The sequence below is a fragment of the Pollachius pollachius genome (assembly GCF_949987615.1).
Source record: "Pollachius pollachius genome assembly, chromosome: 3".
In the NCBI taxonomy this organism is placed as follows: domain Eukaryota; kingdom Metazoa; phylum Chordata; class Actinopteri; order Gadiformes; family Gadidae; genus Pollachius; species Pollachius pollachius.
In genome coordinates, this window is record NC_136936.1 from 44,871,345 (window position 1) to 44,982,427 (window position 111,083).

The 111,083-nt window shown below is 45.6% G+C and overlaps 7 protein-coding genes across 10 annotated transcripts; 4 read left to right on the forward strand and 3 right to left on the reverse strand.

The window, feature by feature from the left end:
- Positions 1-22,944: 22,944 nt before the first annotated feature.
- Positions 22,945-26,642, forward strand: eef1akmt1 (EEF1A lysine methyltransferase 1). 2 transcript variants are annotated; one of them, XM_079731374.1, is made up of 5 exons: positions 22,945-23,023; positions 24,852-25,001; positions 25,213-25,295; positions 25,528-25,814; positions 26,153-26,642. In XM_079731374.1, exons 2-5 carry the CDS (start codon positions 24,855-24,857, stop codon positions 26,284-26,286), a joined length of 651 nt encoding a protein of 216 aa, XP_079587500.1. In that variant the 5' UTR covers positions 22,945-23,023; positions 24,852-24,854; the 3' UTR covers positions 26,287-26,642. The 2 variants fall into 2 exon arrangements, with proteins under 2 accessions (XP_079587500.1, XP_079587501.1); XM_079731375.1 differs by having other exon boundaries at positions 22,953-23,023; positions 24,855-25,001.
- A 657-nt stretch (positions 26,643-27,299) lies between these two features.
- il17d (interleukin 17d) lies at positions 27,300-29,043 on the reverse strand (the record flags this gene model as incomplete). The annotated part of the gene is made up of 2 exons (XM_079731498.1): positions 27,300-27,657; positions 28,688-29,043. 2 exons carry the CDS (start codon positions 29,041-29,043, stop codon positions 27,300-27,302), a joined length of 714 nt encoding a protein of 237 aa, XP_079587624.1.
- A 595-nt stretch (positions 29,044-29,638) lies between these two features.
- On the reverse strand, positions 29,639-44,049 carry ift88 (intraflagellar transport 88 homolog). Its single transcript, XM_079731304.1, has 24 exons — positions 43,949-44,049; positions 43,580-43,642; positions 43,247-43,306; positions 42,581-42,634; positions 42,169-42,232; positions 41,718-41,787; positions 41,204-41,294; positions 40,727-40,831; positions 40,294-40,396; positions 39,401-39,747; positions 39,062-39,132; positions 38,836-38,922; positions 38,351-38,450; positions 36,670-36,756; positions 36,198-36,384; positions 35,664-35,772; positions 34,917-35,067; positions 34,086-34,201; positions 33,730-33,782; positions 33,487-33,552; positions 32,876-32,982; positions 32,584-32,653; positions 30,530-30,643; positions 29,639-30,251 (listed from the first exon to the last, which is right to left on the reverse strand). Exons 1-24 carry the CDS (start codon positions 44,030-44,032, stop codon positions 30,130-30,132), a joined length of 2,481 nt encoding a protein of 826 aa, XP_079587430.1. The 5' UTR covers positions 44,033-44,049; the 3' UTR covers positions 29,639-30,129.
- A 567-nt stretch (positions 44,050-44,616) lies between these two features.
- On the forward strand, positions 44,617-64,031 carry cryl1 (crystallin, lambda 1). The gene is made up of 9 exons (XM_079732268.1): positions 44,617-44,758; positions 45,172-45,279; positions 46,332-46,458; positions 50,605-50,766; positions 51,591-51,686; positions 51,865-51,963; positions 56,406-56,514; positions 60,975-61,081; positions 63,217-64,031. The coding sequence occupies exons 1-9, from the start codon at positions 44,721-44,723 to the stop codon at positions 63,322-63,324; spliced, it is 954 nt and encodes a 317-aa protein (XP_079588394.1). The 5' UTR covers positions 44,617-44,720; the 3' UTR covers positions 63,325-64,031.
- A 1,868-nt stretch (positions 64,032-65,899) lies between these two features.
- Positions 65,900-66,706, forward strand: gjb8 (gap junction protein beta 8; the record flags this gene model as incomplete). The annotated part of the gene is made up of 1 exon (XM_079733042.1): positions 65,900-66,706. One exon carries the CDS (start codon positions 65,900-65,902, stop codon positions 66,704-66,706), a length of 807 nt encoding a protein of 268 aa, XP_079589168.1.
- A 4,750-nt stretch (positions 66,707-71,456) lies between these two features.
- Positions 71,457-72,782, forward strand: gja3 (gap junction protein, alpha 3; the record flags this gene model as incomplete). The annotated part of the gene is made up of 1 exon (XM_079733041.1): positions 71,457-72,782. One exon carries the CDS (start codon positions 71,457-71,459, stop codon positions 72,780-72,782), a length of 1,326 nt encoding a protein of 441 aa, XP_079589167.1.
- A 9,996-nt stretch (positions 72,783-82,778) lies between these two features.
- Positions 82,779-110,521, reverse strand: zmym2 (zinc finger, MYM-type 2). Of its 3 annotated transcripts, none has more exons than XM_079733251.1 (25): positions 110,330-110,521; positions 102,916-103,530; positions 102,446-102,626; positions 101,648-101,808; positions 99,581-99,729; positions 98,266-98,428; positions 97,153-97,365; positions 95,128-95,278; positions 94,795-94,910; positions 94,554-94,679; positions 94,085-94,235; positions 93,341-93,513; positions 92,625-92,790; positions 92,470-92,498; positions 91,821-91,956; positions 91,404-91,525; positions 90,740-90,881; positions 90,428-90,583; positions 89,134-89,777; positions 88,760-88,952; positions 87,953-88,104; positions 86,633-86,747; positions 85,744-85,986; positions 85,188-85,323; positions 82,779-84,824 (listed from the first exon to the last, which is right to left on the reverse strand). In XM_079733251.1, exons 2-25 carry the CDS (start codon positions 103,513-103,515, stop codon positions 84,599-84,601), a joined length of 4,644 nt encoding a protein of 1,547 aa, XP_079589377.1. In that variant the 5' UTR covers positions 103,516-103,530; positions 110,330-110,521; the 3' UTR covers positions 82,779-84,598. The 3 variants fall into 3 exon arrangements, with proteins under 3 accessions (XP_079589377.1, XP_079589378.1, XP_079589376.1); XM_079733252.1 differs by lacking the exon at positions 110,330-110,521 and adding an exon at positions 109,487-109,574 and having other exon boundaries at positions 87,953-88,101; XM_079733250.1 differs by lacking the exon at positions 110,330-110,521 and adding an exon at positions 109,487-109,574.
- Positions 110,522-111,083: the final 562 nt, after the last annotated feature.

The following is a 111,083-nucleotide window of genomic DNA, read 5'->3' on the forward strand; positions in this document are numbered from 1 at the left end:
ACTTGGCATGGTGAATCCTAGGGCGATGTAGCCTGGCATGGTCTCGGGTAGGTAGCGACCCATAACTTCTAATTCTATGTAGCACAAATTACAGGCTACTTGTATGAAAACATGTTAATAGAATTCTTTAATATCCAGATCAAATCTTCAACCATTCATGAGTCGAATTTGCATTAAATATACCGGAAAGTCTCCTTCCCATGACGATTTCCTTAGACTATAACACTTCACACTTCTGCGAGTCTTCTGCAGTGCGACTCCCGACATTTCAAAGAGTCCACCAATTGTTCTATGAGATTATGGACCGTTCCAACGACTACTGACCAATATCATGACTACCAACCGATTCTCAGACTACAGACCATTCCTACAACTACCGACCATTTCTGTTTCTACAAGTAGAGAACGTTCTTACGACTACCAGCCGTTCTCAAGACTTCTGACTGTTTCAACGACTACAGGCCAGTTATATGACAACTTTGTATGACTACGGAGCGTTCCCATGGCTACCAACGTTACTTGATTACTAACCGTTCATACAGCTAAGTAAGATGACGAGGGCTTCCGATCATTCCAAGAGACTAATGTCCATTTCTACGTTGGACGTTTCTTCGTACAGGACTGCAGACTGTTCTACTGGCGGTGAAGTGAGGCTCAGCGATCGAGGGGAGAATTAACGGGAAAGATTTGTTGGCTTTGCACAAACTTTCCAGTCTGAATGTTTTAGTGTTTCTGTTGGACAGTTTAATGAGCGAGGTTCATCAAACTGCCTGCAAAGCTTGTGGGGGGGGGGGGGGGGGGTTTGGCCAGAGATTACGCAGGAAAGATTTCTCCTGGTTAGCACAAATAACAGTTGAAAAAAACATGCGTGATTGAGGACAGATCCAAGAGGATTATGGGTCATCTATTTTCCCGCCCTGACAGCCAGAACTTCTTATTATTGAGTTTGGACAAACGAGCTGCTGAGCTGCTTGCCTCCTCCTCCGACAGAAGGCCTCCCCTTATAAGGAGGGGACGGACTAGCTCACGGAGGTGTTGAGGGGTCCAACCGGGGGAGTCACCTGATCTCTGGACGCTGCAGGAAGGACACCTGGGAGGTCTACAGTGTGTCAGTCCATCTCTCTATCTCTATCTTTCTTTATTTTCTCCCCTCCCCCACCCATCCCTCTCTTTCCCATATCTCTCTCTCTCTCTCTCGCCCTCTCTTCTCTCACTCTACACATCAACCTCACTCCATAATCTCCATCTCTCCTGCAGCATGCTCATGTGATATGGATCTCTTTCTTTTTTTTGTGTGTCTTTATCCGTCCCTCTCGCTATGTCCATCACTCTACATCTTATGTCACTCTGTCTTTCTCTCTTTCTTTTTCTCCTCTCTCCTCCCCCACATTTGGACTGGTTGCCAGAGGTACACTGTATGTATAGTAGTATAGTTATAGATCAGTGAACATTCTAGGCATGGTCTTCTATCTTACAGATCAGAACATTCCTGGGCTCTGACCTGATTGGAGGAGAAGGGCCCAGGGGGAGGGATCACAGACCATCATCAGGGGTTAGGTATGCTGTCACTCAATCATTACATAAAACTCCCTTCAGGGGCTCAGGAAGTTAAAGTATGTGACACCTATATAAACACAGGATGTTATCAACTGTATCAGGCCATGTTCCTTGTACACCTACTCTGTATAAAGGTAAGAAAGTGTTTTCCGAAGTTTTCCATCCATCATATTGTGCTGAAAATGCCATTTTAGCATAAAAACAAAACGTTTTCCCCGCTTTAGTTCATGCCTTCTCTCGTGCAACCACACCACTCTAGCCATCCCTCAATGTTCTGGGGTTGGGGTCACAATTATATGTCTGCATTTCCAAAAATCCTCAGTGTTCATGTGTTTTCCCCAGCTACACTACAACGGGAATACTCAAGATTGGTGATTTCAAATGAATCCACTTGGACTAGCGTCCTTCAACTATCAAGGGTTCCCCCAATTTCCCTCAGGATCAACTAAGTACTCTCAATGGAAGGTAGCCGTTATTGGTGGATAAACAAACCTGTTTAAGTGTGGATGAATTATCAGCCAAAACGAATAAAGAGACATATATCTGCATCAGCGTGGACATGGTCTAAGTTGCGTAGATCTGGCTCAAGCCACTAGGGTAAGGGTAAGCCAGCAGGGTTCCCGCCATAAACACAGCCACAACCCTTTCTCCTGCCAGCACCAGCTGCTGGCTAGCATGCTAACCCAAACCACATTGACTTTTAAAACGGACCATTAACTTTAACTTTTGATTTACACCAGTAGTTTTAACCTGCTTCGTGTTATGTACCTGCTCTGTGTAATGTAGCTGCTATGCGTGATGGACCTGTGTTAACCAACTGTCCCGACACTTTCTTACTGCTACTGGGAGAGTAAATCACATCTCACATCACCTCTCTGACTGCTCACAGGAGGGAATGGTGTAATGTTAAGTTCTGGGGTTTCTTGGTCACTACTGGCTGCTGGAGTCTGAGGTTATAGGCACCTCAGGGTACATGTCTTAGTGCCTTGCTCTACCTGTTGATTTAAAAAAGGAAAATAACCTCTAACACTGGCAGTGTAAGTGCCTTGCTCTACATAACAAGCTACACAGGGAATATAACTCCCAACCATGCAGCACTGGTCCTACAGACCCAAGGTCAATGTCTTCATTGCAGGCTAATGGTTTGTGAGGTGTGTGTGTGTGTGTGTGTGTGTGTGTGTGTGTGTGTGTGTGTGTGTGTGTGTGTGTGTGTGTGTGTGTGTGTGTGTGTGTGTGTGTGTGTGTGTGTGCGGGCTGATGGATTATTAGTTCCCTCATCCCTCTGCCCTTGCTTTTCTCTGTTCCTTAGCACACTTTCTCTCCCTCCTCTCCCCCCACACCCATCCCTCTCCTCACATCCCCCTCTTCGTAGAGATGCAGGTGGTCTTATCTTCTGCGGATAATGGTCACTTAAATGAATCACACAGTTAAAGGTGCATTCATCTCACCACACACACACACACACACACACAGTCTTGAAGTATTGCTTGAGTGTCCATGAGCAGAGCAGTAATCTGTAGCGATCTGTGACCTTTGACCTGTACATGTCTCTAAAGGGATTAAGTATATTACACGCTTTCGTAGTTATTTTTGGAAAAGAAAGACTTTGTTTTTACTTCGACCCACCTGGTTACATGCAAAGTTGGTTCCAGACGTTAACGTGGCGTCAGAGTTTGACTCTTTCCATTCCTTGTCGCCCTGCAGCAGATCCTTATCCCTCCAACTCCCGCTCTCTTTGCGACTGAGGTCACCACAGTAACCGTTACAAGTAGAGAAATACTGTATAACTCTCTCACTGACCTTCTACTTACTAGTAAATAATCTAGGATTTTTTTATCCAAAGAGGCTTACAGTGAATTGAGAAACAGGTCATTGAGGAGCAGGTAGGGATTAGGAACATATTTGTGTTTGGGATTTGAACACCCCAAACCACTAGAACTAGCACCCACATCTCCCATCCAAACTCTCATTGCCCCTCCCTCTCTCGCTCGTATTCTTCTATCTGCATATCCAGATGTTTTGGACACAATTATCACACCAGCCCATTTCCTTATCTTTTTGTGGACGGCCCCCCTGGTAAATTGACCTGGCTACGTTTTAGGTCGCACTGGTTCAGGGATAACTCATATGATGTGTTATGTGATCTGTGTGTTGTTAGTGGTTCTGCTGATCTCATGTAGGGGGCCGGTTCATTAACGAGTGCACTAGCGGGGCCCGAATCTCACCCAACATCTCATTAAATTAATCTAAACCAGCAGTCCCCCACTCAGTGCCCCCTAGCCGGACGCAACCAATAGCTTAGCAGCTCGGTGAGGTGCCAGCGGGAGATTTAGCCATCCAAGCTATGTTGCCTAATTCTAATAAGACCCTTTGGTCTGAGCCGGAGACAGGTTGTGTTTCATAACAAACAGAACTAGCAGCTATTTAGCCGCCTCGCTAACCTGCAGTTAAATGGCGGCTTGTCTTAAGAGGCTAGGAGACACTCACGGTCAAGGTCAGGGCTTTATGGCAGCTGGGGTGTGCAGAGTTCAAAGGTCGGGGTAACAGTTATTTAATGGTTGTTTTTTCCTGGAACATGTGTTAAGGGTGAGGGTAACCAGCATTGATGTATTGCTGTGGATAGTGAACGTGGTGACAGGTCTGAGGTAAAGAGGGCAAGGCGGACTGTTCCGGTCATTATTCCCAAGATGTATTGCTTTACCCTAACTCTAATTTAATACCTAAACTAAGCTAACATAACATAATATAGGCTTTATTGTCCGGAAGGCAATTTATCTCGGAAACTCTTGACAGTGTGTACTGCACATGAATAAAATATTTAAACATGTGTAGAAACACACAGTCAATGTCCTAGAACATTTAAAAGAATCAGCATGAGTCTGGCACTGGGCTTAGATGGTGTTTAGAGCTTTGAAATTAACCATCTCTACTAAACCGTCTTTAACTAAATACCTAACTTAATCATCTCTAACCTAATACCTAACTGAACCCACTCTAACCTCATACCTAAACAATACCATCTCTAAACTAATACCAAAAAATAACCCTCTCTAACCTGATAACTAAACTTAACCATCTCTTACCTTATACCTAAACACAACCATTTATAGTGCATCATGGGAAACATAGTTGTATTTCTGAAGAAGTCTCATTGTGGCTCTGTGATGACATTTTAATTCCATCTCAGAGGAAATACAACAACCTCCGACCCAGAAATACTTGCTTCCTTTTACGCCATGGGTTTCAACACGCTCATATTTGTGTGTAAGGGTCAGTGACTGTGTGTGAGTGCGTGCATGCGTGGCTGCGTGTTTGCATGCGTACGTGTATTCTGACTGATACCTCAACTTCTAATCAGTTCCTCTCTCTTTTTTTTTACTCCCCTTTCTTTGTCAAATTTCTTTTGCTCTCTCAACCAGTTAGAACAAGCTCTAGGCTGGTTGTGTGTATATGTTTGTACATTTGTAGCTATGTGCATGCATAACTCTTTGGATGCATCATCCATCCTTTGTGTGCAAGCAAACCTACATGCATCAATTCTTCTTCATATGTATTAATCAGTTCGTTGTTTCCCAATATAAAAAAAAGAAGGTTTCAGGGTGGACTCATAGAAGGGAAATGGAATTTGGTATGTCGTTGTTCTTCGTTCTTCGTCTTATTTCTTAAAAATACCACTGCAGGGTTGAGTTAATTATCAATTGAGTGTTGGATGGGAGCCAATACTGGGGTAGGTTACTGGGTGGCCTGCGTGGTTGGACGACAGGTTCACCCACAGCGCTCCAGAGACTCATGCTGTCCACTGGAGACTCTCTGGACCAGTGGGGAACACACCCCATTCCTGGTATGAACAACCACGTTTTCCCCAGCGAGCAACCGGCTATGTTACTCTAGTCGCTACCTCCAGCAGATCTTATCTAAGCCCAGACCCGACCCACCGACTCACACGTCGGTCTTTTGGTCGGGGGGAGTTGCAGCCCCTCTGCACCTGGTCAAGATCTTGACTAGTGGCGGTCGTCACAACAACGCGGAATGATGGATGATGTTCAACAGTCCGCAGATATTCCCTCTGCCGAGGTCGCACCATGTCAGTGATCTACAGAGTTGATAAAGACACCGAGAGCCTCTCTGCCCCCGGCCCGGTCGTTGCTCTAGAATCTAGGTCACGCAGCATTTGGAATCGTTTTGTGGCAACTCCGTTATTGATTTTTGTGCTCTTCATTGTTCTCATGTCTCATTTTAAAGTCACTTTTATAAAACCACGGCCTCACGGCTAAAGAAGTTGCATGTTGGCTGTCCTGAGAACGGATCAGGGAATTTACAGGGTACAGACGCAAGAGCAGTGATTATATGAGTTACCAGTTAGCAGTTACTGGTGACTCAGTGCTGTACGTTTAGTAAACATCTGTTTTTCAGATTTCTCTCCCTCTCCCTCTCCCTCTCTCTCTCTCTCTCCCTCTCTCTCTCTCTCCCTCCCTCTCTCTCTCTCTTTCTCCCTCTCTCTCTCTCTCTCCCTCGCCCTCTCTCTCTCTCAACAGCAAGCGCGCTGGTGCTTATGGTTTATTAAGTCATGAATAATGAGTATTGACCGAATAGTGAGGGGTTTAGTTAGATTAAAAGGAGTTCCTCTGGAGGTCTTGGGAGAGCACCAGGACCCAGTATTTACATTACTTCCTAACATTCCTCACACCCTCTCCGCCCATCATAAAATCTGTCCTGCAAGACGACAAACAACACGCATTCCTCTGAGGCCCAGCGCTATGCTTACAGTCATGGTTATGTTTATGGTCAAACATAATATAGTTAATGTAGTTATGTTTGGGGTCCCGGTTATGTACAGATCATAGAGTTATGTATACAGTATTGACTTAGGTTAAGAATTATTCACAGTATGGAGTTATTTATACAGTATGGAGTTATGTTTAGAGAATAGAGTTAAGTTTAGAGTATGGAGTTTTGGTTAGACTATGGAGTTACATTTTTAGCATGGCGTTATGTTTAGTATGGAGTTATGTTTGGAGGTATTTTAGAGACATGTGAAGAGTTATGTCAAAGCTCTAATTAACAAGGAAAACAGTGACCGCAATCGTAAAACACATCACCTCCTCAGAGGCCATGTGAATACACTCTCTGTCTTACATACACCCAGAGAGAGAGAGAGCAAGAGAGAGAGTGAGAGTGAGAGAGCGAGAGAGCTAGAGAGCTAGAGAGAGAGAGAGCGAGAGCGAGAGAGAGAGAGCGAAAGAGAGAGAGAGGTATACTGTCCCCTTGGGTCATATTAGTAGCAATAACTCACACCTTGCCTTGCGGACACGAAGGAAACTCATGTTGTACTCAGTTAAAAACACACACACACACAAACACCTGTAGAGTTTACACACAGACACACACACACAAACACACACACACACACACACACACATACAAATACTTCTCAGAGACACACCTGCACAAACACATACACCCACACACGTTTACACTCCCTCTCACAAACAGGTATGCACATACTCTCTCCAACCCCCCCCCCCCCTGCCACACACACACACATACCTGTCTACCTGTAACATTTACAACCTCAAACACCCGTCATAGTTATACACTCACTGAATAACTAAATACCTAATAATCAATCTACCTACCAACTTCGCATTTACCCATTTACCTAAGAACCTATCCATCTAGCAGGTCTATCCAACTATTTATCCACATATTTACCATCCATCCAGACATTAGTTGATTAGCCTTAGTCTCATCACTTCTGACCTTTTTAAACTACAACCAATTTAAAAACTGGTACCTCTTAGAATGCTTGAACCTTTTCAAATAACTGCTACTCTATAATCAGAAGGAGACAAAACACTTCTATAAAACACTGATCAACATCAGACTTCCTGTGACTCACCATGAAAGGTTGCTGTCACGTATCGTGGCTGGACCAAACTCTACTATTATTATTATTATTAACGAGATAATTATTATGATTATAATGATTATGATTGTAGGATTCAGCCTCATCTAGGAATGTCCAATCTCATGATGGGTGGATTGAGCTATCTTAGTGGTTGTGTTGAGCTGCACCATGTGATATTCATATAACATGGATTCCCTCGGTCAAACATATACACCCATCCACCTTCCTTCCTTTCTGCTACACTCAATTCATCTCTTTTCTTTACCCTAACCAATAGTGCCTAGGCTTAGCCTAAGGCTTTGGAACATTATCAGTCTAGTTTCCTTCCCATGGAAAATTACACTTACACAGCCTCAGCCTATTTAGACCCATTAGATCCAAGATGTCAAACAACAGCTTTACGAATGTGAACTCAGCAAAGCTTTCAAAACAAAACTGCTATGACTCAAGTCCACGATGAACTTCATCCAATATCAACATTCTTGTCAAATATATTTATTAACAATAAAAAAAGTGAAAAAATGCCAATAGTCAATGTCTTTGTCATTTCAATGAACTAGGCTGTCTGCCATCTTAAACAACCTCAGCCACAAACCTATTTCAATTCAGTTAGATTATGCTGATGTTGTGAATATCACCACTTTGGATAAAAGCGTCTGCCATATTTCCAAATTTAACTACAGACAGAGACATTTCCAAGCAATTAATTAACAAAGCCAAACCGCAGAGCTCTATAGGAAACCTCTGTGTGATTTCCTGGAATCAGAGCCCTGATTGGTGAGGAGTGTATAAAAATAGCCTTCTGATTGGATGATTGTTCAAGGTCAAGAGGAACTGTTTTCTGAAGAAGAAGGAGAAGTTTGACTGGCATCTTAAAATATAACCATGGCGTGGTGTATGTTATAATATCCAGTAATGCACAACTCAGCTATTATTGCAGAAGTTATAATTTGTATTCGTATAATGTATTAATAAAAGAAGATTGTGTTCTTGTTTTATTCTGAGTACACTAAAGATTAAAACTGAAATAGAAACCACTAGGAACCCTAAAAGATAAAACTGAAACTAAACTGAAAACGAAATAAAATAGAAATAGGGAACCGATCAAAAAATCCAAACTGAAATAACAGTGGTGAGCCCACAGTCCTGACCTATGAGACATCTCTTCATCTGAAGAGATGTCTACGTGGAGGCTATGAACGACAAACTCAAAACTGAGGATCCAGATTATGCGGAGCTCTGCTAAAGTCACACAAATGAGTCACCCCGAGTGCCTGGAAGACGTGCACACGCACACGCACACACATACACACACACACACACACACACACACACACACACACACACACACACACACACACACACACACACACACACACACAAGCCAGGTTGAATGAATGAGGATGCGGTTTGGCTCGGAGTGTTGTGAAGTGATGAGGTCACTGCAGCCTTGGGTTCTATTGTGGTGCCATGCTGACTGGCATGGTGTCGTCATAGTAACAGGCTGGCAGCGTTGTCATGGTCACATAAATTGCATGAGTCCTGCCCCAGTGTGACCTCAACCCTTACCCTTGCAGTAACCCTTACTTTAACTCTTACTTTAAGCCTAAACTTTTTTTTAACCGCAACACCTTCCCTAACCCCTAGCATAATCCTTACCTTAAACTTAACCCTTCCCTGAACCCTATATAAATGGAAAGCACAGATCATGGGTTGAAGAATAACATGTTCATCACAAATGCCTAACCTTAACCACTTACTTGGACCATGCACAGCGTACAAGAACTGTATACTTTGGTATACAAAATAAGCAGAGAGAGAGAGAGAGACAAAGAGAGAGAGAGAGATTTTAAATTAAGATAGGTAGGGGGGGAGTGATGGAGAGAGAAGGGAGAAGGAGAGAGGAGGAGAAATGAAGCCAAACTCTAAATGATTTCAATGTTCTTTGACTGTGGACTAAATCAACCCTGAAGCCAGGGCTCCAAGCAGCTAAGCTAAGCCTAAGAGCTAGCCAAGCGTGTCATACAAAGACTAATCCAGAATTGAATCTTCAGGTGGAGCCATTGGGGCCTGGAACCACAACAAATCCACCATTTATACAAAGAGCATAAGGCAAAGCAAGTTTATTTATTTACCCTCCAAACACAATGGCCCCTGACAGCTTTTTCTGGACAGGATTTCCATTTCAAAGAAATTTAAAGTATAGTTGAATAAATACATACATTGTAACATAAACACTGTCTCCTCCACAATGGTTATACAGGGAGCTACCCCGTAGATCGAAAGACTTCTACTGGTGGACACTGGGATCGGTGGTGTAGGTCATATGGAAATAAGGGTTTATTTCCTGATCGAGGACATCCGTCCAGGTGTGTTTGGGGAGTAGATACCTGGCAGGGCATCATGCGGTGACCTGGTCACCGTGAGCTCATTAAGACCTTCACATCATAACAGAGAAGGGAAAGAGGTTACATCACGCGCATGCACAGGGCCCTCTGGCCCTTCAGAAAGCGTGTGTTTTCACAACACACAGGAAAGCTATATTTTCTGTCTGCAGGGATAATGAGGGTGTACTGAAATATCACAGTCTCCCGCCCTGTTATGTGGTGTGTTTCTGTTTGTCTATGTGGTGTTTTTGTGTTTGAGTCTATGCAGTGCGTTTTTGTGTGTATGTGGTGTGTTACTGTGTGAATATGGTGTGGTACAGGCATAATAACAACAAGACCATTCCCTCTGTAGGTCAATATGTAGATCAAAGCACCTGTAAGGTTATGAATTGTAGTCTAGTCTAGTAAAGAGCAAGGCACTAACACTACCAGGTTTAGGGGTTAAATTCCTAGGGAAGAGCAAGGCACTAACCATGCCAGGTTGAGGGGTTATATCCTCAGTGTAGAGCAGGCAGCAAGACAGCAAGAGATAGGGTATCCAACATTCTGTACAGTCATGTACATGATACAAGATACTCTAATAGAAGAACATAACACAGATGTCATCTTGTGTAATGTCGGTTGTTCAAAGAGAGATAGGGAACCATGTAATATTATGGGATGGTCAGAGTTAAGGCTGGGCTACGTGATGACTGGCCAGCATTCCTCAGATATTGACCAGCTGCAGACACCAACCACTGAATCACTCAATGGTTGAGTCAGATAGAGCTACTAGAGGTCAAGAGAGAGCACTCCCTCTCTCTGACACATGCACATGCAAACATACATACACACACACACACACACAAACACACACACACACCAAACAAAAACTACACAGAAATATAGATTTATTGACCCAAAGATGATTAAAAGCAGAAAGAAGGAGAGAACTGCTGACGGGATGGCAAGATGACAAAACAAGAGATGGGAAAACTAGGAAATGAGGTGGAAAGAGAGAGCGAAAGAGTTGGAAAAGAGAGCAAAAGAGGTGGAAAAGTGATGGAAAGAGGCAGAATGAAGACAAAGAGCGGTTTTGTTTTGCTGTTTGTTGGTCCAGATCTACGATGAGGTAATTTCATTAGGTCAGCGAAGTTTCGCAATTTGCAGGATGATAAAAACAGGCGAAAGTAGAAAACACCAAGCGTCCTCTGGGTTTTCAGTGCAGCACCCTGAAGCGTTAAATGCTTCAGGGTGCAGCAATGCTACTGATGTCTTCATGCACAGTTATTAGGACTTAAAAACCAAGAACGAACCAAGATGTGCACAGAAGGGTTTTTTGTCAGAGGACAAATGTTTTCACTTTGGACCAGATTTGGCAAGAGTGAAGAGAGCAAAGCATTCCTTAATTTTTTTTATCTCATTGCGCTTGAGTTTTTTGAACAGCATAAGGAAGAGGCCATGAGTGGAAATAAATTGTTGTCCAACAAAGGTCAGACTGATATTCAATGCAAAACACAAACTTCAACATCTTGATGGTTACACAAGACCAAGTAGCCTAGCTCCCCAAATACTGGACTATCTCCCCAAATACTAGCCTAGCTCCCGAAATACTGGCCTAGCTCCCAAAATTCTAGCCGAGCTCACCAAATACTGGACTAGCTCACCAAATACTGGACTAGCTCACCACATACTGGACTAGCTCACCAAATACTGGACTAGCTCACCACATACTGGACTAGCTCACCAAATACTGGCCTAGCTCACCAAATACTGGACTAGCTCACCAAATACTGGACTAGTTCACCAAATACTGCACTAGCTCACCAAATACTGGACTAGCTCACCAAATACTGGCCTAGCTCACCAAATACTTGACTAGCTCACCAAATACTGGACTAGCTCAAAAAATACTAGTCTAGCTCCCCAAATAGTGGCCCAGACAGTTACCCCTAATTCCCACTAAATCGGGTTAGGCCAATGAAAAGATGGTCAAAACAATCCGTCATGATTCAATTTTGATCAAATGTAAGTGGTCTACAATTCCCTTATGTGTTTTTTGTACTCAGTTTTGGGGGTTCGGTTTGTTCATGTCTCTTCTCAGTTCCCTCTCCATTACCTTTTAATTGGGTTCAGCTTAAGTGGGAACTTCTAACTGCAACTTGTATTCATACGTCTGTGTCCAGTGCCAGCAGACTTCTCTGTTCTTTAGTGAAACACAGGGGCTGACGTGTGGAACAGAGTTACTAAAACCTCTCAAATGTAAGCTATGTGGCCCCTTACTCAACCCATCCATACATCTGCCCTGATATCTCTCCACACATCTGTCAGCACAACCGTCCATAGTCAAGACCATGTAGATGATAACATAGATTACATAATATAGCAAAAATAAAATTGCTATGATACAGTCAAAATTAACAGATAAATGTAAAGTAAACAAATTATTGATGAATATTGTAGAACAGAGATTATAGAACACAGCAGAATGAAGTGAAATGTAGTAGCTTACAGTTTAATTGAGTTGGCCTGTAAGATTATAGTAGACACACACACACACACACACACACACACACACACACAGACACAAACACAAACAGCAATGTGATTCCAGAGTTGTGGGTGGGTCTCATGGTTGTATCAATTTTGTGATGGCTGATCAGCCAATTACAGCGTTCAAACCCCTGTCCAGGTACCAGCTATGCTATACATACTACTATATACCAACATACTATCACGCTTTATTCTGCCATAATAATTTGTATTGAATAAGCATTAATACTGTACCTTACAGCTGAACATTAACATATGCAATACACTTCACTAATAAAGCATGTACAAACCAGCATGTGCTGTTAAGTCAACCATTAAACCAAAGTAGGAGATTAGATGTATTTAACTGCTCAACGAACCGCTGTAGTTATTATTGGAATTCCCTCACGTAAAATGTGTTAAGACTTTCTGAGGAAAAGTAAACCCTTGAGTTTTAGCTGTGTCAGGTAAAGGTTGAAGGTGGAACTCTATCAGCACTGTTGAAGTGTCCATAAGTCCAACTCAAACAACTTCACAAAGACTACAAACGATGACGTCAAGATTGGCCCTCTAAAGTGCACCAAGGAGCGATCGGTCAGAAAAACATTGTAGTCTGACAGAATTTCTTGGAAAGGTACTGTAGTAAAATGTTACACTACCAGAGAATGGTATTCTGGTCCTCCCTTTAACTTTGTACTCAAATAAAAGTAAAATAGTACGTACATATACAGTCTAAGGTTTGAGAACAAATTAATTTGCCCAAATCTTGGATTGCTGTTATTTATATTGGGATTATTCTGTAATTTAGCAGACACTTATGTCTGAGGCATCTTAAAGTGAATACAGATCAGGTCATTACGGAGGAGGCAGGGGTAAGGGCATCATGATCTAGGAGGCCTACAGGTAGACTGGTACCCATTGGGGAACGAACCCTGGACTTGCCTAACCAACACTAGACTAACCCTTCCCACAAATTTCTAAACGTCTGTAGCTAAAACAGCGATGGGTTACAGGCCAAGCCCCACCCCTCTTTGCAGCACCAGGTATGAAATCCATAACCAATATGACATGTGCCAGCAGCCTCTGCATTCATTCTCCCACTGTTATGGACGAGCCAACTGTCTATCAGATATCAACAGATAAATAAGGCACGTCCTTGGCGGATCAAGCTAGCATCGCTCCAGGGCCTTCTTCGGTTTGTTTTGAAGGAAGTCAGAGAGGTCTGGTTTCATCTGTGGTCCAGCCTGTACAAGTCACCCAGCTAATTATCATCCGTCAGGACATTGGAACAAACTTTGCCGGCCCATTGGTCCAGACCCCTGGCCTCCCCCAGATCCTAATCTCCTAAAACGATCGCTAAATGCTACGTCCTAGTCGAATGGATTGTAGAGAGTCTCGCTCAATGCACCACAAGATATTACTGTGCAATGTTGTTTCACCACTTTTCAACACTTTAATGATACCTCATCAAGGTGTAAAAGCGACATGAGTCTCAGAAACAGCTGTGAGACTATGAGAATCTCTAAAGCATGAGCAGTAGGGGGGTTCAAAAACGTCTTTGCATTTAGTGGGAGGGGGCACTGCCCGGATAGGTTCATTCTCAGGATGAACAGGTTAATCAAGAACAGGAATGCGGGTGATGTTTGTCATAATCGGGTACCATGCATGCAATCAAAGAGGAACGAGAGTCCACAGTTGGCGTTGGACCAAGATGTAAAAATCAACAATACCCTGAATCAGGTAAATTCCTTTTGTGCGACAGTATTCTTTAAAGGCCGGGCCCGCATTCCAGCCAGCCTTGCATCACTAATGTAAACAGCACACAATGAACCAAAGGTGAGCTAAAAGCACAATGTCAGGTAAATAGGCTCTTGTTTACCTGGGGCCACATAGGCCCGAAGTACAGTAGGACTGAGTGTGTGTGTGTGTGTGTGTGTGTGTGTGGGGGGGGGGGGGGGGTCAGGCCGTTGCTGAGCGAGGCCAGTACCTGGTCTTCACCTGGTACTGCTGACCTACCTAACTAGAAGGACTATACTCAAATGGGGGCCAGGGAAGTGTAGTGGTTATGGTGTTTGACTCCCATCCAAAAGTAGTCCACTAGAGAGCTGAGAGTCCCTCTGACCCCTACATGCTTCCTTATGACATGTATCTGAATACACTGTAAGTCGCTTCGGATAAAGGTGTCTGCTCAATGACTGTAGTCAATAACAAAGTCTGTCACACACAACACACTCCGATAAATATTTACACCAGTGACGAGTCTGGGAGGTTTTACGAGCCCTGTGTCTTTCCGTGTGAGAGAGTCTGACCGGACCGGGACTGGGATCCTGAACCTTTTAAAGCTTTGCGCCTCCGTCTACGGAACTCTGAACCGTAAACACTGGCTTTCTGTCCTTGTTGCACGTGGAGGACACGTCTGTGAGCACTCAAGGCTCCAACACCTCGGTACCTAGAGGTTCACCAGGCCCCGGCCAACACAAACACACCCCGGCCACATTATTACCCAGGACCGCGGGCTGGACCATGATGTCACTGATGTCATCCGTTCTCTCTCTATTCTCACTCTTTCTACATTCTGTAGAAGCCCCTCTCTCAATTCAATTCGATTAGCTTTGTTGGCATGGCAAAGATGTATCATTGCCAAAGCATACAAAAGGCTAAAACAACTATATACAGTATATATATATATATATATAAGCCTCCCTCTAGTCCCTTCATCCTCCCTTTTTCTATTTCGATTCTCTGCTCGCTCCACCTCCCTCCCTTTCTCACCTCTCTCCCCCTCTCCTCTGATTGGGTGTTTTACCCTGCTCCAGGGGGAATTCTAAATCAGCATCATAACAGAAACCTGGTTGCCTTGGCGATGGCGCGGGCCTCTTCTTTTTTTCACTTTCCTAACTTTTTGTCCAATCGGCGAGCGTCGATGATGCCGCTTGTATCCAGCGCTAGGGCCGGGGTGGAATGACTTCCAGGTGTGGATGATTAGTGGCTGGTGGCCCGAACAAGTGGGTAGCATCAAGCTAACATTCACACTGATCAATGCTGGCATTTCAGTTGTTTTATTGGCAACAGACGTTCCTCACGTATCTGTAACATACCTGTTGTGCGTGGAGGTAATACAGGGTATTTGTTAGGGGAACCTCCATGATTTTTTCTTACTAATATTTTTCGTACTCAGTGGCCATGAAATAAAGCCTTTGCTAATTTTATAATGTCAACTGAAACTCATCAAATAAGGTTTTCCTCTTTACTAAAAGGGGAAACATTGTGACATGGCTTTTAAATACGCTATACTGCTTCTGGTATCTGTGGTTACGACACACTTTGGAGCTGAGAGTATGGTGCTAATGTGTATATATTGGACCTGAATAAATAAAAGGTTAAATTAAATGACGATGAAAGACACGATGGCAAAACCACAGATCAAAGAGTGTAAACAGGAAGTGGTTGTAACCGACTCATGGCTCATAAAAGTTCTGGAAGAGAGTCAAAGACGGATGAAAACACTCAAGCTAGTGTGGTTGAGCTGGCTGAAACTCTGGGCTGCAACCCAGAACCTCCTCCACGTCGATCTGGGTGTGTGTGGAAACGCACCAGCTGTGAAGAAAACCTTTAATGGCGTATGCTCCGGAGTCATGTCTTCAATTAGCTGTCGTGAATAACCACCTAGTGATGTTGATTCTCATGCCTCAGATGACCAAAGCCAGAATTATGATGGTGTATGAGGAATATAGTCTCCAACTTCGCCATACCTCACTGCCAGCTTATGGAGGTATTCTTGACATGACAGTCGCACAGAGCTGTTAACAGAAGGGGATGTGCTAACTTGTAACGCCACACTGACACTAAGCCTCCCAGACATTTCCGCAATGTGTCAGAGGAATAAAACATGCTACACACAGTGCATGCATTCGTCACAGGGATTAAGAGCCCTCTCTGTACCTCAGATAGAATATGATATGAGGAGAAGACAGACAGGTTGGTAGACAAGCAGTACAGAGTACTAAGCTGTTTGTTAATCCAGTACTCAGACCGCAAGGTCGCATGCGAGGTGTATGCAAGAATGCTAATTACTGTCGGTTTTTGTTTGTGTGTGTGTGTGTGTGTATATGTGTGTGTGTGTGTGTGTGTGTGTGTGTGTGTGTGTGTGTGTGTGTGTGCTTGCATGCGTGCGTGCTAATAACAACATATGAACACAACCAGGGACGGAGAGAGAGAAGAGCAAGAGAACAGAGAGGACAGATAAGGTGCATTGAAGAGAGACCAAAGATGAAAAGAGAAAGATACAGAGAGAGTGATTCCTCCTGTGTGAGCGCTGGTAAAGTGGCCAAGAGACAGAATACGCAAGCCAGAGGGAGACAGAGTTGTTGTGCGTTTGTGTGTGGCTTTCATGTTTGCACTGCTGCATTTATTTGTCTGTTTATTCCTTTTGTTTACTTCCTGTATGGTAACTATTACTTGTTCTTGGAAATGCTTGCGTCCCTCAAGACTTCATAGGAGAAGTCCTGAAGGATAAGGAAGAATTTTGTCAAAGTGTTGTTGGCTGGCGGGGAAGACTTTGTCAGTGTCGACAGTTTCATGAAAACCTTTTCTCTTCCCAAGAATTTTCCTCGAACATGCTGACAGCTGACTTGACGGATCATGGTCACCGAGACTACAGAACAACCCTGACTAATTGGCCTCTCAGGTGTAGCATCTGTTGGAGTCGTTTCCAGTAAATCACTATTTAGATGAGGCTGCTGAAGGTGATGATGATGACGATGATGGTCTCTAGCCCAAGTGAAGGCACTCTGTTGAGAGGTCATATCAATCATAATAAGAAGCTGTTTAACTCCAACTGAACTCCCCGCAAGTTTGAAGCCAGTAATAACATACAGTACAGGGAGGCTCAAACCAATCACGTCATGTGTTATTAACAAGACGGAGCAGTTAACGAGGTTCTCTCAGGTTGTCAGCGATGGAGCTCGGGTATTAAATGAAGGAGTGAGGTCCTCAGCCGTACACTGTTTGTCCAGACGACAGGGCACCGTCGTCACGCACACCGCACAATATTAGTCTGTAATCGCCATAGAGATGACATAGCAGGTGTTACACACGCCTGGCTGCACGCCTGTCGGTTGACATTGAGGAGCAGACCTTTCATTAAAAAAGGGGAGTTTGGCAGTTGCTGGCTCTGTCTGTCTTCGGGTTAGCAATAAGAAGTTTGTAAACAAGAGAAAGTACATGCACACTGTCATACACAACAACGTCTTCAACCTGCTTTAGTGACCATGAGAAAACAGGCAAACTAACAGTTTAAATGATGCACCTTAACAAGCCCCATTGAGTTAATGTTTAGATTTGTGCCAGTTCAGCTAGTGTTCATTAAAGCAGGACACATTGATGTTTAAGCAGGAAACATTGAACTTCTGTCTTAGGAGGATACATCGAGCTATTGCTTTAGCAGGACACGTTCATCAATGTCTTAACAGGACACCTTGCGCTAGAGTTTTAGCAAAACACATTGAGCTAGGATACAAACAGATTTGAAAACGTGTGGCTGTCGGAGAGTAACGATTTTCCTAGAAACGAAGCAGGGTTCCTGGTGAAACATGAAAAGGTTCCTGGTGGTGATAGACGGTTCTATGGTTTCACAGTCTCCTCTGTCACCGTCTCAGACGCCAACATTGATTATATCCTGCCTGCGCTCCAGCTAACCAGGAGGAAAATATGTTTGAAAAAACCAGACCAGAGACCAAACAGCTTGAAGCTGTTAGGCATTTCCACCGAGGACTCTAAAGCAACCGCCCTTTCAACACAATGCATTGATTACCTCTCAACACAAAAGCATGATGATGTGGTGTAATGAAACACTCACACAAATTATACTCTGTTATTGATGTTGTACTGAAAATAAAAATGATAAATCACCTCAACCTCATTTTGTCAATGCAGAACCTGTTTGTTCATCTCAAATGCTCTGATACGAGCCAACTATCATCCATATGGCCTCACTCCCGCTCAATACGCAGAGGTGTGTGTGTGTGTGTGTGTGTGTGTGTGTGTGTGTGTGTGTGTGTGTGTGTGTGTGTGTGTGTGTGTGTGTGTGTGTGTGTGTGTGTGTGTGTCAAGCTTCCTCAAGGCAAGTTTACCATCAATAGTGAAACTTTAGTAGTAATATTCCCAGCAGGAGTGGAACTTCAGCCTAACACATTTTTGTCAAGAGCAAATGATTTGTCAGGACAGCATTTGCCATGTGTTTGTTGTTTTGGCTAAAGTGTTAAAACAGCCAAATAGAAGGTGCGGTGGATGATTATTATTCTAACATGAAGGAGCTTGTCTCTTTGTAACTGATCAACGATCAGTTGACTTCAACAAACGTCAACATAAACACACTGGGGACACTATACTGCCAATCCAATTCAAATCAACAGTGTAATAACACACACACACGCACACTGTATATAATCACTCTATTGCTCCCTTTCACAAAACACACACATAATCTCTCCCACACAGGAATATAATCTCAAAGGCATGGCCTCACAGAACAAGCAGCATGAGAACCAGGCAGAGGGATGTTGAGAAGCGGGTCAGGCATTCTCTGTGTGCAGCTGAGTGGGATAATTGACACACAGACGGCTCCGTCTTATTAGTACGACACCACCCGCATGTCCCCGTACCCCGGGGCATGGCCCTGGACAGAGTCAAGCACACCCCCAGCCAAACGCACCGGCCTCTGCACAAACAACACAAGTTTTGGATTATCTTCTGTAATATCATGATAGTACTATTGATCCTCTGTGTGTATGGGAGACCAACACATATGCACGCACACCTGTGCGCACACACATGCACGCATGCATGCACACATACAAAAACACACACACACACACACACACACACACACACACACACACACACACACACAAAGGAGCAGGAAGGATTAGGGCATCTTGCACAAGGAGGCCTACAGGTTAGACCGCAGCATTGAACCAATTGGTGTGGTTGTCAGGGTTTGGTGTGGTTAGTGACAGGGTCAGGACCCCCGGGGAAGCAAAGCATCATGGGAATGACCACCAGCGTAGAAGTGAGACCATAAGACTTCCACAGCCCTCTGGTGCGGGGATGGTGTTCGAGTCTTATCCCGCCCAAACCATCTCACGGTCGAAAGAGAAGTGCTGTGGGCTGACTTTCAGCTGACCTGGATATAACAACATCCAGGGACCACATTACTACCAGCCAATCACATCTAGGGACCACATCCCTACCAGCCAATCACATCTAGGGACCACATCCCTACCAGCCAATCACAAGCAGAGTTTGTCCACGTAATATGGGTCACAAAAGATCAAAGGTGTGCTTAGTGTTATAAAATGGTTTTTCAACATCTTACCTGAAACTGAATAGGTATTCATAGTAGTAATAATAACAGCATAATAGTGCATTTCACTCTGGATCGAAGACATTTTCAGCCCTGAGCTGCGGGTGGAAACAGGTTTAAAGGTCCCATGGCATGCCACCAGGTGTGGTGTGATTAGCCGCTACAAGCCGTTTTGGAAATCTGCCCCTTATGACATCACAGGTGGGCGTGTCCACCAAGATGTGTGACGGATAGATGAGCAACGTTTGCTACAGTCCACTGGGTAGGCTGGTAGGCTGATCTATCCAGATTTCCAAAACGGCTTGTACCGGCTAATCACACCACATCTGGTGGCATGCCATGGGACCTTTAAGGTGACACTTTAAGAGGACCTGCCCTCCATAGAGACACAGGTCTCTATGTATCAATGCACCATGTGTATTGTTACTCAATCTAAGAAGAAGAGCTTGTACGTATATAAAAGGCAGTCAAATGGGACAGGCACCACCTTAGGCGGCTTGCTTTGCTCTTTTCTTGAACCGAGTTCCTGTACCAAGGGGGGGGGGGGGCACTTAGCCAAACTAGGGTCCCCCAGGGCTTGTCTCGTGGTCTTTAGCCTGTGATGGGCTGGTCGAGGTGGATGTGGTGGAGCTGATGATTCAACCAGCGTGTTTAAAACACTGTCGATTCACTCACGATCCTTTTAAAAGTAGCTCAAATAAATAGTTCACATAAATATATTGAAATTAGCAAGTAGAAATGACTCCCCAAAACCCAAAACACAAGAAGCCGGGCTCAGAGGTCTGATAGTCGCTGTCGGAGGGAGGGGGCAACGGGGGTGGTCATGTGGTCGGTGGGGGAGGGGCAGTGTTTTGTTGTGGAGGTACACGCTAATAGAAAGCTTCCTGTTGACTGGGCGGCTGTCGGATGAGATGAGCTCAAAAGGAGTGATTGAGGAGGAAAAAGGGGTGACATAAACAAGGTCACTAATGCTCTGAGCAAGACGGCAGAAGCAGGCTCACAAGGCAGTGTAACTCAGTTAAAAGACTAATTAACGAGGAAGAGAGATTTGATACGGGAATCTCGTTGATTTGTTATGGGGGGGGGAGCCGTTACTATGGAAACAGGAGGAAAATCCCCTGAGGATGGGAGGTGACCCATATTTTTCAAAGGGGTACCCCTCCCCGCTCCCTTTTTTGGTTCATTACCCTGAATCCACCCCCCACTGCTACAACCACAAAAACACACACACACACCATCGCAGAACGCCCTCTTCACATTCCATCATCAGACAGTCAATCTGCCATCTGTTGCTTTATACTGTATATTTATATTAGTCATTTATCAGATGCTTTAGTCATGGATCACAAAGACTAGATTCCTACAGATGACATGATATCCATTGGAATCTAATCATTCAACAAAGATCTTTGGTACAGTTCTGAAAACTCAAATGACAAAAGAGGGCTCTTGATTCCACAGAGGTCTTTGTTCTATGTTCTATATTTTACGGTCTTTGGTCTTTGTTCTATGTTCTACAGTGTTTGTATTACAGTACATTCTATATTCTATATTATATTTGTTCCATGGTCTATAGTCAATGGTCTTTGGTCTATTGTCTTTATTCTATGGTCTTTGTTCCAGTTTCTAGAGTCTATGTTCTGTTATATTTCCAATGCTATGGTATATATTCTATTTTCTATGTTGTATGATCTGTGGTATTTTTTCCATGTTCTATAGTGTATGGTCTTTGTTCTATGTTCTAGATTCTATGGACTTTGTTTTATGGTCCTTGTTCTGTTATATCTCATATGTTATATGGTATATATATTATATTTTCTATGTTGTATGCTCTATGATCTTTGTTCCATGTTCTATCCTCTCGCTCTGATGGTACAGAGCTGATAGAGAGAGAGCCCGGTGTGTCAGCCCTCCTCACCTGGTTTGACCTTCAGCCTGATAGTTGCAGACAGACGCGGACTAGAAAAATACCGCCATGCAACCCGGTCACCATGGTTACGGTCAGTGCAGGTCCCTCCCGGCCACAGCTGGACTTCATTGAAGTTGACACACACCCACCCACCCACCCACCCACCCACACACACACACACACACCTTACCTGGAGCTATGCTCTCCTGCTGACTCTCCATTGGCCATCACGACCCGTTACCGCAACCTGATTGGCTGCCCGTCTACAGCACCATTAGGATGAAGAATATCGTTGTTTTTGTATCTCCGCCCCTGGCTCAGCCATGCCATCCTGCTATTGGTTAACTGAGAAAACAAAAGAACAAAGCAATTAGACATGATATATTCAAACACACATATATTGCAGGCAGACACAATTTACTTTAAACTGAATATTTCGAGTAGCTGTATTTAAATGTATTATGCAATAATACTCACATAGCACAGTCAGTCGTCTGTAGCCGGTCAGTGCAAATATCCTCACACGTTTTCATTATGGCTTTAATGCTAAATAAATGTCATACAAGGCTTGTACTGAAAGCTGGTACTCTCTGTCCTTAAACAAAGGAATAATTATTTTCCCATCCCAATTACACAAACCCACACACACCTAACTAACCTTATCCCTTACTCTGTTCAAACCTTTCCGCATGGAAAATATGGCTTTCACAATAAAAACATAAACAAATACAAATTACTACATTGGTTGACTAATTCAATGAGTACTGTAAGGAAAAAAACATTTATCTCCCAATTACCCCAGTTAACACAAAGCCGCATCTCAAGGTAGTCTGGCTTCTGGCTCAAACAGCAGCACGCACGCAGTGGTGGTTTCGTGTTCTCTGTCTCCACCAAGTGTTCAAATGTAGTGATAAATAAACAGGCTGGATGGACGCGAGGTAAAATACGTTTTTTACGTTTTTTGTGCAATTCTTCGGGGCGCTTTCAAAGAAGGCACAATGACCTTTTTTGAACCCTCACTTCCAGTCGAATCTGTTTTCTACCCTGTTCTTACACGTTCATGATTTCAACCTGGGATTTGCGAATGTCTGACACATTAAGAGCTCACTCATACCTTTAACTAGTACTTAGGTTAATTCACTCGTTATAGTCCCGTACATTTTTAATCCAATAACACATACATGAACACATTTTGCTACACTGGTAGTAAAACGTGGTGGTTTTGCTTATCGGAAAAACTGATGTAAAAAAAGAAGCTCATTTTGACCCTCTGTGGAAGCCGTAGTCTTCTCTCTCTACGTCATCAGTGCGCGCTGATTCACGTGTTGTGATTGTTTGGATGCGGCAGATGTGTTATTATCCGATTACTAGGTTTCAACTGGAAAAAGGTTCGTTATTATGGGATCGACACATTGACCAGTGGTTGGGTTTGACATTTGAGACCGGATAACATAATAAACACACCTCCTTTCTTTAAAGAGCCCAGAAACCTGGCCTTAGGTTAAAAACTTACATTTGTACTTAAAGTATGGATCCATCTATCATTGATCTCTGTCCACTGACATTGCTATATATCGACATTGATCCCGTCAAACACCTCGTATTGAAATCGTATGAAAATTGGTAATGTTCAGCTGTAATAAACGACCTAAACTGGCACGTAGTGCTTTGATATGTTTAATAGATGTTTTAAATATAGTCTCGCATACCAGACGATTGAGACCTCGCCGCCTACCATTCTAGTTCAACTGGTTGCCATAGTTAAGGGGGTTTATCTATGTTTAGCTCAACTGGTAGAGCAAGGCATCCACACTTTAAGGCATAGGTATCCTTCCGAGGTGATTTGAGACTTTTTTACGGGCGCTGAAGCATGGGACAAACAATTACAGGGATTTATAACCGCAGGATTAATATTCAATATCTTCCATAAAGTCATGATGATGATACACACTGCTACAGTAATTGGTGGTATGCACCTTAAACATCGTTATTACGCAAATAAAACCAAAGGAGAAGTGTTTTGTACATTTGATGACGCATATTATATCCGCAAGCAAGTTAAATTGCGGAATGTTTTGACCTGGTTAGGACAAATTGGTCATTATTACTGTGACTTACAAATACTTTGATGGTGTGGGTCGACATTCTTTATTCTCATAAAGAAGAAGGAATTATCTGCTGAGAGGTTCTAAGCCACAAGGCGAGAGAATGGTTAAGTGGCCCATCAGTTTTAGCTCTATCAAAGTGCATGCACTTCACTTGTAGATAGCATTTCCCAAATCTCAGCGCATACACACATAACATTCTGAACATGGTTTGATCTGGATTGCTGCAACTCCAAGATTGAAGTGACAGACTGTAAACCTATTTTTTACTTTTGGGATTTGGAAGCATGGTTGATGCCCTGTGTTGGGCCTGCAAAGTAAGGTGAGGCTTTGTATGAAGACAAAAACTTTAATGTCATGTTTTCTGACCACGGTACTGTGGGCCATTTGCCACTCGGATCTTTGAGGTTCTACCTATTTTTTAAGATTAAGTAATGGTTTCTTTCCTGCCATCATGTCATGTAAGCCATATTTGTATAGCTTTCAGAAAATATGACTCCTAGTTACACTCCCTTATTGCCTTACTGAACATTTAAAAGGTTGTTTTTGCCCTGATTGTTATTTCTTACCTGCTTCTGGCACAGATTTGTGCAGATTTGACAATATCTGTATTTTATGATGCATTTTTCATTGCTGGATGATATGGTGGACTGTCCCAATGTGGTTAGAGACTGAAACAATGTTTTTTACATTACTCATATCTGCTTTGCTATCACTTGATTTTTCACTGTTCGGGTCAATATGATTTAGTCTTTGCTTTAAATACAAATTAAAATACAATTTCTAGAAAAATGATGTATTCATTGTTAACCAGTGAAATTATTGTCAGGCGGGGGGGGGGGGGGGTGAACACTCACACTGAATGCATGTCACCTTCTCATTAGGGTCTGAGAATCGCCACTGGCATTAACGCTGCCAGGGCATTGGGCAAGGGGCTCAATCTCCTGTTTAGCTCAACGTGTAACCTTACCATATTTGTGAAAGTTTGCTAAGAAATATCTCACCGTATTTAAAGACGCTGTGGATGAATCATCTACCAAAGAGTGTACATAAAGTTGACTCCTGATGGTGGATGTTTGAGCTCTGCTTCAGTCTGGTCTCCTGCTTTCAGGAGATGAGTGACAGCGATGATGACGTGCCGCGGCTGTCTGCGGACACGCTAGCTGCACTGCAGGAGTTCTACGACGAGACATCCCACCCCGACGCCCCCACTGCTGCCTCTGCAGACAAATTCTCTGTGGGAGCAGTAGGAGAGGACTGGGTAGGAACACACACAAACAAACACAGTGCACACAGACACAGGGCTAACACGCCCTCCTTGGTACGGACACCTTGTCATGGGGGTGAGTCAAATCAAAATGTTTATAGAGATCTGACATAGAAGCTACAGTACATAGTTAAAATCAAAGGAGGAATGTGAATGACAAGGACTACTTGTGTGTGTGTGTGTGTGTGTGTGTGTGTGTGTTCAGGGTATGAGTCAGTTCTGGTATGACGATGTAACTGCCACCCGGTTGGCTGAGGAGGTGATCCACGAGGCGGGAGATGGTGGGAGGTGAGACATTTTAACATTGTTGTCTATAATTATTATTACATTTGATTAGGGAACTGTATCGATTGTTTTAGGGTCGGTTAAGGAGGATTGCATTCAATCAGAACAAGTGGATCTTTTTTGCCTCGTTTCTGATCATTTTCAGTCAAAGGGACTAACTTTTTTGAAATTGGTCCAGTATGCAATGTAATCCTAAATCTGTGTGATTGTGCGTGTGCGTGCGTGTGTGTGTCAGGATAGCGTGCGTGAGCGCCCCCAGTGTGTACCAGAAGCTGAAGCAGGGAGTCGTTGAGGGTTCTGACCGGATCTCGGCCGTGTTGCTAGAGTATGACCGGCGCTTCGCCGCCTACGGCGATGACTTCCTCTTCTACGACTACAACCATCCGCTGGCGCTGCCCGCGGCCCTGCAGGGGGCCTTCGACATTGTGCTGCTGGACCCCCCCTACCTCGCCCTCGAGTGTCTCTCGAAGGTCACCCAGACAGTGAAGTACCTGAGCAAGGGAAAGGTGCTGCTCTGCACAGGTGAGACCCGTCCAGCCAGGAGGCCATGAGCCTATACATGCCACAGACACGCCTTCATGCAGAGAATATATACAGTATGAGTGAGTGGGGATACTATTAGTTGCATCAGACAGTGTGGACCATGTTTCTTGCTCTTATTAATTAAACTACAACTCCTCTCCTCATGTCTCGTTCTATCCTTCTCCTCCTCTCCTTTCCTCAAATTTTTCTCACCTCCTCTCTTCTGCGTCCCCCTACCGTCCATCTCTCCTCTCACCAACACTTTCCCCTCCTCCATCCTCCGCCTCTCCTATCACACCTCACCTCTCCTCTCCCCTCCCTTGTCCTCGCTCCTGCAGGAGCCATCATGGAGGAGCATGCCAAGGAGCTCCTGGGCCTGAGGAGGTGCGGCTTCCTCCCCAAACACAACAAGAACCTGGCCAACGAGTTCCGCTGCTTCACCAGCTACGACTCCCGCCTCCTCTCGTGCTGAGCCGGGGGGGGGGGGGGGGGGGGGGAAGGGTCACCCTCTGTCCTCCCTCTATCCTTCCCTGGGTCAGGCGGTTTCTGACGGTAGCCCCCGATTGGTTTTGGGGAGCCTGAAACCCTGAAACCCGAGCGATCCTCCGTCGAAGGCTGAAATGTTACCTGCGCGGACTGCACCTTGACCCACGAAAGAAATGAAGAACAGAATGGAAAATTCTCTCGTTTCTGAATTGAATTGATCGGTGATCAGAGTCTCTGCATTACACCAGGGAGGCTGGTCGCGCCAGTCCCCCCACTTCCTAGGACTGTAACGTACCGAAGGTTGCCACACAGAACAACCAACAGACAGAAAGACACTCAAAGATCTTCTGACACAATATTGATTCAATAAAGTGATTTTAATAAAAGTCTCATTGAGGTGTCTGACTCATCACTGTCCGATTCATAATATTCAGTGTCAAGAAACTCTTGGCTATTTGTAATTGACATCATAGATAGGTATCGCATAGCTTCATTCATTCGTGCCTCTACATCGAGGGTCTGGGCTTTTCGTCTCTTGAGACTGAGGGTAGCGCTGTGAGGCGATTCCCCTCCTGCTTAATAATTTACTGCAGTTCTGTTGTATAGTAACCTAGTAGCATCTGTTTAAGTGTTGAGTAGTACTGTATATACAATACTTAGAGCATGGTGACAGACATCAACTGTAACCTTTGGTCGACTGGTGTGTTTGTAATATATTTATAGGCTTATATATCTATAATCGATATATAGCTGTCATGTATGGCCTGCATCGAATGTTGTGGTGTGTCAATTTATGTATTTTCTCTCTTACTAACAATACGATCCAAGATTCAAAGAGCAATCAATAATCATATTACTTATTAGCCGTCAGGCCAAGCTTAGTTACTGTTTATGTTTATCTGTGAGGGCCACTTGTCTGCTGCTTTTTATTGCAACGAATCACCTCTAGTAGTTTTTTTGAGATTAGTTGGAATAACGCAGGCGTTTCTCACTATGGTTTTATACCAGCCCTCCAGTGGTGGTTTTATATACATTCTTGTTATCGTTAGTCACTCCAGTCTCTCCTCCATGTTTAGGAGCAACTCTGTCCAAACTCTGGTTCCCGCTCTGCGCCTTTCGGTCCTCGGCGAGCAGCGGGACACACGTGCACCCCACGGGCACGGACACATAGCTCTCCACATAGGAGTGGCGGCCCGCGACGCACGCACCCGTGCGTCGCAGAATGACGGAGGGCGTGTAGACGGGCGTGCTGCGGTGCCGCACGCTCTCCTTGCCGCCGGGTCCCGTCAGACAGCCCGTGCACAGGCAGTAGGCCTCGGGGATGAAGCGCGGGTACCTCAAGGGGTCGTGGGAGATGCTAAAAAATATGAGCAGCAGAAAAAGTGTAGGCTATTTGTTACACGCGCATTAGAAAATAATAGAAGCCATTGATGACAATGAAATTCTTCAATTTCAGGCTTCCTCAAACTTTGCAAAGGAGTAACAGAAAACAGGAAAATTAAGTATGGGACAACGACTAAACATAAAAGCAGTTTTTACGCACGTGTTTGTGATATTTTCCTCCAAATCTATATACATTGCAATGCTCATATGGGTGTCGGTGCTTAAATGTTGCCGACTGTGTGGAATTCCTAATGCTTCCTAGACATATAAGTAGAAGTCCTAACCCCTTTACCTGCTCCTAATGGCCAGTGTCTCCACTGTCCTCCAACCCATAGCTGCTCCTTAATGACCTGTCTCTCCACTGTCCAACCCATAGCTGCTCCTTAATGACCCGTCTCTCCACTGTCCAACCCATAGCTGCTCCTTAATGACCTGTCTCTCCACTGTCCAACCCATAGCTGCTCCTTAATGACCCGTCTCTCCACTGTCCAACCCATAGCTGATCCTTAATGACCCGTCTCTGCACTGTCCAACAACCCATAGCTGATCCTTAATGACCCGTCTCTGCACTGTCCAACCCATAGCTGATCCTTAATGACCCGTCTCTGCACTGTCCAACCCATAGCTGATCCCTTAATGACCCGTCTCTGCACTGTCCAACCCATAGCTGATCCTTAATGACCCGTCTCTGCACTGTCCAACAACCCATAGCTGATCCTTAATGACCCGTCTCTCCACTGTCCAACCCATAGCTGATCCTTAATGACCCGTCTCTGCACTGTCCAACAACCCATAGCTGATCCTTAATGACCCGTCTCTGCACCGTGCAACCCATAGCTGATCCTTAATGACCTGTCTCTGCACCGTGCAACCCATAGCTGATCCTTAATGACCCGACTCATCTGTCAACCCTGCTCCTTGATAACATGTCTCTGAACTCACTATATGTAACTTAGGACCAAAGCGTCCGATAAATTACAGAACAAATATCCTAGTAGTCCTACCGGTAGGCCCAGGGAGATAGGCTGAGCAGGTTGACCGGCATTCGGGTCTTGGCGTCACTTTGGAGTAGGCGGCCGGCCGCGGGGCATGTGAGGTTGTGTCGCTCGCTGGGCGCTATCTGCAGTGTTTGGTGAAAAGCCTGGAGGACCCCTACTGAGAGGCGACCGAGCATCTGCTCGAGGATCTCCTCCGGAAGGTCCAGACACCGGCGGTTCCGCGAGGACGCCACCAGCACAGGCTTCTTCTTTTTCAGGCGCCCCGCGCGCGTCACGTCCGCCGCCGCGACCTGGAGCAGGTAGAGGACCAGCACGAGCACGCCCAGCCGGAGCAGCGTCGCGCGCCGTTTCAACCACCACATGGAGACCCGGTGTCCGTTCACCGTAGTCTACTCCGGTGAGTGACGGAGAGCTCCAACAACAACACACACTACTTTACAACTTTACTAAATATAGGATATTAAACAGTTCCAGTAGTTCCGATGTGGAAAAGTATAAGTTTGTGTCCAATTGCGCAACGGCGCGGTTTCGCGCACGCTTTTCCTCACGGAATCTAAAATCGAACCGTAACCGCGACACTCGAGACCCGACCGTGAAGGAAACTGCACCTCGCTAAATAAAGAACAAACCCACGACGCGTCGCGTGAGCGAGGACAGAGAAGATGTAGCCCACACACGAGACGGAGAGACTTGGCTCCGCGCGCACCGCTGTCGGTCTGTCCTCCTCCTCTTCCCCGCTCCCTCCTCCTCCCCATCATCGGAACAAGATGTGGAGGTATGCAGCAGCCAAGAGAGGCTCGGATATGTTCCGTTCAGATTTCGGCTGGAAACAAACGTCTAGTCACAGCAATAATAAATAGGAAAGAAATAGGAAAACAAATGATACAGCGGTTATTATTTAAAAAAATGTTTAATCAAAACATTTCTAGAGTTATGGGCTATACATGTGCGCCAGGACGAACGAGGAAGGGTGATGGAAAGACAAGCGCGTATATCTATAAGAACCGACCCACTGCGTCCGTGAGTCTTGTTGGATTTAAGTTGGAAACCTTCTGCTGAGGTTCCACCAGATTCCCAGAAGACGGAAATCCCGACGGCCATAAGGTGGAAAAACAAACAGCGGAACCCCTCAACACCCACGTGTGTCAGACAGTCCTGCAGGAATTGCTCTGTGTCTGAAGGAAGTGCGGCTGGAGTTGTGGCACAAAAAAAGAACAGTTGGAAACGAAACGTAATCCCTGCGAGTAGTCCATAATGTCTGGGCTATATATAAGAAGGTAGCCTACTCTATATATAAACAAATGGCCTTGTCAAAACGTGTTTGTAAAATAAACGTCCAACAAACATGGCGGTTCAGATCAGTTATATAAAGTCTAGCTATTTATTAAATTTTTCAATGAGAGCAGACGTCATAATAAATATAAATAAATAGAATACACAACACGCCGTCACTCGGGTAGTAGGTCATCTCCTAGCTCCTCGTCCGCGAAGTCGCTCTCATCCCCCCGCTTCTTAGCGGCTGTCTTCGGTCTCTCCGTCTGAGGGCCCAGCGGGTCCACGTAGGAGGCGTCTGGAGCCACCAGGGGGCGACAGAGAGCGACACATCAGTGATCACTGTTGGCACTATTATGTTATCTTGTTGTGTTACTATTATGTAACTGTTATTGTACTGTAATGTTACCAGTATATCGATTTTCTTACACTGTTACTTTTAGTTACTGTTCATTTACTATTACTTTACTGTTCATTTAATGACCAACCAGACACTAGTTGCACTTTTAGCAACCTCTGGTAAGTGAGTGAGTAAATGAGGGGTTGAGAGAGAGTGGGCGGTCAGAGTCCCTCTACCTAGATCTCTCTGGCCACTGGACTCGTAGGGTTCGTTGGAACCAGGAAGGGACCTCAGCTTGGTGCTCAGACGGTCACCACGGGAACTGTTGCCCTGGCTACTGTTTCCACTGTCTGGACAAACAGAGAGATACAATTATTATTAAGTGATAATGAGTGGACAGCAGGAAGAGCTAGTGTTATTGTTTAAAGCTGCACCAACCAGTGTCCTCTCTGTATCAGTATCGTGTGCAATGACCCATTGGGTGCAGTATGTACTGGTGACTTTCTAGGGGGCGGAGCTGCAGTCCAGACAGACCATAATACCCCTGGTCGCCAAAGAAGCTCAGCAAGCAGCAGCCCAGGAGCACAGGAGCAGCACAACTTCTTATCAGTTTGGGTGTGTGTGTGTGTGTGTGTGTGTGTGTGTGTGTGTGTGTGTGTGTGTGTGTGTGTGTGTGTGTGTGTGTGTGTGTGTGTGTGTGTGTGTGTGTGTCTGTAATGCTGAACAGATGTGTGGCTTTATTGCCTCATTCAGCTGATGATACTATCCACAACACTGAGCGCTGATACTGTGGATATCGGGGATAGGAATTGATAATGGATGTATTGGAGGTATTGTTATTGCTCTAGTGTAGATTAGTGGGGTCTACAGGATGCTGTAACTCATTTAAAGGATCTGTCTGCTGCTCAGGGTTCTGCTGCACATGGAGCTGTGATAATATTACATCGATCTCACTTCATCGCCACACTTTTTTCTACCTCTGATCACCTCTCTCTACAAACGTCTCCCTCTCTTCCCATCTCCCCCTCTCTACCTTCGTCTTCCTCTCTCTACCTCCATCTCCCTCTCTCTTCCTTAGTCTCCTTCTCCCTAGCTCTGTCTTCCTCTTACTACTTCAATCCCCCTCTCTCTACAGCCATCTATCTCCACCTCTATCTCCCTCCCTCAATCCTTGCATCTCCAAAACTCTCTTTTCCCCTCTCCCTATATTTCTCTCCCCATCTTTTTACATTTCTACACATAGAGCCTGGATGGATGGGATGAAGAATTGATGGAGGGACGGAGAATGGAGTGATAAATAGAGGCAGATTCCAGGTCGCCGATACAGACTTCACAGGCTTTGGAGAAAACTCTCGGCAGAGCTCAAAGTATTCTCACATGTCTCACACCAGCCGCTCTGGCCTACAATATTACCCTCTCTCTCCCCCTCCCTTTCAGGGTGTCTTACTTTCTCCCATCTCGCTCTTGTGTTTCAATACAGTGACTAGTGCAAACATTGACAGAAAAGTGAGTGAGAGAGGGAGAGAGAGTTATGTTCATGCCAGGATATAGAAATGCATTTATATTGTACCCTGCAAACACAAAACCCAGTCAGTTATCTGTTTAGTCAGCCAAGTTATCAATGAGTTTGATCAATCATCCATCTGATCAATTTAGCGTATCTCTCACCTGGTTTCACATCCACTCCTGAAGCATCATGGGAAAAAAGAATCAAATACATAACGTTTTCATTTCATTGGTCGTGTGTGAGATCACATGCATCTATATATCTAACCACGCAGTTCTACAGTACATCATCATACTACTAACCCCATCTCAATTTTTACACTTCATTTAGTCTTATTGGACAACTTATATTTGCAATTTCAGATGTTATTCCATTTCCATGCCAATGAAGCCTTTCGAACTGAATGGAGATACGTGCAGAAAAAGATAAAAGACAGAGCAGCCAAGACGCACAGGGAGACAGTAAGAGAGAGAGAGTGAAAGAGAGTGAGAGATATAGAAACAGAGACGTGAGAGATAAAGCAGTGAGGTACCAGAGAGGTCTCTCTCCTTCTTGGGAGGAGTGAGAACAGGCGAGGGGGCGTGGCCTGTCCACCATCACAACCAAAAACAGGAAGCAGGAAGCATAGAATAGGAAGAAACAGAGAAATAGAAGAAGAGAATCTGGCTGACAACATATATATATATATATATATATATATCAATTTAAAGCACACCATTGGCCCTTCTAGGTCACATGCGAGTGTTTCCTGGCTGTTTATTGGCCGGCGTCGTGGTTACTTACCACTGCCTGCGCTCCCCTCTCGCCCCTCCCGGCGCGCTCTGGCACTGCCCTCCCTCCCCGACCTCACCCTCTGGAGGGAGGAAGAATTCACAATAGATTACATTAGTTTGTGTAGATAAGTCATTTTTCATAAGTGTGTGTGCGTGAGTGAGTGAGTGAGTGAGTGAGTGAGTGAGTGAGTGAGTGAGTGAGTGAGTGAGTGAGTGAGTGAGTGAGTGAGTGAGTGAGTGTCTGTGTGTGCGTGTGCGTGTGCGTGTGTCTGCGTGTGCGTGTGCGTGTGTGTGGGTTGTACCTGTTCTCTGATCTCCTTCATTTTCTCTACTTTCTTCATCTTGGTGGCGTACTCCTGAACCTCCTTCATCCCCATGTCAGTACACAGCCTGACCAGGAACCGGAGACCTGGATACACACATGAATACACACACCGTTAGTATACATCCTGAAGGCCTGGATACACACATCAATACACACACCGTCAGTACATAGCCTGAAGACCTGGATACACAGATCAATACACACATGAATACACACACCATCAGTACACAGCCTGACCAGGAACCGAAGACCTGGATACACACATTCATACACACACACACACACCGTTAGTATACAGCCTGAAGGCCTGGATACACACATTCATACACACATTTATACACATTCCATCAGTTCACAGCCTGAAGACCTGGATACACACATCCACACACACACATATGAATACACACACCATCAGTACACAGCCTGAAGACGTGGATACACGCATCCATAAACACATGAATAAACACAATGCCAGTACACAGCCTGAAGACCTAGATACACACAATACTATCCACATTTAGCTTTGATATACATTATTACGTTATTAAAGATGTAGCAGGTGTATTTCTAGTGTTGCGGTGTGATTACATTCTATGTTTTCTGGGAACTTGCGGTGGATGTCCTTGTAAGTCTCCAGGGCCTGCTGGTAGTTGCCTGTGAAGAAAAACACTCACAGTATTACAGACTCTGTAATACTTTATTTACCAATACTTTACACTCTACTTGTACATGCTTCTAATACTTTACATGCTAGTACAGTACATTACATGTTGCTAATACTTGACATGCTAATACTTGACATGCTGCTAATACTTATATAAACAGACTGACCACTTCTCCTGTAACAGCTAGCCACCATCAGCTGCCACTTGACCTGGGTCGGCCTGAGAGAACACACAACGATACAGAATGGTATATGCTTACTGCACTAGGGAGTATACATGGTAGTGAACAGTGTAGTAACCATGGTTACCATTGGGTTGTGAACACAGTGTGGCTAACATGCTTACCAGTGGGCACTGAAGGGACAGTGTAGTAACCATGGTTACCAGTTTGTAGTGAGGAGACAGTTTAGTTACCATGGTTACCATTGTGTAGCAAACAGACAGTGTGGTTACCAAGGCGACTATTGTGTAGTGAACAGTGCAGTTGCCGTGTTGACCAGTGTGCAGTAAACAGTTACTCACTGGATGAGCATCGCTCTCTCAAAGTACTGGATGGCTTTCTCACAGAACTGGGTCTCGATGTAGTACGCCCCCAGCCACTCGATCACCGCCATGTTAGACGGGAAGTGTCTGAAGGACTGGACAGAGACAGAGGACATCTTAGACTCATCTGGGATGAGTTATGCAATATCCAAGTTTCCATACCAGAACAGAGCTAGACAACGATCATGACATCAGAGGTGGAAGGCTGCCCAATTAGCATCGAGAACAGAACGTACCCCGGATACATTCACCAGGAATGAAATATACTCAAGATAAAGTGCCAAAGGATAACTTTGTTAAAATGCATATAGAGTATTAAAACTGCTACATTTGGTACAATACTCAATATTTACTGTGTAACTTATGTTCACCATTATATACCCCTGAAATGCCACATACTTTCACAGTAGGTCCAGACCGGACCAAACCATAGACCAGATCAAAATCAGACCAGACCAGGACCAGTTCAGACCAAACCAGACTAACTCAGACCAGACCAGTCAAACCCAAACCAGACCAGTCTAACCCAGAATAATCCAGTCTAACCTAGACCAGTCTAACCAAGACAAGTCTAACCCAGACCAGAGCAGTCAAACCCAGACCAGACCAGTCTCACCAAGACTAGACCAGTCTATCCAAGACCAGTGTTACCCAGACCAGAGCAGTCAAACCCAGACCAGACCAGTCTCACCCAGACCAGACCAGTCTCACCCAGACCAGACCAGTCTCACCCAGACCAGACCAGTCTAACCAAGATCAGTGTTACCCAGACCACAGCAGTCCAACCCAGACCCCAGCGGGTGTGCGTACCTCTGAGTAGTACTGCAGGGCCTGGGGCTTGTCTCCCTCTATGTCATGGAGCCCCCCCAGCTTGGCCAGCACCTGGGGGTCAGTGGGGGTCACGCTGATCAGCTGCATTAGCCAATCCATGGCCTGCTGGGGGTCATCCAGAAGCTCATAGCTGGTGGGGGGGAGGGGTCAAGGAATAGTAACCAGTAATATACAATAATACACACACACAAAATACATAGTCTCAAGGACCAACACACACACACACTCTGTTACACAATAATACACACACACAAATACGGTCTCAAGGACCAACACACAATAATGTACACACACTATATAAGGGATAATGTGTACAACGCCGGTCATTATCGGGAAAATAAGGGGCTTATTTTCGATAATGACCGGCGACGTTCTATACATTAGCCCGCTTATTACACGGCTACTTGCCAAAACGAAAAAATAACTTCACACGGCGTGTCTTTGACAATTTATAATTCAAATATAATTCACCGCCGGAAGTTGTGAAGAGCCCATGCAAGTGGACAGAGCGTTCTACAGCATTGAGAAGATCCGTGTAATAAAAACCAATAACACACACACACAAATACACACTCAAGAACTAACACAATATAATATACACACACACAATAACAGAATAATAAACACACAGATAAACAATCTCAAGGACAAAGTACACACTAACCCTAACCCTATAAGACAATAATGAACACTCCATGACAACCACACAATAAGACACGAGGATACAGGTGGGCCAGCTGGAACATGACCTGGGAGCTGTTCCTCAGGATGGCGTGGAGCTTCAGGAACCCATCGAGAGCATCCTCCAGTCGGTTCAGCCTCTTATAGGTCAGACCTGGCCAGGGGGGCGCCCGCAAAGATGGACATTTTTATTGGACTAATATGTGTAACCCACAGAAGACGATTCACAAAAACAAATCACACATTTTGCAACTTAAAGATGTGTATTTGTGGATTGTGAATTAGCCATGTTGATATCATTTTACGAAGCACAAATACCAATAATTTGTTGTACACACAATGGGAATCGTCTTCTGTGGGTTACAAATAATAACGTCCAATAAAAACGTCCATCGACAAACACCTGTCAATCATGCTATGCCATGGGCATGGACTCGTTCGGTGACCTACTAATTACCACACTCCCCATTGCTGACAAATAAACCATAGAAAATCCCCCACTTGGTGCGAGCGCTTCTGCAAAGTGTAAGGGCTGTGTTCCCAGTGTTGACCACACGTCCCCGGGTTGTGGGAGCTCACCCAGGTTGTAGAGGGCCTCGGTGCAGGAGGAGTCGTTCCTCAGGGCCTCCCGGTAGAACTCCTCCGCCTTGTCGTAGTCCTGCCTCACGAAGCAGGTGTTGCCCTTGTTGATGAGGGCCGCAGGGTTGTAGCGGTCCGCGCTCATGGCCAGGTCGGCGTAGCGGTCCGCCTGCTCGTAGTCCTTCTCCTAGAAGGTCCCCGACCAGAGGTCAAAGGTTAGATGGGGCGGAGGAATGGCTGGCCTTTGGGGGAGTGTTATAAATCAAAACGTAAAAAGATAAATAATGAATTTATACGTTTCAGATTGTAGTGGTCGTAATATATATATAAGACATAGGACTAAATACTCTTAAGGTACTTAAAATCTAATCATGGATTCAGGCAAAAAGAAAAGCTGTTTGTTTGGGTTTAAACAAACGCAGTGCTCCCCTGGTGGTGGAGATGAGCATGGCACCACACTACAGTTATTCACCAGAAAGTAGAGGAAGGAGAGGTTGGTGGCGGCGGCGCTCTTCACCCGGCTGTCCTTCTTTTCAAACATCTTTAGTGACTCGACCGCCTGGGAAAATAAACAGAGACGCCCGTCAGGGTGCAACCTCAGCCTGACCTTTAACCCCAGGGTTTCCATGTCAGTGTGTATCACCTGAAGCCAGGGGAAGTCTGGGGGGGCTATCTATTACGCACAGTGGTTCACCTTATTGGTTAGCTTGTCAGTGTAGGAAATATGAATTTTACCTAAACACTTTTTTTTTATATAGATTCCTTATGTTTCAAACTGCCTGCTTGTGAATAGCCAATACAGAATGGTTTCCTACCAGTCAAAACTATGTGCTAGGTGAGCGTGTGTCATTGAAACAAATGAAAATGTTATGTTGGTGTGCCCCATCCGGTCCATTTAATACATCAATGGACAACTCAATGAAACAATGTACTAATAAAACACTGCAGACACTTCAGTGCATGGATGAAGGGCCTGTCTCGCCGCCCCCATCTGCTTCCTATCATGCATGTCGACACAGTGACATGCCTTTCCTTGGGTTTCTTAGAAGGTTTACTATCGAATTTTTTCAGTCAAAAAAAAGATCACACTTATAATCGCTAGCAGGATAATACAATTATACTGTCATTCAATTGAGCCCTGTGACCCAGGGGCACAACCTGGTGGACATCTGTGGAACTTCACTCCAGGGAGGTTGAGTTATTGAGCAGACACTTCAAAGTCATTTTATTGTTATATTTTATGTTATTTGGTAGTCTACAGCTATAGTTCAACACACACAAGAAGTACAGCGTTAGCGATGCTAAGGGGGGATGCTAGGGTTAACATGCAGAGTGTGCATAAAAACAAAAGACACAAAACACACACACACACACAAACCAAAGAAACCGAAGACACACATACCTCAACCTGAGCCATGCAGATGGAGAGAGACAATAAAACGGAGAAAGAGAGAGAGATTAAAGAATGGAGTGAGTGAGAGGAGGGAGAGTTTCAAGGAGTTGGCCAATCAAGGGATAACTTTCTGATTATGAAATTGACACCTGCTGCCCAGAAAATAATAACACAAATAATGAGAATGTACCTGACCTTCAGAGGAAACATCCAAATTGTGCCAAGATCAGAATAAATGTATTTTAACCTCTAGAGAAAAGGTTCTTTAGAGAACATCACAGCGTGGGACCCAACCACCGCACACTTAGAAACTCTGAGTACCCTGGAATCGGTGATCCTTTCATTGTTTGCAGTGGTTGGGTTCTGTACGTTGTCATGCCGCGACCCACCTCCTACTTGATCACCACCCATTTTGGGCCCTGACCCATGCGTTTCAAGGTGACATATAATACCACGAGTTGTGAGTTTTATGAGCCGTTATAAGCCGTTTTGGAAATCAGCCTCTTCTGACATCACAAGTTGGCGTGTCCACCTACAGTCCACTGGGTAGGCTGGTAGACTGATCTATCCAGCACACATCTAGGTGGAAAACGCCCACTTGTGATGTCAGAAGAGGGAGATTTTCAAAACGGCTGGTAACGGCTAATCACACTCACACCTGGTGATATAATACGTCACCTTTAAGAAACGCTGCCCTAGAGGCTGCTCTGGAGCGTGCTCGCTCTCTAAGCTTGTGATGATCGTGCACAGCGGCCCTCACCTGTTTGAAGTCCTTCTGTCGGAGGTAGGTGATGGCTTTGTTGATCTCCAAATCATTTGCCAGCTCCACATACTGGGAACTCTTCACCATGTCCACACACCTACGGAACACGACAACAACTAATTTGCAAGTGGTCTTTAATCCCAACATAATGCCCATTATTTCATGTCATTTTAGCTTTAATCCAAAACGACAATACAGAAAAATGTGAAAGGAGCCGATAGGGGTTCGACATCTTGCTTAAGGATTCCTACAGGTAGGAGGCATACATGGGGTTGGAACCCACACCCTTTGAGCTGGGAGTCATTCCCCGTTAACCATTAGAAATAACCCTCACCACCACCACAATTTTTTTGTGGTGGTGGTGACCGGCATATTGACCATTCAATTGTATTCCTCAACCATTTCAAATCTCAATAGATCCGCAGATCAATTGAATGTAATTATCTGAGCCCCATCTGGTGGCAGTGGGCGGAACAACCAACCAGTCGAATCCCGCGGCAAAGGAGCTCTCGATGGCCGGCGCGATGAGCTTGGCTGATGTCATGATGAACTTCTCCGCCAGAGACTTCCTGTAATGGAGGGCCGAAGAGGAAGTGGGGGAACAGTGGGATTGTGCAGTGATGGGTTAGCGAGGGGGTGGGGGTGTGGGGGGGTGTTCGTGGCGCTTAAGAGAAGTGTGTGCGTGTGTCGCAGTGAAGTGTGTTTTACCTCTCCCTCTCCATCTGGTGGAGCTTGTCGTTTTTGATCGCTTCGGTGACCAGATTGGCGTGAGTATCATCCTAAGAGTGTGAGAAAGAGAACGAGAGCGAGAGAGAGAGACAGAGAATTTAACCTCTAGATGACAGCAAAGTCATAAAAGCAGTCTAGTCTAGTCTACTCTTTAAAGGGCCCCTATTTTACCACCAGGTTGACACCGCCACTTGTGTTGTCCCCAACAGGGTGGAGCCATTCTAATGGCTAATCCACCTCACACCTGATGGTTAAGCAGGGGGGTCCCTGTAGCGAGTCAAGTTCTGGACCAGCTGGGAGAGAAGGCTGGCAGCTCACGTTGGTGGGGATGTACTTGTCCTCCTCTCCGATGCCCAGCGGCACGGCGATGAGCTTCTGGAAGGCCTTCTTCATGCGGTCGCGGTCCCCCGTGGCGTAGTAGCACAGGATCAGGTTGAAGCCGGTGCGCACGTTGGGGCTCTCGCTCATGATGTGCTCGAAGGAGGTGACGGCGTCCGAGTACTGGCCCATGCGGACAAAGACCACGCCGATGTTCTGCAGGATCTTGATCCGCGTCTCCTTGTGGGCGTTGGAGATCTGGTCCAGGGCCATGCGGTAGAACTTGATGGCCTTGGGGTAGTTCTTCTGCTGGAAGTAGATGTTGGCCATGTTCACCTTCAGCCGCCCTGGAAGGAGTGGGGAGCAAAGGGGACCGGTCACAAGGTCAGACTAGGAAACTTAAGGGAAACTAGGAGATAGCTGGTATTCCTCAAGACCAGTAGATACCAGGTATCACTAGAGACCAGTCGATACAGGTCTAACTAGAAACCAGTAGATACCTGGTGATACTAGAGATCAATAGATACCTAATATTACTAGAGACCAGTAGATAGCAAGTAATACTAGTAGAGACAAGTAGATACCTAGCAATGCTAGATACCAGTAGATACCTAGTATTTCTTGATACTAGTAGATACCAGGTCTAACTAGAAACCAGTAGATACCTGGTAATACTTTAGACCAGTAGATTCCTAGTATTTCTAGAGCCCAGTAGATACCTAGCATTACTAGAGCTTGTCACAGATTATTGCACCTCTGTTTCTGATTGACTTAAATTATAGTGTCACACGCTGTCTCTTGATGCCACATGGAGCCCAACGTTATTTGTCTGACTGTGTCACTACAGAGAGCCAGGTGGCGGTTAGCTGTACTGTGTCAGCATGGACTCTCACCTGCATTGGTGAACATCTTGTTCTTCACGATCACCTGGTAGGTGTTCAGGGCCTCCGGGTACATGTCATTGTTTGCATATTGGTTGGCGAGGTTAAACAACACCTAGAGGGGATACGAACAGCAAACAGAAGCAGTCCGTCAGTCTGCATGTGGGAGAGGATAAGAATTCTTTCTATACCCCCTTCCACCCTATTTGGCGCCATTCCTTGAGGTAGTGGGTCCTCCAAACAGGCTCCGAACAGAGCTAGAGGGGCTACGAAACAGCAGAAAATAGGACTGGCACTTAAATCTTAGATGGTGAACTTTGAGAAATGTTTGACATGGAAAATATTTTTTTGCTGTGGTTGTGCTATGATGTCAGGGGTAAGGACTGTTTTGGGTCAGGACTTAAGTATGGGTAATGCCGTGAAGAGGACAGATCTGGTTGCTTACAGCGTAGGTGAGGTCAGGGTTGATGTGGTCGGCGTTTCCGGACTGTTCTCTCTGTCTCACCAGTGCCCGTTCCTTCCTGCCTGCCTCCTTGGCCTTCTCAAGGGCCTGGACACGCACACAGGGACACAAACAAACCTTTCAAGGCCATATTTCACATTAACACTTCAGCCTAAAACTGATTGACTAAGAAACTGGACTACCTAACCAGTTTTAATGTGTTTCCCTTGAGGTCATTAAATGCTTAATTTCATTACTGTGGTCCCTTAAGTATGGAACCTTGTCCAATTGCCAGGCTTCCTAAAGGGCTGACCCTGCGGCAGTAGTCCACTAAACATGGTTCACTAGGCCCACTACACGTTGTCCTCTAAATCCACTGTGTGTGCTTCTTTTGGTCCAGTGTACATGCTTCCTAAAGGATTGCCCCTGGTCGACTAGATATGGGACTTTGAGACCACTAGGTAAGTCTCCTATACTGACCAGCTGCAGGGAGCCCTGGCTGTGTGCGATGCAGCTTTCGGCAATCAGCTCGTTCACTCTCTTCTCCAGGATCTTGATCTTCTCCTCGGGTCTGGAAGTCCCAGAGAACACAGTTCACTAGCCACAACAAAATATGGAGATCCACAGAGAACACAGAAGAGCACAATGCCTAGCAGAGCCAATGGGGAACAGAGCACTATGAAACTCTTACAAACCCCCCTTTTATTCTGAAATGATACAGGTCTGTGCTGAAGAATTCTTGGTGCAATAAATCTGTTGAGATGGTCACAGCTGTTTGACTGGTTTCACAAACCGTCATCATCCGCCATCTCCTTGGATTGATGTTGCAGACCAGAATTCTTTCCCATCATGTGTATAACGCAGTACTCTCTTATGTTTAAAAGTAGCAATAAAAATATATGTATGAATTAAATATCCGTCATCAATATAAGAGGCAGTTTTTAATGTGCTGTATATTATAATATATGGTTTTGGCAGCTGATGGTCCACTCACGTGTCATCATTGCGGGTCTCTAAGGGAGGGGCGGGGCCTTTTGACTGACCGAGGGGGTCAAAGGTTGTTCCTGAAAAGGAGGGTTGAGGTAGGTCAGTATCATGATGAATGAATGATAAGCAAAGATAGCAAAGAAAAACTCAACTTAGCTCAAATAAACTCAAATAAATCCAATAAACTGAGCTGAGATAAACCAAGCTAAAATAAGATCAAACACCATAAGCCAGAGAGAAAAGAAAGAAGAAATATCAAAAGTATGGATATTACTACTTAAATGAGATGCAACCATATTTGCTTAAATAAAACCAAATCGAGACATAAACAAAGCCATAAAATAAGAGGGTTAAAATATCCACATTTTGGATGACATTAAATACAAATAACAGTTGAATTATAAGCTTTTTGTTAAAACTCTGGCTGTGCTGTTGTCCTGGGTACTGTTACCAGGTACCTCTGGTCAGGGCTGAGGTGTAGCCTGCAGCTCGCACCGCTGTCATTGGTCTGGCAGCTCCATCCTGCAATAAATACACCACTTAATATATACAACTTCATATTATATATATTAAATATACACAACTTTATATAATATATGTAAACACACACAACTTAATGTATAGATCATATTTACAGCCTATACTGTTTATATACAGCCTATAGATAATATTTAAAATTCACAACCTAAATGAATTCAATATATGCCTACAGGTAGGCATTATTATGTATCTGCAGTTGGATATGGCTACAATATCACCCTGTTTTTTCAGATGTGAATTCTACTCGAATCAGAAGTGTTGCGATTCATCCACCTCCGATCAGAGTCTTCTGTCCTCTCTTCCTCCATTGAATGTCAATGTTTCTCTCACCTGAATGGCTCCGGTCACAGGCCTGCCCAGAGAAGACGCCAACGGAATCCTGGCCTGAACAGAGATTCAGATTTACTTTTTAGATTCAACCTCAAGATGTAACTACAGCTATGTATATTTTATGTGCAAAGTTGATGTTCATTTGTATATGTATTTAAATTATTTGTCCATTTACTATTTTTGTACTGAAATAGTATAGTTTTGTACTTTTTGTGTTTTTTATGTTAACTTAAAACTTATTTTAAGTAAATTATATTGTCTTTGTTCTATTATCTTGAGCTGAGCAATGGTAACAGCACCAATTGCCCCCGGGATTAATAAAGAAATGTGAATCAGATTAAACCTTCAGGTGAGGCCGCCGGATCCATTAAGAGTCTAATGAGGCTGAGAGACACAGTACTGTGATCTGCTTAGCATCATTGCTACACTCAGGCTGTATTTCCAAAGTTCTTTCCGCTCTCAAGTGCTTGTCTAATCTCACCTTCAACAGCCTGCTCTCCCTGACCTCCCTGCCGTCTACCTGAGAACAGCACATGGACGAGGACACTCTGCACGTCATCTTAAACTCTGCTCTCAATCACAGCATATAAGTCTGTCCTTAGGGTAATACTAGCTCCAAAGTCAGGTGGGTGTTAAGGTTAGGGCTAAGGTTAGGGTTCCACTCACTCCAAAGGAAGTGCCAATGGGACGTCCACCAATAGCAGTGCCAGGAAACTTGGCTGTCATCTGGGAAATAAACAAATGTGTAACTACATTTGATGTGTTGCAATGATAATTGGCAAAAAAATCTACACACAAACACACACACACACACACACACACACACACACACACACACACATCACTTTGTATGTTTAGTATGTATGGAGTAGTATTCCTTAAGTGATTTAATTTTAAATGTGATCAATAAATAACTTTAGTATACTAGAGAATTCAGAATATGAAATATTGATAAGCAATTATATCATATTGAGAATAATTGCTTTGTAATGATCTTACAGGAGGTCTTCTTCCATGGCTGGTTCTCACAGCTTGCTGGAATCCTTCATCATTGTCAAGCTCCTTCAAAACATATCACACGTCACTACCAAGCAAAACCCTTTTAACAACAAGTCATCTATATGTACCTATGCATATGTTTATATAAAGTCTTACACATCGTAATTACGCTTTGGTGTTGTCCTAATCAAATACACATGAAATCAATGTCACTTACAAGCAAAACTATGTCACTTGCACTCCTAGCTATAAATATGAACTCCAACTAATGTATATAAGGAGTCCTACGCATGGCATTGAATACATTTAATCTTATACCTAAGTAACGTTAGCACACATCCATACTAGTGTTTATGATTTAGGACAGACCTCGGAGTCAAATGTGGCGTTATAGTCGTTGTATCCCGAATAAATATCATCCTCGTCTTCGACGAGATGCACGTTTTCCATCATTCCAAACAGATAAAGGTAGTTAAACTAAAATGTAATTAAGATACACATGAAACAAGGAGCAAGCTCCTCAGCATGTATAATCTGTCCGCAACCCTCCCACAATGCAATGCGGAATAGGCGGGACATCGTTTCTTTTAGATTCTGATTGGTTGGAAGCGTGTCAAGCAACACTTTTAACTTAGCTAATTGGTCAGTTCGTTGCTAAGATACTCGTAGACGTAGATTCATAAACACAATTGTTTTTACTTATTTATTGCTCTTTATTTGAGCTTATTTTTAAGTTTTAAAGTGTTTGTTACATTTGGCAATTTATTGAACCCATAGGGTCAGGCATACCCTATATATTAAACTTATAGGGTAAGACATACCTTTAGGTTTAATAAACTGCCAAATGTAACGTAATCTAAGGGTTTACTTGTATGTAATCTTTTTCTAATATACTGTGCAAAGCATTGCAACATATCTTTGAGAATATATGTATTGCATAAATCATGAGAATGAAAAATTGTGATGTGGTATGTTTTGTTTTGTTACACACTTTTGATCGTATTAAGTTGCCGTAGTGTACATCCGCTACATACAACGTGACTTGGGGTGGAGACTTTTTAGTTTGAGTTATTAAACTATACCGTTAACAAATCTAAATAGCAGGGGTATTTATATACTGTAGGTAAGTTAAAGTCCTAAAATGAGCTCTAGAAGGAAAACCATTACGGTCATTGGAAGGTGAGCAGCATATAATTCGTTTATTACAAATGTGTTATTGTTTTGCTGTTAAGTCACTTATGTTGTTTGACATTACTTGTCACGCATATACTCATTTAATGGTCATTATTCCTAATCATATCATACTGGTGTTAATTACGTTGGGGGGGGGGGGTTCATTTGAATGGTTGGAAAGATAACGGAGGTTTTATTTCAGATGACACTTTACCCCCTGTTACATTATAGTGTGTGTGTGTGTGTGTGTGTGTGTGTGTGTGTGTGTGTGTGTGTGTGTGTGTGTGTGTGTGTGTGTGTGTGTGTGTGGGTGTGTCTGTGTCTGTTTCTGTGAGTGTGCATTTTCCCCTTCGAACATTCTGCTAATTTGTATTGTAGTCTATATGTTTGATTCAATATCTATTTTGTTTGTGTGTCAGTGGTCTGATTGGCCGGTCTTGGGCGATGGTGTTCGCCAGCGGAGGCTACAGAGTCTGCATCTATGACAACCAGCCAGGCTTGGCTGCCAAGGCCATCACAGAGATCAGGTGGGTAACCACTTCTAGTTGACATGAAGGTTCAACTACCTAGTAGTGCATTAACAACTCCCCCCTTTCCCCCTTCCTGCTTCAAACACACAAAAAGTTAAAGAACAACACACCAAGGCCAACCAAACCCACCCACCCACACACACACACAGGAACTGTACGATCAAGGATCAAGCCAGGCACGATTCAGCAAGTTGTACCTAGAAAAACTTGTTCTGTGTTGAATCAGGGGTTTACAATTATGGGACGGTGTTAAACATGCGACACACCAAAGTTGCTTCCATAATCACTGTCAGTACATTGTACGTTGTTGATGAACATCTTGAAACCAACAATTATGGGATGCTGTTAAACATGCGACACACCAAGATTGCTTCCATAATCATTGTCAGTACATTGTACGTGGTTGATGAACAACTTGAAACCAATCAGACAGGTTTGTTTGAATGTCTTGTTGCTTAGATGTCGTCTTTGTTTTTGAATATTTAAATCAAGAGTACAGGATAGTCATTCACAATGTGTTCACAGTGGATACCGAAAGGTTACTCCAAGCTTAAAGCGTGTCTACCTGTAGGCACCCCAAGTCCCTCTCTTGTTTGATTTATAACATAGAAACGCCTATACATAGCCTCCACTCAAGTCACTCAGTCATAACCAATATATAACCAATGCAGCCACATAATTTGTTATGCCAATGAGTGCCATCACATACATTCTCATGTAGAGAAAGTTCTACAAAACTAAGCATGTTCAGCTGCCAAGGCCAGCATAACCAGCAGAGGGTGGCATTCGGCTGTGAGTTCTGTTTTACAAGCTGGGAAGTGAGTCTTTACATACAGTCTCTCCTGATCCCACCAGTAGTGTACTCTGAGCTTCAAGGTGTGACCAATTAAAACACAATTTCAAATGGGGCAAGACTTTACAGAATATGTTCTGCCTAAGAGTACTCAGGAACGACTGTCAAGTCAGTCAGGAAATCACAGCACTCCCAGTGTGTGTGTGTGTGTGTGTGTGTGTGTGTGTGTGTGTGTGTGTGTGTGTGTGTGTAACAGTAAGCAGCTGGGGGAGCTAGAGGAAGCCAGCATGTTGAGAGGCGAGCTGAGCTCTTCTGATCAGCTGGCTCTGCTGAGCAGCCACGATGACCTGAAGCAGGCACTAGAGGGCACCTTCTTCGTCCAGGTTGGTATCCCGGTCCCAGGACCCCCACTCAATAACTGCTGAATGCCGGAAATCACCCACCCATCCTTGGGGATGTTATTCCATGTTTTCCTATTAATTGGGGGTCAAGCAAAGAAACTGTGAGGCAACCATTGTTATTCTATGTTTTCCTATTATTATTTCCCTGCCATGGGAGTCTAATTCAGCCCATAGAACTTGGCTTGGTAAAAAGTTGAGAAATTCTGCACACTGATTCAGCACAGTCCCATAATCCCTCACAGCAATTCCGGGGTCGCTAGCTCAAGAGCTCTAGCGCCACCAACAGGTCAAACTTTTGACCCATTCATCCCATTTTCAAAAACAAGGTATCAATGGAATCCTTGGGCCAAGCCGACATCAACTCACCCTTTGTTGTCGTTTTGCGCCATGATGGATTTTCCGCCATCTTGGTTTTTATCAAAAACCTTCAAAATGTCTATCACAAATGTTGTCCAATCTTCTCGAAACTTGGCACAGATGATCTACAGACCATGCTTCACAAAAGTTATCTAATAGATTTTTCAAATTCAAAACCGTTTGGTCGCGACAGTCAATCAAATTCGACCGATTCGATTTGATTTCTCAGCAGCCCTTTGACATATCATAACCAAATTTGGTACATAGACCCATGACATTATCATCGGGACACTCATCAAATTGGTGACCTTTGATCTCTAGGGGTCGCTGTAATTAATAAAGATGTGTTTTAACTCCTCTCTCTTCACATGAGTATATTTCAAACTTATTGTCAATGTCTGGTGATACTGTCAGACCAACCCATATAGCTAATAAATTATTTCGCATGGAAATCAGAATTAAGCCGCCATGTTGAAAGTTGTCAAAATCAATAGTACATATCCACAGGCCACAAATTCTGTCCAATCTTCATGAAAAATGCCATATATGATCTTCAGCCCAAGCTGAATAAATGTGCAAAAAAGGCTTTTCAAAAACGTTTTTCAAAACCGTTTGGCCGTGACAGCCAATTAAACTTGACTGCAAAGCCTCCCAAACAGAAAGTAAGCCCATTTCTCAGCAACTCTTTAACATATCATAGCCAAACTGGGACATAGACTCATGACATCATCCTGAGGACACCCAAACAATTTGTTGACCTTTGACCTCATGGGGACGTCAAACAGGAAGTGAGCTCATATCTGTGCAAGGCTTTCATGTATCCGAACCAAACTTGGCTCATAGTCTTATGACTCTATCCTGATGATGCCCAAATAATGGTGACATTTGACCTCTAGGGGGGCATTAAAACCATAGCGTGTGTGATCATATCTCCGTCTATCCTTTATTTTTGATGTGAAACTTGTTGAAAGTGCTGAAGGCCGTGTGTCTGACGAAGATATATCTTGTTGCTGTCGCTACTCTGGTAAATTCTGCTTGCGGACGCGTCGCGTTACCTTGCGACGTTGGCATGATCAACTCACCAAAAGATCGCAGAATACGTATGGCAGCCCTGATCCGTAGGCGGATGCGTTGTTAGCAGCAAGTCTATTTCAGCCCTTAGAAAGCAACTTCAATGTATTTTCGTTGTGATAACCATTTGCCAATAGCTTTCATTGTAAGTGAAATTACTGAGACGGTCATTGTGTAGCCACCTTATCAATTATGTCTGTCCACCAAAATGAGTTTATGGAGTCATATTCTGCATGGACCCCCACGCTGCTCGCAGCTATATTTACCATTATTATTCCTCTATCACGTGGATGTTTACCAAGCCGGTGTTCACGGCTCCTGGACGGTGACATCATGACGCAAACCACTCGGCCAGTCCCTCGTATAATTCTCCTAAAAGCACACGCCGGATAGACCAGTCTACCCAGTGGACTGGAGCCACTGGAAGGCTTATCTAGCCAGCATACATCTAGGTGGACACACCCACACGGGAGATGTCACAGAGTCACAGCACAGGCTGGTCACATTACACTCACTTCCGCTGGTGAACCAGGGCCCCTTTTAAAGAAATGAATTGCAGCTAAAGAATATTGTTTTGTTGTTCTTCTGCTTGGTCATGGTGGTCTTAAGCGTCGTATACGGTGGATGTCCTGAACACACAGAGACTGACTCTGCCAAGTGACAGCTCCTGCCTTTGACGCGCTCCAACCCATCATAACATTGGCCTAGTGGGCTGCAGCTGTCTCCTGGGCCGCTGCCAGGCCTGGGCTGTGGGTGTTTTTTGAACGTCGTTTTAGATATCACTAGGACTGTGTGGGTGTATGAAGGACACACTGTTTCCCCCGAAACAATGTCCGGAAAATCTTGTTAAATTTGATTCACTTATTCTCCGTACAGGAACAGCATGTCAAGAATATTCAATACAATTTTATTTTAAAAAGAACAATATGAAAGCCTGTACAATAATAACAATATTATTAATACAAAAATCGGTACATTCCGTGATTTGCAGTACATTTGGAAGACATATACACATCGACTACGACAGGAGGTATGTATTTACAGATATAGGTACTCTTAGCCTTCCATCGTTTCCAAGAAGAGAGGGACTGATAATAGATTGTTTCCTCCATGCCAGCTCTGGCGCTAAAGACCTCGAAATGTCAGGTTACAGTACAGTAAATGTGGCCATGAGCTATTCTTTCAAACCCTACAATGTGCTGGATGAATTGAGTGATGATACAAAAAGCCAATCTACTGTGTGTGTGTGTGTGTGTGTGTGTGTGTGTGTGTGTGTGTGTGTGTGTGAGAGAGACAGACAGACAGACAGACAGCCAGACAGACAGATTAAGAGAGAGAGGAATGGAGAGAGACAAGACAGAGAGAGGGAAACATAGAGAGACAGACTAGCATTACACAAAGGGTAAATCAATTCTAGTGATCAAACTGATTCCAGTATAATGGGCTATTCAGTAGGATCAAGGAAGTGACTCCCACCCGCTGGAATCCTATCACATGGGGTCAGGGCTTTTTTGTCGTTGTGACGAGCTCACCCGTGAATTACAGTATTGTCTGATCATCGATTAGAACCTACCTACTTAGCACCCTTTCTACAAACTGAAATGCTCAGTATCATGCGGCCTTGGTAACCCAAATATCCCACATTGAGTTTGGAGCATGGAAGTTATAACACAGAGATGGACATTGTGAGGGCATAAGGATAGGGTTTTTGACTACCCGAACTAGGGTTCTTGGTTCAAATCCCAATGTCGAAACCAAATGGCAGCCATGACCACTTGTTTGTAAAGCCCTGGCGGAAGCGACTAAAATGCAGTTCCTCTGTCGGCCTTCAGTATTAACTGTCTCACCCCAACCTGCTCCTTAATGATCCGTCTCTTTATTGATGGTCTAACCCATACCTGCTCCTTAATGACCCGTCTCTGTATTATTGGGCTAACCCATACCTGCTCCTTAATGACCCGTCTCTGTATTGATGGTCTAACCCCTACCTGCTCCTTAATGACCCGTCTCTGTATTGATGGTCTAACCCATACCTGCTCCTTAATGACCCATCTCTGTATTGATGGTCTAACCCCTACCTGCTCCTTAATGACCCGTCTCTGTATTGATGGTCTAACCCCTACCTGCTCCTTAATGACCCGTCTCTGTATTGATGGTCTAACCCCTACCTGCTCCTTAATGACCTGTCTCTTTATTAAATGTCTAACCACAACCTGCTCCTTAATGAGCTCTGTGCTAGTACCAGTAGTACATATAAAGATAGACATCAAGGGGAAACAGATCCCAGGGACTTGTGCTCTTGATGGACAAAAGAGCTGTGTGTGTGTGTCTGTGTGTGTGTGTATGTGTATGTGTGTATGTGTGCGTGAACGTGTGCGTGTAGCTCTTTGTGTTATTTATATGAGGACGTTTAGGTATGTGGGTAATGCGTTAGATAGGTATGAGACTAGCTAAGCAAGTTCCACTCCTCTCAGCCTATGCGGCGCCCGACAGCTCATATAGATATTGTCCTCATCATCATCATCATCATCATCATCATCATCATCATCATGAACTGAAGTGATTTGTGGTTCAGCCAGAAACAGACAGGGGGTTTAAGGTGGTTACACTATCACTACTAATCTCTACAATCTACTAATTTAGTAGAAATAATATACTGTAATTGATATATACATATATTGTGTGTGTCTGTGTGTCCAGGAGAGTGTATTCGAGGACCTGGCAGCCAAGCAGAGTGTGTTCCAGGCGGTGGAGCACCTCGTGGGGTCGGAGGTCATCCTGAGCAGCTCCACTTCCTGCCTGTTGCCGAGCAACGTCTTCTCAGCAGTCCAGATGCCGAACCGCTGCATCGTATCACACCCGGTCAGTACCTGCCCCGGGTCACTCCTAGAGGCACAGGAGGTGGGGGAGGAGGAGGAGGAGGAGAAGGTGGAGGAGGAGGAGGAGGAGCAGGATGAGTAGGAGGTAGTGGAGGAGGAGGAGGTAGTGGAGGAGGAGGAGGAGGAGGAGCAGGTAGTGTAGCAGGAGGAGGAGAAGCAGCAGAGATAAATCATTATTGGGTTTGAAAGGTTCAGGATCGCTTGAAAAAGAACACGCAATACCAAATCCCTAAATGAACTTTAGTGATGGTAGGGATGTAACGGTGTAATGCGGATCTTTACATTTTTGTGCATTTCAGTCTGACATCTTTTCCGCATGAAACTGGTTTCATTCACGGGAGTTTGAAAAATTTCGATTTTATGGGAAAATCTAATCCCATGCCCACTGTCCTTGACCCTCATGGTATTCATATCAACGAGGCTACCCTCTCTTTTTGGTTCTCTCTCATCATTTCTCTGCTGTTACCTTTGGGAGGGAAAATAAGTCCTTCACCCTCAGAGCTCAACAGTAATGTCAGGTTTGTTTCTGCTGTTCACATTTCAATTGGTTGTCCTTGACCTTATAGCCCTAAGAGGGGGGCAATTCACCACTGCTGCCCTTTGAAGCAAACATAGCAACAAACTATCAACATTAACCATCCCCAAGAACCAGTAGTGCCTCAGCCCTCTAGTGCCTAACCCCATGCTCATCTTTCAGAGTGTGTGCGTCATGTCATTGTGTTGTGTAAAAATGAATACTTAATTGTTGTGCTGTGTTTCTGCGATGTCACAACTTCTAGTGTGACTGGCTGTGTCTCTCCACTTCAGGTAAATCCTCCCTACTACGTCAAACTGGTGGAGTTGGTGCCCCACCCTGCCACCCTGGGGGCCGTGATGGACGCCACACACACCCTCATGACTCAGGTACAAACACTGATGTAGAGAAAACTCTCTGTACACCCACACTGATGGTGCACACAGGGGGTTTATCACACAGGAGCCCAATATGGGCTCAACTGTGTGTGTGTGTGTGTGTGTGTGTGTGTGTGTGTGTGTGTGTGTGTGTGTGTGTGTGTGTGTGTGTGTGTGTGTGTGTGTGTAGGTTGGCCAGTGTCCGGTGCGTCTGAACAAGGAGATTGACGGCTTCGCCCTCAACAGAGTCCAGTATGCCATCATCGCAGAGTCCTGGCAGCTCGTGGAGGTGAGACATGCGCGCGCGCACACACACACACACACACACACACACACACACACACACACACACACACACACACACACACACACACACACACACACACACACACACACGATAATTTTGATGATGAGTAGGAGGATGGTTACGTTAAAGGGGGTGGGGATAATGGGAAGATGTAACTCGATATGAAACGCCATGTACTCTCACACACACACAGAATGCATACCAAATGAAATGCACACATGTACATTAATGCCTACACACATGCACATATATAATATATACATACACAAACATCGACATGCTAACATCGTGGAAAGTGTACTCTTGCTTAGAAATACAACACTTCAGATAAGACAACATCCATTCATCGTAAAGAGGAAGAAGTTGACATCTCCTCCCTTGCCTAGTCCCCCAATCAGAATCCATAGGCAATTACCTCTAGCCAATCAGTGTTGGGAAGAATGCACCCAAAGAGGCCAAACCACCAGATTAGCGCTAGCGGCTACCCTAGGGCTCAGTTCCTCTTCCTTTTTCGTGCTAACTAGTGATTGGTCGTTTGCCAACGAATCAGTTTGAAGGAACGACTCTTTAACAAGAACGAACCGACCTGATTCCACGTTTGAATACTCTTTCGTCTCTATCGTTCGTTCTCACAGACTCGACTCCCACTCGCTGACGCGCTGTTAACTGGGTTAAGTTAGCAGAGTGGTGAAGAGGGATTGGCAACAACATCCGATTCCGAACATCAAGCGCTTCACAGCTGAAAGGAACTTAGCTGTAATGTTGTGTGTTAATTGATGACCGTTTCCACGATCGTTTGAGAACGAGGGAGGAGCTGAGTCTTACTGACTCAGCTGAGAATTGTGCACTGTACATCCCATGATTCACCGCTACCGGAAACGCGACTGAACGAAAAAACGAACGATTCTGAACGATTCTTCTTGGTAAACTGACCGACGTGAACTGAATCAAGGAAAAGAATCATGAAATCCATCATTAGAGCTAACCTTTTGAAGCATGGCTGGAAACCCCAAGAGGACAGCAGGTGGAAGAACATTAGATCCTGACATTTATTCTCTCCCCTTGATAGGGTCTCTGATATCAAGAGGACCAAGCCAGTGGCTTTACGTGACGCATCCGAACATTCCTCATGGCAGAGGAATGCTAATGCTAACAAGAGACCTGAGAGCTATGCCCAAATGCCCTTACACAGGAGACTTCCTCTCTGGCCTCTTGGCTGTAAACAACGCCGTGTCCCAACCTTTACGCGGGTTCTCAAGCGAAGCTCTCCGGCCTCTTTTGTTGGCCTTCCGTTGCCTCTACTGTCACTTCTGGTCTCTATTGTGTCAAGGAGCCCGGGATTCTTGAAGTGGTTTATAAGGAGGCTTCAGCTCCTCACCAGCGCGGTCAGATACGGAGCCAGAACAATTATCACGCTTGGCCAAGTCTGGCCAGCCCTGCACCACTCACAACCTCAGCGTTTCCCTAACTAAGGGGGCTTGTCTCAGCGTAGAGAGGGCCCTCTCTCGATGGTCAGGGCCCCTGGGTTGGAACTTCTGGGCCCTCAGAGATGGCTGAGGCCCCTCATCCGTAAATACATTTACATTTAGACATCCGTCAGACGCTTTACTCTAAGTGACTTACAAGTGAGGTTGAGAACAGTCAAGGGATACCATGTACCATGTGGCAAGTGTAGCTACCAAAAAGGGCTGCACAACCTAGTTTCTTAGCAACAACTGGAGCGAGTGCAGAGTAGCTCTAGGAATCAGAGAGGCACACTGAGTAAATTAACTAGAATAAATGATATTTATAAAGAAATGTGTGGTCCTGAGAAACATGCGTACATCCAGCATGGGTTGGTCCTATTCTCAACACACAGCTGCAGAGATGCGAGCACAAGAGAGCTCCGCTCATGTGGAAACGGGATGGGATGGCCTCCAACACACAGAACACAGAAGAACTAGACGGAGTCGTCTGCACTGACCCGAGTCCTGGTTCCACCTTGCCAACAGCAGGAGACGAAACCACAATAGGAGGAAGCGTTCATTGAAAGTAGACCAACAAATAGCATTGTAGGAAAGCTGATTGCCTTAAATGTGTCGGATCATATAAATTCCAACCTGCTTAAAGAAATACACATGCGCAAGCCATTATGCATCATTTTAAGTATGAACTTATAAAACGCAGGTCAGGCGAACCTTGAACACAACTTGAAGTCCCAGCATAGATATTCTTGAAATTCTTGTTTTTCCAGTGAAACAGGATATTTGCATAATGCTAAATCATAAAGGAATTTAACTTTAAGCATTCCGAAATTAGTTTGGCACATCCAAAATGGACAGAATTGGGTTAACATGTCATGATGACATGTTAAAATGTTGCAGACATGCTTGTTTTTCAGTAATAGGGGAATTTAAAATGGATTTCAATGGGAGTTGAAGTAACTAATATTCAACATGTGTGCTTACAATGTATACATATTTAGTGAGTATTTTAGGCTGCTGTTGTCTGGAATGTCTGTTATGTAGCATGAGACTGAATGGCTAGCATAGCCATTAGCTGTGAACCTGTTGAACTGAATGAGTCAGCAACCCATCAAAAGGCCATGACACTATTGTAGTAAGGGGAAGGATTTGAACTAACACACAGGAGAGGACCAGGCCAAGGTATTACACTGTGGCTACACCCAAACAGGAACTCTTTGCCTGTGAATATTATCTGGCGTTAATATTTCCATTTACAGTTGTAGCTTTCCCCCGTTTTGTCAGTGTAGTGATTTCTTACCACGCACGTAGTAGAGGACGTCTCTAGACGTATAGAGGATTACAAGAGGATTACTAGAGGAACCTGATGAGCCTCATAGCTGCCAGTGCCTGCAAATAAATCCAAATGCATGCACACACTCACACACAAATCACACACACTTACAATAACAGAGTACATGCACACACCCTGCATACCAATTAATTACTCACTGAGTGGGTTGGAGAGTAGACTGGCAAACCTGGTCGTACAGCAGGGCTAGCTTCAGGATGACATTCTGCGAGGATATGGTGTGCTAGGCTATGTGTGCTAGGCTCAGGTTGTATCGCTCTTATTTGTGCAACGCTATGCTGTGCTCGAATCAAGGTTTGCTAGGCTACAGTAATACTGGTTAAGCCATGTCTGGCTGGCCATTTCTGGATACACATTCAAGAAACAACATGACAAATCGATATTGCATGTTGACAAATCTCTCGACCAGTTTAGCACGTTGGCTGCTTTGTGGAGTTTCCAGCACGAGATAAAGCGTGATCTTTTAGCCCCATTCGAGATACCGGGCATCGCTCCAGTTCCAACTCTCGGTGGCACTGGGGTGTTGGGATCAGTACCCAGCCCTGAAGACCCCACCCTGGTCGTGTGACCCACCGGCCACCCTGGGAAAGACTCTGTTACTGGTTATTTAAACCTGGAATTCCCCTTCTGTATGGTCCGGCGGGGGGGGTACCAAACAGTCAGTAATTGTGCCTATTGCATGAAAACATTAAAACCTCACTCGACAGAAATACACACACACAAGCACACGCGCGCGCGCACACACACACACACACACACACACACACACACACACACACACACACACACACACACACACACACACACAGAAGCATTACTGATACACACAGCCTCTTTGAGTGTGAGCCAGCAGTTGAAAGCAGAGCGGCTGTGAAAGGAGCTGGTTGCCTGGGCGATGATGGTAGCGGAAGGACCCCTTTTCACCTGTACCTAAACACAACTCTATTGCACACACACACACACACACACGAAGAATTGCAATACATGCACACACATCCACAACACACACGTAACACACATACACAGACTCTTTCTCATATGACCCAAACCGAGGGGGCTATGAGTTGGGGTAATTGTGAGGCAAACAATGACAACCCTGTACCGCACACACACACACACATACACACACACATCTCCCCCCCTCCCCGACTCCAAGCTTTGATTTCCTCGGGTGCTGGCCAACAGGTATCTGTAGCCTCTCTCTCTGTCTCTTTCTCTCTCTCAAGCCCCTCTCGTCTACTGTCCCCTTCCCTCTCGTTTTACCTCCATCATCTCCATTCTTGTATCCTACCCATACACAGTCATCTGATTGGCCGATCGCTACATGGTCCCATTAGTTTAGACAGACTCCTCTTGTCCTAAGAACTGATTGGCTCGCTCTGAAGGCACTGGTGCTAACAAAGCTAATGCTAATCTTAAAACCAGCCAGCGAATCAAATTTCCCTTTTTTTTTTAAACAGCACATTAAAGTGTGTAAGTGATGCTGAACAGTGTGTGTCTGTGTGTGTGCGTGTGTGTGTGTTCTTCCTTTCGAACATTCTGCTAATTTGTAATATATTCTATAGTTTTTATGCATGTTATAAATATGTTGTGTCTGCTTGTTTGTCTAGGAGGGGGTCATCTCTGTCCGGGATATTGACCTGGTTATGTCAGAGGGCCTGGGCATGCGCTACGCCTTCATCGGTCCTATGGAAACAATGCATCTGAATGCACCCGAAGGTAAGGTTCCTCCATGAGTTGCCATGTCTCATTTAAGCATTGGATTAAAATAAAAACATCAGCAATGTTTAAATAAAATATAGAAACGGAAACAAGTACCCATTAGAAGCAGACCATCAACAATGTGTCAAAATGTTCAATTTAAATAATTAAAAGGATGTCAAAATAAATGTAATAAACATTTTACATTTAGGGACTGCTAAGGGCCCGTGGGAGTGGCCGAAGGAGAGTGTTTACCACAGAAGTCTGTTTTTAAGTGTAAAAACAAAGCATTTAAATTGCTGCTATTTTACCAACACAAACTTCCACTCAACTGTTGAAGTTTATGTTACTCGAATTCTGAAATCCAACCTTCTTTCGTTCAATTTTACCTGCATTCCATTGGCTGAAACAACCAGCCAATGGGTAGCTGGATGATCGGAAACTATTCATTGTAATGATCATTATCTCTGACTGCGAGACATAAATCTGTGCATTGGAAATGTTTTACACTCATTAAAGTTCCTACTGTAGAAACATGAGTCGTAGTGGCAGAGTGACTGTAAGTAAGGTGTGTGTGTGTGTGTGTGTGTGTGTGTGTGTGTGTGTGTGTGTGTGTGTGTGTGTGTGTGTGTGATGAGAGAAGTGAAGGTTATATGTCAGGCAGACGAAGAATCTCAGTACCCAGTGTGAAAACGTGAAAATAACTCTCCCTCTCTCTCTCACACACACACACACACACACACACACACACACACACACACACACACACACACACACACACACACACACCTCTTACAACACATGTGTACTCAACAACACACACAGAGCTGGCAGAACAAAGCCCTCTTTGATGAGGTCTGGTAAGAGCCAGTAATCCAACCCTGCCAGAATCGGTCCGCCGTTGTGCTACAGACACTGAGACTGGGGACCCAAGCTTAACCCTGGCAGGTCCCAGGAGACCCCTGGCCGGTCATCAGGAGACCCCTGGCTGGTCCCAGGAGACCCCCGGCTGATCCCAGGAGACCCCCGGCTGATCCCAGGAGACCCCTGGCTGGTTCAAATAGACCCTTGGCTGTCATCAAGAACCTAGATGGACTCCAGTAAATTTGATGGACCCCAGAATACTAGCAATCTACACAGACCCCAGAGAACTAGAAAACTAGACACTCCAAGAAAACTAGATGGACCTAAGAAAATCAGATGGAACTTCAACAGCTTGATTGACAGAGTACTATACTGACCCAAGAGTACTAGGTGAACTTCAACAGCTTGATGGACAACAGAGTACTATACTGACCCAAGAGTACTAGGTGAACTTCAACAGCTTGATTGACAACAGAGTACTACACTGACCCAAGAGTACTAGGTGAACTTAAACAACTTGATGGACAACAGAGTACTATACTGACCCAAGAGTACTAGGTGAACTTAAACAACTTGATGGACAACAGAGTACGATAATGACCCAAGAGCAGTGTTGGTAATAATGCCGTTTAAAAGAACGCCGTTAGGTAACGCCGTTATTTTTTCAGTAACTGGGTAATCTAACTAATAACTATTTCCGTCGTTACAACGCCGTTACCGTTGCTGTACGATAAATGCGGTGCGTTACTATGAATTGATTGAATAAACTGCGTAATCCGAACGCACCCTTGGCTCCAAACACGAACTGCTAGTGAGGAGTCCGGGTGGGTTAAAAACGAGATAAGCGATTATGATTGGCTAGGGCAGAGTCACGTTTCATGGTAGCCAATCTGAGCCAGTGTTTTTACACACAAGCCAGGACACGCACGCCACACACGCAAACGCACACACCAATCAGATTCGACGAAGCAGCAGAAATGGCGAGTCCGGAGCAAACCCATGAAAAGTTAGCGTTTTCTGTAGTACATGTTCCACAGCCTTTGCAACCAAGCAAATTGAAATTCAGGCCCCATCCACACTAACCCGGGTAAATGTAAAAACGCACATCCGCAATGAAAATGATCTCCATCCACACTCATTTTCATATCGTTTTCGGAATGTTTTGCGTCCACGTTCCACACTGAAATTATTTTGATAAACAGTTGTTGTCATGGTTACGTAACTCCGACACGCCTGTCTGTTTAGATTACAGGCACGCGATCAGCTGATATTTACAGTTGATCAGCTGGTTAATCATTTTCGACCCGGTCTTGTCCAGAAACGCCGCTCCAAGTACGGTTTGAACTGTCGTCGTTCGGGTTTTTTACCTCCGGCGTTGGAGCAACGAATATGGTTGAGCATATCAGGGCCTTGAATGGGCAGTTCAACCATTATACACATTATGGCCAAGTGAAAACGTTGATAGTTACGGAACAAGTGATAGTTACTTTACCTGGTAACTAGTTACTTTTATTATAGAGTAATCCAGTTACTAACTCAGTTACTTTTTGGAACAAGTAGTGAGTAACTATAACTAATTACTTTTTTAAAGTAACGTTCCCAACACTGCCCAAGAGTACTAGGTGAACTTAAACAACTAGGCGGACCCCAGAAAACTAGATCGACCTCAGAAAACTGGACTGAACCAAGAGTACTAGACTTACACCGGAACTAGATGGGCAACAAAGTGCTAGACAGAACCCAGAAAACAAGATGGACCCCAGATAACTAGATGGACAACAGAGTGCTAGACAGATTCCAGAAAACCAGATGGACCCCAGAAGACTGGACTGACCCCAGAAGACTGGACTGACCCCAGAAAAATAGATGGACCACAGAAAACTAAACGGACCTCCAACAACTTGATGGACAACAGAGTAGTAAACAGACTTGAGAAAACTAGATGGACCCCAGAAAACTAGACGGAAAAAAAGACTGACCCCCTTACTGGATTCCTCGAGGGAGCTCAGGATCAGACACTACTGATGGATCTCTAGGGCCCAAAACCAGACCATCAGATACTGTAGCACTTAGTTCGGGCCCTCTGCCACGGCTAGAGTCCCTCACCCCCTCTCTGTGTGTCACTATGCCCATGCTAGGGCTCTGTCTCACTCTCTCTCTCTCTCTGTGCGCTCTCCTTTGGCTGGGCTCTCCACAGAGAACCTGCAACCTAAAATCTGTTATTAATTTGAGAAGACATCAGACAGACAGGGAGGCAGACATTGCACATAGATGAAAATAGACTTCATATCTGGGAATAGCCCTGCAGAGTGGAGCGTTGTGTGAGTTAAGCTCCAGCCGTTATCTGTTACACCGAGGTGAGAGCAGGACTTCTAGTCAGTCCCTGATAATTACACCATGTTCTGAGTCCATGGCAACTTGAGAACAACCAAGGTCCAGGGTTGTAAACCTGTTGGTCATGAGCATAGTTAAATTAAATTTTAAATTTTAGCAGACCCATAAGTAGTGTTATGAGTGAGTTGTTGTGTTGTGAAAACCCAAATAATGTGGTCAGTTTTAGGATTAAAGCCATTGGTCAATTAGGTGTGAGGTCAATCTTGTAGTCACTCAACCTTAATAACATTCAGTTATGGGTGTAGGCTTTTAATTTTATGCATATAGTTGAGAAGGGCCATTGGGAAAGGAGTCCCTGTGTGTTGTAAGAGAGGATGTGAGGATGGGTGTGTAAGACATAAATGTTATCTCCTTAAAGATCCCTCGATCTATGGCAGGATTTCCTATTAGAGGAATGTCAAGAAACCTTCAAACTGGCCCTCTTTACGATATCAGCCAAGCAATCATTTGTGAGACTGATTGCGTCTGTTCAGAAATCATTAGCTTAAATCATTTGATGCCACTCTAAAGGAGCACCGCTGTTGAAAACAATGGTTTCATGTTTTCTTTACATTGCGTGTCTTTCTTTGGTATGTTAAGTCTGCATATCTCTGGAACACAACACAAACGTTTGAACACAACACAGAAACAGAGAATTATGGGTATTATCCATGATGCATTGCTTACCTCAGCGTATTATTAACTGAATCAAACGTTTCCGTTTCCATTATATGTTTCAGTTCTTAATATAGCAGACTACTACCACTTTAACCTTCACTACTAGGGCGTGATGCAAGGTAGTCAAACAGAAAACTAGGGTGTGGTTCAATGTAAAAAATTGCATCTCATAGTCATAGTAATTCTATTCAGGGTAGGAATGTGAGGCATTTTGTGCATTGGTTTGACAAATTCATTAGAACAGGTCAAGGTAAAAGGGAAACTGCTATTTCATGTTATCTTAATCCATCCCTAATCTAATACCTAAACCAAATACCATTTGAAACGTTGTACCCATAAATCAACCATCCTTAAAGAGCCATTTGCAGGTTAACATTCCCAGGTCAGGACCTTTTGTTAAGAATTACAGCTGCACTCGTCGGACTTGTAGAGTAACGTGCTGACGCAAACAAAAAATGTGACATAATTTACGATAGACTAGAGCATAGTGTTGAATGGCGAGTTGAATCGCAATGCACAAGCGGTGGTGTAATATTAATCCTCTGAGCTATTGCCCCCTGTAGGTCTGGAGGACTACCTGCAGCGCTACAGAACTGGGATGAGGAGGGTGCTGAGCTCTGCAGGACCAGTGCCTCAGTTCTCTGGAGAAGCAGCAGAGCGAATCACCAAGGTAACCGGCCGCCAATACCGACGTGCTTGACACCACAACGCACCGCGAGTCGTCAGGTGTGTGTAGGGCTGTAACGTTTGGTCGATTCACCATTTCATTATCAGATGATCAGCAGAAATCTTAACGAAAATTAATGAAATCCAATTTTGATTATCGAGGAACTAAGTAAATGATCAAGTGAAAATATCAAACATTTGCTGCTTAATGAAGTTCAAATTTGCTTCATAGATCAAAACAGAATTTTTTAGTTTTTGTTGGAGATTGTCAGATAAAGAAAGCTAATTGAAGACATGCCTTGCACACATTCACTCTTGGGACGAGAAATGGGATGCTAAATATCATTGGATTAATCCAGTTGAAGACAATGGTTAGTTGCAGCCGTGTGTGGGTGAGGGCTCCGGGCCAACAGTCATTGAGGAGGCGAGACTCATCATGAGTCAGCACCTCACCTTTACAACAGCGAAGGTCCCAGGACCTACCTTGGGGTCACCTGATTTGCATAAGGGGTCGCAGAAGATTGCTGTGTTTTAAAACGGATTGATATTTGATCACGTATGTTCAAAAGATTATTAGTTTGGAAGTTTTCATAAAAATCCAGTTGAAAAATTCTGAATGCCTAATGACCCTCGCAAACTAATCACTTATTGTACGGGATTGATATTATGGGCAGATAACATAAGGAGTTGGAGGCGCAAGTCAAATGTCAGGACTAAAATTGGGTTCACGGTTCTTCACTCTCTCGTACTTTTGGTGTTTTGGTGTATTTGTTAAATTTCCGGTTGTTATTTTTCATTGAACCCGAAAGTTCTACAAGAGGAACAAAGTAGTTTAAATGCTTTTTATTCATCGCTGTCGTTCTTTTAAGTAAAGACACTGTGAGAGCAACAGGACCAGAGTCAAATTCCTTGTATGTCTATGCATGCCTGGCCGAAAAGCTGATTCTGACGTATGTTCCAGTAGATCTGGTTTTCCGTGGTGCATGTAGCGCACCTCTGTGCTCCCTAACTGGTCACATGCTGCCCTGCCCCGTTTAGCCGCGCTGACACAGGCCTACCGCACGTGACACGACCCCGCACTAATGCATACACATTACACACCTAGCTGGGAGAGAGGGAGGTCAACAAAGGAGCGGTCTTCTGGTCTCCTTCCCGCTCTCCTCCTCTCCTAATGTGCTCTCTTTTTACCTCCTTTTTCCCCTCCTTCGCCTCCACCCTTTCCCCGTCCTCCCTCACTTCCTTTTCTCCCCTCCTCCTCCACCTCCCTCACTTCCTCTTCTCCAACCTCCTCCACCTCCCTCTCTTCCTCTGCCCCCCTCCTCCTCCTCCACCTCCCTCTCTTCCTCGTCTCCAACCTCCTCCACCTCCCTCCCTTCCTCTTCTTTCCTCCTCCTCCACCTCCCTCTCTTCCTCTGCCCCCCTCCACCTCCCTCCCTTCCTCTTCTTCCCTCCTCCTCCACCTCCCTCTCTTCCTCTGCCCCCCTCCTCCTCCACCTCCCTCCCTTCCTCTTCTTTCCTCCTCCTCCACCTCCCTCTCTTCCTCTGCCCCCTCCTCCTCCACCTCCCTCCCTTCCTCTTCTTTCCTCCTCCTCCACCTCCCTCTCTTCCTCTGCCCCCCTCCACCTCCCTCCCTTCCTCTTCTTTCCTCCTCCTCCACCTCCCTCTCTTCCTCTGCCCCCCTCCTCCTCCACCTCCCTCCCTTGCTCTTCTTTCCTCCTCCTCCACCTCCCTCTCTTCCTCTGCCCCCTCCTCCTCCACCTCCCTCCCTTCCTCTTCTTTCCTCCTCCTCCACCTCCCTCCCTTCCTCTGCCCCCCTCCTCCTCCACCTCACTCCCTTCCTCTTCTTTCCTCCTCCTCCCTCTCTTCCTCTGCCCCCTCCTCCTCCACCTCCCTCTCTTCCTCTGCCCCCTCCTTCTCCACCTCCCTCCCTTCCTCTTCTTTCCTCCTCCTCCACCTGCCTCTCTTCCTCTTCTTTCCTCCTCCTCCACCTCCCTCCCTTCCTCTTCTTTCCTCCTCCTCCACCTGCCTCTCTTCCTCTTCTTTCCTCCTCCTCCACCTGCCTCCCTTCCTCTGCCCCCCTCCTCCTCCACCTCCCTCCCTTCCTCCTCCTCCACCTGCCTCTCTTCCTCCTCTCTCCAGGAGATGAGTGAGTTGATCCCCAGCCAGCCGGAGCACCTGTCAGCCAGGAGGGAACGGAGAGACCACCTCCTCATGGGTCTGGCACGCCTGAAGAAGGAGAAGCCCTGAGACCGAACCTCCTCTGGCCACACCAACTCAGACCTGCTCTCTCTGTGAACCCCCGGGTTTACAAAATAAAAGTCCTGCTGGATCCTCAGTCTGTGGTTCTCAACTGGTCTGGCCTTGGGACCCACTAGGTCAAGTTGCCACCCACTTTTATACATTTCAAACCAGGCCATTTTATTCAAAAAAATGAGCTTGTAAACACAAATACACTATTTCATAATGACCTTTTTTAAACATGAATAAACAAATATTTTCATCCCTGCAATCAAACCGCATTACTTCTATAGATGTTAATTATAATTTCTTTATTTTTTTTTACCCCCAAGTCCTCGACCCTTAAATCTTTGACCCACTTTTGGGTCGCCACCCACCAGTTGAGAAACGCTGTCCTAGATCATCCAGTATCTTGGTGGTTGCCATTGGTCAGATATAGGTTGTTTTGGTGCTAAATTCTTAGCAGAACTTTTATTTTGTGAAAGTTGATTTTATATCAGGAATTTACCTTTGGGAAAGTTGACTTTTTCTCTGTGCTGAATGAAAGACCTCTCCTTGTGACATTGTGATGAAGTTAATGTATTATAAATTGAAAATAAAAAAGGGAGTGGGCAGTAGGTCTACATTAGGAGTGTTCGTTTTAAATATCAATCAATTTTTTCTGTTAATTATTATGACGATCATATTGTTGGCTAACAATGATTAACACACTTACAATAAATATTTCTCACAATTACAGCGGCTGTGTGAAATACATTTTAAACGCTCCCGTGTTTGTTATTCCTCGCACTTTGTTTGGTTTCTGCCGCGTGACGTCTCCGCGCCTATAGAAACATGTGGTGCCCTTGGACGCACCGCGTCGAATTCCGCGTGGCGGTGCGACATTCCAGAGGTGGTGCGGACCCGAGATGTACAGTCCATTGACTACCAGCGCCTTAGAGACACAGAAAAACGGAATAACCATCTCCGATTGACGCTCTCAATGCTTGCAGACGAGTGTTTTTTCATACGGATATATGACTATATAAATCGCCTATACAGGTCGACAGGTGGTTTTAGGTATGAGACTTCCCGACTTGGATCGGATGTGAGCTGTTAAAAACACATAGGAGAACTGTTGTGCCTCAACAAGTGTGACCCATCTCGTTACCTACACAACACCCCTCAAACCCCGGGCCCTCCCCCTCTCTGACCCCGCCCAGCGGCTCTTTGAGGGCAGGCCTCATAAGTCCAGACGCACCTGAAGATCCTCAGCTCAACAAGCGCCGCGGACCGCCTCAATCAACTAGAGTAGTTTAAATAGACCACAGAGATTGAAGTAGTTCATTCTCATTATATGGCTTCCGTTCGGCTATGGATCGGCTTTAACTGATGGACTTCACGTTACACAAACAGAACAACAGGTGAGTTAGGCTTTTTAGCTATTAATTGGTTAACAATGAGATGTCAGTGATGTTGCAGTACATCTTATTTAAATTAATTTAATTTTTCAGAACATTTAGTCAAATCAACTTTTTGAATTGCCTTAAACTATTTTTAAAGTATCGAACATTAGCCTATCAAGCCTTCCACTTAGGATACTGTAATAGTTAAAATGTATACTTGATGAATAATGGGTTCTGGAAAGATTGGTTGGTTCCTAAATCCAAATCATCAAGGACACTTTCCATCAACCATCAACTGGTGGCCTATTTCATCTGTAGCGCACATGTGCAGCTTATTTGTAGGCCTATGACCTGTTTGGCTAGGCCTATCCATCTAAAATAACGTTTTTGACATCCGATGGCCAGTATACAGTGTGGTTCATAATTGCCATGGGACCAAGACCAGTGGGGCAGAATGTAAACTGTATTTTGTACCTTTCTCATCGGATATGTCCCTGGTCCATACGCATGTCCACCTTATCTCAGCCGACTGGTTACTCAGTTTATACAGGAGACAACCAACTTTTAAATCCAGTAGAGAAAAAAGGCCTTTTGTGGCAATATTTTGATCAGCTTTTAACTTCTGGCCTTGCTCTGCCTCATACTGAGCAGGTGTATCGACATTCCGCTAATGAGAAAATGTGACGCACTGGTTTGGAGGTGACGTCACTTGGTCTGTGAATAACGAGCAGAAAATGTAACTCCATTTTTAAAAGGAGCTTCAAGTATCTCAGTCGAAGAACCGTGCACTATAACTGGGTAGTTCAATGCAACCATTTCACCTACTCATCTTAACATAAAAGAATCACAGAAAATTGGGAGCAGCGTTGTAGCCTAAACGTTAATTTGAGGTAGAAGTGAGCATTAACATGAAAAAGTGTGCAAAGCCATATTTACAGTGTGCAAAAGATGTCTGTGTCTAGCGTCTGCAAACATGTAGTGCTCTACAACAGCTTGCAGAACACAAATGAGCTCATTTTTATTTCTATGCCAGCTGTAATAGGGCTGGCCCTCCGGGCAGCTTTTTTTTTTTTGTGGGGGGCATGTGCCACCCCAGTCCCCTGTGGACACGGCCCTGTCAGTGGACCAGGTTTAGAGTCTAAACTCCCCCCTCCTCTTCCCCCCCTCAGACGGTGTGAGTTCCCGTGGTAACCGTAGTCATGAGTTGGGGCGCGCTGTACGCCCAGTTGGGTGGAGTCAACAAGCACTCCACCAGCCTGGGGAAGATCTGGCTGTCGGTGCTCTTCATCTTCCGCATCACCATCCTCGTCCTGGCGGCCGAGAGCGTGTGGGGCGACGAGCAGTCGGACTTCACGTGCAACACGCAGCAGCCGGGCTGCAAGAACGTCTGCTACGACCACTTCTTCCCCGTGTCCCACATCCGCCTGTGGTGCCTGCAGCTGATCTTCGTGTCCACGCCGGCGCTGCTGGTGGCCATGCACGTGGCGTACCGTAACCGGGGCGACAAGCGCACCATGCTGCGGTCCAACGGCGGGGAGAAGACCACGGACCTGGAGCTCGAGGGGCTGAAGCGCCGGCGGCTGCCCATCACGGGGCCGCTGTGGTGGACCTACACCTGCAGCCTGTTCTTCCGGCTGATCTTCGAGGGCGGGTTCATGTACGCCCTGTACTTCCTGTACGGCGGCTTCCAGATGCCGCGGCTGGTCAAGTGCGAGCAGTGGCCGTGCCCCAACAAGGTCGACTGCTTCATCTCGCGGCCCACGGAGAAGACGGTGTTCACCATCTTCATGGTGTCGTCGTCCACCCTCTGCATGGTGCTGAACGTGGCGGAGCTGGCCTACCTGGTGGCCAAGGCGCTGGTGCGCTGCTCCAACCGCGCGGCCCGCAGGAAGATGCCCTACGGCCACCACGACGCCGGGGTAGCGAGAGACCTGGCCATGCTGGAGAACAAGAAGAACGACCTCATGATGTCACCCTGCATGGACTCGGGCAACAAGACCGCCTGATGGAGGGGTGGCACTAGGCATGGTGGACGGGGGCATGACGGTCTCAAGAGTGTTGGACTCCATGAAGAAACGAGACATGTACAAGTATTGAGGCGTGGAGAAGCAAGATGGAAGTTGTGAGCAAACAGTAGTGGCCTTTGACTCATCCACTGGTATTCTGTAGAGAATTAACCAAACAAAGTAGACTGTAGTGGTGTTGAAATACTTTTTATATCAATTTTGTAGATTTTTACCCCAAGACTGATCGTGTTCATGATTTATTTTGTATTGTTTTAAGTAGTTGTGGACGATTGTCGATTGTAAAATTTGAGGGGCGCTTTTTAGCATGAACAAGAGCTGATCTACAGCGACACCTTGTGGTGTACAGGCGCCCATGCAATACCACGTCTATACACGCTGTTATGTGGCTGAATGAAGAAGAGAATCAAGTGCCTGTGCCTCCGTTAACTATTCTATTAGATGGTTTATTTTTATGTATGGCACAAAATGTTTTAATGTTGTGTATTTTTAAGCGACGCACAGTTTCAAGGTTTACCAAAAGTGTATTTTTAATCCTGCAGATTTATCCCTGTACAAGTTTTATCTCGTAGGCTCCCGAGAGTCACTCCGTGCCCATGGTTTACGAGGGAAGCTTCAAACGAGACGCCGCCATTGTGCTGCAGGATAACATTCATGTAGTTACATTGACCACGACACGTGACTGACCGAGGATCTCTTGTAGGGGGCGTCGGTATCACTTTTCAGATTGATCTTTATTTAGCCTGCTCGACTGAACCTGGTGGGGAGACTTCCTTGTCTGCTCAACGTGGGGCAGAACAATGCCTCTCTTCAGAGAAGGGGTCATACATATTTGAGAGCTGAGAAGGATGGCCTTCACCGGAAGTGTCTAGCGCTCAGGACTCATCCAGCGTAGTTTACCAAACAGGATGGTTTTAATAATGGCACAATGGTATGATTGAAAGTTGGCTATAATCAAATATACGCACTAGGCCTCCATCAATAGGTCTACTGTTTCCGTTTTTTTTTTTTAGCAGTTCGGGTTTTTTTATTGTTAAACGTTTCATTTATATCACCTTGCCTTACTGCCATGAAATTGCTTTTCTAAATGAAATTTGTCTTGTAGGCTACTTGTTTTCATATGCACTATTAATAAACTGAAAGAACTGCAAGTTTGTCTTGATCTTTCTGTGCGTTGACATGTGATCTTCGAGTTTTTTTAATGGTCCCAAATATTTGCTGCATAGTTGTTTCCTCGAGCCACCAATATCCCTTTACCCCCGTCTGTGGGCTGCCTACTGTCTCCTGCTGTATCCTAGCTACCTGCCCGAAGCTTGAGGGCAAGACTGCATGGATGCTATATATGTAATGCTTATTGTGAGTAGTGGGTGTATTGGAAATGTTTGGATGTGTGCTGCGCTTTTTTTAACCTTTGACTTTTAATTTTAGCCCCAACCCTGTCATGATACTTCGCCTTTTGCCATTATTGACTTGCCTGGTTAAATTAAGTTTTCACGTCCTTTCACAAACCACGCTTGCGGTTCGAATTTATTCGTAAAATGTGTTAGAAGTGGCTCCAACTTTCCAGTTCAGTTACTGCATTTATTCAGTCATTCCTACACACACACATTCCCTCTGCCCTCCCCTCTCTGTCCATCTCTCTCTCTCTCTCCGTCTGTCTCTCACGCGTGATGGAAGGTGACGGGGGGGCGTGGCGTGAGCGGTTATGACTTGGTGAATCCACTCATGCATGGTCACACAACGTGAGAGTCGCGATGGCTCGGAGCGGGAGGCAGCTGCGTTTTACCGAGCCTCGTGCCCGAACCTTACCCTCCCGACACTAGACACACCGCAGGCCGCGGGCGCGACTCCTCTGAACCGCGACGGACTTGACGCGTGAAGAAGTTGGTGCAAGACCCCCTCCCCCCTTCCCCCTCCCCCTCCTCGGCCGGCTACACCTGACAAGAGTTTGGTAAGGCCCCCCTCCAAACCCCACCCCTGGTCCTAGGCACCCCCTGTTGCCTGGGACACCCCTAAATATAGAACAATAACTGAAGAAAGGGATTTTATTTAATGGTGGGGTATCAAGTCTGGAGCTAACAATTCACCATTATTAGAAGATGGGATTGTTTTTTTTATTGATCTCAATCGTATCAGGGCTCAGCCACACTAACACACGTATAGGAACGATACAGCTGGGTAATGTGTTGCTGTAATACTTGAATATGATTGAATGTTAAAATACCAGTCGGACAAAGGGTGCCAGGAGTTCTTTTCATGGGGAGTGAGGGTCCAGCTCTCTCGGTATTGTCAGGGGAGGTATGCGTTTGTGAGTTGAACTTGACGATGTGTTCTATGCACTGTTTACTAGACCTTTTGTTGAGGGGGTGTTATAATGGTAAAATATATTTCGCATATATACATTATAAATACAATAGTGGAAGATTTTTTAGGTTGAATATAGTAGTAGTGGTCTGTATGATAATACTCAAAGTTGAGTAGAAAATGGCCTATTTGATAATAGGTAGTTACAACAAAGTTGGCATAGTAATCTTGGTGTATGTGTATCACTAACATCAGTGATACATTTGTCCTCAAATTTGCTAATTTAATAGGTAATTTGTTATATAGTTATTTAAAGTGATTAACTGTTTGATTAATAAGTAATGGTGTAAGCGATAATGTAGTTGACATACACTGACTTTAAAGAGCAGGTAAATATGAACTTGAAATAAGGGAAAAACAGTTGGCATATCGCAATCTTTTTTATGCAGATGCACTTTATGTTTATATTATTGTAAAATATCTAAGGTAACTTTCTCTTAATACTCATTTAGGTTGTCTTGCACAGACTTTTCAATAAGTCAATGTTCAAATTCAAATCTCTAAATCTCCATTCAAATCTCTAAATCTCCCTCTCTTTCAGGTGTCTACATATGGTGAACCCTAGTCGATGGATTTATTACCTCTAATAGAAGAAATACATAGTAAGCCTGTCCCTCTCTCTTCCCTCTCCCTCTCTCTCTCTTCCCTCTCTCTCTCTCTCTCTCTCTTCCCTCTCTCTCTCTCCCCCCTCTCTCTCTCTCTTCCCTCTCTCTCTCTCTCTCTCTCTCTCTCTCTCTCTCTCTCTCTCTCTATGTCTGTGTGTTTCGTGTGTGTGCTTCACTTCATTCTGTGCACGTGTATTTACTGGCTCACTCACGTGCACATCACTCTTTAAAACCAGAATCAAACGGCCCAGAGAACGACCTGCTGTCTGATGTCAAACTTCTTAATTTACCAGCAAGTTTCCATTTTGTATGTTTCTTTCTTTACGATCAAAAAGGTATAACTTATGTTTCATATTGCTAATATCTGTATCAGTTTAATGCTAAAGATAATGTATTTAAGTAATTGGAGCGAGCACGTATCTTGTTAGAAAACATTGAAGGATTATCATAATCCTAAAATAATAGTAGTTTGATTTCTGGATTAATTTATTGTATCGATTGGTTATCGGTTATTGTAATGCCAAAGCTGTATGATGCAACTTTGTTACAACATTTAAATGTTTTGGCATGACAACAGGCCAGTTGACTGGTTACTGGATGGGTAAAGTGAATGAGGAATGCAAGTGTCTGATGTGTAAATGTGTGTGTCTGTATATATGTGTAATTGCATGTGCCTGTCTGTGGCCTATTTGTGGATGTGTCTCTGTGTGTGTGTGTGGATGTGCGTGTTCGTGTACATCTGTGGGTTTCGGTCAGTGTGTGTGTGTGTGTGTTTGATTTTCAGCGCTATATTGTTGATCTCAGCACATGCCTGCAGAGCGGTGGAGCGGGCAGGTGAGAGAGAGCGAGTGAGGGTGAGAGACATAGACAGTGAGTGACCCCGGGCTCGCCCTACCACCTGCTCCATACAGTTAATCAGCCTCTCAATAGCGGCGGGCCGTGTGCATAGTGCTGCGCTGCCCGTTTGATTTGTTATGGATATGAACCCGGCTCAGCCTCGCATTCAACACTCAATCCTGCCCTAGCGTCGTCGAGCAAACCACATTTGGTTGTCTGGTAGAATCCGTTCCCCGTCCCTGTGTGTGTTGGCATGTTGAGTGTGTGTGGATAAACTCAGTTAAATAGCCTGGTATGCCGTAGGTTTCTTTTGCCGTAGGTCTCTCTTTTTTGCCCACAGAGGCCATTGGCAAAAATATAAACAACATTAGTTTACATTTACAAATGATACACTACATATCAGGGCCAGGGAAGGCCATGCTTTGTGTTTCCTACTCTGTTTTGTCCTTTGTTATTACACTAGTTAAGGAGAGTCACATCGATGTTCATTCGTACGACATCCTCTTGACTTCTGGTCACTTTTTGTGGCCTACAATCAGAATCACCGACGTAGAGACCCAAGGCATACCGACGGCAGCTATTTGAAAGAAAGGCAATATACATTAAGTTGAGCATAGCATGTTGTGGGATAGCATGTTGAATTTGTGTCCACGCTGAGTGTTTTGGCGTGTTGAGCGTGTAAGTGTATTGAGTGTGTGAGTGTTGACTGCATGTGGTGTTCATTTTGCTTAGAATGTTTAGAGTGCTAGCGTTAGCATGCGTCTAGTGAGTGTCTAGCTATTGAGTGTGTCACTGGCTCTAGAACCAGACTCATAAATCAGCGGCTGAATCATTTGAGACATTTAACTTTCTCCCCCTTCTCCCTCTCCATCTCCCTCCTCTCCCCCTCACCCATATCATCTCCCCAAGGCTAGAGATCTTCAAGCATGGGCGACTGGAGCTTTCTGGGCCGGCTTCTTGAGAACGCGCAGGAGCACTCAACGGTGATCGGCAAGGTCTGGCTCACCGTCCTCTTCATCTTCCGCATCTTGGTGCTGGGTGCCGCAGCGGAGGAGGTGTGGGGCGACGAGCAGTCGGACTTCACCTGCAACACGCAGCAGCCCGGTTGCGAGAATGTCTGCTATGACCAGGCCTTCCCCATCTCCCACATCCGCTTCTGGGTGCTGCAGATCATCTTCGTGTCCACGCCCACGCTCATCTACCTGGGCCACGTGCTGCACATCGTGCGCATGGAGGAGAAGCGCAAGGAGAAGGAGGAGGAGCACCGCAAGGTCAGCGGGTTCCCCGATGACAAGGAGCTGCCGTACCGGAACGGGGGCGGCGGCAAAAAGGTGAAGCCGCCGATCAGAGACGAGCACGGCAAAATCCGCATCCGCGGGGCCTTGCTGCGTACCTACGTGTTCAACATCATCTTCAAGACTCTGTTTGAGGTGGGCTTCATCCTGGGCCAGTACTTCCTGTACGGCTTCTCGCTGCGGCCGCTCTACAAGTGCTCCCGTTGGCCGTGCCCCAACACAGTGGACTGCTTTATCTCCAGGCCCACGGAGAAGACTATCTTCATCATATTCATGCTTGTTGTGGCTTGTGTGTCGCTTTTACTCAACCTGCTGGAGATCTACCACCTGGGCTGGAAGAAGCTGAAGCAGGGCGTGTACCACCCCGACCACCTGCTGCGGGCCGCCGGCCAGCTGGCCACGCCGGAGGGCGTGGCCTCACTAGGGGCCCCGGCTCTCCTCAGCTACCCCCCCACCTACAGCCACATAGCGGCCGGCATGGGGTCCCCCACCGATGCCGAGTTCAAGATGGAAGAGCTCCAGCGGGAGGAGGGGGCGCGGACGCCTCCCCCGACTCCCCCGGCCGCCCACTACTACATCAGCAACAACAACAACCACCGTCTGGCCGCAGAGCAGAACTGGGCCAACCTGGCAACCGAGCAGCATACCCGCCAGATGAAGGCCGCCTCCCCCACCCCCACGTCGTTCTCCTCCTCAAGCAGTGAAGCGGCCCCACCCTGCTCAACTAGCCCCACCCCCTTAATGGCAACCCCTGGCAACGCTGCGGCCCCCGGTGATATCGCGACCAGCGGCAACGGAGCCGGCCTGACCCCCGAGCCAGGCCAGCGGGAGGAAGAGGATGTCACCATAGCGACAGTAGAGATGCACCTGGAGGGGGTCTCCCCGGACCCCCGGCGTCTTAGCAGAGCCAGTAAGAGCAGCAGCATCCGCGCCCGGCACGATGACCTCGCCATCTGAAACCCCTACACCCCCTCCACCCCCAAACACTCACACCTCCAGAACCTTTCCATGACCCATGACCCCAACCCGCAACACCCCAATCCTGCAGACACACAGATACACATTTACGCACACACACAAATATCCAGAAAAAAACGTAAAACTGTTCCCAGAGCAAGGAGACCAGAGGGACAGGAAACAGGAAGTTGAAAACCTGCAGTTAGGTGGAACTACATCCACAGTCCACAGCCACTGGTGAGTTGTAGACTAACTGTGAAGTCCTGGACTAAGTGAAGGACTCCGTGCTTACTCTGTGACTGGAATATCACCACGGAAACGTTTGCAGAAGTAGTTTGATTTGATTGGCGGAGGACGAGCGGTTCTATTTCTCATGGAGTTTGTTGACACTGATCGACGGACATCTATACATCACATGGCTCTGTTATTGCCACTACAGGGTCAAACCACTGAAGCCTGCGGCACACACTGACACACCTCCAACCTTTACCTGGGTTTTCCCAACAATCCCCTTCATGGATGATAATTCATTGACTCAGAGTCAGAAGTCAAGTGGGACTTTGGTTCAAGACCAGTGTGGAAATTACACTGGGAGTGGGTAGTACTTGCAATGGATATTCCCAGTTTCCAGAAATAGCTGAAGAGCACAACTGACCCACATATACAACCAAAGATGGAGGTCAAGGTCTTAGATCTAGACCTCCATGGGTATCACTGTACGATATGATTATTATAAATGACAGGCGCTTTGGTGGAGGAAGTGGTTTTACTAGAAATGGTTGACAAATCCTGTTGCCAATGTTTTAAAAATCGTTCTGCATTTTCATCGTCAAGGGCCCCATAATGGCCCCTGTCGCCAAATAAAACGTACATGTGCCTTGCTTTTGTTCTGAAACCACTAGTTAGCGGTAGTGAACCAGGGTACAGCTAACACTCTTTATACTTTACTTTCCCAATGTTTCTGTCTAGGGATACTTGTACAAGATACTTGTAACTAGAAAACTAGAAACCATGTTTTACGCTTTATTTGCTTTCAGACGATGGCGACTGCTTTTCCAACAACCTCTGAGTTCCATGGATACAGCAAGACTTTGCCCCCGTCTGCCTCACCCCTTCATTTCTCTCACTCCTCATTCCTTCATTCTCCTCATACCCTTCACCCCATCATTCTTCTCACCCTCTCATTCGCCTCATGCCCCATATAAGCAGCTTTCTTCAGTTGGTGTTCATTGTACACAATGAAAAACTTCTCCATATTTTGTTCTGCATTTGTGTTTTTTTGATTCTTAAAGTTTACATTTTAGTAGTTGATAAAGATTTGCACATTTAGGCTAAATAATGCTGTTCTTCGATGGTGATATTGGTATTGTTTTAGAGAGAATGGCACCATGCTGCCAGTCTCTACGATCCTTTAAGGACAATGGTCTTAAACCCAAAGCACAGTGGATCTTCACAATAAAAGACATTATTTAACAAATAAGAGAATGAAAAAATATGACGGTATTTTTTTAAAAAGAAGAAAATAATTATTTTAATGTGAAAAGTACAAACAAAAAAACATGTAAATTGTTTTTTTATTTTTAACCTGACTGGTCTGAAACTAGCGGATTTAAAAGATCAAAAACAGAAACACAAGGAGAGCGAGAGAAGAAGAAAAAAAACTGCTTTTGTGATGTCACAGCTGGACGGGACTTCTGGTTTGACGGTCACGCCAGATGGTTCTCATGCGACTATCCTTCCTAGAAAGGATGCATTCTGGGAAGTTCTCTCTCTCTCTCCAACGATGGAATCACAACATGGAGCTACCTGTCCTGACTGTGACTCAAACAAGAGAAGTGCCTTGTGTATGAATGATTCGTTTGTAAGAACAAGTTGATGTAAATGTTCATTTACCTCAAATGTTTACAAAAATGTTACTAAATAAACTTTTTTTGTACCATATGTGTGTTTGTCACAGTTTCTTTATAACAATAGTGCCTGTAGCAGAGGTGATTATTGCAATTAGATAGTATTATTATGGGAAAGTGTATTAATTATCTTAAATAAGTACTTACTAACTCATGTAGGAGTGTTCGAGGAAAGCTGTCTTACTTACTTCGTTAACAAGTTCAGAGAGACAAACACTTGCTTTTAGTTCCTTACAGTTCAATATTATACAGTGGTTATGATCAGTGTTGGGAGTAACGCGTTAAAAAAGTAATATGATTACTGTAATGTATTACTTTTTGCTGTAACGCGGTAATGTAAGGCATTACAAAAAAAATATAGTAATATTTTACAATGCATTTTAAACCCGAAATTAACTGGTGTGTTGTTTTTATACAAATTCGCCAACACCGCGAAATTCTCAGAGGAGAAAATACCCGCGCAAATGTTTACTTCGTCTTACTGCTAGAGGAGAAGATGACAGCAGCAGCAGCAGAGTCGGACTCTACATTTGCAAGATGGGCATACGCTCATTATTTTCAATTCGTCAGAGACAAGGATATGAAGAACCTTATAGTTAAGTGCACTTTGTGTGTGAAACCAAAAGATCTCTTGACCGCACGAAATAGCACAAGTAATCTAACGAAACATCTAGCGCGGTGCCACGCCAACATCAAGCTAGTAACCAAAAAAAGAAAGGAAACGGAGGATGAGAGTGGAGAAAAAACTGCTAAACAGCAAAAACTAACATTCTCCCATTCTGCGATGCTTGAACCTCGAGAAGTGAGGAGACTCGTGGCAGAGTATGTTGTCGAAGATATGCTGCCACTTTCAACAGTGGAGTCACCTTCTTTTAGAAACATTGTGAGCAAGATCCCTGTCCAGGCAAGCAACGACAAGGTAAGCTTCTATTATCAATGCCTTAACAGATTAGTGCAACTGGGCTATAGACTCAGTCCACACGGTACACGTTAACGTTTATTAGGCCTACTGCCATTCCGACAGTCTTCCAATCAGTGGCGCCAACTTCAGGTCAACATTCGGGGATCGTAAATATTTCGTTCAAATGTGTTCAACCAAAAAGTATCCATTTCAGTATTATTTATTTGATTAATTACAAATTCTGGTTTCGACGATGCCCTGCTGGGTATGTATAAATACATTTTCGATGAAACTTAAAACTGGACCATTTATTCGTTAGAGTTGGATTAAAACTCAATGCAGGACCACCCTAGCTCAGTCATTATGCCAACCACATCACCTCCTGCTGTGTAATGAGCTGCATTGAACACAAGAAGATCTATTGAGAACACCAAATCCATATTTCCTGTTATTTTGGTGAAAGTAATGCAAAAGTAATGTGAAAGTAGTGTAATGCCTTACAATTCAAAGACAGTAATATTGTAATGTAACTAATTACTTTGAAATGACAGTAACAAGTAATAAATAATGCATTACGCTTTTGAAGTAACTTGCCCAACACTGGTTATGATACGCCTCATTCTGCAAGAATATTAATGCATCTAAAGGCAACATAGCTGATAACCCAGTGGTGAGGGAGCGAGAATACTGGTGCTTCCCAAAGGTCTCAGTGAGGTTCCCCAGAAGGAAGTATCAGCCTTGGGCTCCATCCCAAATCGTTTTCCTACATCTTCCTTCCCATTGCTAGTTCACTCCATCGTCAAGGAGACGAGCCATAGCAGTTAGTGGTCAAGTCGGAGGAAAGCCGCATTCCGGAAATGAGACAGCTGAGCTGCTTTAGTGCCATTTAAGGCAACATCGACTGTCTATATCTGACTGTCGATCACATCCTTCCGACCTGCTTTATGTCTAATGATGTAGTTGACAAACTTGCAAAGAACTTCTTGTGTTGGACAATGTATCCTTTGTCTCGAGCTGCTTCTGCAGTCGTAGTAGTATTGCAGCACCACGGCGATTGAGGACGTCATCCGGAGTTTTAGGAAGCAGGAAGAATCGCTGTAGATGGCCTATTTGAATGCAGCCTTCGATTTTTCATCATTGATAGTGACTTTTTACCTGAAAAATTTATTTCAGTGCCCTAATAAAGAAAAAAAAAAAAAGAAAAAAAAAAGTAGTATCGTATCGTAATACAGTGATGTTGGAAGTTGGAATCTAAAAGATAAATTACAAAATGGTGACTTGGAAATATATAAAACTTGAGTTCAGCATGTCAAGTTTAGCTAAACATGTAATAGGCCATAATATGGCTGGTTATTATCATGTTTTATGAGTCCTCGTGGGTTTAGTTTGTTGCGTTGTTTTGTCCTGTTTGCATCATGGCCGCGCTGTCATCGGGTTCTCACCTCGCCCCTCTTTGTACTATCTCTGACCTCTGACCCCAGCACCCAGAACCCATCCCTCCTTGGCCTCCACATTCCAACAGAATGTGGAATTCAGATGTGGGAATGTGACGTCGGGGCAGCCTGAGAGGAATAAGGGGGGTCGGCTGGATTCACTTCATACGAGCACCCTGATACAATAAGATTAAGATGGAGGTGTCAGAATCACACTTCAGGGGTAAACATCCGTCATAGAGCGGCTTCACGTTGCCCCTCCAACCTGCCAACGATTAGCAACCGAAACACTCAACAAATGAAAAGCTAATTGGCTGGCCGTCAATAAGATTTAATCATATAGTATGCAGGCCGCTACGGGATTAACATGTGAAAAATATTTTTATATGAAATCACGAAATCAAACAAACAAAAAACATGAAAACAGACTTCCAATCGGAAGGCAGTTATCCTGTGAATGGATATCAGCATATCTAATGACCAAAGATCTATGAACTACAGATCTCCTGGCAAATGATCTTTAGTCCAAGTCTGTTGACTATAGCTCTATGGACCACAGCTCTATTGACCATAGGTCTATGGACCTCTTCCACTACAGACCGGGACCAAACGGCCGCTTGGCCCCCTATGGACTGAGGAAGCAGCCACTCAAACACCGTTTTACTCCCTGGACACCAGAGACTCGTAGCTCAGCACACACACAGCTAACTCCTAGCTTGTTGGACCCCCAAAAACACCAGACTAAGCCCTGAAATAGTCGAACAACAAAGGGCCGTCTGTGACGCGGCTACACGCAGAGACTCCTAAAGAGCGTTCCTCTGAGACGGCCTTTCCACCGTGTCCTACACACGGGGCTATTTATAGCCCATAATCACCTCACAACTTCGCACCTACACCCCCTCCCGGACCCCCGCAGCTCATTGTGTATTTCAGGACGCTGATACATTCGTCTTACGAAGGCTTGACCGCTGCTTACCGCCAGATATTTCCCTCTTTCTGACCGCCTCGTTCGTCGGAGAAGTTCCAATTGTTGTGGAATTTCCTAGCAAAGTGTGACGCTAACACGTGTTATAAATACAAAAGTTGAAAGAGTATGTAAACCTACACTAAATACTTGATACTTGTTAGTGGTACATGCTTCAGTACTATCTGGTCTATTGTGTGGATTTTATGAGGACAAGGCTCAACTTTCTGTTACGATACAAACATTCCTTATATGTGCTGAATGTTATCAAAATCAAAGCATCGCTGTAGAAACTTGGATTTAATTTGAACATAATTGGATGACATAATGGATGAATGTTATCAATACAATTTCTAGGTCTATTTCTGAATGTGGATGTTAAGAAGTATGGAGGTATATTATATTATGTTATTGTAATATTACACTCATATGATAGTTGGTTACATTGCAGGTCAGTGTAGTCCTGTGGTTCAACTTTTTCCAGTTGAGAGACATGGAGAGTGATAGAGAGAGGAACAGAGAGCGATAGAGCGGGGGAAAGAGAGAGTAGGTTTATTGTATGAGCACATTGCATCAGCTCAGCAGTGACCCCTACAGACGCGGTTAGAGGCTGCAGTCTGTTACAGTAAACCTGTGGTGTCAGCACAATGAGAGTAGAGCAGAGAATAAAATTATGTACTTTTCTCTGTAACTCATCCTTAAACAATGAAGTCAATCTCTCAATGACAGCTAAGAAAGTGATTATTTACCATGTAATTAATCGCATACATCTAATTTAACAGTTTGATCCCATTTCTGTCCCTTTAAAACTGATGATGCAATTTCCTACTGTATTACTGTGAAACCATATGTGGGGTTATTCAATTAACCACAAATACCTGATGTAGCAGGGCTTGACCTTGGCGTGCCCCCCCCTCCAATCAGTCAATAAAGGCTGTCTGAGAAAGTGATTATTTACCATGTAATTAATCACATATCCTATTTCACTAAAGAGTTTGATCCCATTGCTGTCCCTTTACAGGTGATGATGCAATTTCGTACTGTATTACTGTCAACAGTAATACAGTACGAAATTAACAATTTAAGCGGCTATTCAATTAACCACAAATACCTGATTTAACAGGGTGTGACCCCTGTCATGTGACACATGTCACGCCCACGGTGATAATTGTTATGGCTTGAAATTATAAAGTTCAAGCAATGGCTACCAAGTTCAATATTTGGTTGAGGACATAACTAAGTAATAAAGATTGGCAGGGGTATGTTCGGGGAGGGTGGGGTGGCACATTACCCCCTCCCAATAATTTGAGTGGTCACCCCAAGTGCCACCCCAACTGAATCTGGAAGTTGATAGGGTGCAGTTATGTTAAGGTAGTAGGGTAGCGATGGTTTGGTTTAGCATAAGGATCAGAATCAGAATTGCTTTTATCACATCACATTGTACACAAGAGTAAATTATTAGGCTTGGTTCCTCAACAGCCATACACTCAACATAGCAGCAATAATACAAGATAAAGTAATAAGATAGTCAAAATAAATAAGATGTACAAATAAGTATACCGTCTCAGGAGTCCTGATGTTTGATGAACTTACAGACAAATCACTAATGGAGCACTTTGTTGAACCGACTAAGTCCACATCGTAAATTACCTTAACCCGTCATCCTGTTCCCTTGCGCTCCGTGACTCGGTTCCTACTTCCCTTGATGGCCATAACACAGGGAGAGAAGAATATATAATACTCTAGTACTTCATTTTAGATACATGAAGCTAATTTGTAGCTTGCAGGTTCTTACAGTTGCAAAGGTTTATGCAGATGTTCTAGCAATACATATTGTTCCACTATAAAGGACGGGTTCTGCAGAGAAAAGTGAACAGAACCAATCACAAACTAACAACTTCCTGGTATAGCTCAGGTCAGAGGTCATGGTTTTGCCTTTCAAGTGAGGCGACCGGGAGGAACCCCCCCCCCTTTCTCTCTCTTTCTCTGATACCCTATGGCTCTTCAGATAAGGTCTGGCTATCCTAAATTTAACCCTAATCCCCTTAACCCCCCTCCAAAAACAACCCACCATTCCAGTTAAGGTCAAGGTCAACACACACACACACACACACACACACACACACACACACACACACACACACACACACACACACACACACACACACATCAATCTAGCCCAACATGCATGGTGGACAGGGCCCACCTGCTGTGCATACAGGAAGTGAACTACAAATGAGACAGGAAGCGAACTATACACAACAGGAAGCGAACTACACATGAAACAGCAGGAGACGACAGAGAAGTGAAATATACCCGGAATATGTAACACGAGGATGGTGAAGATATGAGAACATGTGTGAGTATGTTGAAGCTCTAACATAATATCAGGTGATGTGTGAACCTTCGCACACCCTCATCACCCATAGCCTCCCCTCCCTCCGTCGGTCCAGAGGGGGGGGGGGGGGGGGGGGGGGGGGGATGGGGCATGTGTCAAAGCACGCAACATGAGAAATGCGGTTGTCATCCATTCCATACTCGGCCTGCAGCTGTACACCCCCTCCCCCCCCCTCCCTCCCTCACCCCAGCCCGCTCTTTGCTCCCACCCACCCCCCGCCCTCCTGTTGTTTTATCATTAAGCGGCGACATTAGTTCATATCATGTGATGGGCGGCAGGATCCCGGGTTCGCGCCGCGTTAATCGCCCCCCCTATAGAGGACCCCGGGGCTGGGCCGGGCGATGCGGCACAGTGTGCTGAGACCAGCGCTTCCTTTATCCCCACAGACACAAGCAGGGATTCACCGCTAACAAAAAGACTAGCAGGCCTGAAGCATGTTGTTACGGACCGTCAGAGAGAGAGGGAGAGAGGGAGAGAGGGAGAGAGAGAGAGAGAGAGACAGAAAGAGGGACAGAGAGAGAGAGCGTGTGTATCAGAGTACGTGTGTGTGTGTGAGAGGGAGATAGAAAGAGAGAGGATGCGTGTGTGTGTGAGGGGTTTCTGTGAGTGTGTGTGTGTGTGTGTGTGTTTGTCTGACAGTATGAAAGAGCAAAAGTGTATAGGTGTGTGTGTGTGTGCGCATATTTGTATAGCCATGTGAGAGTATTTGTGTGGGAAAAATGTGTGTGTGTGTATGCGAGCGTCCGTGTTGGTGTGTATATATGAATGTGTATATGCGTGTGTGTCCAGAGCTAGAGGCTGTAAATCAATGGGGCAAGTTATTGGAGTCTGGCCAACACACGGAGGACAGAAAGGAAAGAGCTTGCCTCTTCAAAAACACACAACCCTCCCGGACCCCTTCAACCCCCTCTCCCCCCACCCATACCTCCACTCTGTGACCCCCTCGGACCACTGTCTCCTCTCAGCCTGGTACTTGGGCTTCCTTAAGGAGATAGTGAGCAGTCTCCTGTCCCCTGTGACACACTTGGTGGTGTGTAGGTGTGCGTTTGTGTGTGTGTGTGTGTGTGTGTGTGTGTGTGTGAACATGTGTGTGCGTGTGTGTGTTTGTACTTCCTCATCAGTCAGAGATGGGTCCTTTTCAGCTGTGGTCCTGATGCTGAGGATGAGTGGGTGTGCATGTTTATCGTCTTGTAACGGGGATGGTCACAGGGATGACCTCAGCGGCCAGGGGAGGGTGGAAGGGGAGGGGGGTTGCCGGTGTGAATACCGTGCATGTAGCGACACCCTTTGGGCAAAGGGACACATTGTTTATGTTCCAAATAGAAGCTCTCCTTAGTGGTCGACTACTTCCCAGGTTGGTTTGTTAAAAACGTTGTGATGATAAAAAACACTGTCTGCATGAGGACGAAAAACAAAGGCAATTTATAAAAAAAGATTGATATACTGTTCACTGAATCTATCCTGCATGGATAATGGTCACAGGTCAAAAGTACAGTGGAATGTTCAGCGCTGCAGTTATTGATGATGCAGGCTTTTGCAGATCATCGCTATGCCAACAGACATCGGATATGCGAGTCTATTGTACGATATGATACAAAATCAGCCTATCAAATTGATAACACTACAATTAGATAATTATACAACCATCATGTCACTATTTTAGAGATTAATGAAAGGGAAATTAAATATAAACAAAACTAAGTGTTTTTTCTATTGTTACTGCTTTAATCAGTATTAGGGACTAACATCGAATAACAGCACCCTCTCCTGTATCAGCCTTAGACTGGCTGAAATTTGAGCCATGACATCATCCCTTTGTGCCATCAGGTCATTACTGATGTCACTGAACCTACCTGGAACCATGGTCATCTTATACGTGGGGATGCTTGTTCGATCATTTGTCACGGGAAACAGGATACCAGGCAATCACAGGATTGTGCAACTCTGGTGAAAACTGACCAGCCAATAAATCAGTCGGACCAAATTAAGTTATGTATTAATATTCAAATTATACAAATTAGTTGTGTGGCGTTTGAGTAAAGGTTAGGCCGTGTTTTAAAGCATTGTCATTTTTGCTTTAAAATCGACATTATCATAGTAACTGCTTGCAATGATCAGTTTGTTTTTAAAATACATTTTATTCCTACTTTCCCAAAACATTTCATGTGGAGTATTTGTGCCAATGGAGCCTTGGAGACTCCCAAGATGGAATCTTGGAAAGGCAAAACTCGCTAGAAGATGTTTCAGGTGGAAGATTTTTCCATCAGACAGAATGTTACTCTAGAGTTTAACAGGTATTCAATTCCTTTTACCAGCTCATTGCACACATTTCCAATCTTAAAAGTCCCATCAGGGCTTATTGCATTCATTTGTTACGACTGAACAAACCACAAGGAGAAAACATGGTTCAGGTAAGAAATGAAGCATTTTATTTAACGTTTTGGCAGATCAGCCCACACACAGCATCAGACTTAAGACACCAACACTCCTCAGTATTTACAGGTAGGCACATTCACATAGGCATCGCAGGAAGAACCCTCCAACTCTCACCCCTACTAGCAGAAAGATCAGGAGCCTGGACAGCCATCTTGCAGCCACCCAGATGAAGGTAGGAGGGAACCACTGACAGGCTAGATCCTGAACCAAGGGCTATACCTCACACACGTGTTTTCCTGTAATGTTACAATGGGAAATTAAATACAGTATATATGTGGGCTAACTATTAGCGAGCTCTTTAATGAGTGAATTATAATCAGATCAAACAATGGACTGACTGGTTCTGTGAAAAACCATGGTAACTGCAGAACTGAAGCGCTCTAAAAGAGGAAGTGACATTGATGTGTTTGAAGACTGTTGCAAGCGGAGCCAGAGGAAGATCAATGACAAACAAAATCCTTTATCATAAAATACATCTCCACTTCATTATTAAACAAGCCTTGACTTCTTTGACCATTCCCTCAAAATAAAACTCTGAATTTTATTATTTTATCAAGCAGGTGCCATACCTTTTTTAAAACAAATATCCAAACAAAAAAGGAACAAAGACTGTTTTGGAGGTTGAAGTTCAAATGATTGAGACATCAGTTGATAAAGGAGAGAAACTAAAATCATAACCACTTCTCTAGACAGTCCCGCAGCATGCTGCGTTGCCGGGGCAACACTTCTCATTTAATACAGCATCCTAATGGAAGCAAAGCACTCTGGGAGAGTTGGGAGGGGGTGGTGAGACATGATACCAACAGACCACGCTCTCAACGGGGCACAAATGTGTGCTCTGTACACGCAAAATAATAACTACACAAAATGAAAAAAACACAGGCATGTTTTTAGGCTTTTTGGGAGGATAGTCTTCAAGCTTCGTTTGGGTTCATTTAACGCCGCACCGTCGTTGAGGAATTGTGGAATATATATTTACACACACGCTTCACAGCAGCCTTAGTAAGAACTTAATGCTACATGGTCCTAATCTTTCTAACAACACACAGCAGAGCCGCTAGCTCTGCCAGCCAAACAGGGGAGACTTATGACAGGAAGTCCTTAATATCTGGCTAGGGCGACCGGGAGTCTTGGGGTGCAGCTGACCTGAGATCCGGGTTAATGGTTAAAGGGGTTGAACAAGTGACGTGGTGGTGGTGGTAGTGATAAGCAGGAGGGGATATTGCTGACCGGTTGTCATTTCTGTTAGCGTTGGGCGCAGACAGGTTTACGCCTCATTTAGGCTGATGTCAAACACTGAAACCCCTGTTTACAATGCAGATGTACTACGGACACACGTATGCACGCCGTTAGTATGTGTGCTGCTAGGCGTTGAAGGTATAGGAACAGGCCAGGGGAGAGGAAAGGGAGGTAAGGTGTCTGTTCTCTTGATGCCTCCACCAGAGCAGCCATCTTGGGAGAGAGTGCACCTGTTGAAGGAAGGTTGAGCTCTGGGCGCCCTACAGACACAAGGCTGTGGATGTCGCTTTCAGTCCTAGAAAAACAGGGGACCCAGTAAGGATCTTAGTGCGTCGCCTTGTCTCCCATCACACTTCCCGCCATTTTACTATTCTGAGCAGAGGAACACAAGATGTGGGTTGGGGTGGGTTCCCCCAGAAAGGAAGATGACAGCACAAGTACCACACAACCTCTTCCTCTTAGACAGTCCTCATGTTCCTCAACAGGACAATGGTTTGGAGAGGGAGGGGCTTGGCGCAGTGTCCCCTGGGTGAGGAGGTCAGACTGTAGGGTCCGGGGCTGTCATTTCCTCCTCCTCGGGCGCCAGTAGGGGGTGCCGTTGTTGGTCTGAGTAGACCTCCCGCACTACGAGGACACGAGTAAGTAGGGACACCAAAGCGCTCTGTTCCAGGGGCTCCGAGCTGAACCACAGTGGGTCTTCGGTGCCAGCGCCCGGAACCGGTCTTACGTAGAAGCCGCTCGAGCTGTCCCGTAACGACAACGGACTGGGGGGGGGGGGGGAGAAGAGGGAGAGCGAGATGAGAGGAGAAAGACAATTTAGGTACTGTTAGTAACCACGGTAACCACCTATCCTGTAAAAGTAGCAAAAATTGAGTTGGAGGATGTGAACAGCAGTTTGTCGTCAAACACAGTATGGTGACCGTTCTCATCTAGACTTATCCCAGCTACAGAGATTAAGGGAGGGCCCTACGGCATATTTCTGATCGGTAAGCACTAATGAGTGTTTCAGTATAAATCTCAATAAAAACAAGGCATAACCCCATCCCTTCAGATTCCGACCCCAACAAAGGATGGTTGGGACCTAGAATGTTGAGGGCCCAATCGCGACCGTCGAGCGCCTCACCCACCATTTGGTTCTGTAGAGTTCATAGAGGCGTCGCTCGCGTTCGAGGTGAGACGAACTCCGAGGGGCGGAGCTTCCTGACGCCTCATCGAGGTCGTCTGCGTCTTCATCCTCTGCCTGGCGCTTCCTCTTCCTGAAGCCTGGGGTCAGAATTACAAAGATGTCATCAGCCACCCTCGAAAACCTGACTCGTTTTGTTAGGTCAATACATCAAGATTTCGATTTTATCCCAAGCGACTTACAAGTTTGTCGAAACATAGTATCAGAATCCGAGCCCTCCCAGAAATCTATTCAAGGGCCGACCACCGTCAGATTAAAAGGTTACTAAATTAATACATCATCAATGTCCTCATATATCAGTAAAGTCCAATCACATGATATCAGAATGTGAACAGCAATATGGAGTATAATCATAGGACTTCAGCACAGATGCGTGATGCATATAGACATCATCTCCATGAACCCAAACACACTGAACATCAAGTCCTTATAGCCAAACACAGTAAACATCAAGTCCTTTGGCTGTGCACGTTTAGGGTAGCACCTCTACCTAAACTGACCGGGTAGTTCCTGAGAGCGGGCGGGCACGCGGATGCAGTCGGCGGTCTCCTTGGTGAGAGGATGCTGGTTGTCGGGGCCGTAGACATCGGTGAATGCGAGACGGAGGTGCTGGTCCACGGAGCGGAAGCCCAGGTGTTTGGTGTTCAGGAAGACCAGGGAGAGGAGCAGGGAGGTCGGGCTGTGCTCCCCCAGCTGCCGGCTCCGCCACAGGGAGTCCTCCTCCACACGACCCCACGCGGAGCCTACAGGACACACGGGAGGTCAGATCCTCTGGACCCAGACTCACAACGCTCCTCTATCCTGGAGAGAGTGGCCCTTACGAGCTTGCCTTACGAGGCCCTTACTCCTATGCAGCAGATATCTAGAACTGACAACTTCCAGAACAGCTGAGGTCTGCCCCAACACTTATACCTTTAAACAGGGTTCATAACATTTGTTAAACTATCGTCATGTAAAGCTGCTTTAAAATCAATTGTGGCTTAATGTTTATAAAATGTGATTCCTGCTTCTAAAGCCCTAACTGAGCTTGCCTTACTAGTCCTGAAATGAGCAATGACTGTACCAGGGTACACAAACAGTCTATACATCCATTAACAATGTCCTCATATTCCAGTTAAGTCCAATCACATGATATCAGAATGTGAACAGCAATATGGAGTATAATCATAGGACCTCAGAACAGATAAGCAGAGTATAGTACAAAGTGAATGTCAGTTCAGTAGTATCTGTACCAATAAATCCTCCAGTAATCTGCTCTAAAGTGCTGTTTATTTTATGCTAAATGGCATATCAGTTTTAAATTCTCCACATGTAGTAAATGTACAGCTTGCAGAAGTGTGTGTTATAAAGTCTCATATGGTCTGGAGTCAGTTCAATGTGTTGTCTCACCATCAGGAAGGAGACTGGGCTGCCAACCCGTCAAGATCCGGTCCAACTCCTCTCCAAACCGCCGGTAGCATGGGTCTCCAAACAGGTCATCATTACGTCCTTTAGCATTCAGATGCTACACATATAAAAACAATTTCACAATGATGAATAGTTGAACGTTGAAAACGTTGAACACAGATTTGGTACCGATGATCAAACCACTCCATTGGACAATTCCTCATTTAAATCGCTCATCAGTTATTCAGGATGTGAACAGCAATATATTATAATCACAGGATTGTCACAGATGAACAGGCATGCACCGTATAGAGTGGATCAATAAAAAGGTTTAACACTTTATTCGTTCGGTTCATTCAGAACACGTGCTCGTTAGAAAATTTGCATTTCAAAAAATAAGTTTAGAACCGTCTACAATTTAACACTGCTACGCAAATCGTATTTTATTGACGTTGTAGTAAATTGGTTTGATTTGCATTAGAACCAAATTAGAGAATGCGGCGGCATTATATCCTGGCGGCGATCGCACGAGTGATCCCTGCTCACGGTACACTACTCTCCAACATTCGAATCAAGATCCAAATCAAAAACATCCCAATGAACTATGAATTGATGGCAATTCTGCCAACGTCATTATTAAGCTAAATAAGTATATTAAAGTGTTTAATAGACTTTTACCAGAGACGACGGTCCTGATGGTTATAGGTGTAGTGTCTTCAGACTGACGACACGAGGAAGAGAGCGGGTCTAGCATTGCGCGACAGATATATACGTCAGCCGGAAACTACTGACGGTACTTTCAGTTCCCCCTACTTTCCATGTCAATCGCCGTATTTCAAAGAGTACAATTCTGGAGTGTTTTTTCTTTTTATAGAAAAAAATTAATCCTTTGATACAATTATTAATGAATATTTAACTGATATCTTTTTGCTATTTTACAATTCTATATTTTGTATACCATAACAATCTTACATTAAATCTAGTTCCTAGTTAATTTATTAATTTAAGCTAAGGCAGGATTTCATCTATTTATCCATAGTAGTAATAATACATAATCTTTTAAATTCTTTGAATATATATTCGATTGGCATTTTTATCACAAACCCAACTCTTTATACTCTTTATATAGTTTATAAAGAAGCATACTAAGAGCCAAACATTCTTTCTAAAGCATTTCAAAAGTTTGATAAAGTTCAAACAACAAGAGATAGCTGAGTTCTAAACGGCGAGGCAGTATCCTTTGGAGGAAGGGTTTTAACATGAAGTAATAGGCAGCAGTTTGTAAAACAGCCTTTTCGTCTGGGCTTCCGATTGGTTACTGACCTTCTGGATGGCAAGGCAAAGGTAGAGGATGCTGTCTGGGGAGTAGCGCCCCCCGCAGGGCCGGCTGACCTCCTGCACGAAGCGGCTCAGGGAGACGCACAGCTCCTCTGGACTCAGGGACAGCAGGTCTGCTCTGGACCGGGTCCCGTCTGCTGAATCCACATTACTTTATCAACCAGGGTACCTTATCAATACTCTCATTGGTTCCATCACAATTTCTCTGCTCTCAATCGTAAAAATAATAAACAGAATCAAAAAAGATTCAGAAGGAAAAGCATTTTGAGTCGGCCTTGTGTATGAAAAGTGCTATATAAATAATAATATCCTTGCCTTGCTAAGTAAAAATATAAAAAACGCAATAACAATGAGGAATAAATAAGTGTACTGTTTTTATTCCTCATAAATATAGCATATAAATATGTTTATTCCTTCCTATTTTTACTTAAATTACTCATATTGCTTACATCCTAATTTATTCTCTGTTTTCATTATAGTGGACCAAAACCTCATTGGAACCACAGTAACATTGGTACCAGTGTCTATAACATTGGTACCAGTGTCTATAACATTGGTACCAGTGTCTATAACATTGGTACCAGTGTCTATAACATTGGTACCAGTGTCTATAACATTGGTACCAGTGTCTATAACATTGGTACCAGTGTCTATAACATTGGTACCAGTGTCTATAACATTGGTACCAGTGTCTATAACATTGGTAGGCCTGTGTGGACGCTGACGTAGGCGTTGACAGAACAGAGTTCCTACGTCGCCACACGGTCACGTTTGGGGGCGGAGCCTGCTCACCTGGTGTGGTGCTGTCCTGGTCTTTGGAGCCGTGTGATTGGTCAGCGGGGGACAGCGCCCAGCGTCTCCAGGCGTCGAGGCCGTAGCGCGCCCGCAGCGGGACGCGGCGCTGCCCCCCACGCCGACCGCGAGTCTGCACGGAGGACGGCGACGCGGGGACGGACCCCGCCTCCACCGCACGCCGCTTGTGACCCTGTGTAGCAACACACACACACACACACACACACACGCAAATGGAAGATAAAGTGACTGAAACTACCGGCTAGGTAGGTGTCTGTCTGTCTGTCTGTCTGTCTGTCTGTCTGTCTGTCTGTCTGTCTGTCTGTCTGTGGTTTATGACTCCCAGGGAGGAGCAGAATGTGGGGTCCTGGTACCTGTCTCCTGGCCTGAGGGAGGGGAGGCGGTTCCTCCATCTTTTTATCCACCTCCTCTTTTGGCTCCTCCTTCTTCTCTTTCAGCTCCTCCTTCTCTTTCGGCTCCTCCTCCTCCTCTTTCGGCTCCTCCTTCTCTTTTGGCTCCTCCTCCTTCTCTTTTGGCTCCTCCTCCTTATCTTTCGGCTCCTCCTCTTTCAGCTCCTCCTCCTCCTCTTTCGGCCCCTCCTCCTTCTCTTTTGGCTCCTCCTCCTTCTCTTTCGGCTCCTCCTTCGTTTTCCCCTCCTCCTTCTCTTTCGGCTCCTCCTCCTCCTCTTTCGGCTCCTCCTCCTCCTCTTTCGGCTCCTCCTCCTTCTCTTTCAGCTCCTCCTCTTTCTCCCCCTCCTTATCCTGAGTCTCCTCCTCCTCCTCCATCTCCTCCTCCTCATTCTGCTCTTTCTCCTCCCCCTTATCTTCCTTCTTCTCCTCCACCCCCTCTTCAATTACTTTTGTTTCCTTCTCTTCCAGCACCTCCGCCTTCTTCCCTTTCTCATCCTCCTCCTCTTCGTCCTTCTTCTCCTCCTCCTCCTTGTGCAGGGCGGGGGGAGGCGTGGAGTCCATTTCCTCCTCTAGGTCCTCCTCCGTGGCCGTGGGGGGGGAATCTGGACCTGGGGCGAGAAAAACAAGTCAACTACAGTCCTCCTTAGACCTTCATCATGATCCTCAACAACATCATCCTCCTCCTCCTCCTCTTTTGACCATCATTATTATCATCATCATCTTCGTCATCACCACCATCAACTTTGATGACTTGAAATAACATATTCTTAGTTACATTTCATTTATGAATTCAACAAAGAAAACTGTTATATCCAAATGATTGGCAATATGTAAACCTAATCCATCCGACTTCCTGAACAGCTGAGCCGTTTCAGTGAACAACACAGAAGTGTGTCATGGCGAATGGATGGTAAATGTACTGCATTTATATCACGCTTTTCTGTAACCAGTGGCCACCCGAAGCACTTTACAATATTGCCTTACATTCACCCATTCATGCACCCATTCACACACCGACGGCGGCGTCGGCCATGCAAGGCATCAGCCAGTCCGTCGGGAGCAGTTAGGGTTAGGTGCCTTGGTCAGGGGGTCGAACTAGCAACCTTGCGGTTACCAGGCAACCCGCTCTACCTCCTGAGCGACTGCCGCCCTGTCTTCACTAGGGACATAGGTTTAAACCAGAGGTCACCCTGGCTTCATCACCCGGATGAACCGCCCAATCACACGCCGTGTGTGATGAGGGGGGAGGGTGAGCTACCTTGTGGGAAGTCTTTCTCCAGGTCCATCTCAAGGTTGTACTTCTCTTCATCCTCCTCTTCCTCACTCACACTGCCTGAGGAAGAGGAGGACGATGAGAAGGAGGACTCTTCGGCTCCACACTCCTTCTTCAGCTTTAGAGGTTTTACTTCTGAAACTAAACACAGACACACACACAGACACAGACACAGACACACACGTTAGAGTCAATTACTTCACTTATCTTTAGTTACATATGTACATTTATTTGACATACAGGAATATTTGATCTAGTATTTAACTGAAACAGAGTTTCAGGGGGGTCTTCTGGTACCTGGTTTGTGGTTGTCTTGGGAGGGTTCTGGTCTAAGGGTCTCCTGAGGGTCTTGGAGGACTTTGGTCTTCAGGTCTGTGATGTTCTGGACCAGTTGGTCCACCCCTTGCTGGGAGCTGGGTAGGAACACCGGCACTGGAACCTGTGCGAAGAGGAGATGAGGATTAGGGTTAATGAAGAGTGGACAGTGTTCTACTGAGATTATTATTTCTTGCCTTTACTTAACCGAGTTTCTTTTTGCATTTTTACAGTCTCATTCAGTGGATATAGTATCGCTGCTTATACAGGCGTACGATTAAAGCTCAAACGGTCTGGCAATTATGCCGTAAAGACAATGAAATCAAGACAAATGTGTGTGGGTAGTTTTCAGCAGTTCCCCTGATAGTGAGCCATCCTGGCGGCTCCGTCTAATGGTGTGCCTGCGTGGAGGTAGCGCCAGGTAGGGAAAGAGGCTTTGTGGGCGGGGCCGAAGGATGCAATGAAGAACCATAGGCTCGGCCTTTCCAAATGAAAACAGTTCTGAGCTGAAAACCCTCCCAACGTACCTATTTTCTATTTCATATAGTCGGCCACACTCAGTTTTTATTAACCTATGCGTCAGTACCTAGGATCATTCGGAGTGTGTCAGGCGCTGTGTAATTGATGCAGGTTTTAAACGTCTTACGGGGAAGGGCAGGGAGAAGGGCATGGGCGTCAGCTGGGCGTACATGCACATGGGCACCGGGATGTAGACGGGGATGGGGATGGGCACCGGGATGAACTCCCGCTTCACGCCGTCGTCCGCATCTGGACACACACGAAATACGACGTCATCATTACATCGCTGCATGAGGATGACGTCATCATTACATCGCTGCATGAGGATGACGTCATCGGTGGGTCCGTCAGGCTACATATTGCCTTCAACATGTAAACATGATATCATTACACCTGTGTGTAAAAATGACATGACATCACAGAAACATGACATCATCATAGCACCACAGCAGAATGTACAGTACATACTACATCATTAGATCACTACATCAACTGACAGCAGAATATAAAGGTTCCAGCCCTGCAGGTGAGGGTGTCTGGTTACCTGTCTGCAGTGGTTTGCTCTGCATGTGGGGTTTGCAGTAGGTGGCCTTGGTCAGGGTGAGAGGTTTACACAGAACAGCCTTGTTCTTTACGTCACGCAGCAGGCCCGGGTACACCATAGAGCCCTGGCTCAGCATCTACACACACAGCACAGCACAGAGGCACACGGTCAACAATTGGATGCACATCACCAAGGTCCACAGTCAACAACTAGACACACAACAGAGAGTTCAGCAGTAGACACAATAGGTCAACGGTCAACAACTAGACACACAACAGTTAAACAGTCAACTAGACAGTCAATAGATGGTTAAACAGTCAGCTAGCCACCCAACAGTCAACGGCTAGCAACTAGCAACACAACACAGTCGACCGTTACAGTCAACAACTAGAAACACCACAGTCAACCGTTACAGTCAACAACTAGAAACAGAACACAGTCAACCGTTACAGTCAACAACTAGCAACACAACAGTCGGTTGAACAGCAAGTCAAAAGTTAACTGCTGGCAAAAGAAAAAACATTTATTCGTCAATTTAACAACCAGTTCACCAGTCAAGCCAGTCATTCGTTATACATCAGTCATTCAGGAGTCAGTTCCACAAGTCATCAAGCTATATTTCTAACCATGCAGTGGAGTTTATACATACCCCAAGTTTAGCCCCCTGCACCTCGACGCCTGTGTAGCAACAGAACACACGTCATGGTTAATAAAACATGTCAAACAAACACAGAAACACACACACCATCCAATAGCACACACACACACACACACACACACACACACACACACAACCAGACGCACCGAGGCTGATGTTCTCCGGTCCCTTCTGCGTGACCATGACGGGTTGGTTCTGCTGCAGGTAGAAGCGCAGGAGACACTTCTGGTCACAGAAGTGCTTCATCTCAGACCTCCAGTGGACCGACTCCGTGAGGTTGCCCTGCACCCGGCAGCAGTCGCACCGCGCCGCCTAGGGGGCACCCGGGGAACCGCAGGCACACACCAGTCATGTTTATGGTACATACAGTAAATACAGTACATATAGAGCAGTGGTCACTGGTGAAAAGCGCTTGAGGGCGAGGCGTTCCTCAACATTGCAAACAAGAAATTAACAGCGTAAACATATCGATAGAAAATAAGACATTAAGACAGTTGTTTTTTTTAATATATAGAAATTTAAAAGGTCTAACATTTTGTATATACTTCTGGCGAAACGTAATCCTAAAGTTTAAGAATCCCTTGTCCCTTGAAAATTATGTGCCAGGTAGTAACCAATAACTACGACCCAATTGTACCGCCATATGAATCCCAGTGGATGCATGTGCATTGGGCCACACCCAGTGAACAGCAGTAGTTCACAAACCGTAGGCCGTCGGTTCTTATACAGCACCTTCATGAAACAATCAAACCACCTCAAATGTATTGATTTTCCATCAACAGCACACGAGTCAGCCTCTCCCCTTGAGCGCGGCGCAGTCGTGGTAAAGCGGTGCGTGTGGTTGTACAGAAGCGGTGCAGACCTTGTGGTACCAGTCGTGGAACTTCTTGGCGCAGGCGTCGCTGCAGAAGTCGCGCGTCATCCCGCCCAGCTGCCGCGTCACACTACGCTTGCACAGCTGGCTGCAGTGGTTGCAGCTGACGCACTTCAGCCCAAGCCTGCGGATGAAGTCCTGCTTGAAGAGCAGCTTGCAGCCTGCGGGACAGACCACAGCGCCAGTCAGTCGCCAGTCCCCAACCAGACACCCATCCATGAGTGCTGTCGCTCAGCGGCTCAAATGGGGAACTGTTCGTCCACGAGGACCGAAAGGACCTTGTGGCCGACCGAAAACCAAATGCTGGGACCTCAGACCTATACCGACCTCAGCCCCCCCCCCCCCCACAACGAGAGGCTCTTCCTGCTTCAGCCATATTAAGTCATGACGTTTTCAGCGGCTCACTCAACAGGATCAAATAGCACTGGTTGTGTTTAGGTTCCAATAGGAGGAGATTTGAGTCATCATCATTTAGGTTACAGTAGGACAAGATTTGAGTCCTCATGGTTATTTTTAGTTTACAGTAGGAGGAGATTTGAGTCCTCATGGTTATTTTTAGTTTACAGTAGGAGGAGATTTGAGTCCTCATGGTTATTTTTAGTTTACAGTAGGAGGAGATTTGAGTCCTCATGGTTATTAATAGGTAGAAGGCGGAGCTAATTTGAGACAGACAGACAGACAGACAGACAGACAGACAGACAGACAGACAGACAGGCAGAGACAGACAGGTACCTTCGCTGCAGAAGGGTCTTTTGACCCCAGAGATGTTGAGGGTGTCGTGGAGGGTCTTCTCCTCCTGACAGTTCTCACAGAAGGTGACGATGCAGTGGAGCTTCTTGTAGTCCTCACAGCAGCTCCGGCTGCAGAACTGGTACACCTTGTCCTGAGAGACAGACACACACAGACTCATTTTGATATTTTTAGGTGTTGTCGGCAGCTGAGCAATTTTTGGTCAATCCCATTCGGTAAATCCCGCTTCAGGTATGTATCTCTTCCGAGGACTGTTCTCGGCGCATTATCTGGCACAAAACCGTCGGTCTATGACTGGTTGTCTGACCGGTCAACCAAAAGACCACTTCCTGTCAGGAGCTGCCTGTTTTCCATGTACTTCGATCACACAGCAATAGTGAGTCAGCCGCATAGTCAGTATTGAGACCGTAGAGGTTCATGTAGACGGTATTTCAGCATTCATATCCCTCACCTCCCACTCCAGGACCTCAGGCTTCAGGCTGAAGGCTCCTCTGCAGTAGTTACACTTCAGCTGGACACTGTTGGTCGCCGTGCCGACCGGCGGCTGCCCGTTGGTCACCGTCTCAAGAGCAGCATTCTGAAGAGGGAGAGTTGACCCAATGAGATCTCTAAGCCAATACCTCAACTAAATGAAATCTAACCTAATGCCTCAACTTTAGTCCTCCAACCCAGAACCAAGACCCAGGGCTAACCTGGAACTTGGTGACACACTGGGAGCTGCAGAAGCTGAGCACGTCGCCCTCTGGCAGCATGGCCTGGTACTGCGGCAAGGAGTTCCTCTTGCAGAAGTGACATGTGGGCTCTGCGTCTGCACAGGAAACACACACACACACACACACACACACACACACACGTTAATCATTAAGAGGTAGACAATTGGACGGAGGGCAGTGAGACAAGAGAGAGGGAAGAAAGACAGATGGATAGGCAGACAGACAGAAAAAGGCAAATTGACAGACAGGCAGACAGATAGTTAGGCAGAGAGGCAGACGGAGAGACAGACAGACACTGCTGGGGCTACTCACTGAGGACCAGGGGCGTGGCGACCTTGGGTTTGCTCATACAGGAAGCCGAACAGAACGACCCCATGACTCCTGAGGACCCCACGCCATGTAGGACCTCCCCCGTCTTGATCAGAGTCTTACAGCTGGAGCAGCTGGACAGCTTACTGTTCACCTGGGGAAACACCACCAAAGAAGACAAACAGGTCATTCAATGGGCTGTACGTAAGATTAAAGAGCTGTCATTTCAATGTTACGTTATAGGAATGCCAAAGCGATCGGTCAGCTAGTGAGTGAAATCGGTGATCCCCACTCACTAAGCAGGGTGCTCATGCACTACAACACACCACCGCCGGCAACAGTAACACAATTGTGCGTCTTCTCTCAACGGAACTGTTATGCGAACATGCCAATTTCTATTCAATTTTCAGGTACATCGGAGCCTTTACAGTGTCTGCAGTGACATTAACCCTGTTTGCATTAAAAGTGAGAGGTTTTGTTGGAAGCGTACAAAGGACATCAGCCCTTCCAGCCAGGGAAGGACATTAAAAAGGCAGCAGCGAACGCATTATTTCATCAATTTTTTATTTCAAGCGTTCAGACCATTCTAACGAGAGGGTAGGGGTGAAACTAGTGGGCAAGGTTAACGCGAGACACCGCTAACGCATTGCCATGGGAACATATTGATGAGGTCATTAGTGTCTTTACCGACAGAAAACACTGACCCTAAAAAAGGAAAAAAAGACACAGACCCACAAACCAAAGGCACAAAATGTTATCTCAAGCTAAGAACAGAATTTGACAATCTGTACAAACTTTCATGCGCATCACCTGGAAGTAAATATAAGCAGCTGGAAGACATATGGTGAGGGTTTGACAGGGTTGAACATAAAGCTATAAACGATGACCTGCCATAAAACACAGCGAGGCAGGCCACCTTGACCTTGTCATACCGTGTGTGTGTGAGGCCCTATGCATGCGTGTCCCTGTATGTGTGCGCGCCCTGTGTCCGTCTAAGTGCCGTGTCCATGCATGTGCGTGGGTCGGTATATCATTATGGTCACCTTCATTTTGGTGTTATCTGTGTGTGTGTGTGTGTGTGTGTGTGTGTGTGTGTGTGTGTGTGTGTGTGTGTGTGTGTGTGTGTGTGTGTGTGTGTGTGTGTGTGTGTGTGTGGTTAAAGTCCCCTTCATATTGGTGTTGTCCCTGTGTGTGTGGGTTTGTGTGTATATATCATTATGGTCCACTTCATATTGGTGTGTGTGTGTGATACACCATGCTCTGCCAAGAGCATCCAAGAGCCAAGGGCCGTTTCTACAGTATCTCCAGGACAGAATTCTGAAGTTGCTGAGCAACAAGTACAATTCCAGGCTTCGAGCCCTGGGTGCCCATCGCCTAGCAACAGCCTAGCTCCAAGCCCAGCAACAGACAAGTTCAGGCCTAATGACAGCCTAGCTACAGCATAGCTTCTGCGACTCTAGTATCCGGGGTTCTCCGAGGGTAACCGGGGTGTTTTCATAGTTGTGCACGAGGGCCGGGTATTACTTGAAATGCTTCCAAAACAACTACATGGTTTTGCTTCAGATACCAAATAAACACTGATTGCAGTATCTTACTCTAAATGTGAACACAATATATATATTTTTAAACATTGAGACTGTGAGATTTCTATTTCATTCCATCATCTGGAATTCATTATACATGGATAAACTTTGTCCAATCAGATCAGTCCAGTTTCCCTTCACTTCTATTTAAGTAAAGCCAAAGCAATAGGTAGCGGTGCAGTGAGAGAGAAACTCCAATCACCGATGTTTTAAAGACAGCCGGGCTTCCTCCTGATTGTAACTCCTCCTGCAGTAGTGAAGTGGTGTGTGAAGTGGTGTGTGCCTGAGAACCAATCATGTACACAACTACTGGTCCAGTTTCTGCTCTCGATAGAACCATCACTTTCCGGCAGGTACAGTATTGATTTGGTACCCAGCTCTTGTGTACACTCTGTGTGAGTGAGTGAGTGAGTGAGTGAGTGAGCGCCTGTGCGTGCATGCGTACCTGTTTGAACTCCTTGATGCAGTTGAGGCAGCAGAAGCGTTTCTGCTGGCCGTCGACCAGCACTGCGTGGTTGGCCGTGGCGCGGTTGGGCAGGTAGTCTCCGCACTGTTCGCAGCAGTTCATGATGAGGCCATTGGCCATGCGGTACACGTTGAAGCAGGCGTCGCTGCAGATCTTGTGGGTCACCGTCTTAAAGCTCACCTCGTGCCGGATCTGGGGACACCAAACACGCCTGGTGTTAATGTCACCTCTGGGCTTGGTCAGGTGGAGGGAACCAGATAATGAGTTCAAGAGTCAGAATGAGTCAGACCACTGGGGTGGTGCATAATGGGGTCGGATCTGAATACTGGGGCCGACTTTAAGACTGGGTGACCCTGAATCTCTTGCCTGTTCCTCTCTTAATCCATTTACACGTTGCGCTTCCCTTGACCTGGCAGGGTTTCCCCATTTTCCCCAACGGCACACAATGACAGACTGGGTACCACCCCATGATCCAAACGGTTGCTGCTCAAAATCCTGTAATAGTTTATTATTATTAACAGTGGAACCAGACTTAGGAACGTTGTGCTACTACTCAACTGAATACAACAAACAACGTACTCAATGCATCCCTCTTTAAGAAAAACATTGCTTAACAAAGTGAAGAAAATACATTTTTCTAAATAATGCAAGCATGCTGGGGGAAAAAGCAGTTAACAAAACATTTAGGTAACATTGGCATGGCAACGGCCGTGGCGAGAGACGACTCATAAATGCTCCTTTGTGAGTCGAGAGGAAGCGTCCACCATTTTGGATAAAACAGGTTTCTTTTTTTCAAACGGTATCCATGGAAACGGCGCCTCAGGCAAGGTGGCGGAGGCCTCACACCACCCCATGTGTGCGTGAGGGGCTGATCTACTACATATATTTTGATTTGTGTGTGTGTGTGTGTGTGTGTGTGTGTGTGTTCATCTCTGTGTGTGCGTGTGTGTGTGTGTGTTCATCTGTGTTTGTGTGATCATCTGTGTGTGCGTGTTTGTGTTTGTTCATCTGTGTTTGTGTGATCATCTGTGTGTGTGTGTGTGTGTGTGTGTGTGTATGTGTGTATGTGTGCCTGTGTGCGTATGTGTGTACCTCTGTGAGCTTGCCGCAGACGGTGCACTTGGTCTTGATGGTGGTCTTGGGGGGGTTCTGTTTGTTTTCGTAGGCCCCCAGGCAGCCCGTGCTGCAGAACTCCTGGAAGGACTCGCTGGAGTCCACCTGGGCCACGATGGTCCCCTTCATAGTGGTGATGTCCCTATAAAACACACAAACACATATAAACAATATTTATAACATTAGGGTCCCCTTCATAGTGGTGATGTCCCTATAAAACACACAAACACATATAAACAATATATATAACATTAGGGTCCCCTTCATAGTGGTGATGTCCCTATAAAACACACAAACACATATAAACAATATATATAACATTAGGGTCCCCTTCATAGTGGTGATGTCCCTATAAAACACACAAACACATATAAACAATATTTATAACATTAGGGTCCCCTTCATAGTGGTGATGTCCCTATAAAACACACAAACACATATAAATAATATATATAACATTATGGTCCCCTTCATAGTGGTGATGTCCCTATAACACACACAAACACATATAAATAATATTTATAACATTAGGGTCCCCTTCATAGTGGTGATGTCCCTATAAAACACACAAACACATATAAATAATATATATAACATTAGGGTCCCCTTCATAGTGGTGATTTCCCTATAACACACACACACACACACACACACACACACACAAAATCAAGATACCATGCTGATCTCCCCTAAACGTACACGCTCAAAGACATCATACTGTCTCAACAATCACAGCATCACAAAGCCACACCCACAATCACTCTTGTTGCCACGCCCCCTCCCAAGGGCCCTGCCACCAGCAGGTTGGTAGCCTGCCAGCCCGGCCCCCATGGGCCCCACAGCAAGGGCCAGCCTGCACCTGAGGAGCCGTCCTCGAGGGCCACTGGGCCCCCCCGCCCCACCATATGGTGTGGATGGGAACAGGCCTGACAGCTCTAGATGGAACAATACAAATGCTACGACTCGGTGAACACTATTGTGTGTTCGGTGTGCGTCTGGTTTTCGGGGTGTGTGTGTGTGTGTGGTGTTCTCTGTCTGTGTGTGTGTGTGTGTGTGTGTGTGTGTGTGTGTGTGTGTGTGTGTGTGTGTGTGTGTGTGTGTGTGTGTGTGTGTGTGTGTGTGTGTGGTGTTCTCTGTCTGTCTGTCTGTGTGGTTTTCTCTGTCTGTCTGTCTGTCTGTCTGTCTGTCTGTCTGTCTGTGGTGTGTTCTCTGTCTGTCTGTCTGTCTGTGTTCGGTGTGTGTATGTGTGTGTGCGTGCGTGCGTGCGTGCGTGTGTGTCCCTCTCTCTCTTTACTTTTTACACATGGTGCAGGTCTTCTTGGGGGCGGGCTTGTGGGAGAAGGCGGAGAGGCAGGTGGTGGAGCAGAACAGGTGGGTGGAGCCCTTGCGCTGGTAGGCCGTCTGGCCCTTCTTCAGGGGCTTCTTACAGTTGGCACAGGTCACCTGGGAGGGCAGGGGTCAAAGGTCAGAGAGGACACCAAGGCACACCAACTTACATTTGAAGGGAATATTCATTCAAATGGACAGTATTATATAACTAATGGCATGAATCAATGTATTATCGAGAGTAGTAATTAAGCTATAAGTCACCCAAGTTGGATGTAAAAAATATTATTTTCATTTTGTGGGAACTTTAAAGATAATATAAAACCAAAGCATTGATGCAGTGATCCTTTTTACTTTTGCAAATGTAAAAAGCTGCCCCCTAGTGGACTTCCATGCTAACTAAATAATGAACTATTAATTAACCAACCAGCCAACCAACTAACTAGCCTGGCTAACGCCAGACCTCATCTCAATCTACATTGAGATGAGGTCTGGGAACCACACATTCATTTTCTCGTATTTGAGGCGTTTTCTACGATTGCCCGGAGCCGTTTATTGGACGCTACGAATGTCTATCATATGAGTCTACGTAGCACATAGCCAATCAAAGCCTGTTGGTAGCAGGGCAAAGACATCCTTCTTGGTAAGGAAAGAGTTCAACGCCGAAAGTTGCTCGTTTTTCAAAATAAACTTGCGTTTTAAACTACTTAGAACACTATCTAAGGCTGCATCGAAAGGCAACGCGTCTGCTGCCATTTTGGATCCGTTAACTACAAGCTTCGGTGTGTCGCATAGACGACGTCATCGTCTTGCCATCCCTCCCCGTTCTGTGAGTGGTTCCCTATCTCAGGCGAAAAACGGATCCATGGAATCCAGGCTGCGTAGCAGCGAGAGGCAGCATGGGTGTACCCAGGCTACCAACTAACCATCTAACTATCTCAAAAATGCATACGTATCCTGAAGCACAGGTGTGGTCATCACTGGTACCAAACCAGTTAAGCTTTGGTAAAATAACAGCTTCACAAGAGAGCCAGGAGGGCAACTGTCATTCAAAATCGAAAAACAAACCAGACATGGGCATATTCCCTAGATTGAGTCATATGGGTTAAGGGGTTGGCTGATACAAAGGCCCCCTGCCCCTGAACACGAGCTCTCTGTCTCTCTGGTTACCACGAAACCGTGGCGCCATTGTTGTCATGGCAACACCGGAGACGCTCCATTGACAACCCAAACAGCTAGCTACAGCTGGAAAACAAGATTCACTAATACCCAAAGTAACTAATAGCCACATGTGGACCGACGTATCACTGGACGACCTCATCATCCAGCCGGGATGATGTCATCGCCCTGAAGACATCGTCCAATCACTGCCTTTATGTCACTTCTGTTTGCACCAGAGTTAGTTGTATTGGTGTTTCCTTTTGGGAAAGAGGTTGGTGGTGGACCCACAGCCCTATTTCAGAAGGTTGTAGTCCGGCATAGACAAAGAGGAAGGAGCGGGATGGATCCGACCAATTAGAGCCTCTGAGAAGGAACGTTTCCTACTGTGGTGGAACGGGCGTTTCTCATTGATTCATGCTAGATTGCTAGTGTCCACCAGGACACAGTCACCATACTTTCAACCGGGAATGAATCCAGATTCTAAATGGACTGATGCCACCCCTATCAAAACAAGCCAACCCAACAATTCTCTTCTTCTGCTCCTGTGATTGGCCGAAAGTCATTCTAGAACAGTGTGGTTTCAACCTTTCTCCAAAAGGAGCTCAACATCGTTTTACCCTCCATCAATATCAATGTCCCATCTGAACAGTGAGAAGTAGTTTGCTCTGTTCTCTGCTCTCGTTAAGCTTATAAGCATGTATCTATATGTGTATATATATATATATATATATATATATATATGGAGACCCCAAGTGGGATCCACTTGGGATCCACTTTTGTAGAACTAGCCTCCCCACTTGGGAGGCTGGGATACACTTTTGTAGAACTAGCTGGAGCAGAGCTGTGATTGGCCGACACGAAGGGGGAGGGGTACCTTGACGGTCCTGGGCGGGGCCGGGGGCTGGACGGCGGCGGAAGAGGAGGATGAGGAAGACTGGCCCTGAGGTTTAGGGAGCGAGGGGGCCGGCGAGGGGGAGTCCACCCCACCCTGCTTCTGGTTCCGAGGGAACGAAGCTGACTGGGAGATCCAAGAGTCTTGGGGGGGGGGGGGGGGGGGAAGAGAGAGAGAGAGAGAGAGAGAGAGAGAGAGAGAGAGAGAGAGAGAGAGAGAGAGAGAGAGAGAGAGAGAGAGAGAGAGAGAGAGAGAGAGAGAGAGAGAGAGAGAGAGAGAGAGAGAGAGAGAGGTGTGTTAGAGGTGTGCGTGTGTGTGAGGGGGGGGAGGAAGAGGGGGAAGGAAGCAAGAGAGGGGAAAAGGAAGAGAGATAGTGTGTGTGGGGGGGTTAGAGAGAGGAAGAGGGGGAAGGAAGCGAGAGGGACAGATAGAGAGAGAAAGAGAGAGAGGGGTAGAGGGGGGAGAGAGAGGGAGGTAAGGGGAGGGAGAGCAGTATAAGGGAAAGAGGTAGGGGAAGGAGATGGATGGCATCATTTCTCTTCTAGGTCCTTCTCTCCTCTGTTGCCGTGGCAACGAAGCCCAGTGTTTGTAATCCAGGTTACGCCAGTAAAACTCTTTATCACATATTTATTATAAAGTATTTGCTCATAACGTATACATTGTTATTGACACATAAATAACAACATATCTGTGAGACATTGTTGAGTAAGCAGTGTGTGAACGTGTGTGCGGCACCTGTCACCTGTGCGTGTGTGCACATTACCTGTGCGCATGTGTTACCTGTGCGTGTGTGTGTGTCTCCGTTAGAGACAGGCTGGCTGCTGTTGGCTGCTCCCCTCCCAGGGTTGAAGGAGGAGTTTGCCTTGGAGGAGGTGGAGGAGGTGGAGGAGGAGGAGTCTGTGTTGAGGCTGAATGTGCTGCTGATCTGCAGACCGTTCTCCTCTGCTGGAGTCTCTGGCACCTGCACACACAGACACACAGACACACAGACACACACACACACACACACACACACGTTAGCATGAAATGGTAGAAGACGTACAGGTTTCGTGCTTTGCACTAAAGCCTCAGGTAAATAAATGTAAGAAACAAAGTTTTTAGCCCAAAAAAAACAACAGATAATATTTGGACCATTGACCATTGAGCAGGATTTGCCTTCTCCAAATTTGGACCAATGACATCAATGGTCCAAATCTTTCCAGACTGGATTCTGCCGGTCTCCGTCCCCTCCCCGGCCCGGCCCTCCTCACCGCTGTGGCGGCCGGCGGCCCGCCCTGCAGCGACGTCACCCCGCTGATCAGCAGCTTCATGTTGGCCGGGAGCTCGGCTGTGATGCGCTTGGGGGGCGGGGCCTCATCCGTGGTGGGGGAGGAGGAGAGGGGGGCGGGGTCATCTCCTAGAGTGGTGACGCTGGCGATCCTGATTTGCGAGTCGGGCTCTGTGCTGCTGAGGGCCCCGGCGGCGGGGGAGCCGGGGGCCTCCTCCTCCTCCTCCTCCTCCGTGGGGCCCCCGGATCCCTCCTCCTTGTGCTCATAGTCCTCCTCGTCGTCGATGACGATGGGCTCCGTGGCAACCGTAGCCCCCGCGGTGGCAGTGGCGGCCTTGGCGGAGGAGCTGGAGGCGTCGGCAGGTGGGCTGGTTGCCGTGGATACTGCAGCGGGCTGGCTGGCGGGAGTGGCCCCCTCCCCCACCAGCACCACGTCGTCGTCTTCGTTGCCGTCCTCCCCGTCGGTCATCATGGGAACCGCCTCCTCCTCCTCCGGGGCCTCAGTGGGCGTGGCTTGCGGCTGTGGCGAGGGAGGCCCCGCCCCCTCCCCCACACCAGGCCTGGGTTCTGATTCCCCGTCCATCGCTAAGGCAACCACCTGCCGCCAGCAAAAACACACAAAGACAATTAGCCAATTAGGAGAGAGCAGGGGTGGGGTTGGGGGGGGGGGGGGCAGCAGATACAAACCGGTTTCCCTGGAGACACCGTCGCGCACACACGAAAAAAACTCCCACATGTTACCACACGTGCACTCAAATACACACGCTCGCACAGTGACACGTGCACTCTCACACATTGAAACATGCCAACCCACACACACACACACACATAAACCTTGCTCCACCGTGTGTCTCCCAGTTGAGCAACTTGGAGCCAGTTCCTGATCGACCTGATTAGTGGAGCCAAAATGGCCACCATGGAGTTGAGACAGGAAGTGACAGGCAGCTCTGTGGAGGCTATCTGAAGGCTAGCAGATGAGCTAACACTAGCTACCTCACACAAACAGGGAAGGTGGAGAGAGAAAAATATGTAGGGAATGTTTAGGAAAGAGAGTGTTAGGGAAGATGGGGAGAGACAGAGAGAGAGAGAGAGAGAGAGAGAGAGAGAGAGAGAGAGAGAGAGAGAGAGAGAGAGAGAGAGAGAGAGAGAGTACAGGTGTAGAGAGGAGAGTGAAGAGAAGGAACAGATTGTACTGAAGGTATAGGAGCCGGGGTGTGGGGAGGAAGAAGGGAGAGCATACCGAGAGAAAGAGAGGGGTTGGTTTAGCGGAAGAAAAGGAGGGGAGATGGAGAAGGAAAGAGAGGGAAGGTTGAGTTATGAAATGAAAATTAAGAGGTGGAGCCAGGGACTGCATACGGTATACCACGTAGTAACGTCAATGATCCGTCTCTGTATTCACTGTCCGACCCCTGCCTGCTTCTTAAAGCTAGAGAAGGCCACTGTGGAGGAACCAGCTGGAGTTAGCTGGATATTGAAAGTATCAAAAACCCACCACTTTGTTCAGGCCTCCATCCAGAGCCCCTCCAAAACACATGACCAGCTTGCTAGCTAGCCTTAGCCATAGGTCTCCTTGGCTGGCCTTTTGGAAGACTCCGGTCATGCGCAATGAGCGCACAGGCAGAGGTTACGCAGGTAGGTAGACAGACAGGTGGGCATGCAATCATTCCACTCAGGCTGAATGAAATGCTTGGACGTGCTTATTACAGCCTGTGACAAGTACAGATACCGGATTGGTTTCTTTATTTGTACTTTATTTTGTATTTGATTTAAGGATTTCTGTCGGGATGTAAGAATCCCAAAAATGAAAACGATGCTTCCAAAATAGATGTCATAACCAATCATAAATTAACTGTCTCTGTATTCACCTTCCATCCCCTACCTGCTCCTTAATGACCCGTCTCTGCAATTACTGTCTTCCTGTTCCTTCCTAATGACCCGCCTCTCTGTATCCAGTGTCTAACCCCTACCTGCTCCTTAACAACCCGTCTCTGTATTCATTGTCTAACCCAGTGGCGTCGATATTCCCAAGTGTCCAATGCTACAGCCCCACATTTTTGACAGATTAATAATAATTGCAATAATAATTGCATTTGGGGGTACTACTAGAATAGGGTGACATGCCCCTATGTTAAAAATGCCCCTTATGATTCCTACACTGTTCATGTCTGTAAAACCTTTTTCAGCGTCTTTCAAAAAAGGTCAGATTTCTATCATATCGCTTTAAGGCACCCCTCCCCAGCACGCCCAGTCTGCTGTGATTGGTCCAACGCTTTGCGCGTGTGTCGGCAAATTCAAACCCCCGAGAAGTTGTAAACATTTCGGGAAGCCGGGAGGCGCGACTTTTACATTTTAGCACTGCCCACTGCACAGTCTGACGTCACACTGTTACGGAAGTAGAGTTTGAGCGCAAACAAGCTGTCACTGTCTAACCCTACCTGCTCCCTAATGACCTGTCCATTTATTCACTGTCCAACCCCTACCTTCTCCCTAATGACCTGGCTCCGCCCGCCTAAGTACTTCAGCTCAATTTTCATCTCGCCTTCAGTACAAGGTCTGGATTTGCGGTATATACTCGGGTTTTCTTTCGGGAGTGGCTGTCATGACCAAACGTTAGCGATTGGTTATGGCAGATCCAGAGTGCCACTGGGCAGATCAAATAAGTTTTAAACTCCAACAGACACCCGCCTTCAAGGGAGTTAACGTATGTCAATGGAGAGTGACCGGAGAGTCAGGTAGGACCCGGCGAAATGGAGATCCCCTGAATAGTATTTTAGTACATTTGGTAAATCTAACAACACTGGTCTAACCCCTCGCTGCTCACTAATAACATGTCTCTGAATTCACTGGTCTAACCCCTACATGCTCACTAATAACATGCCTCTGTATTCACTGTCCAACCCCTCTCTGCTCACTAACAACATGTCTCTGTTCACCTTCTAACCCCTACCTGCTAACTAGTGACATGTCCCTGTATTCACTGTCTAACCCCTCCTTTATAACAGTGAATTACGGACATGATTTTTTTTTAGTTTATTTCCCGACTACAAATCTTCCTCACTCTATTTCCTGATTATATATCTTTCAATCTATCATACACACACATAAAATATACCAAGCTAACCTCATCCCGCTGTAACTATTAACGACCACACACACACACACACACACACACAGCATGTCCATCATGAGTGACAACAGCATCTCCAATGCCCAGCTACACCTTGGTTGCCGTAGCGACAGGGATCCACCTGCCACAGGGGCTTTCAGCGGGGAGGGTTGGAACCCTTCTCCTGTTAGAAGATGGGCTGGGACCCAATCATTGGTCAGGATTGATGAGCTCACTCCTTTATGTACCTACTAGTGCTGTTCATCATGATCTAGACCACCGTAGCCATGAAAGATTTATAAACTAAATCCATTTCAAAGCCTTTTAGAAACAGCTGGCAGAAAGCCAACCGATCGGGATTTTGTTTTGTGGTGCCGTTTGTTTTTTTTTAAAATGTTAGGTATTGGCTATTTTAATGTTGTCACATGGTCAGATACATGTCATGTCAACATTCTCACACAAACACAGACACACACACACACACAGTCAGAGAGGCAGCTCTAGCTCCGCCCACAATTAAACAGTCTGACATCAGAGCTCCAACAGCACAGCTTGCACCGCCTCCCCCCCCCCAAGCCTCCTCCCTCAAACCCTCCCGCCCCCCCTCCCCCAGCACACACGGCAGCCATTTTGGATCCACAACAACACAGGAAGTCCTTTGATTGAAACAGCAGCAGACTTCCCATACAGCTGACACGGCCAGGAATCAGACTAACCCACGTTCAAACGAGGACTAGACCTCTATAAAGGGGGCAGCTCACCAGAAATGCCTAACAAAAATTCCAGCCAATAAGCAAAGTATTGGACTAGCCCTTGGACTAGCGAGATAATCAACATGATTAACTCTCTTCCCCTCAGGATTAACACAGTTCTGTAAATCTGAATATCAACTATATTTGAATGTCCTTCATCAGTCAATATAGCTGTCCGTAAGCAAGTTACCCACACTGGCCTGCGGTAGGAAAATACATGACCTGTGGTACTGGTCAGATATGTGACAACGTATGCAGTATGGTATGCAACATAGTTCAGTCTAGTATACGACAAGACAATGTCGTCTACTGCCTACACAAGCGGCTTGGTGGATCAACCTGCTAGTGGGTTCAACATTGAGGTGAAACAGCTAGTAGCGACCACAGGTTTGATTCCCACATTTGATTCCTTCTTTCCCTCACTGTCCTGTCAATAAATAAAATCATAAATAGATATCTATCTTTCTATTTATCTATATTATGGATTTGTAGGTCGTTAAAATTTGGTTATAAATGGTTTAGTTTAGGTGTTGGGTTACAGATTGTTAAGAATAGGTTACAGATGGTCAAGTGTAGGTTAAAGGTACATTTACATTTCAGATATATTTATGAATATCTGAAACAAACCAGCTCACTGTTGAACTGCATGTTGGGATTAAACCACTTCCTGGTTCAACCAAACCCTTAAGCTTTACTGACCAATGAGAAGCAGAAGCAAGCAAAGAGTCACATTCAAAATCATTAGTGTTCCGGGCAGTTTAGTAAATGCTAATTATCCAATGTTGGGCTCAACAACATTGTTTCTGATGGGGAATTGCAAGCCTAGATTATAAAAAACTGAATTGTTGCTAATACATTTAAACAAAGTATACCTAAATAGATCTTTAATGGAAATTAAACATTGGGTTCAGTCAGTTAATATGGGACACCTCACCACCGCTCAGATGATATTAACATATAAACCCAGGGACAGCACGTCTGGCTTCACATCCACAGACAAGGTAAGCTTGTGGAGACTGTGTGACATACTCTGCTAGGGAAGCGGCCAGCTCTAGAGAGAGAACCAACTGCAATGCAGAGCTCCCTACAGTCTACATCCAGAGGAGACAAGGAGGAGGAGAAGGAGGAGAGGGGTCATGCTACCTCCCTACCGTTAGAGATGTGGCTCTGCTCAGCAGCGAGCGGGTTAAACGGCAGAGCCCGGCCACATCATCATCATCCTCATCATCATCATAGGTGCTCTACCTTCCCAACATGCGCATCACGTGTTTGCGCATTAAGTCGATTGCACATCATTTTATACATTAGGTCACAACGTGGCAACGCGCACCCATCTGCGCAAACGTGTGCATGAAATTATCCAACGTTGATGTCATTAAATATCATAAACAGCTATTATTTGATTAGGGGTTCATTGTTAACAATATCACACATAACGTCCTACGTTAAGCAGAGCAGCATACGCAGAATCATCCATCATTCATGTGCTCATGAGGTAATTTCCATGTCGGTTACCTGGCTGGCGAATGCAACTCTCAAAAAGAAACGAAAAACTACGGAGTGTATTCATTCAGTCCAATCAAACGGTACATGAGCAAAGCCCCCCGCCCCCGTCTGTCCTTGACCAGAAACCCGGATACCAATCGAACACGCCGGGTGGAACCGAACCGACCCTCACAACCAACCCACTAAAACTTGAGTCCACCGAGGAGGTTAAAAACTTTACTCCGACAACCGGAGAGTCCAGAGGCGGAAGCCGCACTACCTGGGCCGCTGAACCCACAGACCACCTCGGGATAAAGGGGGAGAGTTGGGCTCGGCCAAGTTAGGAACCTCAGACGTGGTTCAGCTTTCCGGTCCGTCCCCGCAAACGCAGCCACTGGATTAGCGGGGAACCGAGGGAGGAGGGCAGGGAGACTGCGCCATTGTTAATATTGGAGGAACCGATTACAAGTTATGAGCGTCAAATCAGTAACAATCACAAAATAACGACCCAATATTGGTCAACTACATTGTAGTTGAAATCTCTCCCAATAGCCATTTACGTAAAGCGCCCTATAAAACCACGTTGCTCAGATACTTTCCGATATATATATTTTGCGTAAGACATGCCCTTGACAACCAACCTGCCCCAAAACGTGGAATAAACCTGATGTTTTGGCGCTACCTGTGACAGGGAGCTTTAATTGGAAAGTTACTCGATATAGAGACCACCCCGGGCAATCAGTGGCAAGTGCCCGTGGCTACCACATGGGGCGCCCTAGCCTGGCGCACCACAACCGCCTTCCTTTAACGCAGGAGGGTAAACAAGCCTCTAAAAATTGCACAGCGTTGCTTAAGGTTCTCAAGGCATCTCGGTTGTCGTATCGCAGCCCAAAGCGGGATTCGACCAAAACGACCCCCCCACCCCCCTCCCTCCCCTCCCGAGAGCAGCGCTGCTCCCGTCCGCCATTAGCGAGGCGAACAATACGCGAGACTGGAGGCGATGGTCCGCCGCCACGGCGCACAGGGGCAGAGAGAGCCGCACACTAGGCGCACAATAAAAGAGGGAATAGATCCTAAAACGTGTCTCCCCGAAACCCCAGGGTCTCCGTGTAGGGTCTGTGAACCCCTCCCCTGTCCGCCCGCGCAGTTGCTGAAACTTTAACTCATTACGCGTTGAATTGGAAATATAAAAACGTCTGTGAATGTCTTACCGGAGTAGGGCTGGAAACGATATAGCGCCACTTTTGTGCCTTGACATTAATCCGTGGGAGCGCATGCGCTCTGACGCACACAGTCCACTCGTGGGAGGCTAGAATGAGACTCCAACGAGGTCCACACTCGGGTTTCTCCGCCGCGCAAGCGCAGACCGCTCAATCAGGGGTGATATGGCTTGCAATTACATCGGCCCATTAGTATGTATTTTACTCAAAACCTAAGGGGTTTCGGATGTCGAATATCCCACGTCAATCCATCTTGGACGACGTTTCAAGCAACTCTTGACCACTTAGGAGTTTAATTTACTCAGAATTAAATGAGGCTGCAATCAGGCGCTTTGCTCTGAGCGGATCTGAAACATGCAATGGGTTGAGAGAGTTCACGTTCTGCACAATGTCGTAGAACCCAGTTCTCCCTGGACGATGAAAAAAAGTATAAGCCAAGTATGCGTGTGTCACGTCCACCCATCTCAACACACACACACACACACACACACACACACACACACACACACAAGCCGATGGGAGGGAGGAGGGGGGCTGTATTACGTGTGCAAAAGAACGCAGAATCCTACGTAGGGTCGTGTCTGCTCATTGCGACTGCGATAGAAGGGTCTTCTGAAAGTATCAGTTCTACCGGCTGTAAACATCACACACTGGAAGGTCGTGTAAATTAGGGGCGTCAGCAGCAGTCGTCAGAAAAGTAGAGAGAGCTTGTAAACATGGCGGATCAGGTGCGCTCAAATGCGGAAAAAATGTGTCTTCGCATACACTCATGAGTTAGTATACAATAACAATAGTCTCAATACTCCCCAACTGTGACCGCATCTCCAAACTTACCAAATTTAGGGCGAAGTCAAAGATATAGAGGAGAAAATGAGTATCGACTTGAAAGTATGCGCAGATGTATCATCTCTCCCAGGTAAATAGTGGATGCCGATCCGTCTATTGATCAGGGACAAACATATTGATAATGGAATTAGAATGTTGAACTGACCAATACTCGGTCCAGAACATGAGGAACATGTAACATCTTCTAATCAGCAGTGCTCCACTCAGAGGCCGAACATGGAATTACACGTAGCCTGCATGTTTGTGTGTGCGCGGGCCTGTGCGTGTGCGCGCCTATGTGTCTATGTCTGTGTCCGTGTATGTGCGCGCGCGCTGATTACTGTCTGCAATAAAATAAAATAACCTGAAAGATTTGCGATTTTTGGAATAATCACATATGAAAGAAAGTAATTTAAAGGATTTTTATAAGAAATACATACCAAGATAGAGAATAATGGAGGAAGCAAATAATCGGGAGAATGAAAAAGAGGAGGAAAGAATTATGGAGAGATAATGAGAGACCTAGAACTAATAATGACCAAATTTTATATATATAGGCCTACAATTATATACATATTAGAAAATTACTATTCTATACTATAACATTATACAAACACTACCATCTACCAACTTTATGATATACATACTTTTATAAAGTAATGCAATACACAATTTTATTACATAATCACTATATTATATGCATACCATTATACTAATTATATTATATACACACTATTACATACAAATGATATTATATTAACAC

What these genes read in the sequence shown, in the direction of transcription:
- eef1akmt1 (XM_079731374.1), top strand. Translation starts at nt 24,855, where the DNA reads ATGAGTGACAGCGATGATGACGTGCCGCGGCTGTCTGCGGACACGCTA. An exon ending in GAGCAGTAGGAGAGGACTGG is followed by an intron (nt 25,002 to 25,212) that starts GTAGGAACACAC and finishes GTGTGTGTTCAG; the next exon opens with GGTATGAGTCAGTTCTGGTA. An exon ending in AAAGGTGCTGCTCTGCACAG is followed by an intron (nt 25,815 to 26,152) that starts GTGAGACCCGTC and finishes TCGCTCCTGCAG; the next exon opens with GAGCCATCATGGAGGAGCAT.
- ift88 (XM_079731304.1), bottom strand. Translation starts at nt 44,032, where the DNA reads ATGATGGAAAACGTGCATCTCGTCGAAGACGAGGATGATATTTATTCG. An exon ending in CGAGGCCCTCTACAACCTGG is followed by an intron (nt 35,773 to 36,197) that starts GTGAGCTCCCAC and finishes CCCCCTGGCCAG; the next exon opens with GTCTGACCTATAAGAGGCTG. An exon ending in ATGTTCCAGCTGGCCCACCT is followed by an intron (nt 35,068 to 35,663) that starts GTATCCTCGTGT and finishes CCCCCCCACCAG; the next exon opens with CTATGAGCTTCTGGATGACC.
- cryl1 (XM_079732268.1), top strand. Translation starts at nt 44,721, where the DNA reads ATGAGCTCTAGAAGGAAAACCATTACGGTCATTGGAAG. An exon ending in GCATCTGAATGCACCCGAAG is followed by an intron (nt 56,515 to 60,974) that starts GTAAGGTTCCTC and finishes TGCCCCCTGTAG; the next exon opens with GTCTGGAGGACTACCTGCAG. An exon ending in CAGCAGAGCGAATCACCAAG is followed by an intron (nt 61,082 to 63,216) that starts GTAACCGGCCGC and finishes TCCTCTCTCCAG; the next exon opens with GAGATGAGTGAGTTGATCCC.
- zmym2 (XM_079733251.1), bottom strand. Translation starts at nt 103,515, where the DNA reads ATGGACGGGGAATCAGAACCCAGGCCTGGTGTGGGGGAGGGGGCGGGG. An exon ending in CTGAGGTCCTGGAGTGGGAG is followed by an intron (nt 94,236 to 94,553) that starts GTGAGGGATATG and finishes TCTGTCTCTCAG; the next exon opens with GACAAGGTGTACCAGTTCTG. An exon ending in TCCCTCAGGCCAGGAGACAG is followed by an intron (nt 88,953 to 89,133) that starts GTACCAGGACCC and finishes GTTGCTACACAG; the next exon opens with GGTCACAAGCGGCGTGCGGT.